Source organism: Lactuca serriola, chromosome 2 (genome assembly GCF_051521515.1).
Source record: "Lactuca serriola cultivar US96UC23 chromosome 2, Lser_US96UC23_V15, whole genome shotgun sequence".
Classification (NCBI taxonomy): Eukaryota; Viridiplantae; Streptophyta; class Magnoliopsida; order Asterales; family Asteraceae; genus Lactuca; species Lactuca serriola.
The window spans coordinates 138404560-138548738 of NC_136409.1; the positions used below are offsets into that span (position 1 = coordinate 138404560).

Below are 144179 nucleotides of genomic sequence, written 5' to 3' on the forward strand. Positions count from 1 at the left end.
TAACACTACTGTATTGGCTAAAGGATAAGGACATGAAGGACCGACTCACACCCGAGCCAAATAACACCAAAGCAAGCACAGAAATCACAAGAAAGGTACCTCTATACAACATAGTATAAGCATAAACAAATCTCAAAATAACAGAAATAAGGAAATACGTATCAACCATGACATCAAGTGCTGCGCAGACCTCCTCCGCTGTCAGCTGGAATGGTATCCCACTAGCTCTCAGGGTTTCATCCTTGGCCAACCGGCTATCAGTAGTATGCAAGGCAGCGGAAGCAAAAGCCTGAACTAATCTCTAAGTAAGTTGAGGACACTCGGCCTTTTGGTGGCCCGTCTGGCTACAGTGAAAACAGACCGACAAATCCCTTGGGGCAGTCCTTCGCCATATGCCCCTCCTTGCCACATTTGTAGCAAATCCCTACACGACAAGACCCCTCATGGCTCTTGCCGCACTTGCTACAAGTGAGGCACTTCTGGCCTCCCGCTCTCTTATTAGCGGGATTAGCCCGCTTTTTCGCAGGCTACGATTGCACTCGTCTCTGGTCTCTCCCTTGAGACTCTCCCTCCTCCCTAGCCTGTAACTCTAGCTCAATCTCCCTCCGCCTGGAATTGGTCTGAATCTCAGCCAATGTTTGGTATGACGAGTTTGCCATGAACTCCCGTATATCCCTCCTCAGTATGCTCAGATATCGGCTCACACATGCTTGCTCAGTGGACACGTGATCAGGGCAAAACAGTGCCCTCTCATGGAACATCCACGTGATCTCGGTCACAGTTTCTGTCTTCTACTTGAGAGACAAAAACTCATGGGCAAACTGTTTCCTACCTACCTGGGGAACATACTCATCTCAGAATAATCATGTAAATGTAGGGTTTTGAGCATTCTAACACTTCTAAGGTGTACATGCAACCCTAAATACCTTGGATCTATGTTTTCTCTATTATACATCCAAGGTTGAAGTTTCCAAGATATTACCTTACAACTAGCATACAATTGTCAAGAATCTAGTTAGGATAACATACCTTATGGTGGAGCTTGATGTCTTGATGTATCTAGATTTAAGAGCTTAGCCCCAATAGTGTGGAAGCCTTAAGTGGAATCACAACACACCATGGACAAAAGATGAACTTGGGAGAGAATCTTCATGCATCCAAAACCACCATGAACTCCAAAAATCCTCAAGTGACGATTTTGGGCAATGAAGTATGCATTTATATGTGGGATTTCTAGGGTCATGGATATAACCCAAATCCATACCCATGGGTTTAATGATCCATGGTTCATGTGGCCCAACTATTTATGTATCCATACATAAACTTGGTCCAACATGGATCATAAGTCCAACACATATAAATATAACTAATTAACATAATTAGTCCACATAGATTTAATTAGTCTCTTTTGATCACCAAATTAATTCTTGATCAATACTAATTAAAACATATGATTTCATATTAATATATTATAACTTATAATATATTAATAGATCATATATAACATCTTCTCTCAAAAGTCCATCCTAACAAATTGTCCTGATGATATGCAACCCAAATGGACCATGCTACTCTCGGGTCAAGTACATACCAATAATAGTTATGGGCTTAGACATCTAATCCAACAGTCTCCCACTTGGATAAGTCTAAAACTATTATTGCAAGTACGACTTCATAACCTGACTAGCAATCGTAGCTCTTAAAGCCGCTGTCGAACTCTAAACAAATCAAATGACACGTCCATTAGATAAGTGATCATATATTCCTCCATTCTAGATATCATATGGACTGAGACATGGATTATAATTATTCTCTCTGTCCATTTGTTGTTTCCCGATTTCCGATTTATGACAACTGACTAATTGAACAAATCAAAGCAGTCCAGGCTTGGCCAAGCACTTAGGTGTGCCATCACTAAATCATCGAGGGGCCCACAGATATCGCTTTTATCCCTAAGAGGTAAAAGGAATGGATAAACTTTGACTTATATGCTTGTACTAACTACCTGTTGAATCATACACAAAGGAACGTTTTATAACATCAAGTTACTGATGCGTTTTCGTACAATCAATGTACAACCAACTCATATCTCTAGGTTTGAAGAATATAAGATATTATCATCTCATGATTCACTCGTGATAAAATCCATGAAGTGATTCAAATGAGTGTGGGTTTAATCCAATACTCATAACTTATGAGCACTCATGAATGTTGTAGCAACCATTGCTATGTCTAATGCACCTTAGACAAATCTTACAAGCCAGATTCATGACAGTCTTGATTCATATCTACTTCCAACATATGACCGACTGTGGATGGTTTGAATAACTTAGTCATCCAGGAAGAACGACCTAGTTATTCTGGAAGTCAAAACATGCAAAGTGAAACACAAGAATAATAGTAATCCTATATGGCCCCAACACTTTGAGAGTAAATAAAAACACCTTTTATCTAATCACCATATTGATTACTCATTATTCAATGTTTCGATTTTATCAACTTAATACTAGAATAAAAACAATAGTCATGCCATGCACACTATGTTTACCTATGGTCCTTCTCTTGTGAATGTCAATTATACACAACTCCAATGATGCTCATTTCACAATCTAGATCCCTTTTGTAAATGTAAGAATGCCAAAATCTTGCCATTTACTGTAATTTGTTAGATTCTAAACTTATATGCAATGATTCTCTTGTAATGACTATGCATAAAAGTCACAAAGACTTGGCAACAGACATTACAAATAATTCCAATGGAGACAAATTCCATGGAACCGAAGTCTCAAATTCAAAGTTCATTCCTTTGAACATCCTTCTTGCATTAAGCTTTTTAATCTTACACAGATTCAAAGAATAACTTCCGCCTATGGAAACAATTCCATATTACCATTTTGACTATCACGTCTAAACAAGAGTTTCCTCTTTTCAGAATATGTTAATATGGTCCTATCTCTATACTTCCAGCTCTCCATGAGCAACCAATCTTTGGTAAACTTTAGATTGTCCTCGACAATTGCTTAATCATTTTAGTCATATCCAATACTAGACCTATTCCCCTCTCAATGCCCCCAGGCATTTGGAAAATTTAGAATGGATGAATATTATAGTACATGTAATCGATCCTATACCCGAAGCATATGGGACACGATTTATGCTATGAAATTTTTTAGAGTAAATTACACGAATGGTCCCTATGGTTTACGGTAATTTACGCGTTTGGTCCCTAACTTATTTTTTTAACTCGGAAGGTCCCTACTGTTTGTTTTTGTTACATACTTGGTCCCTGTATTACCTAAAAAGACTATTTTGCCATTAGTTTTTTTAATTTATTTAAATAAAGACACCCTCATTCTCACCCCCTCATCTTACCTTACCCATCCCAATATTTTTCTTTATTTAAATAATAGTCTTTTTAGGTAAGAAAGGGACCAAATGTGTAACGAAAACAAATAGTGGGGACCAAGCGCGTAACAAAAAGAAATAGTAGGGACCTTCCGAGTTAAAAAAAATAAGTTAGGGACCAAACGCGTAAATTACCACAAACCATAGGGACCATTCGTGTAATTTACTCAATTTTTTATTTGCCATGTTCTCAAAATTTGAACTATGAAGAGGGATTTCGTAGTCATAAACGAATTTTGAGAATGCAACATATATAGAATTTCCTTATGTTGAACCATGTCAGCATAACATTCGTATATATATATATATATATATATATATATATATATATATATATATATATATATATATATATATATATATATATATATACTTGACTAAAATTGATTAAAATCTCAATCTAAGCTTGTAGAATTTAAATGAGGTATAAAATCCTCTCCCTTAATTATAGCAAAACAACTTTTCAAAGCGAATTGAAACTTTGTTTTCTATAATTAACATTGCTAACTTGCAACACTTAACATAATAATCATGCTCCCACTAACCTAATGATTATTATCTTACCAGCATAACTCTTATGCTCCTACTAGCTTTGACATGTACCCAGAAATCAACTGGACTTCTAGACTTTCTTACCAAAGTTCAGATTTCTGATACGAGATGCTTTGATGAAAACTTTATCAAAATCATACAAATTTCCTTATACATCATACATGTGTGTCTAAACAATTCCAGAACTATGAAAAGGGATTTCGTGATCATAGTCTTAATTGTTTAGACCTTTTTTATTCCTCACAAGTCTATGTTAGTGTGTCGGTTAACCACACGCGCTCCACTAATGACTTTGAGAATGCAGATATCATAATTTCTATCTACTTAAAATCTACTTAGTGAAAGCGTTTCCCCACCATCATTTTTCATGAATCAGAGTGAACCTTATGACACTTAAATTTTATGGTGTATGTGTTCCTATCCATGTGGATTTGTCAAAACCATAATCACAAGACAATGTTTAGTGACAAATCCAAACTCATATGGATTGAACTTGTGCAGTCTTAACTTCTTGCCACCTGGCAGCACAAGGGCCTACCATTGCTTCGAAGTTGTTATGCAACCAATTGAGAACTCTCAGATGTCATATGCAAAGCCAACTTTAACTGGAATGGGCACAGAAATAGGTATATGTCAACACGATAGGTTATAAACCTCAATTCGGGTGCTAATGATAAACTACAGGTTTTACTCTTGATTAGATCTTGAAATTCTTTCAGGATTTTTAAGACTCCCACTGTCCTCTTGATATATATAAGATTCTCTTTGTCAAGAACCATTCCTTGACAAAACAAGTATTCAAGAGTTGGTGAGAATTATCAAGACTAACACTTCACACAATTGGTCTTAGTTGGTCTTTGTCTTATCCAAAACATCACAACCTACCAATCCCAAATGTACGAGAGTAATTAAGAAACATGTTACTCTACATTTGATAAGTGTTATAAACCTTTCTTAAAATTATATCACTCAAGTTACAATCTTAGAGTATGACTCTAAGACTTGATTTTGGAATGAAGTATGATTTATATTTTTATTTAACCATTTCAACAATTCATGATTCCTTTCCTTAGCCAAACTAGTGCACTAAGGTGTCTTTAAGGATCAATTGTGATATGGTTTTATAATCACTAAGATAATCATAAAAAAAGATACTCAAGTACTCTGCCATCTCTTCAAATTGGATAAACTTTTATCTTTCTGCCTAATTTGATTCTTCTTATTCATTCTGTCTATCATTGAAACTTTTCCAATGATTCATAATTATACTTAAACTTGTAAGCATAACCATATTTACTAAACTTTAGTAAATCATAAAGAATAATATAAACCTTTTTGGTGGACCTGGCCAACGCGCAACCTAATGTACCCAATCTTTTAGTCCTTCACTTGACTCATATGAACATGTGAACAAGGAATTAGTCTAAATTTCCCAAAGATATAAAATTCTCATTCATCACACAATACAACTTGCATGATTCCAAATTTCTATCCAAATGAAACTTGGGTGATGAGAATCTTTCCTTATTTGGTAAATTATGACACTACCACAAATGAAATAATCAAATCCATTTTCCAATATTGCTATCAATGGAAACATATAAACAACAACTTTTTACAAATGCCATTGTAAGGATACTTAAAATCAAAACTTTTTCTTTTATTTTAAAACTTGCAGAAAAATCCTATCCTTACAATTTAAATACATATGAAAACTATGTTGTTATCTATTCTTAAGCAATATATCATAATTTTTAAGCAGCAACTCAAAATTTTGATCATCGAACCTTGCGATTGAAATTCATTTTCGTGATCAGAATCAGCATACTCTTTTCTTTAAGCTTCCTTTGATTCTACAAAACGTCAAAAATGTAATTAGATTACATTATGTCTTAAGAATCTCCAAAAAGGAACTTAATGGAGTTAGATAATGGACTTTTACCTGAAGTAGAGTCAAACTTTTGACTTTACCATCCTTATGATCTTTCAGGTAACTTGAGCAGCTTCGCAACCTATGTCCCTTCTCTTGGCAATAGAAACATATGGACTCTTTGGAAATGGTACATAAGACTATCTCAGACTTATCCTTTCTCTTTACCATTAGGTCAAATGACTTGACCATGGCCGATCCCTTTCCGTTGGGAAGAGAAAGATTTTCTGGACTTCTAATGTTACCATTGTCAATGTCCAAATGGGTTTGGGAAGTAGATCTTCCAATCTAACTTGCTTTACTAATGCCCCAAATTATTGATGATTTAGCAATATCAAGCAAATAGGTAAGATCATTAAGGGTCATGTCATGATCTGTCATTAGGGAGTGAATGAAGAACCAAGTCAACAGTCAGCTGCCTCGAGACTTTGACACCCGACTCTCCCGACTTGCCAATAGGGATTGAGTGGCTTATAATTTTCAAGTATTTGAACTTGTGGGATAGGGAGAATAATAGGAGGAGTTATAGGAAGTGAAGCCTGATTTTCTAGTCCCATTAATGCACAACAAAGGGATTGATCTTTCACCTTGATTGCCATTTATCATCTTCATTAGGAAAGCTTGTTGCTAAGGATTTGGGAAAACCATAGATATCTTAACAAGACATCTATAATGGGAGAAATTCAAGTTTAGTTGATTTAAAGTCCTTAACATAACACCCAATATGAAATATTAAGGCTAGGACCCAACAAACTATTTTATAACTTGGAAGAGGGATGTCGTAATCCAAGCTACAAAATATTTGAAGGTGGGTAAATGACGATTTACCAATTTCCACCATGAAAAACAAAATAAATTATTAAGTTTTAATTGGATTGAAACTCCTAGATCTTTTGAGATTCATTGAACTTTCAATGGCATGTTTAAATCTCGATTGTGCCCTCTCAAGTTTATGACTGGGATGCCGAGGATCATAAACAACGTGTGAATAACCATGCAAATTGACTTGGTACCCTTAATTTTATCACCCAATCGATGTGTCGGTTAACCACAAACGCTCTACCGATCTATGATAAAACTTAAGTCACCCTTTGCCATACATTTTCAGTCCCATGTTAGTGTGCCAGTTAACCACACACACTCCACTAACGACCTAACAAGGGTGCAAAGTGTAATTTCATGGGTTAGCACCAAATTCACATTTTCCTAAGTAACTAAGATTAGGAATTTATAAGTGTTTAGTTACTTAGTATTTATCATTATACTTTTAATGAAAGTAGAATTATAATCCTTTCCTACCCGTTCAGCTAACGACTCCCCACCAGTCAAGGAAGCGGTGGCTGAGAGTGGACACCCATTAAACTGCCATTTTATAGGCAGTAATCGTATACCCCCCTTATAGACCGACTTCGTGAATGAGTCCTACTAAAGGTAAGACTGACTTTGTTCTTATACATATATATAAGTATTAACTTTTAATATTATAATAGTATAAGGGTTTATTTTAAACATTAAAATACTTGGTGATTTAAACTATTATTTAAACTATACTATTAATTTAACTAAACTTAAACCATGGTCTCTATGAAATTATTAACTCTTTTAATTAAACACTTTGATTAATTTAATGAAGTCCATAAAGTTTGAATTTTAACTTTAAAAATTCTAGGGTTTGGAATTAAAGTGTACATGGGGAGGTAACTGTGCAAATTCCAAAACTTGAGGGCATGTTTTGAAACTATTCAAAACATTTCATATTCATAACATATGAGTTTAATCAAGGCTTTAAAAATCTTTAATGAAGAGACTCTTGAACAACCATAACTTGAGGACAAGTTATGGAGTTCATAAAACTATTTATGACAAAAAAAAAAAAAAAAAAAAAAAAAAAAAAAAAAAAAACTCTTCATGTTTCTTAACCTATGGTTTTAATAACTTTTAAATGAGACTTTTCATATAACTTGAGGACAAGTTACAAAAACATATATTATGAATAACTTTTAGATTAATTTGGATTGAAAACAACTATCACAAACATATCTAGCAATATTCATAATCTTGATTAAACTCATATGAACAAGACAATTCAAATCAAACATTTTTCATGTAATTAGCCTAACCATTAAACTAATATAAAACATGAAACTTTTGACAATTATCTTTTGAATTGGATTAAAATGAACATTACCACATCAAAAATAGGTTTATATGTTCAAAAACAGCTTAGGGTAATGATTCTAGTCCAATTCCAGCCTTAAAAGTCGAAAATATGCTGTCAGGGGCTTCTACTTGTCGAGTGTATGAACTTACTCAATGAGTAGGATGAGTTTCTTCATGGACTCGGTGAGTCCATCAGTGGACTCGGCGAGTCCAGTGCCCAGACAGCCAGAAAATCAAATTTTTTCAGCTTTTTCAGCAATTTGCGTCGAGTATAATTGAAAACAAGCCTAGGTTCTGATACCACTGTAGGGTTTTGAGCATTCTAACACTTCTAAGGTGTACATGCAACCCTAAATACCTTGGATCTATGTTTTCTCTATTATACATGCAAGGTTGAAGTTTCCAAGGTATTACCTTACAACTAGCATACAATTGTCAAGAATCTAGTTAGGATAACATACCTTATGGTGGAGCTTGATGTCTTGATGTATCTAGCCTTAAGAACTTAGCCTCGATAGTGTGGAAGCCTCAAGTAGAATCACAACACACCATGGAAAAAAGATGAACTTGAGAGAGAATCTTCATGCATCCAAAACCACCATGAACTCCAAGAATCCTCAAGTGATGATTTTGGGAAATGAAGTATGCATTCATATGTGAGATTTCTAGGGTCATGGATATAACCCAAATCCATACCCATGGGTTTAATGATCCATGGTTCATGTGGCCCAACTCTTTATGTATCCATACATAAACTTGGTCTAACATGGATTATAAACCCAACACATATAAATATAACTAATTAACATAATTAGTCCCCATAGATTTAATTAGTCTCTTTTGAACACCAAATTAATCCCAAATTAATTCTTGATCAATACTAATTAACACATAGGATTTCATATTAATATATTATAACTTATAATATATTAATAAATCATATATAACATCTTCTCTGAAAAGTCCATCCTAATAAATTGTCCTCATGATATGCTGTAACAGCCTGAAAACCAGGTACCCTTCTATTTATCCCTTCATCCTTATTATGTTCTCTTTTAGGGTTGCATGATTAGCGAGTACGCTGGGCGTACAAGGTGTACGCTGCGCGTACTCGTGTGCTTCATTTGGACACGTTCACCCTCAGGTATGCTAGGCGTACCCAAGGTTACGCGGGGCGTAACCGATCCAGCCCTAAAAACCCTAATTCTTTTGGAGGGCTATAAAAGGAATGTGTGGCTCGACTTCTCAGCCACCATCCCTCATAGAGAAACCCTAAAGAGAGTGTGCAACCATTCTTAGGCCATTTTTGAGTATTCTAAGCTTGGTGGTGCGATTTCAAGGTAGCAAAGGAGAAGAGGAGCTCATTGGGGAAGGCTAGAAGTGGTATTCAAGTGTAGATCTGAGCTTAGCAAAGGTTGAGGCTTCATTTCAAGGTAAAAAGCTCGGATCTTGTCCTATAGTTCTTGTAATATGCTTCATGTACCATTTTCTAGGGTTTTAGTCCCAAAGGTGGAGACTTTTGAGCAAATTGTCTCCATAAGCTTAAATCCCTCGTATTTCTGGTCTATTTTGAGTTGTAGACTCATAAAAATGCAATCTTGGTCGTGAACATTGCACCATGCATGAGATCTAGGCCCTTGAGTTGGAATAGAGTGATGTTATGAAGTGTTGGAGCCTTTACAGCCATTCCAAGGCTTAAAGGTCTCGACTTTATGGGTATAGACGCATAAACAGAGCCGGATCTAGAAGTTGGAGTAATGGCTTAACCGATTAAGACCAGTAATGAGGAATGCTAAAGTCTGATGGTTATGCTGGGCGTAACTTCCAGTACCCGCAATGTACTGGGTGGAGGCCCCGATCCATGGGTTGGCGATGTATGCCCCGTGTACATCAAGCAGTACGCCTCGCGTACTCGTAGGGTTGACTTTTATTGACTTCTCAGGGTTTTGGTCAACATGAGGACTTTGGGTCAAGGAGGGGTAAAATGGTCTTTTACCCTCTGAGGATTGGTGTTAAGGGGTAAAAGTGTTGTTATGAAAGTCTTTGAGTATTAATATGATATTTTTATGATTAGGCGAGGTAGAGTCGTCGTTGGATTTTGGGAGATAGCGAGTACGCGAGATCTTAGACTTTTCACGAGGTGAGTCTTCTCACTATACGTACTTTGAGCGGTATTCTGAGTTGACCAGAGGGTCTTATGTGCTATGTATGAGATATGTGTTATAGTTGAGATTTTATATTATGTGTTATTTGTATGCTGTATGATTATATAGACCGGACCGGAGGGTCCAACGAGCTGCGGGGCTGGAGGGTCCCGTTGAGACATCTTGACCGGAGGGTCGGGTTAGCCTCGAGAGGCGTATTTGTGGTATGTGGTATATTGGGGAACTCATTAAACATTATGCTTACAGTTGTTGTGTTTGATGTCTCAGGTACCAGCGAGGACCGTGGGAAGGCGACGGCTTGACTCGTACACACTCACACCGATGGAGTTCACTTTTGAGAGATCTTGGGAATTTGTTTTGAAAACACTGTTGTTTCGGATTTGAAATTATGATGTGATATACATTTTGTGGTTTTAAAAAGTAAAAATTTAATTGGGATTTTACGTTGTTACAAATTGGTATCAGAGCCTTGGTTTGAGGGATTCGGATGCACCTTCGGGCGTATTTGAACTCAAACCGAGGATTTGAGAAATTTTACAACAAAAACTGCAAATTTTCTAAAAAGAAAAAGAAGTTTTGGAAACGAGCAAAGTGGATGGTGTGTACGGTCAGCCAGCGCCCGAACGGTGAATCCCCAAAATACCCTTACATTATATGTTATGAGTTATGAGATATTATTTTATGCATGATAGAGAGGCTAGATATTCCTATAAGGACTAGAGTGGCCTGATTTGTGATACCTTAGCCTAGGAGATTACTGCTGCTATGAGATACTTTGAGAGTGAGTAGGTAGCAGTGAGGAACTCATGATAGTCTACTGAGGGTAGCCAATGCATAGCGAGAGCAGAGTATTTACGACTTGGGATCCTAGGAGGAGGACTTGGATTGTATATTGATTCGATGTGGACAATAGTATTGGGCCCGTACTATTGAAAACACCGGATTGGTGCGCAGTCCAAGTAAGAATCCTTGGGGATACCAGGAGAGAGGATGTTTGAGTTATCGAGTGTGAGTATACTCGAGAGTATCCCTGATATTTCTTATGTTGTATTTCAGAGGTTGATCATGGTCGGGACACGCCATAACCCTGAGAGCAGTGGGGCAAGCGATGAGGAGATCCGTCGGATCATCCATGAGGAGGTGGCTGCTGCCATCAGAGCCGAGATTCCGGAGATGTTTGGGTCTATTAAGACCACACTGATCGAGACGTTTGACGAGCGTTACGCTGCTTTGACTGATGTTGTTGTTGCTGCAGCCACCGCAGCTGTTGCTGCTGCGAGACCCCAGGGTGGTGATTCGTTGCTGTACCGAGAGTTCAGCAACACGAAACCACCGGAGTTCGATGGTACGCAGGATCCGATCGCCGCTATGAGGTGGATCTCAGACATGGAGGGGTGTTTCTACACGTGCTCGTGTCCGGAGCACTTGAGGGTGCGATTCGCACTCAACCAGCTTCGCTTGGGGGCAAAGGACTGGTGGAAATTCGTGACCGCGAGCTATTCTACAGCTGAGCTGACTGCAGTGACCTGGGAGAGGTTTACTGCAATGTTTCGCGACGAGTACGTTCCCCAGGTGGAGAGGTAACGTTTAGCTCAGGAGTTTCTGACCCTCAAGCAGGGGACAGAGTCGGTGACAGTGATTACGAGGATGTTTCATGAGCGGGCGCTGTTTTGCCCGGAGTTGGTATCCACTGAGCAGGCTCGCATGAGCCGTTATCTAAGTATTTTGAGGAGGGACATCCGCGAGTTCGTGGCGAACTCGACTTACCGGACATTTGCCGAGCTCCAGGAAAATGCCAGGAAGAGGGAGATCGAGCTTGAGACACAGGCGAGGGAGGAGACTGAGTTGCAGAGGGGTGATCGGCGACCGGCACAGTCGCAGCCGGCCGCCAAGAAGGCAAAGCCCGCTGATTCGAGGACAGGCAGTTTGAGGGGCCGCACTTGTGGGAAGTGTGGAAAGAGCCATGACGGGCCGTGCAAGACTGGGGTATGCTACAAATGCGGGAAGGAAGGACATTTTGCGAGGGACTGTCCGAAGGGGTTCTCGGTTTGCTTCCATTGCAAACAGACCGGCCATCGGAAGGCCGAGTGCCCCCAGCTTCAGAGATCAGTGCAGGGATCTGCACCTGCGGTTCGAGCTACTGAGACCAGGCCAGTGAAGGCCGAAGCACCGAAGGCTATAGGGGGAGGGCCTTCCAGCTGACTGCGGAGGAGGTCCGCGCAGCACCTGACGTCGTGGCGGATATGTAATCTTTATCTATTTTATGTTGATTTTATGCTATTGTAATTGCTATATGTTATGCGTAGGTACTTTTCTTGTGAGCTCTGTACCTGCATTGGTTTTATTCGACTCGGGTGCGAGTCGGTCTTTTATATCTTTGGCTTTTAGTCGGCACATTAGCATTCCGAGGGAGGCGTTGAGTCGACCTCTGCGGGTTTCCATAGCAGATGAGCGTGAGGTATGTGCTACTGAGGTGATACGTGGATGCATGCTGGAGATATTTGGGGTGGAGTTCCCGATCGATTTGATTCTGATCGCTATGGGGGATGTTTGTGTCATAGTGGGAATGGATTGGTTGAGCCGTTTTGGGGCTGTCATAGATTACGAGCGTCAGTTGGTGACGATCCGAGATCCTAGTGGGGGAGCGCTGACGGTTTACGACGAAGGGACTCGTGGTGGTTTAGTTTTCTGTTCGGCCGCTAGAGCGAGGCGGAGTTTGCAGCAAGGCTGCAAGGGGTTCGTAGCCTACGTGACAGATGTGCGAGAGGCCGCTGGGAGGCCAAGTTCAGTGGATGAGGTGCTGGTAGTGCATGAGTTCCCGGACGTGTTTCCCGAGGAGTTGTCAGGTCTGCCTCCCGAGAGGCAGGTGGAGTTTCGTATCGATTTGGTTCCCGGGGCTACGCCTATCGCTAAGGCGCCGTATCGGCTAGCACCACCAGAGATGCAGGAGTTATTCTCACAGCTGCAAGAGCTGTTGGGGAAAGGGTTCATCCGTCCCAGTAGCTCTCCCTGGGGAGCGCCGATCCTTTTTGTCAAGAAAAAGGATGGTTCACACCGGATGTGCATTGATTACCAGGAGTTGAACAAGTTGACGGTCAAGAACCGTTATCCGTTACCGAGGATCGACGATCTATTCGATCAGCTGCAGGGGGCGTCTTGGTTCTCCAAGAGTGACTTGAGATCGGGATATCACCAGATGAGAGTTCGGGATGAGGATATCCAGAAGACGACGTTTAGGACTCGTTACCGATATCCAGAAGATGAGTTTGTGGTGATGCCATTCGGGCTCACCAATGCACCAGCGGCATTCATGGATCTCATGAACAGGGTGTGTAGGCCGATGTTGGATCGATCAGTCATTGTATTCATTGATGACATTCTGGTGTATTCCAGGACCAGAGAGCAGCATGAGGAGCACTTGAGGGAGCTCCTCGGAGTTCTGAGAGCGGAGAGGCTTTTCACCAAATTCTCCAAGTGCGATTTTTGGTTGCGGGAGGTCCAGTTCTTAGGGCATCTCGTTAACCAGGATGGGATTTTGGTTGACCCAACCAAGTTCGAGGCTGTGATGAGTTGGGAGGTGTCGAGGTCACCTACGGAGATCAGGAACTTCTTAGGGTTGGCAGGCTACTATCGGAGATTTATCAGAGATTTCTCCAAGATCGTCGTGCCACTTACCAAGTTGACCCAGAAGGGTGTTACTTTCTCATGGGGTCCAGAGCAGTAGACCTCGTTTGAGACCCTTCGCCAGAGGTTGTGCGAAGCCCCTGTGCTCGCACTACCGGAAGGGATGGAGGATTTTGTGGTGTACTGTGACGCATCGATATCGGGGTTGGGAGCGGTGTTGATGCAGAGAGGGCATGTGATCGCGTATGCATCGAGGCAGTTGAAGCCTCATGAGACGAGATATCCCACCCACGATTTGGAGTTGGGGGTTGTAGTGTTTGCCCTCAAGATCTGGCGTCACTATTTGTAAGGGGTTCGGTGTACGATATACACTGACCACAAGAGCTTAAAGTACTTGATGGATCAGCCAAACCTGAATATGCGCCAGAGGAGATGGTTGGATGTGGTGAAGGATTATGATTGTGAGATCCTGTACCACCCGGGCAAGGCTAATGTCGTAGCCGACGCTTTGAGCCGCAGGACGGAGAGCGCCCCGATCCGAGGCATTTGTATGAGGTTGACGGTGATGACTCCGGTATTGGACTCCATCCGAGGGGCCCAGGCTGAGGCTGCGAGACCAGAGAACCGAAAGCGGGAGCGGGTTGTTGGGCAGGTGTCGGAGTTCGTTACCGATAGTCGGGGGCTTATGACGTTTCAGGGTCGGATTTGGGTACCGTTTGTGGGCGGGACGCGTACCATTTTGATGGAGGAGGCTCATCGATCGAAATTCTCGATCCATCCCGGGGCTACCAAGATGTATTTGGACCTAAAGAAGGAGTATTGGTGGCCCTGTATGAAGAGGGATGTTGCTTGGTTCGTTGAGAGGTGTCTAACTTGTCGCCAAGTTAAGGCCGAGCACCAGCGTCCGCATGGTAAGCTGCAACCGTTGGAGATTCCCGAACGGAAGTGGGAACAGGTTACCATGGATTTTATCACCAAATTGCCAAGGACTGCGAGAGGAGTCGATGCAATTTGGGTGATTGTGGACAAGTTGACGAAGAGCGCTCATTTTCTTGCTATCAGTGAGAGCTCTTCTGCTGAGAGGTTGGTAGAGTTGTATGTGAGGGAGGTGGTATCGCGGCATGGGGTTCCGTTGTCGATTGTTTCAGATCGAGATGTGCGATTTACTTCCAGATTTTGGAAGAAGTTCCACGAGGAGTTAGGTACGACGCTACATTTCAGTACCGCATACCACCCACAGACGGACGGACAGAGCGAACGGACGATCCAAATGTTTGAGGACATGCTCCGAGCATATGTTTTGGATTTTGGAGGGAGTTGGGACACCTATCTACCCTTGGCAGAGTTTTCGTACAGCAACAACCATCATTCGAGCATCGGTATGCCACCTTTTGAGCTGTTGTATGGGAGGAGATGTCGTACCCCTATTTTCTAGGGTGAGGTAGGGAAACGCGTGATGGGTAGTACGGAGATAGTGCTTCAGACGACTGAGCAGATCCAGCAGGTCAGGCAGAGGTTGTTGACTGCTCAGAGTCACCAGAAAAGTTATGCGGACAGGCGTCGGTCCGAATTCGAGTTTCAGGTTGGTGACCTTGTACTCCTAAAGGTCTCTCCTTGGAAAGGAGTGATACGATTCAGGAAGAGGGGCAAGTTGGGACCCCGATACATTGGACCCTTCAAGGTAATTGCTAGGGTAGGCAGGGTAGCCTACCGGTTGGATCTACCTGCTGAATTGGGACAGATCCACGACACCTTTCATGTTTCTCAGTTGAGGAAATGCATCGCCGACGAGTCGGCCGTGGTGCCTTTGGATGATATTCAGGTGGATGTAGGCCTGAATTATTTGGAGAGGCCAGTGGCAATCAGGGATCGAAGGGTTAAGGTTCTGAGGAACAAGGAAGTACCCTTGGTACAAGTGTAGTGGCAACATCGGAAGGGGTCCGAGCTGACATGGTAGCCCGAGGCTGAGATGCAGGATCAGTATCCAGAGTTGTTTTCGGTATGAGACTTCGGGGACGAAGTCTGGTTCTAGTGGGGGAGAATTGTAACAGCCCGAAAACCAAGTACCCTTCTATTTATCCCTTCATCCTTATTATGTTCTCTTTTAGGGTTGCATGATTAGCGAGTACGTTGCGTACAAGGTGTACGCTGCGCGTACTCGTGCGCTTCATTTGGACGCGTTCACCCTCAGGTACGCTGGGCGTACCCAAGGTTACGCAGGGCGTAACTGGTCCAGACCTAAAAACCCTAATTCTTTTGGAGGGCTATAAAAGGAATGTGTGGCTCGACTTCTCAGCCACCATCCCTCAGAGAGAAACCCTAAAGGGAGTGTGCAACCGTTCTTAGGCCATTTGTGAGTATTCTAAGCTTGGTGGTGCCATTTCAAGGTAGCAAAGGAGAAGAGGAGCTCATTGGGGAAGGCTAGAAGTGGTATTCAAGTGTAGATCTGAGCTTAGCAAAGGTTGAGGCTTCATTTCAAGGCAAAAAGCTCGGATCTTGTCCTATAGTTCTTGTAATATGCTTCATGTACCATTTTCTAGGGTTTTAGTCCCAAAGGTGGAGACTTTTGAGCAAATTGTCTCCATAAGCTTAAATCCCTCGTATTTCTGGTCTATTTTGAGTTGTAGACTCATAAAAATGCAATCTTGGTCGTGAACATTGCACCATGCATGAGATCTAGGCCCTTGAGTTGGAATAGAGTGATGTTATGAAGTGTTGGAGCCTTTACAGCCATGCCAAGGCTTAAAGGTCTCGACTTTATGGGTATAGACGCATAAACAGAGCCGAATCTAGAAGTTGGAGTAATGGCTTAACCAATTAAGACCAGAAATGAGGAATGCTAAAGTCTGATGGTTACGCTGGGCGTAACTTCCAGTACGCGCAGCGTACTGGGTGGAGGCCCCGATCCATGGGTTGGCGATGTACGCCCCGTGTACATCAAGCAGTACGCCCCGCGTACTCATAGGGTTGACTTTTATTGACTTCTTAGGGTTTTGGTCAACATGAGGACTTTGGGTTAAGGAGGGGTAAAATGGTCTTTTACCCTCTGAGGATTGGTGTTAAGGGGTAAAAGTGTTGTTATGAAAGTCTTTTGAGTATTAATATGATATTTTTATGATTAGGCGAGGTAGAGTCGTCGTTGGATTTTGGGAGATAGCGAGTACGCGAGATCTTAGACTTTTCACGAGGTGAGTCTTCTCACTATACGTACTTTGAGTGGTATTCTGAGTTGACCAGAGGGTCTTATGTGCTATGTTTGAGATATGTGTTATAGTTGAGATTTTATATTATGTGTTATTTGTATGCTGTATGATTATATAGACCGGACCGGAGGGTCCAACGATTCAGACCGGGCCAGAGGGCCCAATGAGTTATGACCGGACCGGAGGGTCCAACGAGCTGCGGGGCTGGAGGGTCTCGTTGAGACATCTTGACCGGAGGGTCAGGTTAGCCTCGAGAGGCGTATTTGTGGTATGTGGTATATTGGGGAACTCATTAAGCATTATGCTTACAGTTGTTGTGTTTGATGTCTCAGGTACCAGCGAGGACCGTGGGAAGGCGACGACTTGACTCGTACACACTCACACCGATGGAGTTCACTTTTGAGAGATTTTGGGAATTTGTTTTGAAAACACTGTTGTTTCGGATTTGAAATTATGATGTGATATACATTTTGTGGTTTTAAAAAGTAAAAATCTAATTGGGATTTTACGTTGTTACGTATGCAACCCAAATGGACCATGCTACTCTCGGGTCAAGTACATACCAATAATAGTTATGGGCTTAGACATCTAATCCAACAGTAAATCTCTCCCATGTCACTGCAGCATGATCTGCTAGAGTAAAGTTGGCAGTCACAAACTTCCACCAGTCCTTCGCTTCCAAGCGAAGTTGGTTCAGTGCGAATCGAACTCACAGGTGCTCTGGGCATGAACACGTGTAAAAACACCCCTCAATGTCGGAGATCCATCTCATAGCAGCAATTGGATCCTAAGTCCCATTAAACTCTGGTGGATTTGTGTTGTTGAACTCCCGGAGCAACAACAAGTCACCTCCCTGTGGCCTAACAACAGCTATGGTTACGGTGGCTGCAACAACAACAGCCTTAGTAACAGCAACATAGCGCCCATCGAATGTCTCAATCAATGTGGTATTAATAGACCCAAACATCTCCGGTATAGCCTCTCTGATAGCTGCGGCCACCTCATCATGAATGATCATGTGGATCTCCTTATCACTTGCACCGTTGCTCCCGAGGTTGTGGCGTGTACCCACTATAATGTCTCTAAAACACAACACGAAAATTCATCAGAGACTCGTTCAAGCATACTCACACTCGATTTCCCATCCCTAAATGCTCCTTATTATCCTAAGAATTCTTACTTGGGTCGCATACAGATCTAGTGCTTTCAGTAGTACGGGCCCAATACTACCTTCCACACCAACCTATAGTCACCCCAAGTCCTCCTCCTCCTAGGATTCTAATTCACAAGTACTCTATCTCTCACGAATATCAAACTAATCTCTCAATAGGCTACTCGTATGTTCATCTAGGTATCTCTCTTAGATTATCCCTCGTCTCAAACTCTTTCTAAGAGATTCCTGCTAGATACTCCTACTCAACATATACTCAGGGAAAATAACAAAGAGCAACATCTCCTAAGCTAAGGCATAACAAATCATGCAACTCTAACCCTAAATTATGAAATACTTATCCTATCCTCTAGCATGCATCCCTAGCATCTCATAAATATCTCATAATATAAACAAATAAGTGTATTTTGGGAAATCGTCGTTCGGGACTGATTGTACACACTGCTCCACCCTCTTTTTCTCTTAAAAACTCTTACTCGTTTTAGAAAAATGATTTCTCCTTGAAATTTTTTCTCAATTCCTCGGTTTAAGTTCATACATTCCCGAAGGTGCATCCGAATCCCTCAAACCAAGGCTCTAATACCAACTTGTAACACCGTAAATTTTCAAACAAAATCTTTGTTTTAAAATCACATAATTCTCATTAATACATTTCACAAAACCCTAAAGTGTCAAAATCAAAAACACAAATCTATAATTGTTTGAGTAAAAATCCAGGATCCTCAAAAACATAACTCCATCTCATGCGTACAATCAAGTCGGCGCCTTCCCGCGATTCTGAAAAGTACCTGAAACACATATCACACAACACGGTAAGCACGAAGCTTAGTGAGCTCTCCAAAATACCACACACATCTCATTAGCCTCTCATGGCTACATCTCGATAATGACCCTCCGGTCAATGTGTCTCAGTGGAGACCCTCCGGTCTCACAACTCGGGTTGGACCCTCCGGTCCTAACTCAATAAAGTTCAGAATAATACACAACATAAATCACAAAGACATAATGCAGGATATCAAAATACTCAATAATATCATACAAGAACCTTCGGTCACACAAAGTTACCACTCATGGTAAGCATAGTGAGAAGACTCACCTCGTAAGTAAGCAAGTAAAACCTCGTACCCATCGAACGGTCTAATCCTCACTTACACATCTTGACCATCTCTAATTAACACTTATAACCTCAACTCAAATAATTTAGGCTAACCTCTTGCTCTAACTCTTGGGAAAGGGTAAAAGACCATTTTACCCCTCCATGGTCTCCATAATCCATGTCTTGACCAACCCTAAAAGTCAATAGAAGTCAATACTCGAGTCAACAGTCCATGTTGACTCAACTCGTCGAGTGCATCTATACTACTCGTCGAGTTCCTATGTTTTCTCAGAAGTATCATGAAAGTCCAACTCAACTTGTCGAGTTGACTCATCAACTCGCCGAGTTACCACGTGTCCAGACTTATCGGGGAAAATCCTAACCGACTCGTCGAGTCCCTTCAGTCAATTTTCCCATTTAGACGATTTTAGTCAGAAGTGATGTCTCATACTCTGGATCTAACCTTCTAAGGCTCACTTATCACGTAAAGCTGCAAGCTTTACGTTCATTCATGTCATATAGGGCTCAAAATGCCAAAATAAACTCCATAAAGGGTTTCATGCATGGGGACTTGCCCAAAGCTTGATAAAGCTTGGATCTTTGGGCTCATGGGACCTTAATATGTCCAGATCTGGAGTCTGAACTCCATGACAAGCTCCAGCAACCCAAAAACCACAAGATAAGGGGAAAAGGTCCCTTAAAACCCCCTAGAAGGAGATCTATCAAAAGAAATGCTCAAGGTGGTAGCTTTTTACTTCCAAACTGAAGCTAGCACAGAAAAACACTTGATCCAAAAGCCTCTTCTCGTTCCAATGCTTGATGCTCTTCAATCTCCTTCCAAAATGCACTAGAAAATACAAATCTTAGACTATTCTTCTCTCACAAGTGACTACAACTCGATTAAGGTTTCTCTCAGATGGTTATGGTGACAAGGGTAGCAGAAATGAGGGCTTAAGGTCCTTTAAATAGTACACAAACCTTAAAATTAGGGTTTTCTCACTCAGCTCCTACTCGTCGATTCGGGGTCCTCCGACTCGTCGAGTAGACTCTAAAAATCATGCGGCCATAATATTCTATACAAGGCGAGTTGGGGGCATCCAACTCGTCGAGTTGCTCCGAAAAAATGAATAAAATAAATTAAATATTATAGTTGGGAGTCGGGATGTTACAAGTTAGAATATGTTTTCTAAAGAAGACAAAATTACATGTTTAGTTTTTAGGCTTTTCCATAATTAATTTATTAATGACAACTATCAAAATCTCTATGTGTTTGGTTCTTATTGTTTGAAAACATTGTTTGGTCCTTTATGCATATAAAATTCCATTTACATCTTTTTTTTAGTATCATTTTTTTTGTTGTAGTTAAAAATAATATTTAATTAAAAGGACCACCTCAGCCCCTTTTGATCTTCCTTTCACCAACTTCCTACACCACCAATGTCTACTATAATCTTATGACTTCTTATCTTCATCTCCCCGTCCCCATGGGTGGATCTTATATAGGATTCGGGGGGGGGGGGGGGGCGGTGACCCCCCTGATTTTTTTGTAGAAGTAGTCCCTATACTTTAATTTTATACATATTAGGCCCAAAAATATAAAATTTTGACAACGGCCCCCATTTTTGACCAATTTTTATACAAATTATATTCTCAGCCACCCCGAAAGAAATATTGAAGCTCCGCCACTGCCCGTCCCTATTTACAACCAAAACAGGTTGCTTACATCCACACTCATTTACGGTCATTATAACATGAAATAAAAAATCAAGAACATTATTAAATTTAACTCAAACTAAATATATCCTCACTAAACATAAGCACCATTAGAGTTAAACTGAAATGAGTGGGGGGATATGAATTCAAAACTAAGCACGAAATTTAAACTTGAAAAAAGTAGCAAGTCTGAACTTAAAATTGGTACCCTACCCTAAACATATGAAAATTGGTACCCTACCTTAAAAATATGAGATAAGGGAAAGGGTATGCTACCACATGGAAATTATCTCTATTGGAGATGATCTATGTAATCATGGTCGAAGCTTTGCCAAAAGATAAACCTTCACTAGGATCCAAACCAAAAAAGGTAGTAGGAATCAGTTTACAAGGAGTTGAGTTTTGATAGAAGATTAGGATCAAAAAGACCATCAACGCCCCCATAAAATCCATTAGTCTCACCATAAACTTCTTCCACCTCTTCTTAATAAATTCACACTAAACCCTCTTTGGCGTCGGCAATGGAGATGATATAGATGGGAATGGATGCAATCAACAACTAGTAGTGGAAAACCCTTTGGTGGAATATCATGGGGTGGTGATTATTGGTTGGCGACGATGGATATCGGTAGTTCTTACCGTAGTAACAGGAGTAAGGGTGGAGGAAGTCTGATGTGCAAAATCCAGTCTTAAATTTATAAAATAATTTCATTAATGTTAGATACTATTACACAACTAGGTAAATGTAACTAATTATATAGCAATATAGATTTGGTAAGATCGAGATATTAAACTCAAGGGAAATAAGTATGATTCAGTTCAGAGGTCTAATTGTTAATTAAACTAAAATAACAATTAAATTAAGGAAATTTGTTTAACTAAGTAACTAAGAACAAGAAACAAAGAAAAACTAGAAATTGGATTTAGAAACTATGAATGATAAATATACTTTCACTTAGATTCGATTACCCCCGTTAGTTATGGTTGATTTCTCTGAGGTGCAATGGATATTAATTATCATTCACCGATTCCTAATGTGGTCAAGCATCTTGGTCTGAAGCTAACCCGAATGATAGGTCATTAACTCAAAGGTCAAGATATTAATGTTCTTTACTATCGGTATTTAGTTCATATCATGCAGTGTTTGATCTTTATTAATCTCAATAGTCATGAAAATCAATTAGGTGCAATGAATTGTCATCATATCCAGTTCATACACATTAAATTTAATTACTTTATAACCTAACCTTACGATTTTTTCGATCACCAATCATAATAGTCTAAATGGTCATAAAATAGATACAATTCGAGCCAACTCAATCAGAATGGTCGTCTAAACTAACTTAACTCAACAATAGGTCATAAAGAGAGAAACTTTAATGGTGGTTGTCGATGACAACAAATAAATACCCTAAATCTAGTACAAAAAATAGTATATAACGGTAAAGGAATCAAATCCACAAGGATTGATTCAATTCGTGATTCTATAAAAAAAAAACTCTTTGCATGAATACTTGTAAAGTCTTTACATGAATACTTGTAAACTGATCATAACACTAAAAAAATGAAGGTTTCAATCTTTTGGTTATTTTAAAGAAACTAATTAATTATATTAAAACTTTGAAAATTATAATTAAAAAAGAAAAGGGTTTGGTTCGGATGAATGAGAAAGATGGTTGAAATTGGCCTTTAGAACATAGATATCTAGTTAACTTATCATTATATGTTATGCCGCAATACATGTGATTTAATTTAACTTGGCTATAGTGACTTATAAACTTAAGTAACCTAGGCTCGTCTTAATAGGTACAATAGCTAGAGAAGTTCATCACATATATTCTTAGATAAAGTCATAAATAAATGAAGTGAAAATCAACTAGCATTAAATTTTAAAAACTGGAAAATCCAAAAGGAAATCAATATGATTTCATTACCATTATGGAGGAAATACTTTCATGATTTAAGTGAAATAAAAACAAACACATAAACCATTTGTTGCTTGCTAATTTGAAGATCTTTTACTTAACCAAGAAATTATCCAACTAATTAAACATTCGTTCACATAAACTCATGACTAAAGATATATAAACATAAAAAGATGTTTAACTATAAAAATACTTCCATTAACTTCAACCGCAAGCTCATAAATAATCTTCAAAATAACTAGTCATCTATGAGTTAAACCAAAATAAACCAAATATTAACTTAGCCCAACACGGTGAAGTTTAAGCAAAAGAAAAAGAGTTTAGAAATACCCAATATTAATTCCAAAATGAAAATAGATGAAGAATGATGTTCTTTAGATTTTTCAAGCTCCAAAATCTCCAGGAGAAAGCTCACAAATTTGATCAAAATGATATGCAAAAGAATATCACCAAACTTCCTCATAAAGTTGTCAAATGTAAAAAGACAAATTTACCCCTGATGACATATGCAGACCGCGTAAGTTATAATGTAAACTCTACGCGGACTGCACAAAAATATTCTGATAGTTTTGACTTGCATTGAAAGGTTATTTTCACAAATATCTTTCTTGTCTCTTCCTCTTTCTTGTCCAACTTTGCTTAGACCAGAATTTTGGTGCAAATACCCACCAAAACTAGCCCAAATCACTTCTTCACCAGAATTTTGGTGCAAATACCCACCAAAACTAGCCCAAATCACTTCTTCTTTAATAATCGCCAAGCACAATTTGCTCTAATATTCAACTCCAATTAATTTTGTAATCCTCGATCATCTCTACACCAGCTCCGTTTCTCTTTTGAATCTCCCCCGTTTTGCTCCACTTTTCTAAATATGCAATTAAGAACAAAAACTAGAAAGTTGCCTGAAATAGGTAAAAATAAATAAAACAAAAATATGCATGATGATGAACTAAAAATAAAATAAAATATGCTAAATAAAACTAGAAAATGAAGTGTAACGCCTGTGTTTCCGGGCTTGCCATTTGTAGCAATACAATAGTCTAGGTTAACCTTTGTAACCCGTTTTGAAATAATAAGATTGTATTATTTGAGTATTATGTGTTTTGTGCTTAATTGCTTAATTATATGGTTTGATTAATTAAGAATAAAAATAAGCGTCAAAATTTAAGTGTAAAATAAACTTAATATCTTTGGTTAATGTTGTAGTAGTTGAAACGAGGTTTCCGAATATATATACAACGCCCAAATCTGACTTCGTATGAGGAAGTTATGATTTATCGAAGTTCCGGCTTAGCGGTATACAGCCTGAAATACTCGATTTGAGATCGAGCGGTTGTTAGCCGAAGCAATCTAAATGAGAATCGAAGATCTCATTGTTGGTATCGAAGCGATAAAAAGTTAGGCGAGAACGGACGTCAAACGAAGAAGTTATGAATTTATAACGAAAGTTTCTGTCGCGGCCTATTAAAAATAATTAATAAAAATAAAGTCAAAATTAGCCGACGGAGTCTAAACGAAAGTCGTAGAGCGTGGTCTCACCTTTCCGTGGATATAAAGAACGTCGAAAACGGAGTTCGTATGAAGAAGTTATGAATTTCCGAAGTTTATTAATCATTTAGTAATAAAATTTAAATCAAAATCGGAGGTATTATCCGAAGGCGAGTCACCGGTGTGATCCGGAGTACGCCCCGCGTACGAGGTTACGCTACCGCGTACTCAGCATAGTGTCGACACTTCGGATGACGCATGCAGTGACGATTTCGAAAGCAGTACGCGCTGCGTACTGCAGTACGCCCCGCGTACTCCGAGGCTCCAGCCTCTATATAAAGGATCCGAAGGCAGCCGAGAGTTTTATTCATTTCTTCTCATCTTTGTGCCAAAGCTCTGCGTTTTTACCCCCGAAGATACCCCGAAGCCCCGGTATCATACTCTAGCCCCGAGGCAAGTCCCGAGACCCCGAAGATCCCGAGAAGTGCGGTTCCCGAGTCGAAGCTCTGCCCACGAGAAGTTCGATTTTCGAGGAGATCTTCCAGATCTGCTGAGGAATACTACTTCTATAAGCCATAGTGCTATCCGATCATATTCTGATCAAGTGAGTGTATACTAACTTTCTTAAACATAATAATAATACGAGTTTGGTTCGAGTGTATTAAGTATATTGTTGTTTATAAGTGTGAGCGTGTGGTTATTTTCTTTCTAATACAATAATACGAAGTATTTTATATAAAAATACGTGCTATGTGTATATATTTGGTTGTGTTATGTGTGAATGTGTATTCACCCTCTTCTATCTTATAGATCTGCTTATTTCTTTATGAGATATGTGTTATGTGTGTGTGTGCCTCATCTGTTATGTGATATATGTGTTGATTAAAGCATGTTATACAGGTTTTTAAACTATGTATGCAAATGTATAATTTTATCTACTAATATGTTGGGTAGAACATGGGTAGACAGTTGCTGTGTAATAAACAGATGAGAGGCCTCGTTGTTGTTTGATTGAGTCATCTAGCGGAGTTTAGATGACGACCACTGGCTATTCTAGACAGTCTTGTGGAAACATTAGCAGGTTCGCCACTTGTAGGTGTTAATGAACTTGGGTGTTCATTCGCTGTACTCCATCCCCCTCATGGTTGCCTTATTTGACTTATATTGCTGAGGTACCCCCGAAGCATGTGTTGTCGCCCCGATGAAATATTCTTAGACTAGGTCCCTTATGTTAGTTGAATTAGGGATATTAAAGTGAGAATAACGGGAATGGGTAATTGGGTTATGGTTGGTTGGTGAAAATTAAATATGATATTTATTGTGGGTTGAAACCCCTATATGCTCACTAGGCTCCCAAGCCTGACCCACTCAGTTTTAAATTGTATTACAGGTAGTGGCGGAAGGGCATGAGATGGATGAACCATCAAGTTGTTTTGTTTACAAGTCTGCATATGTTTATATTTGTTATATGACTTGTAATGTATTCGTTTATGCTTATTGGTCTGTATCGAAACATGACACCCCGAGTTTTGATTATAATGAAAATACATTTCTTTTATGAAATGCTTCGGTAAACATTGTTTTATCATGTTTTGTTTTTGGGAACAAATTCCGCAACTCTTTCAAATCAAAAGGATTTACTCTGAAAATATTTAAAAGCATAAATGAAAATCGGTCTTTTCTGGCCAAGATTTTGGGGATGTCACAGTTGGTATCAGAGCATTAGTTTAAGCGAACTAGGAATTTGTAGGATTTCTAGACTTAAACTTAGAATGCTAAGTGAAGTTTTGAGATGTGTATCTGTTGTGATTTAGACACGAGCACTAGTTTATTTTAGGAAAGTTGCCTAAAATGCTTTTATGTGCTAAATGTTATATGTTGCCATATATGTGATATTATTTGTTCGGATCTATGGTCTGTTGCCGACCGGATCTAGAAACCTTATGTGTGTAGGATTCTAAGCGTACGTCTACGATATTAGAACTAGCATGTAAACGTTTCAGAGTGATAAGGATGATTTGAATATCTATCATGATTGAGGATCTAATTTCACCTTATTCGGTGTGTAGATCAAAATGGTGAGAACAAGAAGTGGAGTTGGAAATGCTGACGAAAACAGGAATCAACCACCAGTGATTGAGCCAATACCTGTCGTAGTAGCAGCACCTGAGCCAATAACCATGGCTGGTGTGCAATTGATGATTCAGACGATGTTGGATCGTCAGATGGATGAAACAAGACGGTTGCTTCAACAAAATTGTGAAGAACTGTCGATTCGTGTGGAAGAGCCTGAATTAAATGAAGGGCACTCAGAAGGTGGAAACTTCAGTGGGTCTATTGGTCCAGCCAACCCACCGATAGTCAGGCAAGATAACCATGAAGGAAGGAATGATGGAATGGGATGCAAGTACAAGGACTTTTTGACTTGCAAACCATCGACCTTCAATGGAAATGAGGATCCGATTGGGGTTATGGATTGGATCTCCGAAATGGAGCTAGCCTTCATGACTTGTGGCTGCAGAGGTAAATTGCAGACTATCTATGTCGTGCGTCAATTCCGAGGTGGAGCCGTTCGTTGGTGGAACACTCTAGGGAAGACCTTAAGCCCTAATGAGCCACTGCAATTGACATGGGCAAAATTCTTGGTGTAGTTCAAGCGCAAGTTTTGTTCGGCTCAAAATTTGTTGGAGTTGGAGAACAAGTTTTTAACATTGACGAAGGGCAGCATGTCAGTTGATGAATACACCAATAACTTCACCGATAAGATGGAGTTTGCCTTGCGTATCGTTCCAGACGAGCTGACAAAGGTGGATCGGTATGCGAAGGGACTTCCATGGGAGTACGAGGTGCCAGTACGTCAGGCACTTACTCTAGAGGCAGCTATCTGGGCTGCCAAGTTTGTTGAAAACATGATCAAGGGGAGAACCACCAACAAGGCTGATGTTGGTGAGAAAAGAAAGTTTGAGGGAACATCTGGTTCCGGTAAGAAAGGAAAATTTTCGAAATCTGATTCGAAAAAGTTTGGAGGAAAAGGAGGCGAAGCAAAGTGGTGTGATAAGTGTAAGAAAAAGCACTTTGGGAAATGTAGCGAGGATGTGACCTGCTACAAGTGTGGAAAGGTTGGACATTTTGCCAATGAATGTCCGAACAACAAAAGGATGTGTTTTGGGTGTAATGAAGAGGGGCATATTTTGAAAGACTGTCCGAAGAAGAAGGAGGAAGCTAGGCCCAACATTCCACCAAAGCCAAAGGCGAGAGCATTCCAGATGACACTGGAAGCTGCGAAGGATGAAGCTGATGTCGCTTCAGGTACCTTTCTCGTAAACGAATTACCTGCTCATATATTGTTTGATTCTGGAGCCAACTACTCCTTTATTTCGCATGAGTTTGGTAGAAAGCTAGCTTTGCCTATTGATAGACTAAATGATGCTTTATTAGTCGAAGTAGCTAGTGGCAAGTTTGTACCTGTTAGTCATCGTATGAAAAACATCTTAATTGATCTGAATGGGAATAAGTTTCACGAGGAATTATTGCCTATCGAACTTAATGGTTTTGACATCGTCTTGGGAATGGATTGGCTTAGCGCCAATGATGCCGAAATTTTGTGCAAGAAGAAGATAGTTAAAGTAAACCCGCCTGGAAAAGATTCGTTTATGGTGTATGGGGACAAATGTATGGGGACAAACGGCGAGTGAATTCTGGGATCATTTCTCTAATGAAAGCCAGAAAGTGTTTGACCAAGGGATGTACATCATATTTAGCATTTGTGATTGATGCTAAGAAGGAAAAGAAGGTGATGCAGAGCATTCCAGTGGTGTGTGATTTTCCGGAAGTGTTCCCCGAGGATCTTCCTGGATTACCACCTGATAGACAAGTGGAGTTCAGAATAGACTTGTTACCAGGAACCACGCCAATAGCAAAAGCACCTTATCGATTAGCACCGACGGAGATGAAGGAGCTGATGATGCAACTTCAGGAATTATTGGACAAAGGTTTCATTAGACCTAGTTCATCGCCCTGGGGAGCTCCGGTGTTATTTGTAAAGAAGAAACATGGAAGTATGAGAATGTGCATCGATTATAGAGAGCTGAACAAGGCAACAATAAAGAATAGATATCCATTGCCGAGGATTGATGACCTATTTGATCAATTGCAAGGTTCGAGCTATTTCTCGAAGATCGATCTTAGGTCAGGATATCACCAACTGAAAGTAAGAGAGCAAGATATCGAGAAGACTGCATTCAGAACTAGATATGGACACTACGAGTTCTTGGTTATGTCGTTTGGACTAACCAATGCTCCGGCAGCGTTCATGGATTTGATGAATTGGGTTTGTAATCCTTTCCTTGATAAATCCGTGATAGTGTTCATAGACGACATTCTGATTTACTCGAAAAGCCAGGAGGAGCATGGCAGGCACTTGCGAGAAGTGTTAGAAGTTTTGAAGAAGGAGAAGCTTTATGCGAAGTTCTCCAAATGTGATTTTTGGATTCGTGAGGTCCAATTTTTGGGTCACGTGGTCAACCAAGAAGGGATAATGGTTGATCCAGCGAAGATCGAAGCTGTGATGAAGTGGGAACAACCGAAAAGTCCCACGGAGATTCGAAGCTTTTTGGGATTAGCCGGATATTACCGCAGGTTTATCCAAGGCTTTTCTTCGATTGCTACTCCGTCGACAGCTTTGACCCACAAAGGAGCTACTTATGTTTGGGGTGAGAAGCATAAGGAAGCATTTGAGAAGCTAAAGGAGAAGCTATGCGAGGCACCGATACTTTCTCTACCCGATGGAGTTGAAGACTTTGCTGTTTATAGCGATGCGTCTGGTGTTGGATTGGGTTGTGTTTTGACCCAAAGAGAAAAGGTGATAGCATATGCGTCTCGACAGCTGAAAGAGCATGAAAAGAATTACCCGACTCATGATTTGGAGTTGGCAGCGGTAGTTTTCGCTCTAAAAATATGGAGGCATTACCTCTATGGCACGAAGTGCAAACTTTTCACTGATCATAAGAGTCTCCAATACCTCTTTAATCAGAAAGAATTGAATATGAGGCAACGACGCTGGCTAGAATTACTTAAAGACTACGACTGCGAGATACTTTACCACCCCGGTAAAGCTAATGTTGTTGCTGATGCTCTCAGTCGGAAAGTCAATCTTGAAAGGAAGAGGCCAAGAGCGTTGAGAATTGAAGTTGTCTCGACCATTGTGGAAAGTATAAAGAAAGCTCAAGAGGAAGCTTCTGAGAAAAATGACCGAAAAGAGGAACGTTTGGGTAAAACGTTGGTGTTTGGTACTAACGGTCATGGACTGAAGGTATTCCAAGATCGTATTTGGGTACCTAAGTCAGGAGAAATTAGGGATCTTTTGATGGAAGAAGCTCACAAAACCATGTACTCAATTCATCCGGGTAGCACTAAAATGTATAGGGACCTGAAACCCTACTACTGGTGGCCGACGATGAAGCTTGATGTTGCAAAGTATGTGGCCGAGTGTGTGACTTGTGTGAGAGTCAAGACACAACATCAGAAACCTTACGGGAGTTTAGAACCATTGCCTGTGCCTATGGGTAAGTGGGAAGACATTGCTATGGATTTTGTCACTAAACTACCCAGAACAAAGAATGGTCACGACATGATTTGGGTGGTCGTTGATCGATTCACTAAGAGTGCGCATTTCATAGCGGCCAGGGAGAAATGGTCTATGGAAAAGCTTGCGAATTCTTACGTGAAGGAAATTGTGAGGCTTCACGGTGTTCCGTTAACGATTGTATCGGATCGTGATAGCCGTTTCACCTCAAGGTTTTGGAAAAGTCTACAAGAGGAAATGGGTACCAAGTTATGTTTAAGCACAGCTTACCATCCGCAGACTGATGGTCAGAGTGAAAGAACAATACAAACACTTGAAGATATGCTGAGAGCATGTACCTTGGAATTCCTAGGTAATTGGGATGAACATTTACCGTTGGTAGAATTTTCCTATAATAATAGTTTTCACTCGAGCATTAAGATGGCACCTTTTCAAGCTTTGTATGGACAGAAGTGTCGTACGCCGTCTTGTTGGCTTGAGGCTGGGGAAAAGCAGTTTATGGGACTGGAGATGGTTCATCAAACTGCTGAAAAGTTGAAAATAATTAGGGAAAGAATGTTAGCAGCTCAAGATCGTCAAAAGAGCTATGCTGACAAGAAGCGAAGACCGATGACTTTTGAGGTTGGAGATTCGGTTTTGCTTAAAGTCTCGCCGTGGAAGGGACTTATAAGATTTGGTAAAAGGGGAAAGTTGAGTCCAAGGTTTATTGGACCGTTTAAAGTTCTTCAGAGGGTTGGGAACCAAGCTTACAAGCTCGAATTACCCGAAGAGCTGAATGGAATTCACAACACTTTTCATGTGTGTTATTTGAGGAAGTTCACGGGAGAAGTTCCCGATATAATTCCAATTTCTGAATTGAGAATTGATGAGAACAAAAGGTTGATTGAAGAACCAGAGGCAATTGTTGACCGAAAGACTAAGAAGTTGCGACACAAAATGGTTGGGTTAGTGCTTGTCCGATGGACACACACGAATGGGCCGAATCTCACCTGGGAGACGGAGAGTGACATGTTGAGTCGCTATTCGCATTTGTTTGTTGATGTGTGATTCCGAGGACGGAATCATTCTAAGGTGGAGAGAATTGTAACGCCTGTGTTTCCGGGCTTGCCATTTGTAGCAATATAATAGTCTAGGTTAACCTTTGTAACCCGTTTTGAAATAATAAGATTGTATTATTTGAGTATTATGTGTTTTGTGCTTAATTGCTTAATTATGTGGTTTGATTAATTAAGAATAAAAATAAGCATCAAAATTTAAGTGTAAAATAAACTTAATATCTTTGGTTAATGTTGTAGTAGTTGAAACGAGGTTTCCGAATATATATACAACGCCCAAATCTGACTTCGTATGAGGAAGTTATGATTTATCGAAGTTCCGGCTTAGCGGTATACAGCCTGAAATACTCGATTTGAGATCGAGCGGTTGTTAGCCGAAGCAATCTAAATGAGAATCGAAGATCTCATTGTTGGTATCGAAGCGATAAAAAGTTAGGCGAGAACGGACGTCAAACGAAGAAGTTATGAATTTATAACGAAAGTTTCTGTCGCAGCCTATTAAAAATAATTAATAAAAATAAAGTCAAAATTAGCCGACGGAGTCTAAACGAAAGTCGTAGAGCGTGGTCTCACCTTTCCGTGGATATAAAGAACGTCGAAAATGGAGTTCGTATGAAGAAGTTATGAATTTCCGAAGTTTATTAATCATTTAGTAATAAAATTTAAATCAAAATCGGAGGTATTATCCGAAGGCGAGTCACCGGTGTGATCCGGAGTACGCCCCGCGTACGAGGTTACGCTACCGCGTACTCAGCATAGTGTCGACACTTCGGATGACGCATGCAGTGACGATTTCGGAAGCAGTACGCGCTGCGTACTGCAGTACGCCCCGCGTACTCCGAGGCTCCAACCTCTATATAAAGGATCCGAAGGCAGCCGAGAGTTTTATTCATTTCTTCTCATCTTTGTGCCAAAGCTCTGCGTTTTTACCCCCGAAGATACCCCGAAGCCCCGGTATCATACTCTAGCCTCGAGGCAAGTCCCGAGACCCCGAAGATCCCGAGAAGTGCGGTTCCCGAGTCGAAGCTCTGCCCGCGAGAAGTTCGATTTTCGAGGAGATCTTCCAGATCTGCTGAGGAATACTACTTCTATAAGCCGTAGTGCTGTCCGATCATCTTCTGATCAAGTGAGTTTATACTAACTTTCTTAAACACAATAATAATACGAGTTTGGTTCGAGTGTATTAAGTATATTGTTGTTTATAAGTGTGAGCGTGTAGTTATTTTCTTTCTAATACAATAATACGAAGTATTTTATATAAAAATGCGTGCTATGTGTATATATTTGGTTGTGTTATGTGTGAATGTGTATTCACTCTCTTCTATCTTATAGATCTGCTTATTTCTTTATGAGATATGTGTTATGTGTGTGTGTGCCTCATCTGTTATGTGATATATGTGTTGATTAAAGCATGTTATACAGGTTTTTAAACTATGTATGCAAATGTATAATTTTATCTACTAATATGTTGGGTAGAACATGTGTAGACAGTTGGTGTGTAATAAACAGATGAGAGGCCTCGTTGTTGTTTGATTGAGTCATCTAGCGGAGTTTAGATGACGACCACTGGCTATTCTAGACAGTCTTGTGGAAACATTAGCAGGTTCGCCACCTGTAGGTGTTAATGAACTTGGGTGTTCATTCGCTGTACTCCATCCCCCTCATGGTTGCCTTATTTGACTTATATTGCTGAGGTACCCCCGAAGCATGTGTTGTCGCCCCGATGAAATATTCTTAGACTAGGTCCCTTATGTTAGTTGAATTAGGGACATTAAAGTGAGAATAACGGGAATGGGTAATTGGGTTATTATTGGTTGGTGAAAATTAAATATGATATTTATTGTGGGTTGAAAACCCTATATGCTCACCAGGCTCCCAAGCCTGACCCACTCAGTTTTAAATTGTATTACATGTAGTGGCGGAAGGGCATGAGATGGATGAACCATCAAGTTGTTTTGTTTACAAGTCTGCATATGTTTATATTTGTTATATGACTTGTAATGTATTCGTTTATGCTTATTGGTCTGTATCGGAACATGACACCCCGAGTTTTGATTATAATGAAAATACATTTCTTTTATGAAATGCTTCGGTAAACATTGTTTTATCATGTTTTGTTTTTGGGAACAAATTCCGCAACTCTTTCAAATCAAAAGGATTTACTCTGAAAATATTTAAAAGCATAAATGAGAATCGGTCTTTTCTGGCCGAGATTTTGGGGATGTCACATGAAGTAAATAAAATGAAACTATCAAATCACCCCAAGCTTGAACTCTTCATCGTCCTCAAGGAAAACAAGAAATATGACAATCTGAGATGATTAAAACAAATAAAAGAAAAAGAATGAACATCTTAGGTAGCAATTCACAACAACACCTTTAAGATAAAAACATAAAATCCATATTTTAGAAACAAAAATCACTTTAAGGGATGAGCCTTTGTTACGCTTCTAGCAAATGGATACATGTTGAACAAGAAACAAAGAAACCATGCATACTTTACTAATATGGGTCACATGACATAATTCCGCAAACCGTTGTATCCCCATTTCGTAAGAAAGTGTCCTTCCATTGAAATATTACTCATTCCCCCTAATTCTCTTTTTACGCCAAGGAACAAAACCTAGATAAATAACTCGAGCCAAAATGGAAAGGAAACAAGCTATATATAAGGGTTGGGAAAACTACAATCATCTAAAAGTGATAGTGGTCATACCAAAATGAGATCCATATATAGTGAATACTCGAGCACGATATGATCAATGTATGTTATTGTAGTTCTCAACTAATGATGAAATTTAAATTAAAAATACCTCAAAATGAAAACTAAATACACGAAATGGAATCTAAAATAATCTAAACATCTAATTAACGAAAAAATAGATACAACTCCCTGGCTCGGCCTTTTCCTTTTTCTCTTTTTCTTTTTTTATACTTTTTTTATATATTTTTATTATTTTTAGACAACAAAACCCCAAGATACAATTACAAATACAAATACAAAGATTTAAACTACTAACATAAAATCTATAAAAGCATAATGAACGAAATACTAAAAACATTTAACTATATTTGCATTATATGTTGCGATAATTATATCCTGCTTTTCTAAACAAATCTTTTATTTTTTTAGGTTTTTAAAAGACTTTTAAAGACTAAGATCACAAAAATGAACTTCAAACTTTACATTGTTGGGCTTTATGCAAAAAAAAGTCTAACATAAATAGTCAAAACTATGAGTTTAGAAATAGAAGAAATTTTAGATTTGAATATACTAAAACCATATAACCCACCAATGATCATTTTGCAAAGCTAGGAAAGATTAAATCAACCATAAAAGGAAAAAGTTTACAACCTTTAAATACTTTGATTCTCATGGGAGATTGGAAGTTTACAACCTTTAAATACTTTGATTCTCATGGTGTGTAAGAAGTGAACCAACAAGCAACTCTTTGCTTCTTCCAAGCAACCTAGTTATGACCTTAAGACCATAAAGTCAAGACAAGGAGTGTTGTTTACACAATCAAGTAACTAGTAGTTGGAATGAAACTAAATGGGTTACTCTAAGTGCCCAAAAATTTGTACACATCATTTATATTCATACCTAATGAATATAACTAGTTTTTGTTCTATTTTATTATTATTTCCTAGTAACAATAATTCTCAATATGTCTGTAAAATATTATTTTCACTAAATAACGTTTTTCCAATTAATATAAGTTTCGAGTATATTTATTAGTAATCAAATTATACTAATAATTAATCAATTGATAGTAACTTGCTATATGGTGTGACCCTATAGGATTATATGTCATTAGCAGTATCATTATATAATATGACTCTTGGGCATAAAGATCTTCCAATCTCCCACCTGCACAAGACTCGACATATAATGATATAGACCGTGATTAATGTCTAGCAACATTTCATTGCCCCTAATAACGCACGAAGAAGAATCACATTAATCAACATCCAATTCCCAAAAGCTCAAAGCTATAGTTGATGTATAAGGTAAGTTTATCAGTTACCCACTTGTTACAAACATCCTGTTGAACATGAGATTTAGATCGCAATCAATCTCATTTGGTGTTCCATTTTGGGTCGGTAAATGTCTAACTCTCAATGCATAAAAGGAAAAAAAAATTCATCTCGGCTACATAAGCCTCTTGTATAGTTTACAATACACCTGAGAATATCCTTCATAACTACCTAGTGAAGGATCGACATTTGGCCATATCAAAGTACAACATTCCCTACACTTAAGTCACATTATGTATCTCAAGTATTAAAGATACAAATATAGTACTTTTTATCAAGTATCGCTCAAGAAATCAATCTATGAGACGATCTTGATGCGGGTTTGTTCAGTACCAGTTCTCTGACAAGTATCTATAAATCTTTGTTACAATCACTTGCCTGATTTGATCAGATGATAGTCAATCAATCCAATTAATATTAGTCTTACTTCAACTTCAGAAGTAACTGTGTATTCTTAGTTTGTAGTAGACTGTGAAATAATGTTTCGCTTGGACCTCATTCAACCTAAACTTATTCTCCATTCGTTATAATCCAATTATAATTCATAATTATATCTATTTGTTTTGAAGTCGGCATCCTGTGTATCTCCTTACATACAGATCTTCTTCTAGACTGGTTATCTCATGTGCATTTTCTTAGTTCTTCTTAAGTACTCTTGAAGAGTTTGCGATGCTCAGTTTGTGTCGACTTTGAAATATCGAGCTATGATCTTTCACTTGCATGGTTATTCAAAATTTTGTTGTAAATGTAGTTGAAATTGTTAAATTTCACCATCAAGTCCTTACATTTGGAGTTTACCCGATGCCTAGAACGATCTGAAGCCCCCGTTTTTGTTTGAAGGTTTTGGTTTTATAGAAATCACTCCGAAAAAGAATTCATTTTTTTTTAATTTTCCCATTTTGGTCTTCCAAAACATTGATATAAACCTTCGTTGAGACCACTTATTCCTTGTTGCGCAGTTTTCTGCATTTTTGACATTGGGTATAATTTCTTAAGGGTGGGGAATGGTTTGTGGTTTGTTGCATGATTTGTCGTTTTGAGTTTGAGGGATGGGTATGGTTCGTTGCTTGGTTTTTCATATCCGTCTTCGCATAATTGCAATGTTTTAGGAGTGGAATAAGGGAATTGGGTTTTGGGAATGAAATGTGGAAATTATCAGAACATGTTTAAAAAAAAATGATCATGCGATAGTCAAAATTGGCTACACGAAACAATGGGAGTGGACTATATTTGTGTTGATATGGTGTGAATCAGGGATAAATTGGGATTTGGTATCAGGAATGGAAAATGGAAAATCTTGTGAACCGCTTACGCTTTAGTTTAGACGGTTTAGTCTTTGCCTTGAACCCGTTTTTTATTTGTCATGACTAGAATCCATTTGAAATTGAATATAAAATGTTGGAAAGGAATATACATGATGGAATTAAATTGGAAAGAGTTGTAATGAAATTGAAGAGAATGTGCGGCGTTTGAAGCTGTTGAGTGTGGTATATATAAATCGTAAAAGGGAGAAAAAGTGTGACCAATGGTGGACCGTTAAGAGAATAGAGAGACAATAGAAATGGTAGGCTCATTGCCTTCCCCGACGTGTTTTTCTCACATAATTGTAGTACCGCCTGGTGGCGGAGGTGATAATTCCCCTAACACATCCTTGATCTGCATGGACTTTGTATTCTCTGTGAAAAGGAGGGGGTTAGATAGTAACCACAATGAGAGTGCTGGTGGGATTAAGAAAGGGAAGGAAGGGCGTGTAGGGTTAGGGTTAGAGTATTTTATTTCCTATTATTTAAAGGGAAAAAAACAAATCAGACTAATCTCAATTACTAGTTTCAAGATTTAATAATAAAAAAAAAGTAGCATATTGACCAAAATAGTCAAATGATTTTCATAGATGACATATGAGAAAATCTCTACCATATGCAAAAAAACGTATGTGCCCCGGCAGAAATTATTTTAGTATTTAAGGGGGGAAATTGGAAATATTTTCATATAAGTGTGAGAATTTTACATAGTAAGCGAAATTCTCATCTACCCATTTATGAAAAATGGATTTCCTCATATGGCATCTATAAAAAAAAATGAATTTTATCGAATTGACATATACGAGAAAAAATGAATTTCTTGCATTGACATTTGTGTTGAATTTTATCGAATTGACATATGCGAGAAAAAGTGGATTTCTTGCATTGACATTTGTGAAAAGTTGATTTCCTCACATTCACATTGGTGAAAAAATATATTTCCTCGTATTTTTTTTTTAACCGGCAAATCTAATCTACTCCTAAGCTAACAATACCTATTTCACTTATGTCTACGACGGGACTTGAATCCTCGACCTCAAATAGGGAGGACACCACCTGATACCGCTGGGCTACAAGTCCGTTGGTATATTTCCTCATATTAACATCGGTCAAAGGAATCTAACGGGAGTGGAAAAAATAGGAACATGTATGAAACAGTTAGTTCAACTTAAGGATGAGGACGATAATAATGAAGGTTAAAGTGGACCCTGCCCTTGTTGGTTGGGGGGGCGGGGGGTGTTGTTAGTGTAATAAGTAGTACTTAAGTTAAGTATTATTTGTATTATTTATGTAATCTTAATTTGTTGGTAAATTAGTAAAATTATATGCGGTGAGGTTTCGTAGGAATGCTGAAATCCATTAAATAAATATTTTAAAAATTCTAAAGGAACCCTTGTTATTATCTTTTTATGCAACATAAAAATCCATATGAATTGAATTGTAATTTTAACTAAATCTCATGAAATGTTATGAACTAGATGTTTACAATATCTAATTAATGTGATTTTATAAAATCGGTATAATACAATTATCGGTTGAATGTTGGGTGTGATCGATCGATCCAATTCAATTGATTGTGCTTAATCAGACCAAATTGAATATACGATTAGATCATATTTATATGTTGGAAATTACTATAGGTTATCCAATTTTCATCTAATTCGTATCCTCTTTTTGATACTTTTGAGTTTTGATACTCAATCAGACCATGACTATGAGATTAGATAATATTATAAGCTTGATCAATTGGATGGATCCAACCGGAAGACAATTGGATATTAATCGAATATCCAATTGGATGTTGGTCGTTTGCTTTTGGCGTTTTAAACTGGAAATGATAATATTATCCTAATCAAACTTTATCACTCTCTTTTTCTTTCCTACTTTCTTTCCATGCCCTTTTTAGTCTTCATTCAAATCATCCAAATATTTCTTTTGTTTTCATCTTAAGTCAATAAATATTTTTGTCCAGCATTTTTTAAGTTCAAACAAATAATCCCATTGCATTTCTATCCCACCAAATCATTAAACCTCATCGGCTCCCTCTTTGATCGCTGAACAAAAATCCCGGTTTGCTCTACGATTTGAACTACAGACTTAGACCCGGCCCAAAATAGACTTAGACCCGGCCCAACATGATGCATTAATACGTTGAATAGACCTACTATTATTATTATTTTATAATATATTATAGATAAGCGAACCCTAGCCCTTCTAAAAAAAAGATATATAAGCGAACCCTAGAATAGCAAAAGATAATTACGTCTCTCCTCGTATATATTTCTTTTTGCCGGCGAAGGCTTGTATGTTGGATGTTCAGGTTTCATAATTCAATTACTTCTCATATTCAGTAAATAATTCATCAATGGGAGCCAGTAGAAACCTTCAAGGTGAGATGGAACGAGTTTTAAAGATAGTTCAAGAAGGTGTTGATGTTTTCGACAGCATAGGGAACTTGGTACGCGTAAATTTTAATTTGTATTTTCTTTAAATTATTGACGTTATCAGTGTTTTGCAATCTGAACGCTGATCAAGGGTTCATGCATGTTGAAATCTCGTCATTAAATTAGATTAACGATACCGACATTGCCAATGAGAAGGAGAAGTTTGAGGCCGACTTGAAGAACGAGATTAAGAAACTTCGGGAGTGCAGAAACCGGCTTAAGACAAGCATGGATACAGTCCTGCGAAATCAAGGATATCGATTAGAAGGTCATTAATGTTTCCGTTCGTACTTCTTTGTTATTGTTCTTGACTTATAATCACTGGTCACCAAGTCTAGTCGCCGAAACAAATTCTACCTTTGACGAAAGAGTTTGTCATATGATAATTTGAAGCTCATGGGTGTGTTGCTTATGTATTTAATAGCATCACGAAACCCTTTGATGGATAAGATTGCGGACTTTGGAAATTGTCTATAGAAATTTGTTGATCACACATAGATGTTATTTAACCTATATACTGCCTGTTGTTAAAAAAATCTAACGTGCATAATGTGATACAGGTGGGAAGTTATTGCGTATTACTGGCAAAGGGGGTGTTAGTTGTGAGAAGACTAGCGGAGATGCTCAACATAGAAATATATAGCAATATACATTTGGTGATGAAAATTTTATCTTTCTGGTACTTTAAAAATGCTATTGTATGGGTATTTCGGTGTGTATTAGATGTGTGCTATGAATGTATACAATTATATTTATTATTTAGACATTGATTATAGGGTAAATTACAAGAATGGTCCCTTTGTATGGGGGAACCTACACGCTTAGTCTCTGAGCTAGGGGTGCAAACGAGTCGAGCCCGAGCCAGGCTCGGCTCAAGCTCGTTTAATTTATATGAAGTTCGAGCTCGAGCTCGGCTCGATTCGAGCTTTCTTGTATTGAGCTCGGTTCGAGCTCGTAAAGAATTATACAAGTTCGGCTCGGGCTCAACTTGTTTTTTATTTGACGTGCCTAAATAAGCTTAAGCTTGGCTCGAGCTCGTTAAGAAGCTCATTTACCAATACCCTAAATCCATGATTCCCCTAATATGTTTTTATTTTAATATATATATATATATATATATATATATATATATATATATATATATATATATATATATATATATATATATATTAAGCGCGGGCCTAATCGAGCTTAATAACATAGGCTTGAGTTCGAGCTCGTTTAACAAACGAGCTTAATATTAAGCTCGAGCTCAGCCCGGGCTCGTTTAAAATCGGTTTTGAGTCGAGCTTTTAACGATCTGATCCCGAATAACTCGCGAGTAGCTTGACTCATTTACACCCCTACTCTGAGCATGATTTTTTAACTCGGACGGTCCTTAGTATTTATTTTTGTTGTGTATTTGATCCCTACTAAACATAAAATGACAAAATTGCCCTTTTCTGTTTTCTTTTTAATAAAAATGTGATCAAGTTATTAAAAATGGCCCACCCATATCCCTTCTTCATTAAGAAATGACTACTTCATTCATTCCCTCTATCTGATATGAATCCATCATCGAATTGTTTTTTGAAACTATCAGAATCCATCATCGAATTGTTTTTTGAAACCCCAATTCGCTGCCTCTTGTTCCTTTTTTCTTGCCAGAAACTACAAATTTGATTTTAATGGGTTGGGTGGTAGTATAGCAAGAAAAGAAAAGGAGATATAGAGAATCAAAAATCGGTTAGAGGAAAGGTAGGTTAACTTTTGATGCACGACTTGAAAAATTAAACCCGCTCTAAATTGATTTCTAAAATGGGTTATTGTCACTATAGCCCAACAAACTTTAGTATATTGGTTTAAATGGTCCCTCATGACTTTTTTTTTTGCATTTGAAGGTCACGAACTTGTATTTTTAGGTTTTAAAAGATCATTTTGGAAAATTTTGAAGGGGTCATCCGGTGACACCCATCCTAATCAGCAGGTTTAGATGTCAACTCAATTGCCACGTGTAATACCTAATGTAATGCTTTCTTTAGAACTTAAATCTGATCAAATCCCTTATCGTCTTTCATCTTCACCTGCTCCGATGTTATCTTATCCGACTCCGTCGCTTTCTTCTCCAGCTCCGACGGTGGCCCATATGTGTGACTCCGGTAGAGATAAACCTAAGCTGCTCGATGTTGTTTCTATATGTACTCTAATCATTTCTGTCTATATTTTTCAATCTCTTATGTCAAAATTTTAGGGGGTTTCGTGTTCTTAAAATCCCCTTCACTGATTGCTAGCTGATATATTTCATAGAATAAGACCATATTATCTTCTTTAAAAAAAACTCTGGAAAAGTTGGAGTTATGGCTTCCGAAGAAGATGATGCTCCTATTTGGATAACCAATAACGCCCCATTTGTGGTGGTGACAGATCCCCTCGATGGTTCTCATAACATCGACACTTCAATCCCCACCGGAACAATATTCAAGACCAACCAATGTTTAATAGAACTCGATAATCTTCCAATAGAGGATAAGGCATTGCTGAATTCATTAGAGCAGAAAGGGTCGAAAGGGAAGACCATCAATCTGATTGCAATGTGTCGAAGAGGATGAAGAAAAAAAGAGAAGATGAATAAGAAAGCTCCCAAGATGATGATGGTTTGCAATGAGTCATCTTCCTCATGGGAGAGTTCTTGTTCTTCAAAATCTGACTATGAAAATGTTTAATTCACCACCACCGTTTTTCTATGAATAATTACATTAACCACCACCATTTAATTCACCACCACCACCACCATTGTCGCCTCTTCTCTCTTCCATCGATCTAGAATATATCGACAATCGGCGAAAAGAATAGACAAACAAAACTAAAAATAGAGATTGGATGTCATCTGGACTTGATTTCTATATATCAAAATCGGCAAAACCTGTGCACAAAAAGATAATCCACAGGCACCGACACCTTTATTTTCCCTCAATTTCTGCTTCTCTCTCTATATTCTATAAGTTTAGTGTTTGTGTATATAAATATAGAGAGATAGATATGGAAAACTAAAAAGGGTTTAATTAGCAGCCATTAATCAGAGGTCGAGGTAGAGGAGATGCTTTTATGAAGTTAGTGATTATGGTAAAGGAGATGCTTTTATGGAGTTAGTGATTATTGTTTTCTTTGTGGTTTAATCCGAAATTTAGATCGACTGGAAATATATAGTATTTTATTGTTATAAACTAATATATTTTATAATATTTTAGTGTTAGGCCCTCGCCCTCGCCCTCCCGCTCTCGTGCTTAGGCCCCGGCGTCCTAGCATCAAGGCCCACAACATGCCAAAATAGTATCAAATTGCTCCCCAGAATGACAAGTGTACTGCTCAGAGCGCCGCTTCTCAGTAACTCTATACCACCAATATGAAGCATCCACGTCCTAACGGTCCAAACAAGACAGAAGGTGTTGTTGGGGACATGTTCCCCAGACGACAGGTATAAAGGACCCTTCTTCTCTAGAAGAAGGGATCGCTCCCTCTCTATCTAATACAAAACCCTAATTCCCTCATACAACTTCTGACTAGACCGTCAGAGTCTCGTTCCATGACCCCCTCCCGGACAACGACTAACGTTGGCTCATTTTTGTTGTGATTCTTAATCTTAACCAGACGACGCAATCCACAAACTGCGTTAAGCTTGAAGACATATCATAACATTTGGCGTCATCCGGGTGTGTACTCGAAGCTACACAACTTTCAAGTGACTCTAGAAGACAACACTGGCGGAAAAGGGACCTGCGGTGTCCAGCAGGGGAGAACCGCAACGGCAATAATTGCAAACTTATAACGACCATGATCCGTCACAACAGAGTAGAGGGTTACAACCACGACCGTAGAGTCTCAGTCGACAACGACTCAGCAGTCACAACTAGTAGTCTCTGAGCCGTAGACGCAACCGTAATAGGCGGGGACGAGCACTTGGTCCCTAGGAACCATCTCATCCCCCCATACAATACCCAACGTCAACTACCAGCTCTCCAGTAATAAGAATGTCACATATCCCGTTTTTCGCTCAACAACGTATGATGTTTAACCCCTATTTCCAGCAGTGGTACAGATCCAACCATCAAACACCGATGGCAGGAGAGACCAACCCTCACTTTCCATCGACGCAACAATTGAGCACCTTCGTCCAACAGCCCCATGGGTCAATTCCGAGCATGCCCCAACAGCCGGAGCAAAGCTCACAACTGCAGCAAAGCACGCAATCGAGCTGACAGCAGCAACCATACATCTCACAAGCAGCAATGTACAATCAAGCATATATACATCCGTATTACGCCCAACACTTTATGATGTACGACGGTTTTCCATACCCCTGCATGGAAACCTAGTGAGGAGCACCAGTTCTGCTTTTTTCCAGGAAATCTTGCAGTAAGAAATCCCATATTAGGCAATAATATCAAATATCCCCAAGTACGATGGAACAACTGAACCCGACGAGCAAATCGACACCTATGAGTAGCCGATGACTTCACTAAGGATGGATAATCATTTCATGTGTATGTATTTTCCTATTACGTTATCCGGTAACGCCGAAAAATGGTTCAAGTCGCTGAGATCGGGTAGCATTAGGAATTTCAAACAACTGAGATACCTTTTCCTTAACAATTTCATGCAACTACGGAAGGGGAAAGGAGATGCAAACTCCATATTTTATTGCAAGAAAAGAGAATAAGAGTCGATACATGCATACTATGATAGATTCACACTAGCGACACTCAACGTTTCGGGTCACGAAAAATTCTATGTAACTGTTACCTTCTCCCAAGATCTACTCCTCAGACCTTTGTCAAAAAAGATGTAGGGGACGGTACCTCATTCAAGAGACGAGCTCAAATACAGAGTCAAAAAATTCATCCGACAAAATCGAAGGCGAGGAACAAAAGGAAACCAACCTGAAGGTCGTCACAAATGCGTATATCAAGCAAGAAGAAGCAAACTCCCATGCATACTCTAATTGCTAAGACCACCATGACAAAAGCCACGACATGCACAGTCGACACTTAAGGCACCCACCTCGCAGGTTCCGTCCTTTCGGCAAGGATAAGTCCCAGATTCACCAGGCTGAGGTGCATGTAGTTAAGAAACACCTCCAAAGGTGGACAAAAGAAAAGGGAAATATTGTGAGAACTAAAAAAGTGAAACCCATGATGCCAGCAAGTGCACGGTCCTGAGGAAGGAAATGGATGAAAAACACCTAACAGGCGACCTCATAGAAATTGCCAAGGACTTGAGGTCCAAGTTTAAAGTTGAACAGAGAAATACATGAGATCGGAAAGATGAGGGAAAACGCCAAGTTAAGTAGGAAATTATTACCATCATGAGACCTCTCGAGAGGAGCGAGCGTGAAGAGGCAGATGGCCATATCGAGGTACTACCTAAAAACATCCTTAATATAAGTTTCTCATTAAAAAACCCATACATGCCCAGCTAGAATCCCATGGATCTACTTTTTATAACGACCTACATGCAACACAAGCAAATTCATCGAGTGCTAATCAATAACAGAAACAACACCGACGTTATTTACGAACACTTCTTCCACCAGCTCACAACCTCCTAGAAAGAAGGTCTACAACTCCCAACCAAGGGCCAACTCGTCGGAATCACGGGACATCAGCTATGGGCACTAGGCACCATAAACCTCCCACTTGATGGATTTTGGTCATAAGACATCCTATGTGCTCATACAAACCCTAATGCTTGGATCTAGGTTTCTCTATTGTACATGCAAGTTATCCAAGACTATAAACCCTAATTCTAGCATTCAAGTAATCATATTAACATGAGAATAGGTTTAAGATGTTACCTTGATTGTTATGTAGCAATAACAATCCCAAATCTCCTTGTATTGACTTTAGAAAGCTTAGAGTCACAAATGTCACTCCTCTAATGGTTCACAAACACCATAAGTAAGAGGATGAAGAGGAGAGAGGATGGAGGTTGCCCAAAACGTGTTCTAACCCTAGAATAAGTCTTAGCCACGTTTTTGGGTCATAAGGGGTCTTTATATAGTGAGGCCATTAGGGTTATCTAACAAGGAAACCCTAATTTGGATGCTTAAGCCCTAAGAAACCCATAGACTCCTTTAATTAAGGCCTTGGACGATTTCCTTATGGGTTTCCCCATAGAATTTGTCCACTCCTTAATTTAAGACAATCCATAGCCCAAATTATAATTATCTTATAATTACAATTCCAGTCCCTTAAGTTTAATTAATCTCTTTTAGTCACAAAACTAATTACTAATTAATTATTGACTAATATTAATTAAACAATATGATTTCTCCTTTAATATATTATTCTCATGATATATGAATAAATCATATTTAATCATTTCTCTCAATAATTCATCCTATCAAGTTGCTTTGGTGAAGGCAACCCAAAAGGACCATGCACCATCGGGTCAAGTACATACCAAAATAGTTATGGACTTGGACACTAATCCAACAGTCTCCCACTTGGATAAGTCTAATAACTATTATGCGTATGACTTTAGATTCTGATCTGCAATCGTAGCTTTCTAAAGCCGCTGTCAACTCTGATCCTATCAGATACACCTGTCCTTAGATAAGGGATCATATATTCCTCCATTTTAGATATCATATGAGATATGATTTCAAATCATTCTCTTTGTACTATATCTCAATTCCCGATTTATGACGACTGACTAATTGAACAAATCAAATTAGCCCTAGCTCGGCCGAGCATTTACGTTTGTCATCACAAAATCATCGAGAGGCCCAAAGATATCGCTTTTATCCTAATTTGGATAAAAGAAACGGATAAACTTTGATACAATGCTCGCTTGCACTCGCTCACCGAATCACACACAACAATATGTTTTATAACACCAAGTTACTAGTGCGTTTACATATTATCAATGTGCAACCGATTCGCAAGATACAACTCACACATCTCGGTTTCAAGAATATAAGATGTTATCGTCTCACCAATCACTTGTGATACAATCCATGGAGTGATCCAAGTGAGCGTGGGTTTAATCCAATGCTCAAATCATATTCATAAGCACTCATGAACGTTGCAGCAAACATTTGCTTATGTCTAATGCTCTTTAGACAATCCACACACCAATTCACGACAGTCTTCATTCATATCTACTTCCAACATATAAACGACTGTGGCCAGTTCGAATAATTCGATTATTCTTAATAAACTCAATTATTCTGGAAGTCAAAACATGCAAAGTGAAACACAAGAATAATACTAATCCCATATGGCCTCAAACCTTTGAGTATAAATAAAACTCCTTTTATTTATCACCATACCGATTACTCATTATTTGTCGTTTCGGGTAATCAACTTCTTACTTGAATTATTACACTTGTCCCATGCTCTTAGCATGCACACAATGTTTATTTATGGTTCTTACTTTGTGAAATAGATCAAATTGAACACATTTCCAATCATTCTCATTTCACAACTCCAAATCCTTTTTCATAAGTGTGAGAATATCAAATTCTTGTCACTTATAGAATATGCTAGATTCTAACATTTTATGCAACGATCCTTTCGTAATGCCACTGCACCAAAGTCACAAAGACTATTGCCAATGATATTACAAAGTCCTCTAACGGGGATTGTTACAAGACAATTCCATAGATATGATGTCTCTCATTCAAAGTACATTCCTTTGAACATCCTTTTGCATAAAAGTTTCTAATCTAGACATAGATTTTCAATATTCAATTCCCAATATGGACACGCTTCCATATTTTCCATATGACAACTCATTCTTAATAGAATCCTATCTATTCGTAATGATGTCGATATGGTCCATACAATATGGAAACATTTCCATATTTTCCATATGACAACTTATTCTTAATAGAATCTTTTCTATTCATAATAATGCCGATATGGTCCATTCAATACCATGCTTCCAACTTCTCACAAGCAACCAATCCTCGTCGAACTTTGGATTGTCCTTTGATAGTTGTTTAATTATTTTAGTCAAAACCGATTCTAGTCCCTTTTCCCTCTAAATGCGCTAGACATTTGGAAAATTTTAGAATGGTCAAACATTAAAGCATTTGCAATTGATCCTATACCCGAAGCGTATGGGACACGACGTATAATGTTTTATTTTCTATGTTCTCAAAATTCGAATTGTGAAGAGGAATGCCGTAATCATAATCAAAATTTTAAGAACACACTATGTACCTTTGACTAAATTTATTAACATTTCTCAACCTAAGCCTTTAGATTTGAAATGAAGCATAATATTCTCTCCCTTAATTATAGCAAAACAACTTTACAACCCTTACGACTTTGCAAGGTATAACTCTTGTTTTCTATAATTAATATTGCCAACTTGCAATACGTGGCTAAATAATCATACAATCATAACTTTTATGCTCCCACTATCATGATGATTACTATAAAACATAATACCTATGCTCCCACTAGCTTCGACATGTATTCATAAACATCTTAACTTTCAGAAAAGCAATACCTATTGAATTTCTTAAGTCCATGTTTCTAATACTTAATGCTTTGATAATCTTTTATCAAGGCCTCTTGAACTTATACACCTTTGCCTTAGATAGTTCATATGTGTGTCTTAACAATTAAGACTAATTACCAAACCTCACAATTCAAATTATGGAAAGGGATACCGTAACCATAATCGAATTCGAGAATGCGATTTTACAATCACTATCTTCTTAAAATCTTTCTTAGTGAAAGCATTTCCTCACAATCATTTTCATGAAGGAGGAAATCTTATGACACTTAGATTTAAACGGTGTATTTGTTACTATCCATGTGAATTTGTCAAAACCAAAGTTTCGACAAATCCAAACTCATATGGATTGAACTTTCTTAATCTCGATTTCTTGCCTTATGGTAGCACAACTGCCCACCACGTCTTCCAAGTAGTTAAGCACCTCACCCTTTCCGATCAATGTACCTTTCATTGATTAAGGTGCCTTGCCTTTTTATGTGTTCAAAATGAGAACACATAGAACTCACATGCATAATTAACTCAATTGGAACAGCACAGAAACTAAATAATGCCAACACGATAGGTTGTAAACCTCAACTCGTGTGCTAGTGATGATCGATAAGGTTTATTTGATTTATTCTTGAAACTTTTCAAGACCATTAAGACTCCCACTGACTCCTTGACATATAAGATTCTCTTGTCAATGAACACTTCTTGACAAACAAATATTCAAGAGTTAGTGTAGTTTTTATCAAAACACTTCATAAATTGGTCCTAGTTGGTCTTTGTCTTATCCAAGACATCACAACTTTCCACATTTGATGAATGTTATAAACCTTCTTAATACTTTTCACTCGTTGTCACAATCTTAACTTTAAGACTTGTTATTTGAACGAAGTAGGATAGACTTCTTGATTTAACCATTTCTTCAATCCTTTATTCCTCATGTAGAGGATCAATTGAGATATGGTTCTTAATCATTAAGACCTATCATAAAGCATAAAAACTACTCTCCCTTCTTCTTAGAATGGAGAAACTTTTATCTTTCTGCCTACTTGATTCTTCTTATTCGTTTTGCTATCGATTTAAACCTTTTTAATCAATTCCGAATTATACTTAATCTTATAAGTATAATCATATTTACTAAACCTTTAGTAAATCATGACGAATATCTTGTTACTCTTATGGTGGATTTGATCAACACACAACTTTGCATACTCGATCTCCTAGTCCTTTCACTTGACACATTGTCAACGAATTAGTCTAATTTCCAAATATGAACTTTCTCAACCAAGTTGCGTTATTCCAAATTTCTGTCCAATTGAAACTTGGGCGATGAGAAACTCTCCTTATTCGGTAAATTCTTCGACATTTCCACAAATAACATAATAAGAACCAAATCCATTATTGCTAATAATACAAACATTCAAACATCAATTTTTCATATACGCCATTGCAAGGATAAAAAAATAATATAAAATCAAAATTTTATTTTATTGTGGAAAAATTTGTCCTTACAATGCAATTCATTGAAAAACTATGCTAATACATATTTCTTAGCAATCTAATTCTAACTCTAAGTAGTAGCTCAAGAATCTAATCTTCAAGTAATGCGATCGAAATCCATTCCTTCTCGGTTAGATTCTGCTCACTTCTTCCCTTAAGCTTCCTTTTCTTTTCTTCGATCCTACAAAACATCAATTGTAATCTTATCACATTATTTATTAAGAATCTAGAATAGAAACTTAAAATAGTTAGTCAATGGATATTACCAAGAGCCATACGTTTTGACTCTCCCATCTCTTAGATCTCTTAGGTAAATAGGGCAGTTTCGTCTCCAATGACCCTTCTCTTGGCAATAAAAGCAAATTGACTCTTTTGGAACAGCACATGGAACTACTTCAGACATCGCCTTTCTCTTATGATCAAACTTTTCGATCATTGCATGTCTTTCGTTGCCATTGTCTATATCCATAGAGGTCTTGAAGGCAGATTCACCAATCAACTTTGCTTTTCTATTGCGCCAAACCATTGCTGATTCAGCAGCAATAAGCATATAGGTGAGATCTATAAGGGTCATGTCGCGGTTCATCATATAGTACTCTCTTACGAACTCACTATATGAGTTAGGAAATGACTGAAGAACCCAATCAACAGCCATCTCCCCACAGACAACGGATCCCAACATTCTTAACCTATCAATGTGTGACTTCATCCCTAGGACGTGTGCACACACCGACTTTCCTTCTTTATGTTTACTTTTCAAAAGGGATTGAGCGATCTTGAACTTTTCAAGCCTTTGAACTTGTGGGTTAGGGAGAATAATTGGAGGAGGTGGAGGAAGTGAAGCATGATTTCTTGTTCTTTGATCGAATCGTGGAATATCATCTTCAGGTGGAATGCTTGTTCCACGGGATTTGGGAAGACCATAGTTGTCGAACTTTGACATCTACAGAACGGGAGAAAACGAATTCAAGTTAGTTGATTGATTGAGTCCTTAGTAAATCACCCAAATGAGATACTAAGGCAAGGACCCAACACAATATGCTACAACTCGGGAGAGGGATGCCGTAACCCAAATTACAGAACATTTGAAGGTAAGTGAATGACGATTCACTAATTTCCACCATGAAAAACAAAAATTTAAGTTTTAAATTTATGAAAACTCCTAGATCCTATGAGATTCATTGAACATTTCAATGACATGTTTAAATCTCGATATGCCCCTCTTGTTTGTGACTGGGATGCCGAGGATCACAAAGCGGGTGTGAATAACCATGCAAACTTACATGGTGCCCTCACATGTTACAGTCACCTATTCGATGTGCCGGTAAACCACACACGCTCCACCGAACTATGCCAAACATTGAGTCACCCTTTGCTACCTTTGCTTAGAAACATTTAGTGTGCCGGTAAACCACACACGCTCCACTAACGTCTTCGCAAGGGCACAAAGTGTAATTTCATGGAATTGCATCAATTCACTTTTGCCTAAGTAACTAAGATTAGAAATTTGTAAAACATTTAGTTACTTTTGTAATTCATTATACTTATAATGGAAGGTTTCGTCCTATCCTACCCGTTCAGCTAACGACCCTCCACTAGTCAAGAGTGTGGTGGGTAAGAGTGGATACCCATTTAATCGCCATTTTATAGGAAATTTCCTTAAACACCCCTTATAGACCAGCTTCGTGGATGAGGCCTACTAACGGTAAGACTGACTTTTACTCATACATATATATAATGTTAGACTTTTAATGTTATATATAGTATAGGGTATATTTTACACTTTTAAAATACTAGGTGGTCAAATTTAATAATTATACCTTTAATTCAATTAAATTGTAAACCAAAACTTTTATGGATTTATTAAACCTCTTTTAATTATATACCTTAATTAATTAATAAAACCATAAGTGTGTGATTTGAACTTTTCAAAACAACACTAGGGTTTTAGAATTTAACATTCCTAATTAAACCTTTAATCAACTTTTAAATTCCAAAACTTGAGGGCAAGTTTTGAAACATTTCAAAACATTAGGGTTTAGAATTTAAATATACATCAAAATTAAACTATTAATCAAAATTTAAATTCCAAAACTTGAGGGCAAGTTTTGAACCATCTCAAAACATTAGGGTTTCAACTATTTAAATTTCAAAACTAAGCTTTTGAGTTCAAATTTAAACTATAAAACCTAAAGGGGAAAATATGAAACATTTCATTACACAAGGTTCAAATAACAAATAACCTAAATTAACATTTAATCACATAATTATCCATATTTGATTTATTTAATGATTTCTTGCAAAACAATTTACCAATTTAATCAAAATACTTAGTCAATTATCACATAAGGAAACAAATATTTTATTAATTGATAAATATCTTCAATTAGATCAAGAATATAGTCATATATATCATAAAATCGGATTTATATTGATCTAATATGATAAAGGCAAGTATCTCAAAGATAAACAGCAAGAAATCCCGAAAATAGCTCCATCTGACGCTCGAACTCGCCGAGTACCACACTGTACTCGCCGAGTTGAGGCCTACTCGCCGAGTACACTGTGGTACTCGCTGAGTTCATCAGGCAGATGGCTCAAAACTCGATTTTGCAACTTGAACAAACATACAAGGCATCAATACAATAGAAACCAATCAAGGCTCTGATACCACTGATGGGTTTTGGTCATAAGACATCCTATGTGCTTATACAAACCCTAATGCTTGGATCTAGGTTTCTCTATTGTGCATGCAAGTTATCCAAGACTATAAACCCTAATTCTAGCATTCAAGTAATCATATTAACATGAGAATAGGTTTAAGATGTTACCTTGATTGTTATGTAGCAATAACAATCCCAAATCTCCTTGTATTGACTTTAGAAAGGTTAGAGTCACAAATGTGACTCCTCTAACGGTTCACAAACACCATAAGCAAGAGGATGAAGAGGAGAGAGGATGGAGGCTGCCCAAAACGTTTTCTAACCCTAGAATAAGTCTTAGCCACGTTTTTGGGTCATAAGGGGTCTTTATATAGTGAGGCCATTAGGGTTATCTAACAAGGAAACCCTAATTTGGATGCTTAAGCCCTAAGCAACCCATGGACTCCTTTAATTAAGGCCTTGGACGATTTCCTTATGGGTTTCCCCATAGAATTCGTCCACTCCTTAATTTAAGACAATCCATAGCCCAAATTGTAATTATCTTATAATTACAATTCCAGTCCCTTAAGTTTAATTAATCTCTTTTAGTCACAAAACTAATTACTAATTAATTATTGACTAATATTAATTAAACAATATGATTTCTCCTTTAATATATTATTCTCATAATATATTAATAAATCATATTTAATCCTTTCTCTCCATAATTCATCCTATCAAGTTGCTTTGGTGAAGGCAACCCAAAAGGACCATGCACCTTCGGGTCAAGTACATACCAAAATAGTTATGGACTTAGACACTAATCCAACACCACTGACCGTAGTCATCCATGATGGGAAACAAACAACCACAAGGGTGATAGAGTTATCAGTGGTACGTCGCCCGGCCGATGATGACATGCTCCTCGGACAGCCAACGCTCTTCCATCTCCGGTTGATACCATCAACAATCCATGGAATGGGGAATTTTAGTACAAGAACAGGCTCATCCATAATTATTGCATATAACCTACACACAGTACAGCAGATCCATCACTAAATTAGAAATAGTATACGTGCCAAGGAAACGAAGAACACATCGTCATATGAAGAAGCACCCGATACCGACAATTACCCACAACATCAAGATGGCAAGCAAGAGAACGCCTCGATTAAAGAAATTTGGGGGGAGTACATAGTAGCAGCAATGCAACTGTATCAAAAGATGCACCGCCACGCAACACCAAGCAGACCCCCCGGACTTTAGCAAAAACACAGAGCAAGGACCAAGAACTGTACCTAAAGAGTAACACAATAGACGAAGAAAAGCTCGAGACGGATCCATGCAGAAAACGGGAAAATGGGATAGGATGCCTACCAAATCCCGTTAAGCCTCTTATCGCCCACAAGACTAAAAGCCAAACAGCTGGAGACACTAGGACACAGAGCAGAGAGTGGCAAGCATGCGCAGGGATCCCAAGGTCGAATGAGCAGCTCAAATTGAAACCTCTAACTTCGACATAGCATCGTCTGACAAAGAGGCCAATCCAAAAAGAAATATCACGACGTTGATGCTGCATACTCACGTAGCAGACTCACTCTATATTTTATCATCGGGAAGACTTGTTAATATCAAGCCCATTAGCATGGCTTGGACAACCTTGGCACACTAGCCAGATAATGGAGACGCACCAGAATTGATCATGCATCCTGGAAACACAAGACGGAAGGCCCATACCCCGGACTTGGAACATGTATAATTCACGTCACTCTTACTCCTAGAGCAAGGAGAAAAAATAGAATAAGACACAACAAGGGCAAGGGTAATGTCATCTAATTCCATGTGGATAACCACACCCTAACAGTTAGCTCTTGTTTTGGGCCCATTTAGCGTCAAATATTATTCAAGAGGTTGTGCACATTTACCGAGTAGTAACAAGGACTGATAATCCACATCACTCAATCAAAATTGATGCAAGGATGCAACCATAGTATTTAAATGCTCATAACATTTCCTTAAACATGACAGTCTAATCCAAAGGCCCACTACCTTTTCCCATGACATGAACAAAGGCTTTAGAGGTTCATAACCTTTCCCTTGATATAAAAATACCTAAGTCCTAAATGCCTCGAGGTGACGATCTCGACTTAACTTAGATGACTAGGCCTGAAGTGCAACACTCCTTGGCCCAAGACTTAGAGAAAAGTCTTAAAGGGTAATTAGAAAACTTCGCCTAAAGGCGAATTGAAACATCCTAAAAACACGGTCCAAAAATTTCGTTTTTAACCATTAATAAAACCATAGTTATCAAAACATCACATGAAAATCATAAGTAATTGTTTCTCAAAACATCATAAACATTTGTCAAACATATCAGAGTAAAAACATCCCAGTCTAAAATTATAGTGTGTGTACTGCAATCATCCCGAGCTCTTCCCTTTGCTACCGGAAGGACCTGAAACCAAAACTGAAAACTATATACACGAAGCTTAGTGAGTCTCCCAAACTACCATATACCATACACATAATAACATAACACCAAACTACCATATACCATACACATAATAACATAATTTTATCTCAGATCCTTGAGTTGAAGCTACTCAATTCTTATTGTTCAACTTCTTCTTTCTCCTTTCAAGCTTCTAAAAACCATAATGAGCTTCACAAGGCCAAAAACTCACAAGGATGAGGAATGAAAGGCAATCTAGGGTTTCTGAGGTTGAGAGGCCGCTAACGAGGCTAGGGTTTGAGTCATAATGTTGTATGTATATGGATTAAACCCTACAAATTTAGGGTTTTGAGTCTGCTTGCGTACGATACGCGTACGCACCTCCCCCCCCCACATCCACTGTTGCACTACGCCCAGCGTACATCTTTGGGCAGCCCAAATCTTATCGGCCCACTTGTTAAAGCCCGCTCAATAATCCATTATTTATCTCATAGCCCAAAAATTAATGACAAAGATATTAAATAATTATTACCTCAAGTGACGGATGTTACAATTCTCCCCCACTTGAATCAGACTTCATCCTCGAAGTCAGATGCATCTGGAAATAACTCCGGTTAGTGCTCCTTTATCTCTTCCTCGGGCACCCAAGTCCACTCCGAGCCCTTGCAGTGCTGCCACTGCACCTTCACCAGCTCTAACCTCTTGTGAGCCTCATCCATCAGAACCTGTCGTATACCGTCCAAATACGGAACCCAGAACCTCCTATGCCGGGTCAACAACTTGCGACTGTCATAATCAAATGAGGCCACCTAGCCTAAAATCCACGCACACTTTCGGCGTTCTTCCTGCATACCCTCAACCTGCACCTCCTAAATTCGTTCTACCAACAGAGTAATCACTATCATTCTCAGACATATATCTCGAATCGGAGCCGCCATTGCCTTGCAGTTAAGAGCACCGGTCACTACATTGGCCTTCCCTGGTTGATAAAGGATCTCACAATTGTAGTACTTCACCATATCTAACCATTGGCACTGCCTCATGTTTAGATTCAGCTGATCCATCAGGTACCTCAAGCTATTGTGGTCCGTGTAAATGGTACAATGAACCCCATAGAGGTAGGGTCGCCAAAATCTTGAGGGTGAAAGTAATAGCCCCCAGCTCCAAATCATATGTCGGGTAGTTCGCCTTGTGAGGCTTCAACTGCCTCGAAGCATATGTTATCACGTGACCTCGCTATATCAACATTGCACCCATGCTCGTGATCGAAGCGTCCCAGTAAACCACGAAGTCATCGACGCCCTCCAAAAAAGTCAGAATCGGTGCCTCGTATAACCGTTGTCTGAGAGTCTCGAAGGCTGCCTGATGCTTAGGCCCCCAGTAGAATGTCACCGACTTCTTGGTCAGACGGGTCAAAGGAACAACGATCTTGGAGAAATCCTGTATGAATCTCCGATAGTAACCCGCTTGCCCAAGAAAACTCTAAATCTCAGATGCAGACCTCGGAATCTCCCACTGCATCACCGCCTTTATTTTGGTCGGATCGACCAGAATACCCTTCTGATTGACAAGGTGCCCTAGAAATTACACCTCGCGTAACCATAAATCACACTTGGAGAACTTTGCGAAAAGTCTCTCCCTCCTCAGCGTCTCCATCACCTCCCTCAGGTGCTCCTCATGCTGCTCCTAAGTCTTGGAATAAACCAAGATATCATCAATGAAGACTATCACAGACCGGTCCAACATCGGTCTGCACATGCGGGTCATGAGGTCCATGAATGTGAGAGGAGCATTGGTGAGCCCAAATGGCATCACCACGAACTCATAGTGACCATAGCGAGTCCGAAAGGCTGTCTTTGGCACGTCGTCGTCCCTAACTCGCATCTGGTGATAACCTGGTCGCAGATCAATCTTGGAGAACCAAGATGCACCTTGACGCTAGTCAAATAAGTCATCAATCCTCCGGAGGGGATAAAGGTTCTTCACCGTTACCTTATTCAGCTCCTGGTAATCTATACACATCTGATGTGACATGTCCTTCTTCTTCACAAACAGGATCGGGGCTCCCCATGGAGTAAATCCCTTATCTAACAGCTCCTGCAGCTATGTAGACAACTCCTGCAACTCAAGATAAGACAACCGATATGGTGCCCAGGCTATCGAAGCCGTACCAGGGACTATGTCAATCCTGAAATCTACCTGCCTCTCCAGAGGTAACCCAAGAAAATCCTCTAGAAACACGTATGGGTATTCGCATAAGATCGGTACATCATGCAATGTCGCCTTACCCTTATCCTGGGTATCCATAACATAGGCGACATAAACTACACAACCTTGTTGAAGGTAGCGCCTTGCTCTCGCTGCTGAACACAAAGTCGGGCCATGTTGCGGCCTCTCGCCCTGGATCACTAACCCTCCCCTACTTGAGGTTCGAACTCGTACTAGTTGTTTCTCGCAGTCGATCACTACCCCATTGGGGCTCAACCAGTCGATACCCACTATAACCTTATTTCCTCACAGGGGAATAGGGACTAAATCCACAGAAAATAGCTCATCAAACTAAAGGGTTTCGAGCATTCTAACACTCATATGGTGTATAATGGAGGACTTGAGAAGAGATTGTCTTGCACACACAAAAATCGGCTAGCCCTCTTGAATCTCACTTAAGTGCCAATTTTGGTTGCCATGAGGTTTCTTATATAGTGTGACACAACTAGGGTTACACCATGCAAACCCTATTGTGCATGAATTTCCACATTCCTTAGGCTCCATGGGTTTTAACCTCCATGATCCATGGGTCACCACATGGGTTTAGCCCAACATAAAGAACTATGAGTCATAAGCCCACTTTATAAGTATGAATGATTTACACAATCAAACCCCATCTATTTAATTAGTCTCTTTTGATCACAAAATTAATTCCAAATTAATTCTTGATCAATAATAATTAAATAATATGATTTCATATTAATATATTAGAACTTATAATATATTAATAAATCATAAATATCCTCTTCTCAAAAGTCCATCCTTACAAATTGTTTCGGTGCCATGCAACCCAAATGGACCATGCTACTCTCAAGTCAAGTACATACCAATTATAGTTATGGACTTAGACACTAAATCCAACATTCTCCCACTTGGATAAGCCTAATAACTATAACTACATGTACGACTTAAAACACTGACTAGCAATCGTAGCTCTTAAAAGCCTTTGTCGAACTGAGACGCTCCATTTTAGATAAGTGATCATATAATCCTCTGTTCTCAAGATATCAAATGGATAAATACATGGAACGACGTCATACTTATTGTCCAGCAGTTTGTTTCTCGATCTCTGGTTTGTTTGACATAGAACTAAATCGAACACATCAATTTAGTTCTGACCCGGCCCGACACATAAGTAAAAAAAATCATCGAGGGGTCTAAGATATCTCTTTTAATCCACCAAGGACTAAAAGTAACAGATAAACTTCGACTCATATGCTTGTACTAACTACTCATCGAATTGTACACAACCGCACGTTTTATAGCATCAACTTACTGAAGCGGTTTCATATTATCAATGCACAACAAACTCATAATCAACAACTCATATCACTAGTTTGAAATACTTGTATGATATTATCGTCTCACGATCACTCGAGATAAATTCCATGAAGTGATACAAGTGAGCACGGGTTGAATCCAATTCTCAGACCTCATGAGCACTAACGAATGTTGCAACAAACTTTGCTATGTTTAATACAATTTAGACAAATCTACAAGCCAAATTCATGACAATCTTGATTCAATACCTACTTCCAACGTATGATCGACTATGGATAGTTTGAATAATATAATTATTCTGGAAGCCAAAACATGCAAAGTGAAACAATAGAAAATGATTGACACAAGACAATACCATACTAGTATATAAAAAGCACCTTTTATTTAAGCATCAAATGTCAATTACATTTCAACTATTACAAGTTTAAAAAGCTATATAATCATTAAAACTAATATCATCCTTCAGCCCGATGTGTCTCGCATGTTGTAACTGCTTAACCCTACTCAATCCCTTCGTGAGGGGATTTGTTGGGTTCTCATCAAACGATACCCTCTTTGCCACGAGGAGTCCTTCTATTCGATGTCTTAAGAAGTGGTATTTTATGTCGAAGTGCCTAGATCTGCTGTGATCCCTTGGTTCCTTGGCTAAGGCAACTGCACTCTCGCTGTCATAGAAAATATCCATAGGCTCCTTTATAGCTGGTACAACTCCAAGGACTCCAATGAAGTTCTTCATCCATATTGCTTCCTTCGCTGCCTCGCTTGCTGCTATGTACTCTAATTCGCAAGTTGAATCAGCCACAGTCTCCTGCTTGGAACTTTTCCAAGTTATTGCTCCTCCATTTAGAGTAAAGAACCGGCCCAAATGAGAGGGGAAATTATCCATGTCGGTCTGAAAGCTGGTGTCACTATACCCGACCCCTCTCAAGTCATCACTCCCACAGAGGGTAAGGACCCAGTCCTTAGTCCTCCACATGTACTTGAGAATGTTCTTTACCGCAGTCCAGTGAGCCTTTCCTGGATTCCCTTGATATCTGCTGACCATGATCAAATAAAAGGCCACATCATGGTGAGTATAAGTCATAACATACATGATCGAGCCAACAGCGGAATCATACGATATTCGACTCATCTCAATTATCTCAGCCTCTGTACTCAGACTCTGAGCATTACTTATTTTGGTATTGCTCTGCATCAGTAAGTCACCTTTCTTGGAATCCAGCATGCTGAATCTTTTCAACACCTTATCCAAGTAGGTACTTTGACTAAGTCTAGTTAGTCTCTAACTCCTGTCTCTCAATATCTTTATCCAAGAATATAGGCAGCTTCTCCGAGGTCTTTCAAAGTGAAACACTTCCTAAGCCTGGACTTAACCACCTGCAAGGTTGGGATGTCATTTCCTTTGATTAGTATATCATCCGCATACAATACCAGAAAGCTAACTATGCTCCCACTAGCTTTGACATATATATAAGACTCATCCTATCTCCTCGAAAACCAAACTCTTTAACTTTCTCATCGAAATAAAGATTCCATCTACGAGATGCTTGTATCAATCCATAAAAGGATTTCTCAAGCTTACACACTATATTAGGGTACTTTGCATCGACAAAACCCTATGGTTGGCTCATGTAAACATCCTCAGCCAACTTTCCATTAAGGAAAGCGGTTTTGACATCCATTTGTCATATTTCATAATCATGAAATGCAGCAATGGCTAGCATAACCCTAATAGACTTAATCTTCACTACTGGTGAGAAGGTCTCATCATAATCAACTCCCGGTGTTTGAATAAATCCATTCGTAACTAGTCGCACTGATGTGTGTAAAATGCACTGGTTTTATTCCTACTTTTAGTTGATAAATTAAGCACACAAAGGCAGTGAACCTGTCTTTTAGTGGTATAGTTGGATAAGTAGGGTATCGAACTCAGGGAACGGAAATTAAACTAATAACTAATTTTAACTAAGCAAGTAATAAAAGTAAAAGGGTTTTTCTCTAGTTTTACAAGACTAGAAGCTTAAACACACCACTTAAGCACTTAATTAACTAAACAACTAAGACAAGTAACAAATTCACTAAATTTGATAAAGAGTTTCTGTTTAGGTCCAACCAATTTACTCCTATGGTTATTTATATGATAGACCAATTGTTATTGCTTACCAACTATAGTGGTTAGGTTCATTTTCATTACTACTAACCCTTGGACAATTAATCAACTCAAGCAGTGGCCAATTGTTTAAACTAATTAATTCCCTAGTTCAATTATTTGGATTAAATAAGATTTGTAATTGGTTAATCAAGTTGGTGTTTCAATTAACCTCTTGTTTGTTGGTTTCTTAAACAAGCTCACACATTAATTTACCCATTCTCTAATTAATCCTAGTTTCATGTTCATTATTCCTAGGCATATGATAAAGTGTTCACATAAACATATGAGGTTAACAACTAAGAGATGTTCATGCAGCTTAATTGTCTTCCAATTAACAGAAAATAGTTATGGTTAATGCATAAGGTTCTTTAACAAACTTAATTTAATAAGATCACCAATAAACAATCAATCAAAAAGTAATAATTAAACCATAGGAGTAACTTGGTCTTCCCAAACAGAAACAAAACGAATTTAGTTCATAGTTACAGTAAAAACAAACTCAAAAACAAGTTCAACTAGGCTAGACATGCTTAAATTCTAAGATTAAGTGGAATGTATAACATAAATTGCCTTGATTCATCAAAAGATCGAAGGGTAGGGTTTCTCAGCTCTCCACAGGGTTCTTTAATCGCAGGTGCAGCTCCCAAAAGCCAGAAAGTATCCCCAATTCGGATAAAGGTTCGATATTTATAATTATCACAAAATAGGGGCGACTCGGCGAGTAGGTCACTCAACTTGCCGAGTAGATGCGTAAAATCCGTCTATTGCCATGAGTCTTGACTTATCTTCGGGAATATTCTTGGGTACTCGCCGAGTATTCTCGTGGATTCGCCGAGTTAGTGTGTTTTTCCTCATTCTTCATTCTTTGGTCTCTAATTGCTTCTCCTTGTTCCTTTTTACTTCCAAGCATGTCTTTTGGAATAAAAGCAAAATTTAAGCATTACTAAGTACCTTTTGTCAACATTATGCACATAATTAGCTAAAAATGAATAAAAATGTATGCTAAACATATGACTAATTATGCAAATATCAAAATACCCGACACTTTACTTTTGCTTGCCCCCAAGCAAAACTGAATTTTAACACATTAGAACCACATATAACAACTCCAATCTAACTCATCCATTATGCCAAGACCGCAACGCATGCATTTGTGTCTAAAATTTTCCTAAATACCCCCATACTCTAAATACTCACAATCCTCATAAACATTCGCCCACTTATCCGAACAATGCTCATTTTATGCATCCCTCCGAATCCATCCGTAGAAAACCTCCTATCCTCAAGGTAATAATTCTTTTTCAGTGGTGGTGTAATTCTCTTGGGCTGGATTTAAAGTTTTACTAGCATAATAAATGGGTCGAAAGTGCTTATCAACCCTTTGACCAAGGACAGCTCCTAATGCAAAGTCACTAGCATCACACATTATTTCAAATGGTAAATCCCAATTTGGAGCAATAATGATCGGGGCATTAGTCAATTTTTCCTTTAAGAATTCAAATGCCTCTAAACACTCTTTAGTAAAATTAAATGGTGCATCCTTTAAAAGCAATTATGTTAGAGGTCTAGTTATTTTAGAAAAATCTTTGATAAAACGCCAGTAAAAACCCGTGTGTCCTAGAAAACTTCTAATGCCCTTCACATTAGTTGGTGGGGGTAATTTGGCAATGGTGTCAATCTTTGCCCTATCCACTTCAATTCCCAATTTAGAAACTTTGTGGCCTAAAACTATACCCTCCTTGACCATAAAGTGACATTTCTCCCAATTAAGGACTAAGTCAGTTTTTTCACACCTAGCAAGCATTAAGTCAAGATTTGTGAGACAATCATGGAAGGAAGATCCAAAAACAGCAAAAATCGTCCATAAAGACTTCCATGAATTTTTCCACCATATCGTGGAATATGGCTGTCATGCACCTTTGAAATGTCGTGGGTGCATTGCATAACCCAAAGGGCATGCGGCGATAAGCAAAAGTTCCACTTGGGCAAGTAAATGTGGTCTTTTGTTGGTCCATTGGGTCTATGGGTATTTGGAAATAACCCGAAAATCCATCTAGAAAGCAATAATAACTATGGCCCGATAATCTTTCTAACATTTGATCAATAAAAGGTAAGGGGAAATGGTCTTTACGAGTGGCATCGTTTAGCTTTCGATAATTGATGCACACTCTCGAACCGGTTACCGTTCGTGTCGGAATAAGCTCATTCTTTTCGTTGGTTATGTGCGTCATCCCTCCTTTCTTGGGCACCACCTAGACTAGACTCACCCACGGACTGTCGAAAATGGAATATATAATCCCCGCATCTAAAAGCTGGACCACTTGCTTCTTGACCACTTCTTGCATATTTAGGTTCAATCTTCTTTGGTGTCGCACAACCGGCTTTGCTCCTTCTTCCAGATTAATCTTGTGAGAACAATAAGAAGGGTTGATTCCCTTGATGTCAGTAATGCTCCATGCTATGGCCCGCTTTCGCTTCTTCAAAACTTGAACTAGTTCTTCCTTTTCAGATTCGGAAAGGTCAGAGGCTACGATAACTGGCTTTTGATGGCCATCTTCAAAGAAAGCATACTCCAAATGTTCTGGTAACGTTTTGAGCTCGGTTTTTGGGTTTTGCAGGTTGTACTCGCCGAGTGCAGGCAAGGGACTCGGCGAGTTGGTAGCTGAATTCACGAATTCCATTTTCTCTTCGCATGGACTCGGCGCGTAGATCGGCCCTACTCGGCGAGTTGATCTATCAGATTGTTTCATCAATTCTTCAAACTCAGCTTCTTCCAGCAGCCTCTCGATCTCCATTAAGTCTTTTTCAGCATCAAATTCTTCATCAAAAATTGTGGACTTGTTGGGATCTTCATTATCGCATTCCTCCATTAATTCATCAAGCATGTCAATTGAGAACGCCATGTCATCAATATTCCTTGCATACTTCATAGCTTGATCAACCCCAAAAGTGACTGAATCATCTCCTACTCGTAAAGTAAGCTTCGAGTCTCTCATGTCTACTATAGCACTTGCAGTGTTGAGGAAAGGTCTTCCAAGGATGATCGGAGCTTGAGGATCCGCCTCCATGTCTAGAATTATAAAATCTGCAGGAAATACAAACTTGTCCACCTTGACCAATAAGTCTTCACATATGCCTCTTGGAAAGGTGACTGTCTTGTTTGCTAAGTGAATCGTCATACGAATTGGCCTTGGTTCCGGGAGATCCAAGTTCTTGATGAATGAATAAGGCATGAGGTTCACACTTGCTCCCGAATCGGCCAAAGCATGAATGGTAGCCAAGTTACCAAATTGTCAAGGCAAAGTCAAACTCCCAGGGTCACCCTTCTTCTTTGGTTGCTTATTTAGCATGGCAGTTGAGCAGTTCTCATTAAGAACTACCTTTTTCACTTCCTCCATCTTCCTTCTATTCGTGAGAAGTTCCTTAAGGAATTTTGCATATTTTGGCATTTGTGCGACAGCTTCGATGAAGGGTATGTTGATTTGAAGAGCTTTGATATGATCATGAAACTTCTGTTACTCCTCCTCCTGCTTTTCTCTCTTAGCTCGGGCTGGATATGGCAATGGAGGCTGAAAGGGCTTTTCAGGGATCTGATTTTTCGAGTTTGGTAGTGGACTCGTCGAGTCCATATTCTGGACTCGCCGAGTAGGCTCTGTTCCATGAGTATTTTGATTTTGGTCTTGAGTTTCTGCATCCTCCTTCTGCAATTGTTTGGACGCTTCATTCTGAATAGGGGCCAGATGAGTGATTGTCTTCCCACTTCTTGTTGTGACTATGTTTATGTGCGCGCCTCGTGGGTTATTTTCGGTTTTACTCGGAAGTTCGCCCGGTGATCTTTGGTTGATTTTTTTAGCAAGTTGCCCTAGCTGCGTTTCTATGTTGTGGATAGATGCTTGCTGGTTTCTAAGCATGGTTCTTTTTTCTTGAATTGCAGCATCATGATCGCTATGTCTCTTTTCTGAAGCAGCTACAAATTTGGTAAGCATCTCTTCCAAACTTGGTTTTCTTTCTTGTGCTGGCTCCTCCTTTTGGTAAAAACCTCTTCCTTTCTGCCTGTACTTCTCCTCCTTAGCCTTCTTGTACTCTTCATAAGGGAGCCACTCTTTCTTTGGTTTTCGCCAATCTTCATCATATCAGTCCCCACTTGAGTAACATACTTGCACCTTCTTGTTGCCATTTTCATCCAAGTCGCAGTCTCTAGTAAGATGAGGCCCATTGCAGTTTTCACACCCCACCCGTATAGCATGTATCGTTTGGTCCATTTTGTCCATCCTCCTATCCATGTTTTTCAACATGGCCATCACTGCTGATAAGTCTTCTGAAGCTGCATAGGCGGATCCCTGTGTGACATCATTTGTTGGATTATGGTATTCTGTAGAATGCTTAGAGAATTCTTCAATTAGCTGCTTTATCACTGGAGGTGCCTTCTTCGTAAGTGGACCTTGCGAGTCAAGTAACTGCCTTGTTGTAACATTTACTCCATCATAAAAGATGGAGACTTCTTGCTGACTATTGAGGTCGTGATGTGGGAAATTCCTTAGCAAGCTCTTGTACCTCTCCCAAGCTTCATATAGTGACTCTCCAGCTTGTTGTTCAAAGTTGGCTATGGCTTTCTTGAGCTTGGATATCTTGGATGGTGGGCAGAATTGATCAATGAACTCTTCTTTCAGCTGGGCCCATGTAGTGATGGATCCGGGGGGTAGTGACTTGAGCCAATCCTTTGCAGCACCCTTCAAAGTAACCGGAAGCATGTGAAGTAGTTGAGTTTCCCGAGGCACGTTAGGAACATTGAAATAATCAGCTACATCATTAACTTCATCCAAGTGCTTGTAGGCGTCTTCGTGATCTTTTCCAGTGAAAGGAATCTCTTTGAGCAAAGCTAGGATATGACCCTTAAGCTCAAAAGTACCAGTTGCGGGAAAAACTCACACAAAGGATCGATAAAATTAGGAATTAGACTTAATTTTGGAACCGTTCCCCGGCAACGGCGCCAAAAACTTGATGTGTGTAAAATGCACTGGTTTTATTCCTACTTTTAGTTGATAAATTAAGCACACAAAGGCAGTGAACCTGTCTTTTAGTGGTATAGTTGGATAAGTAGGGTATCGAACTCAGGGAACGGAAATTAAACTAATAACTAATTTTAACTAAGCAAGTAATAAAAGTAAAAGGGTTTTTCTCTAGTTTTACAAGACTAGAAGCTTAAACACACCACTTAAGCACTTAATTAACTAAACAACTAAGACAAGTAACAAATTCACTAAATTTGATAAAGAGTTTCTGTTTAGGTCCAACCAATTTACTCCTATGGTTATTTATATGATAGACCAATTGTTATTGGTTACCAACTATAGTGGTTAGGTTCATGTTCATTACTACTAACCCTTGGACAATTAATCAACTCAAGCAGTGGCCAATTGTTTAAACTAATTAATTCCATAGTTCAATTATTTGGATTAAATAAGATTTGTAATTGGTTAATCAAGTTGGTGTTTCAATTAACCTCTTGTTTGTTGGTTTCTTAAACAAGCTCACACATTAATTTACCCATTCTCTAATTAATCCTAGTTTCATGTTCATTATTCCTAGGCATATGATAAAGTGTTCACATAAACATATGAGGTTAACAACTAAGAGATGTTCATGCAGCTTAATTGTCTTCCAATTAACAGAAAATAGTTGTGGTTAATGCATAAGGTTCTTTAACAAACTTAATTTAATAAGATCACCAATAAACAATCAATCAAAAAGTAATAATTAAACCATAGGAGTAACTTGGTCTTCCCAAACAGAAACAAAACGAATTTAGTTCATAGTTACAGTAAAAACAAACTCAAAAACAAGTTCAACTAGGCTAGACATGCTTAAATTCTAAGATTAAGTGGAATGTATAACCTAAATTGCCTTGATTCATCAAAAGATCGAAGGGTAGGGTTTCTCATCTCTCCACAGGGTTCTTTAATCGCAGGTGCAGCTCCCAAAAGCCAGAAAGTATCCCCAATTCGGATAAAGGTTCGATATTTATAATTATCACAAAACAGGGGCGACTCGGCGAGTAGGTCACTCAACTCGCTGAGTAGATGCGTAAAATCCGTCTATTGCCATGAGTCTTGACTTATCTTCGGGAATATTCTTGGGTACTCGCCGAGTATTCTCGCGGATTCGCCGAGTTAGTGTGTTTTTCCTCATTCTTCATTCTTTGGTCTCTAATTGCTTCTCCTTGTTCCTTTTTACTTCCAAGCATGTCTTTTGGAATAAAAGCAAAATTTAAGCATTACTAAGTACCTTTTGTCCACATTATGCACATAATTAGCTAAAAATGAATAAAAATGTATGCTAAACATATGACTAATCATGCAAATGTTGAGTCTAGTGGATTGCGTCATGGGCTCGGTCCATAGCCTAGTTTAGTTGCCGATATTGGGCCTGTCCAGCCGTGCATTAGTTTATATTAGGGTTTAGTATATAAGCTACATGGATGCAGACTTAGAAAGAAGCGCTCTCATTGTTTTCGTATTTTCACTGTTTTGAAAACCCTAGCTCGCCTCTACAACGGAAGTTCTTCATCAAGCTCTACTGAGGCGTGACTCAGTTTTGAATCATAAGCTCATATTTGATTATGTTCTGTGTTCATTCTTAATTGTTCTTAACCTGTTAGAATTCTTTTATCATACTTGTGAAAGATCCAAACGATCTAAAAGTTTTGAACTCATCAACAAATATCACGCGCCTTATAAGTGTGTACTTTCCCATCCATGTCGGTCTTCTTCTTGAAGATCTATTTTCACTCGGCTGTCTTACGACCCGGTACATTGCCAACCAAGTTCCAAACTTGATTGTCATACATGGACTGAATCTCTCTGTCCATTGCCTCTTTCTATTTTGTAGACTCGGGTTTGCCATGGCTTCGTTGTAGTTGTTAGGTTCATCTTAATTTACCAGTTTGCTATCACTGATAAATGTATCAACTTCTGTAGTAATATGGAAACCATAGAACTCAGGTGGAACCCTAACTCTACTAGAACGTCTCAAAGGTACAGACTCGTCAATCGTCTTAACAGGAGTTTCCTCTTCAGGTTGATCGCTAGTGTTTGAGGTTCCTTCACTGCTTGACTCTTGAAGTTCTTCAAGGTCAATTTGCCTCCCACTATCTCCTTGGCCTATGACCTCTCTGTCGCGAAAGACTCCTCTCCTCGCAACGAATGCAGCATTGTCACTCGGTCTATAGAAGAGATAACCAAATGATTTTTTTGGGCAGCCGATGAAAATACACCGCTCACTTCGAGGTTCGAGCTTATCATGAGTCTCGCGTCTCATGAAAGCCATGCAACCCCAAACCTTGATGTGGTCTAATATGGGAGCCTTCCCACTCCACATCTCGTGAGGTGTTTTGGCAACCTTCTTGGTTGGGACTAGATTAAGAATATGGGTGGCAGTCTCTAAGGCATACCCCCAAAATGAGATAGGTAACGAAGCTCGACTCATCATGGAACGAACCATGTACAACAAGGTTTGATTGCGCCTCTTAGCCACACCATTAAGTTGTGGTGTCCTAGGTGGCCTCAACTGTGAAACAATTCCACATTCCTTATGATAGTCAAGGAACTTGATACTAAGATACTCACCACCCCGATCGGATCGGAGCATCTTTATCTTCCTGCCCAACTGATTCCCCACTTCCTGTTTAAACTCTTTGAATTTCTCAAAGGTTTCTGACTTATGCTTGATTAAGTAGATATATCCATATCTACTGTAATCACCAGTAAAAGTCACATAGAAGCGGTTAGCATCCCTTGTGGCGGTTCTAAAGGGCCCACACACATCGGGGGGTATGAGATCCAACAAACCCTCACCCTTTTCACAAGTACCAGTGAAGGGTGACTTGGTCATCTTTCCAAGTAAGCAAGATTCGCAAGTGTCAACTGACCTTAAGTCGAATGACTCCAAAACTCCAGCCTTTTGGAGTTGGCCTATGCGATTCTTGCTGACGTGTCCAAGACGAAAATGCCACAAGCATGCCTTATCCAATTCATTGGAAGAATCAATATGCAACACATTATTTCCTACAACATTCACAGTTTTATATACATCATTACAAGGTAATGCTTTAAAATAAAATACATCATTGTAAAAAGTATTAATAGCACCAATTTCATTATCAAATGAAAAACTATAGCCTTGTTTGTACAAACCATGAAAGGAAATAATATTTCTCGCCATATCAGACGAGTAGCAATAATTATTCAAATCTATTTCTAACCCACTACTAAGCAACAAAGAGTAAACTCCAATCTTGGTGACAGGTGAAACCTTCCTATTCCCCATGATCAAGTTTATCTTCCCGTGCTCCACATCCTTACTTCTTTTTAGGTCGTGTACATCAGAAAAAATGTGAAATCTACAACCTGTGTCAAGAACCCAAGAGTTAGAATGTGATGAGTTTTTAGATAGAATAGTATAAATACCTTCATGGGTGGCCTTAACCTTCCCATCTTTAACATCCTGCAAGTATTTGGGGAAGCTTTGCTTCTAGTGCCCTTTCTCGTGACAATAGAAACACTCTACTTCCTTAGGAATGGAAGAGGGAGCAGCAGAACCAGCCTTGGTCCAACTTGTAGAGGATCCACCAATAGACTTTCCCTTCCGGCTCTTTGAGGGAGCCTTCCTCTTCTTCCCTTTCCTTTGCCCAATTGCTAGAACAGGGGCGATAGTAGGAGTAGTAGCAACCGATTTACCTTTGAGACCACTTTCGGAAGTCCTCAAAAGCCCTTGAATTTTGCTAAGTGTGACCTCCTCCTTGTTCATATGATAGGTCATGCAGAACTTATCATAACATGGATGTAAGGAGTGTAGAACGATATCTATAGCTAGCTCCTCAGGGAAGTTCATATTCAGTTTTAGCAACCGGTCCACTAACCTTTTCATTTTCTACAAGCGGCTCGTGATGGGTTCACCATCCTTCATCCTGGTTGTTATCATGGAAGAGATGATATCATACCTCTCTTGACAAGCACTCTGTATCAAAATATTGTCCGCTTTGGGCCACTCGGCACGAGGACTTCCCAGGGGGTCACCCATCCTAGTACTACTCCTGCCCGGGCACGCTTAACTACAGAGTTCTTATGGGATCTGCTTGATGGGTTTTAGGCATAAGAACAATCCTATGTGCTCATACAAACCCTAATGCTTGGATCTAGGTTTCTCTATTGTACATGCTTTGAATCCAAGACTAATAACCTTAGATCTAACATATTATAAACTGAATTAGGGTTTATAGAATTACCTTTAATTGTTATATAGTAATAACAATTAATTCCTTGCTTGAATAGGCCTTAGAAAGCTTAGTGCCTCAAGTGCTGCACCTCTAATGGAGTCACAAACACCATATACAACTTGGATGAAGAGGAGAAGAAGAGAGGCTGCCCAAAAACGGCTGGAAACCCTAATGGAAGGCTTGTCCCCGTTTTTGGGGCATAGGGGCCCTTTATATACATGTAGACTATTAGGGTTTACAACTAGGAAACCCTAATTTGACTGCTTAGGCCCTAAGCAGCCCATGGACTCCTTAATCATATCCCTTGGACGATTTCTAATGGGCTTCCCATAGAATTCGTCCAACCTATATATTATTAGGTGATCCATAGCCCAATTATAATTATCTTATAATTACAACTTCAGTCCCCTAAGTTTAATTAATCTCTTTTAGCCACAAAATTAATTAACAATTAATTCTTGACTAATATTAATTAAACAATATGATTTCTCCTTTAATATATTATTCTCATAATATATTAATAAATCATATTTAAACCTTTCTCTCCTTAAATCATCCTACATATTGCTATGGTGAAGGCAACCCAAAAGGACCATGCTCATAATCGGGTCAAGTACATACCAAAACAGTTATGGACTTAGACACTAATCCAACAGTCTCCCACTTGGATAAGTCTAATAACTATTTTCCGTATGACTTCAAAACCTGATCAGCAATCGTAGCTTTCAAAAGCCGCTGTCAACTCTGATCTTATCAGATAGCGTGTCCTTTAGATAAGGGATTATATATTCCTCGATTCTCAATATATCGTATAGACAAAAGACATGAGTTTCAATTATTCTCTCTATACTGTTTCCCGACTTCCGATTTATGACGACTGACAACAGACTACAATTGAACACATCAACTTAGTCCCGGCTTGGCCAAGCACTTAGGTGTCATCATTAAATCATCGAGAGGCCCACAGATATCGCTTTTATCCCACTTTGGGTAAAAGGAATGGATAAACTTCGACTCAAATGCTCGCTTGCATTTGATGATCGAGTCACACACAACAATAACTTTTATAACACCAAGTTACTGGTGCGTTTACTTATTATCAATGTGTAACCGACCAGCAAATAACAACTCACACGTCTCGGTTTCAAGAATATACAATATTATCGTCTCACTAATCACTCGTGATAAAACCGTGAAGTGATCCAAGTGAGCGTGGGTTTAATCCAATACTTTAATCTTATCAAAGCACTCACGAACTCTGCAGCAAACTTGTGCCATGTCTAAACACTTCAGACAATCTACAGACAGATTCATGATAGTCTTTATTCATACCTACTCCCAACGTATGACCAACTGTGGATGTTTGAATAACCTAGTTATTCTGGAAGTCAAAACATGCAAATTTAAACATGACAACAATACTTAATCCTATATGGCCCCAAACTTGTGAGAGTAAATAAAACCCTTCTATTTATCCACCATATTGATTACTCATTATTATCGTTTACTGTTTCATAAAATCAACTTATTACTCGAATTATACCAACAATTGTCCCATGCTCTAAACATGCACACTTTGTTTCCTATGGTCCATGCTTTGTGAAATAGATCACCTGAAAACTTTTCCAATGATGCTCATTTCACAATTCCTTAATCCTAATTATTAGTGTATGAACACAAGGTTCTTGCCACTACTAGAATATGCTAGATTCTAACATTTTACGCAACGATCCTTTCGTAAAGTCATAGCACAAAAGTCACCAAGACTTGGCTAATGAAATTACAAAGTGCTTTCTTAGAAATTGTTACAAGACAATTCCATAGATGTGAAGTCTCACATTCAAAGTACATTCCTTTGAACATCCTTCTTGCATAAAAGTTTCTAATCTAGGCATAGACTCTCAATATCCAACTCCCAATATGGAAACATTTCCACATTTGCCATATGACAACTCAATCTTAATAGAATCTTATCTATTCATAATAATGTCGATATGGTCCATCCAATACCATACTTTCAACTACTTACAAGCGATCAATCCTCAGCGAACTTTGGATCATCCTTTGATAGTTGTTAAATTCTTTCAGTCAAAACCAATTCTATTCCTTTTTCCCTCTTAATGCGCTAGACATTTGGAAAATTTTAGAATGGTAAAATACTATAGCATTTACAATCGATCCTATACCCGAAGCGTATGGGACACGATGCATAATGTCTTACATAAAGATATGATACTTTACCAATCTTTTGCCATAATATTTTATGTGTCATGTTCTCACAATTCGAACTATGAAGAGGGATGCCGTAATCATAATCGAAATTTGAGAACACACAATGTATCCTTTGACTGAAGATATTAAAATTTCTTAATCTAAGCTTTAGATTTTGAAACGAAGTATAATATTCTCTCCCTTAATTATAGCAAAACAACTTTTCAACCCATGCAGCTTTGCAAATGGAATCTTTGTTTTTCTATAATTAATATTGCTAACTTGCAATACTCGCCATAACAATCATACAAGCATAACACTTATGCTCCCACTATCATGATGATTATCATATAAGCATAACATTTATGCTCCCACTAGCTTTGACATGTATTCAGAAAACAAATGAACTTTCAGAAAACAATGCCTATTGAATATCTGAAATTCATATTTCTAATACCAGATGCTTCGATAAGCCTTTATCTAAGCTTCTTAACCTTATACACCTTTGCCTTAGATAGCTCATATGTGTGTTTAAACAATTCATAACTTATGTTACTAAGTTCCAAATGTTGAAACTAATTGCCAAATCTCACAATTCGAACTATGGAAAGGGATGCCGTAACCATAATCGAATTTGAGAATACAATTTTCACAATTGCTATCTTCTTAAAATCTCTCTTAGTGAAAGCATTTCCTCACAGTCATTTTCATGAAGGAGGGAATCTTATGACACTTAGATTTTATGGTGTATGAGTTCCTATCCATGTGAATTTGCCAAAAACAAGGTTTGCGACAAATCCAAACTCATATGGACTGAACTTTCTTAATCTTGATTTCTTGCCTTATGGTAACACGAGTGCCCACCATGTCTTCCAAGTAGTTTAGTTACTTGTCCTTTCATATCAATGTACTTTCCATCGACTAAGGCGTTAGTATGCATTCAAATGAGAACTTATAGAACTCATATACACAATTAACTCAATTGGAATGGCACAGAAACAAAATAATGTCAGCACGATAGGTTGTAAACCTCAAGTCGTGTGCTAGTGATGATCGATAAGGTTTATTCTTGATTTGTTCTTGAAACCTTTCAAGACCATTAAGACTCCCACTGACTCTTTGATATATAAGATTCTCTTGTCAAGAAACATTTCTTGACAAAGCAAATATTCAAGAGTTAGTGTAGTTCTTATCAAGACAAAACACTTCACATAATTGGTCCTAGTTGGTCTTTGTCTTATCCAAGACAGCACAACTTACCAATTTCAAATGTGCAAGAATAAGAAAACTTTTTCCAAATTCTACATTTGATGAGTGTTATAAACCTACTTAAGACTTTTCACTCAATGTCACAATCTTGACTCTAAGACTTGATATTGGAACGAAGTATGATTGACTTATTGATTTAACCATTTCTACAATACTTGATTCCTCTTTTTAGACATGCAAATGCACTAAGACTCACTTAGAGGATCAATTGAGACATGTTTCTTAATCATAAAGACTTATCATAAAACACAATAAAAGGTACTCTCCCTTCTTCTTAGAATAGAGAAACTTTTATCTTTCTGCCTACTTGATTCTTCTTTATTCGTTCTACTATTCATTGAAACTCTTTCAATCAACTTAGAATTATACTTAATCTTATAAGTATAACCATATTTACTAAACTTTAGTAAATCATGACGAATATCTTTGTCACTCTTGTGGTAGACTTGATCAACGTACGACCTAGTGTACTCAATCTCCTAGTCCTTCAATTGACACTTTGCCAAAGAATTAGTCTAAGTTTCCCAAATGTGAAAGTTTTTCATTCATCATACAATGCACATTGCATGATTCCAAGTTTCTATCCAATTGAAACTTGGGTGATGAGAAACTCTCCCTATTTGGTAAAATTTTGACATTTCCACAAATAACACAATTAAGAATCAAACCCATTATTGCTAATAATAGAAACATTCAAACATTAATTCTTTCATACATGCCATTGCAAGGATAAATAAATAAGATAAAGTCAAAATTCATTTTATTGCGGAAAAATTTTGTCCTTACAATTCAACTCAATTGAAAAACTATGTTATTACATATTTCTTAACAATCTATTCTAACTCCAAGTAGTAGCTCAAGAATCCATTCTTCAAGTAATGCGATCGAAATCCATTTCTTCACGATCAGATTCAGCTCACTTCTTCCCTTAAGCTTCCTCTCTTTTCTTCGATCCTACAAAACATCAAAATGCAATCTTATCACATCATGTATTAAGAATCTAGAATAGGAACTTAAAAGAGTTAGATAATGGATTTTACCTGAAGTGGAGCCAAACGACTTGACTATCCCATCTCTTAGATCTCTCAGGTAATTTGGGCAGCTTCGTCTCCAATGCCCTTTCTCTTGGCAATAAAAGCAAATGGACTCCTTTGGCACAACACATCGGACAATCACAGACTTAGTTCTCTCTGGACTTCCAATGTTGCCAGTGTCCATTGAAGTTTGGGAGTTTGATTCACTAGATAAATTTGCTTGACCAGCACGCCAAATCATTGCTGATTCAGCAACTATAAGCAAATAGGTGAGATCAATTAGGGTCACGTCATGGTCCATCATATAGTACTCTCTAACGAACTCACTATATGATTCAGGAAGTGACTGAAGAACCCAGTCAACAGCTAACTCACTTGAAATCTTGACACCCAACATGATTAACCTATCAATGTGTGTTTTCATCTCTAAGACGTGCGCACACACAGGTTTCCCATCTTCGTGTTTACTTACCAAAAGGGCTTGAGTGAGCTTGAACTTTTCAAGCCTTTGAACTTGTGGGTCAGGGAGAACAATTGGAGGAGGTGGAGGAAGTGAAGCATGACTCTCATTTCCTTGATCGTATCTCGGAACGTCATCTTCATTTGGAAAGCTTGTTCCATGGGATTTGGGAAGACCATTGTAAGATTCAGACATCTACAAAACGGGAGAAAATTCAAGTTATGTTGATTAGAATTCTTGATGTAACACCCAAATGAAACATCAAGCTAGGATCCAACACAATACTCTACAACCTAGAAGAGGGATGCCGTAATCTAGTTGTAAAATATTTGAAGGTAGGTAAATGACGATTTACCAATTTCCACCATGAAAAACGAAAAGGAAGATTAAGTTTTAAATGAATTGAAACTCCTAGATCTTTTGAGATTCATTGAACTTTTCAATGGCATGTTTAATCTCGATTATGCCCTACTATTTGTGACTGGGATGCCGAGGATCACAAATAAGGTGTGAATAACCATACGAATCACGTGGTGCACCCAATGCTACAATCACCTAATCAATGTGCCGGTTAGCCACACACGCTCCATTGATCTATGATAAGCATCGAGCCACCCTCCGCCACCAATGTCATCCCCAAATTAGTGTGCCGGTTAACCACACACGCTCCACTAACGTTTGACAAGGGTACGAAGTGTAATTCCATGGGTTAGCATGCAATTTCACATTTTGCCTAAAGTAACTATGATTTGGGAATTTGAAAAAGCATTTAGTTACTTTGTACTTCATTATACTTATAATGGAAGGTTTCTGTCCTATCCTACCCGTTCGGCTAACGACCCTCCACTAGTCAAGAGTGCGGTGGGTAAGAGTGGATACCCATTCAATCGCCATTTTATAGGCAATTTCCTTAAACACCCCTTATAGACCAGCTTCGTGAATGAGGCCTACTAACGGTAAGACTGAATTGTTAGTTATACATATATAATATTAAACTTTTAATGTTATATATAGTATAAGGGTGTATTTTACACTTTTAAAATACTAGGTGGTTTAAATTATACTTTTAATTAACCAAAATCATTATGGATTTATTAAATTTCTTTTAATTATACACTTAATTAATTTAATAAAACCATAAGGGTTTAATTTGAACTTTTCAAAATCAGGGTTTTGGAATTTAGACTTTCAAAATTAACTTTTAATCAACAATTTAAATTCCAAAACTTGAGGGCAAGTTTTGAAACTCTTCAAAACAATTAGGTTTTAATCTCACTTAAAATTTTCGAATTTAAGACATTTAAATTAAAATTTTAAATATTAAAACTCTTGATTTAATAATTACCATAAATTAACCAATTAATTTAAATTATTAAATCACAAGGGATTATCTAGATCATGAGGATAATTACCAATTATACATCTAAGATATCCTAATCCCTTGAATCCCTCTCTAAATCTCGAAAATAAGGGATGGGATAATTCAAGATCTTTAATTACCATATTTAACAATTAAAAGATTATTACAAGATATGGGATTATCCAAATCCTTAAAATTTAGGATCTAACCTTGGGGAAGGAGGTAATTTCGAAATCCAAGGGTTGGATAACCCTAGATTTCAAAATCTTGGAGGCTAAGGAAAGGATTTGGGAAACCCTAGCAAAAATCGCCATCAAGGGTTTTGCAACCCTAATTGCGAAAATTACCTAGCCTTTAGGGTTTATTAGCCATAAACCCTAATATGTCAAATTCATAAAACATATAAGCATCAAATACAACTGAAACCAATCAAGGCTCTGATACCACTGATGGGTTTTAGGCATAAGAACAATCCTATGTGCTCATACAAACCCTAATGCTTGGATCTAGGTTTCTCTATTGTACATGCTTTGAATCCAAGACTAATAACCTTAGATCTAACATATTATAAACTGAATTAGGGTTTATAGAATTACCTTTAATTGTTATATAGTAATAACAATTAATTCCTTGCTTGAATAGGCCTTAGAAAGCTTAGTGCCTCAAGTGCTGCACCTCTAATGGAGTCACAAACACCATATACAACTTGGATGAAGAGGAGAAGAAGAGAGGCTGCCCAAAAACGACTGGAAACCCTAATGGAAGGCTTGTCCCCGTTTTTGGGGCATAGGGGCCCTTTATATACATGTAGGCTATTAGGGTTTACAACTAGGAAACCCTAATTTGACTGCTTAGGCCCTAAGCAGCCCATGGACTCCTTAATCATATCCCTTGGACGATTTCTAATGGGCTTCCCATAGAATTCGTCCAACCTATATATTATTAGGTGATCCATAGCCCAATTATAATTATCTTATAATTACAACTTCTGTCCCCTAAGTTTAATTAATCTCTTTTAGCCACAAAATTAATTAACAATTAATTCTTGACTAATATTAATTAAACAATATGATTTCTCCTTTAATATATTATTCTCATAATATATTAATAAATCATATTTAAACCTTTCTCTCCTTAAATCATCCTACATATTGCTATGGTGAAGGCAACCCAAAAGGACCATGCTCATAATCGGGTCAAGTACATACCAAAACAGTTATGGACTTAGACACTAATCCAACACTGCTGCCCTCACGGCTTTAAAACGCGTTGTGATAGGGAAGGTATCTACACCCCTTATAAGGAATGCTTAGTTCTCCTTCCAAGCCGATGTGGGATCAGATCTAACCCACTTTCACCCCCTATTATAGGGTTCGACGTCCCCGTCAAACACATCGACTCGTGCCCTGGCTCTGATACCATTTGTAACATCCCCCTCTGGCACGTATCAAAATATTGTCCGCTTTGGGCCACTCGGCACGAGGACTTCCCAGGGCGTCACCCATCCTGGTACTACTCCCGCCCGAGCACGCTTAACTGCAGAGTTCTTATGGGATTTGCTGCCCTCACGGCTTTAAAATGCGTTGTGATAGGGAAGGTATCCACACCCCTTATAAGGAATGCTTAGTTCTCCTTCCAAGCCGATGTGGGATCAGATCTAACCCACTTTAGAGACAATAAGCGTCAAAAATGACTTTTTGATGGAAGATTATTTAGAAGGATTAATCTTAACCAAGTTGTAGTATATGTCACGAGGTTTCCGTGCATATAAAGAACACCAAAATCCGAGTTATAACGAAGAAGTTATGACCTGTCGAAGTTTCGCGACAGAACCGACACGATACAGCGCGACGTAAAAAGTGAATTTAGGTTGGAGCGATATTTAGCCTTAGTGATCTAAACGAAAATCGAAGATCCTATTGTTAGTAGCGAAACGACGAAAAGTTAGGCGAGAACAGACGTCAAACGAAGAAGTTATGAATTTATAACGAAGTTTTTCTGTCGCGGCTTATAAAAAATAAATAATAAAAATAAAGTCGAAATTAGCCGACGGAGTCTAAACGAAAGTTGTAGAGCGTAGTCTCACCTTCGCGTAGATATAAAGAACGTCGAAAACGGAGTTCGTATGAAGAAGATATGAATTTCCGAAGTTTATTAAATAAATTTTATTTATTTTTAATCTTTTAATCGGAAGCATTATCCGAAGGAGTCACCGGTCTAATCCGAGGTACGCGCCGCGTACTCGAGTACGCCCCGCATACTCCGAAGGTGTCGACATCGCAGCAAGTGGCTTCGGATACGTAAGCAGTGACGTTTCTCGGACCAGTACGCCCCGCATACGTGCGAGACTCAGCCCCTATAAAAGGCTTGCGAGGGCAGCCGAGAGTTTTGTTTATTTTCTCTCTTCTTTCTCCCGTTTTGCATCGGTTTGCGTGCCAGAAATACCCTGAAGCCCCGGTATTGTTCTCGAGCCCCGAGGCAAGTCCCGAGATCCCGAAGATCCCAAGAAGTGCGGTTCCCGAGTCGAAGCTCTGCCCGCGAGAAGTTCGATTTTTGAAGAGATCTTCCAGATCTGCTGAGGATTACTACTTCTGCAAGTCGTAGTGCTATCTGATCATCTTCTGATCAAGTGAGTGTATACTACCTTTCACAAACACGATAATAATACAAGTATGGTTTGAGTGTATTAAGTATATTGTTGTTTATACGAGTGAGTGTGTAGTTACTTTCTTCTAACACTTAGATATTAAGTATTTTCTATAAAATACGTGCTATGTGTATGATATAAAGTTGTTCATATGTGTGGATGTATATTCCCTTTCATAAACACGGGTATAATACAAGTACTGTTTGAATGTATCACGTATATGTTTGGGAGAGTGTGTGATTACTTTCTTCCAACACATAAATATGAAGTATTTGTTATAAAATACGTGCTATGTGTTTATATATTTTGTTTATTTGAGATGAGTATGGAATGAATGTCTTATATAGTTTTTAAATGAGTTAAACTGTATATGTATTCCATATCTACAAATATGTTGGGTAGAACATGGGTAGATGAGATAGTTGGTATGTGATAAAATGATGATGTATGAAAGATGATTAAGAATGATATTGGCAGATGCACCAATTAGAGAATGTCATAATGCTAGCAGATGCGCTTAAGCATAGTATTGGTAGATGCACCAAAGAGAAAGTGACATAATACTAGTAGATGCACTTAAGTATAGTATTGGTAGATGAAACTAAAAGAGGATGCCTTAATACTAGCAGATGCGCTTGAGAATAATATTGGTAGATGCACCAAGTAGTGAATGTCGTGACCTTGGCAGATGCGCCAAATAGAGATTGTCATAACAATAGCAGATGCGCTTATAGGATAATATTGGCAGATGCGCTTATAGAATAATCTTGGCAGATGCGCTTATAAGATAATGTCGGCAGATGTGCCTAAAAGAGAATGTCATAAACCTGGCAGTCGCGCCTCATAGTGTATGACGTAATCCTGGCAGAGGCGCTTCAAGGATAATGTTGGCAGATGCGCCTTATGTAGCAATGGAAGTTTGTGTAAATTCCTTAGGTCTATCCTTAGGAATGAAGGAATGACGAGTAGTTGAATTCCTAGGGTAAAATCCTAAGAAACATAATAGGGATGAGTAATTGAGTTGATTGTTTGATGGTTGAATATAATAATTGTATTATTGTGGGTTGAAAACCCTATATGCTCACCAGGCTCCCAAGCCTGACCCACTCAGTTTTCTTTGCATTATAGGTAATGGCACAAGAGTATAAGTTGGTGGACTTGACGAGAGATTTTGGATTATAGGACAGTAGTTATGAATAACTGTTGTAAGGTCTATTTATTATTGTTTATGCTTTTGGTCTGTATCAGAACATGACATCCCGAGGTTTTATTATTTAATGAAAATACATTCTCTTTGAGAAACGTTTTGATAAATGGTTATCATATTTTATTTTGGGAACAAATTCCGCAACCGTTTTCTTTAAACGATCACTCTGATTTATAAAACAAAGCATAAACAAATCGTTCTTTTCTGGCCGTGAAAATGGGGATGTCACAGTTGGTATCAGAGCATTAGTTTAAGCGAACTAGGAATTTGTAGGATTTCTAGACTTAAACTTAAAATGCTAAGTAATGGTTGTGAGGAGTGTGTCTAAAATATGTTAGGTAGTACACCTAAATTGACACAAGCACTAGTTTATTTTAGGAATGATGCCTAAAATGCTGTTATGTGCAAAATGTTTTGTGTGATAGCTATATTGATGCTATTATTTGTTTGGATCTATGGTCTGTTGCCGACCGGATCTGGAAACCTTATGTGTGTAGGATTCTAAGCGTACGTCTACGATATTAGAACTAGCATGTAAACGTTTCGGAGTGATAAGGAAGATTTGAATATCTATCGTGATTGAGGATCTAATTTCACCTTATTCGGTGTATAGATCAAAAATGGTGAGAACAAGAAGTGGAGTTGGAAATGCTGATGGAAATAGGAATCAACCACCAGTGATTGAACAAATACCTATCGTAGCAGCAGCACCTGAGCCAATAACCATGGCTGGTGTGCAAATGATGATTCAAACAATGTTGGATCGTCAGATGGATGAAACTAGGCGGTTGCTTCAACAGAATCGTGAAGAACTGTCAATTCGTGTGGAAGAGCCTGAATTAAATGAAGGGCACTCGGAAGGTGGAAAATTTAGTGGGTCTGTTGGTCAAGCCAACCCACTGATAGTTAGGCAAGATAACCATGATGGAAGGAATGATGGAATGGGATGCAAGTACAAGGACTTTCTAACTTGAAACCATCGACCTTCAATGGAAAGGAGGATCCGATTGAAGTTATGGATTGGATTTCCGAAATGGAGTTAGCCTTCATGACTTGTGGCTGCAGAGGCAAGTTGCAAACTATCTATGCAGTACGTCAGTTCAGGGGTAGGGCTGTTCGTTGGTGGAACACTTTGGGGGAGATCCTAAGTCCTAATGAGCCACTGCAACTGACATGGGCAGAGTTCTTGGTGTAATTCAAGCGCAAGTTCTCCTCGACTCAAAATCTATTGGAGTTGGAGAATAAGTTTCTGATATTGAAGAAAGGCAGCATGTCAGTGGATGAATACACTAGTGCCTTCACAGACAAGATGGAGTTTGCTTTACGCATCGTCCCAAACGAACTGACAAAAGTCGACCGGTACGCAAAGGGACTCCCTTGGGAGTATGCGGTGCCAGTGCGTTAGGCACCTACTCTAGAGGCAGCTATTTGGGCTGCCAAGTCTGTTGAGAATATGATCAAGGGGAGAACTGACATTAAGGTTGAAGTTGGCGAGAAGAGAAAGTTAGAAGTAACTTTAGGTTCTAATGAGAAAAGAAAATCCTCGAAGTCTAGAGGAGGAGGGAGAGATGAGGCACGGTGGTGCGATAAGTGCAAGAAGAAGCACTCAGGAAAATGTGGCATGGAAGTGACATGTTTCAAGTGTGGAAAGCATGGGCATTACGCCAATGAATGTATTTTCAACAAAAAGGTGTGTTACGAATGTAACGAAGAGGGGCACTTCAAGCAAGACTGCCCAAGGAAAAATCAAGCAGCAAGGCTAGAGGCGCCGCCAAAGCTAAAGGCAAGAGCATTTCAAATGATCATTGATGAAGCAGATGGCAATGCAAGGAATCAGGAATAAGGATCTTATATCTAAAGATCAAGTTATAAAGTAGCGATATGAAAAGTAACATGTGGTGTAGCCTATTAGAGGCATAGTATAGGGTGAACTTGAACTTTTGTGTAATCGTTTCAAGGAATTAATATAAACCCTATTTTTGCTAACTGATGTGTTGAATGATTGTCTGATTTTCTTGTATCGTGACTTGGTCGACTGCGGGACAATACTTGGGACGAGTACGAGTAGGTGTGAAAGGTAGTAGATGCATATACTACCGGAAGCACAGGACTCACACTTGGATCAGGGAAAGTCACAAGGTTACCAATAAGCTAGTGATCGATTCCATTTTATTCTGGTATGTCATTACCATTGTTTCAGTAATGACTAGTAAGATGGTTCTTGTTCCAACCCTAGTGGTCATGTTTAAATTGAGTCCGACTACGAGGAGTTTGTTACGTGGTTCATGGAACCAAGTTAGATGTAACATCTGAATTAAGTCAGAAGGTTGAAGTTAATGTGATTGATAGTGTCGTGCTCGTTGTTAAAAGAAGTTTGCAGGTAGAAATGCTACATGTTGAAATGTGATTAAATCACATTAGAATATGAAGGAAGGTATATTCCATTCTGGAATTTAACTTTATTAAAGACCGAGTCTAAGCGTCGCATCGTGCGATGAGAGCTCTATAGAGCACGACCCATCGGTTTGTTACAATAGATAAAGGAAAGTATTTATCCTGAGAAGAAGAAGGAGTCCACAATGAGGACTTATTTGGTAACTTGAAGGTTACGATTGAAAGTACAACATAGTACGATAAGCAGATGCAAGATTGGGCATCGTCTGCGGTCAAGAAAGCCATAGAGTTAAATACTCTTTCGAGGAAACATAGAATTTATGGTTATTACCTAGGATGAAGAGATAACGCGTGGAATCATCAAGCAAGTTCTATTTCGTTGATGATTCCAGGACGTAATCACCCTAAGGGGGAGATAATTGTAACGCCCGTAGGTCAGGGCTAGTCAATTTAGAGACAATAAGCGTCAAAAATGACTTTTTGATGGAAGATTATTTAGAAGGATTAATCTTAACCAAGTTGTAGTATATGTCACGAGGTTTTCGTGCATATAAAGAACGCCAAAATCCGAGTTATAACGAAGAAGTTATGACCTGTCGAAGTTTCGCGACAGAACCGGCACGACACAGCGCGACGTAAAAAGTGAATTTACGTTGGAGCGATATTTAGCCTTAGCGATCTAAACGAGAATGGAAGATCCTGTTGTTAGTAGCGAAACGACGAAATGTTAGGCGAGAACAGACGTCAAACGAAGAACTTATGAATTTATAACGAAGTTTTTCTGTCGCGGCCTATAAAACATAAATAATAAAAATAAAGTCGAAATTAGCCGACGGAGTCTAAACGAAAGTTGTAGAGCGTAGTCTCACCTTCGCGTGGATATAAAGAACGTCGAAAACGGAGTTCGTATGAAGAAGATATGAATTTACGAAGTTTATTAAATAAATTTTATTTATTTTTAATCTTTTAATCGGAAGCATTATCCGAAGGAGTCACCGGTCTAATCCGAGGTACGCGCCGCGTACTCGAGTACGCCCCGCGTACTCCGAAGGTGTCGAAATCGCAGCAAGTGGCTTCGGATACGTAAGCAGTGACGTTTCTCGGACCAGTACGCCCCGCGTACGTGCGAGACTCAGCCCCTATAAAAGGCTTGCGAGGGCAGCCGAGAGTTTTGTTCATTTTCTCTCTTCTTTCTCCCGTTTTGCATTGGTTTGCGTGCCAGAAATACCCCGAAGCCCCGGTATTGTTCTCGAGCCCCGAGGCAAGTCCCGAGTTCCCGAAGATCCCGAGAAGTGCAGTTCCCGAGTCGAAGCTCTGCCCGCGAGAAGTTCGATTTTTGAAGAGATCTTCCAGATCTGCTGAGGATTACTACTTCTGCAAGTCGTAGTGCTATCTGATCATCTTCTGATCAAGTGAGTGTATACTACCTTTCACAAACACGATAATAATACAAGTATGGTTTGAGTGTATTAAGTATATTGCTGTTTATACGAGTGAGTGTGTAGTTACTTTCTTCTAACACTTAGATATTAAGTATTTTCTATAAAATACGTGCTATGTGTATGATATAAAGTTGTTTATATGTGTGGATGTATAGTCCCTTTCATAAACACGGGTATAATACAAGTACTGTTTGAATGTATCACGTATATGTTTGGGAGAGTGTGTGGTTACTTTCTTCCAACACATAAATATGAAGTATTTGTTATAAAATACGTGCTATGTGTTTATATATTTTGTTTATTTGAGATGAGTATGGAATGAATGTCTTATATAGTTTTTAAATGAGTTAAACTGTATATGTATTCCATATCTACAAATATGTTGGGTAGAACATGGGTAGATGAGATAGTTGGTATGTGATAAAATGATGATGTATGAAAGATGATTAAGAATGATATTGGCAGATGCACCAATTAGAGAATGTCATAATGCTAGCAGATGCGCTCAAGCATAGTATTGGTAGATGCACCAAAGAGAAAGTGACATAATACTAGTAGATGCACTTAAGTATAGTATTGGTAGATGAAACTAAAAGAGCATGCCTTAATACTAGCAGATGCGCTTGAGAATAATATTGGTAGATGCACCAAGTAGTGAATGTCGTGACCTTGGCAGATGCGCCAAATAGAGATTGTCATAACAATAGCAGATGCGCTTATAGGATAATATTGGCAGATGCGCTTATAGAATAATCTTGGCAGATGCGCTTATAAGATAATGTCGGTAGATGTGCCTAAAAGAGAATGTCATAAACCTGGCAGTCGCGCCTCATAGTGTATGACGTAATCCTGGCAGAGGCGCTTAAAGGATAATGTTGGCAGATGCGCCTTATGTAGCAATGGAAGTTTGTGTAAATTCCTTAGGTCAATCCTTAGGAATGAAGGAATGACGAGTATTTGAATTCCTAGGGTAAAATCCTAAGAAATATAATAGGGATGAGTAATTGAGTTGATTGTTTGATGGTTGAATATAATAATTGTATTATTGTGGGTTGAAAACCCTATATGCTCACCAGGCTCCCAAGCCTGACCCACTCAGTTTTCTTTGCATTATAGGTAATGGCACAAGAGTATAAGTTGGTGGACTTGACGAGAGATTTTGGATTATAGGCCAGTAGTTATGAATAACTGTTGTAAGGTCTATTTATTATTGTTTATGCTTTTGGTCTGTATCGGAACATGACATCCCGAGGTTTTATTATTTAATGAAAATACATTCTCTTTGAGAAACGTTTTGATAAATGGTTATCATATTTTATTTTGGGAACAAATTCCGCAACCGTTTTCTTTAAACGATCACTCTGATTTATAAAACAAAGCATAAACAAATCGGTCTTTTCTGGCCGTGAAAATGGGGATGTCACACACTCTGATGGTATTTTTCCATCAGGTCCTGGTGCATATCAAAAGGGTAGAAGTCCCCATAGGACTTTTGCTGTTCAGCTATCATGGTGCCCAACATGATACAAGACACCTTGGTGGCATCCTTCTCATGTGCTCTAAACTCACCGAGCTCCTCAGGAGTAGCAGAAGACTCATCGATTTCAATAAGCTCCTTGTATAGGACATATTCCTTGTCCTCATAGTGAGTGACCATCCTGATGTTCCTAATCCAATCATTGAATTTGGAACCATCAAATATGACTCTCCCACACAAGTTCATGAGAGAGAAGGATCCAGTAGGGTTTGAGCCAGAAGTAGTGTTGGAAGACATCTAAAAAGAAAGAAAGACAAGTTTAGATTAAATAAAGAGTCATTAATAACACACCCAAATGAAATATTAAGGCTAGGAACCAACACAATATTTTACAAATTGGAAGAGGGATTTCGTAATCCAACTTGCAAATTATTTGAAGGTAGGTAAATGAAGATTTACCAATTTCCACCATGAAAAATGAAATTGTTATTAAGTTTTAATTGGATTGAAACTTCTAGATCCTTTGAGATTCATTGAACAATTCAATGGCATGTTTAAATCTCGATTATGCCCTTCAGGTTTGTGACTGGGATACCGAGGATCACAAACAAGGTGTAAATAACTATGCAAAATGTGTTTAGTACTCCCGATGTCATTTATCACGCAATCAATGTGCCGGTTAACCACACACACTCCACTGATCTTATGATAAACATCGAGCCACCCTTTTCCACCCTTACTAGTCCAAGTTAATGTGCTGGTTAACCACACATGCTCCCTAAACATCTTGGCAAGGTGCAAAGTGCAATTTTCATGGATTAACATCGATTTTACATTTTCCTAAAGTAACTAAGATTGGGAATTTAATAAAACATTTAGTTACTTTATTATTATCATTATACTTTTAATGAGAATTATAGTCATATCCTACCTATTCGGCTAATGACCCTCTACCAGTCAAGGAAGCGGTGGGTGAGAGCGGTCACCCATTAAACTGCCATTTTATAGGCATCAACCTCGTACCCCCTTATAGACCGGCTTCATGAATGAGGCCTACTAACGGTAAGACTGACTTGATCTTATATATATATATATATAATTAAACTTATAATACTATAAAGTATAAGGGTTGAATTTTAACTTTTAAAATTCTAAGGTTTGGAATTAAAATTTCTTAATTTCATAAGTGAGACTTTACAAATTCCAAAACTTGAGGGAAAGTTTTGAAACTTGTCAAAACTCTTCACATTTATAGCTTATGAGTTTAATGGCTTTTAAAAAGAAAAACGTTTCATTTTCTATAACCTATGGTTTTTAATGACTCTTTTAAGAAATGAGACCTTTCACTTTCCACAACTTGAGGACAAGTTATGGAGTCCATTAAAACCATTTAGATCATAATTTAATTAATACAATAATCAAATAATTCATACATGATCTTAGACTCATAAGAACAAGATAAGTCAAATTACCAATTTTCAAGAAATTAGCATAATCATATAAACTAATACAAATTTTGAAACTATGACATCTATCTTTTTATTGGACAAGCATGATCATTACCATATCAAAAAAACAGGTTTCATAGTTCAAAAAATAGTTTAGGGTAATGATCCTAATCCAATTGCTAGCCAAAACTGGAAATTCTGCACACAGGTGCATCACCACGTCGTGGTGGGTAAGCAGAAACGAAATTGGCAGATTTTCTAACTTTGAAAATCAATAACACATCAAGTATAATAGAAAACAAGCCTAGCCTCTAATACTACTGACGGGTTTTGAGCATTCTAACACACCTATGGTGTACATGCAACCCTAGATTCCTTGGATCTATGTTTTCTCTATTATACATGCAAACTTTCAAATTTCCATGGCATCATCCTAACTAGCACACTATGGAGTATATACACTAAAAAAATCTAGTTAGATGACTTCCCTTTGTTGTAGCTTTGAACCTTAAGCCTTTAAGAGCCTAGCACCCAATGTGTGATGCCTCAAATGCTTCACACAACACCACCAACATCGAGGACTTGAGAAGAGATTGTCTTGTACACAAAAAAATCGGCTAGCCCTCTTGTATCTCACTTAATTGCCGATTTTGGTTGCCATGAGGTTTCTTATATAGTGTGACACGACTAGGGTTACACCACGCAAACCTTAATGTGCATGAATTTCCACATTACTTAGGCTACATGGGTTTTAACCTCCATGGAGTATCCATGGGTCACCACATGGGTTTAGCCCAACATAAAGAACTGTGGATCATAAGCCCACAATATAAGTATGAATGATTTACGCAATCAAACCCCATATATTTAATTAGTATCTCTTGATCACAAAATTAATTCCAAATTAATTATTGATCAATACTACTTAAATAATATGATTTCATATTAATATGTTAAAAACTTATAATATATTAATATCTCATAAATATCCTCTTCTCAAAAGTCCATCCTTACAAACTGTTCCGGTGCCATGCAACCCAGATAGACCATGTGTAACGCCTGTGTTTCTGGGCTTGTCATTAATGTTGATGTAATAGTCTAGGTTAACCTTTGTAACCCAAATTGAAATAATAAAAATGTATTATTTTTTAGTTATGTGAATTATGTGTGTGTTTTCTTAATTATTATAATTTAATGAATTAAGAATAAAATGAGCGTCAAAATTTAAGTGTAAAATAAACTCGATATCTTTGCATAAAGTTGTAGTGGCCGAAACGAGGTTTCCGAATATATATAGAACGCCCAAATCTGACTTCGTATGAGGAAGTTATGATTTTCTGAAGTTTCGACTTGGCAGTATGCAACCCGAATACTCGATTTGAGATCGAGCGGTTTTTAGCCGAAACAATCTAAACGAGAATCGAAGATCTCGTTGTTAGTAGTGAAACGATGAAAAGTTACGCGAGAACGGACGTCGGACGAAGAAGTTATGAATTTATAACGAAGTTTTTCTGCCCCGGCCTCCTAAAAATAAATTCAAAATTAGCCGACGGAGTCTAAACGAAAGTTGTAGAGCGTAGTCTCACCTACGTGTGGATATAAAGAACGTCGAAAACGGAGTTCGTATGAGGGAGATATGAATTTTTGAAGTTTATTAAGTAATTAAATTATAAATTTAAATTTAAACTTCCGATATTATCCGAAGGGGAGTCACCGGACTTATCCGGGTTACGCCCAAAGTAATGATGTACGCCCAGCGTACAGCGAAGCGTGAAGAAGCCTCGCACTCGAGTACTCCGATGATGCATACAGTGACGCTTTTGGCATTACGCCCAGCGTACCGAAGCAGTACGCCCAGCGTAATGCGAGGGTTCAGCCCTATAAAAGGGGCATGCGAGGGCAGCTAATCTCTTTTGAAAACTTCTTATTCTCTCTCTAGCTTTTGCCTCGATTTACATGCCATTTATACCCCGAAGCCTCGGTATTATTCCCGAGCCCTGAAGCAAGATCCGAAGCCCTGAGGATCCCGAGAAGTGAGATTTCCAAGCCGAAGCCCTGCCCGCAAGGAGCCCGGTTTTTGTGAAGATCTTCCAGATCTACGGAGAAACACTACTTCTGCAAGCCGTAGTGCTGCCCGATCATCTTTTGATCAAGTGAGTGTATAGTCCCTTTCAATTCACGATATTATACAAGTAATCGTTGAATGTATTTAAGAATACGGGTTGTGTGAGGGTATTATTATTATTACCTTCTAACACATAGACTTATATGACTCTCTTTGAAATTTCTTGTTATGTGTTTACGTATTACTTGCTATTTGGATGGAGTATTGAAAGAGCATGCTATACAGTTTTCTTTTAAATTATGTATAAAACATGTATATTTTTATCTACTAATATGTTGGGTAGAACATGGGTAGATAGTTGGTGTGCAATGAAATAATTGATGAGAGGCCTCGTTGTTGGTGTTATTCTAGTCATTCAGCAGAGTATGGATGACGACCACAGACTATTCTAGACAGTCCTGTGGAACGCTAGCAGGCACATAACATGTAGGTGTTGTGAACGATGTGTTCACCGGTGTACTCTATCCCCCTCATGGTTGCCTTTAGGATATTTATTGCTAAGGAAGCCCCTTTGCAGTAATGTCCGTCCCGATGAAAATCCTAGATTAGGTCCCTTATAATAGATGTTGTTTTAGGGACGTAAAGTGAGGATAACGGGAATGGGTAATCGGGTTATTGTTGATTGTTGAAACTAAATATAATTATTTATTGTGGGTTGAAAACCCTATATGCTCACCAGGCTCCCAAGCCTGACCCACTCAGTTTATTTGTATCACAGGTAGTGGCGCGAGGGCATAAGATGGATGAATCATCAAGTTGTTTTGTTTACAAGTCTGTATCTGTATATATTTGTTGAATGACTTGTAATGTTATCGTTTATGCTTTATGGTCTGTATCGGAACATGACATCCCGAGTTTTGTTTTTATAATGAAAATGCATCTCTTGATGAAATGCTTTGATAAATATTATTTTATCATATTTTGTTTTTGGGAACAAATTCCGCAACTCTTTTAAATCAAAAGAATTTACTCTGAAAATGTTTAGAAATCATAAACGAAACCGGTCTTTTCTGGCCGAGATTTTGGGGATGTCACAGTTGGTATCAGAGCATTAGTTTAAGCGAACTAGGAATTTGTAGGATTTCTAGAGTTAAACTTAGAATGTTAAGTGAAGGTTTTTAGATGTATATCTGTTATATTTCAGACAAGAGCACTAGTTTATTCTAGGAAAGTTGCCTAGAATGCTTTTATGTGCTAAATGTTATATGTTGCCATATATGATATTATTTGTTTGGATCTATGGTCTGTTGCTGACCGGATATGGAAACCTTATGTGTGTAGGATTCTAAGCGTATGTCTACGTTATTAGATCTAGCATGTAAACATTTCGGAGTGATAAGGCTGATTTGAAATTTTATCATGAAAGAGGATCTAATTTCACCTTATTTGGTGTATAGATCAAAAATGGTGAGAACAAGAAGTGGAGTTGGAAATGTGGATGAAAACAGGAATCAACCACCAGTGATTGAGCAAATACCTGTCGTAGCAACACCACCTGAGCCGATAACAATGGCTAGTGTACAAATGATGATTCAAACGATGTTGGATCGTCAGATGGAAGAAACAAGACGTTTGCTTAGGCAGAATCGTGAAGAACCGTCAATTCAAGTGGAAGAGCCCGAGGAGAATGGAGGGCAGTCTGAAGGAGGAAACTTTAGTGGGATCATTGGTCAAGACGACCCTCCAGTGGTTAGACGCAATAACCAGGATACCGGAAATGATGGGCGTGGGTGCAAGTATAAGGATTTCATGGCGTCCAAACCACCATGTCTATCCGGAAGCCCGACGTTGGTGCAAATTATGGACTGGATCTCCGAAATAGAGACAATGTTTGAAAGTTGCGAATGCAGCAACAGGCAGAAGACCGCTCTTGCGATCCCTCTGCTAAAATTTGGCATGTTGAGTTGGTGGAAGCTGTTAGTTGACTTTATGCCCAAGGGAGAGGCAAGCAAAATCTCTTGGGAAGACTTTGTGGAACAACTAAAACTGCAATACTGCTCCGTGCAGGACCTTCTGGAAATCAGTAATGAGTTTCAGAATTTGAAGAAGGGGAAATTGAGCGTTACTGAATACGCTACTAGTTTCACAGAAAATATGAAGTTTATCCCATATTTGGTACCAACAGAACTCTCTAAGGTCAACAAGTTTGCCCGCGGACTACCAACGGACTATGGTCCAATGGTTAAGCAAGCAACCACATTGAAAGCCGCCATCTGGGCTGCTAGAAATGTTGAGACCCAGATCAGGGAAAAAGGTCTGGAAAGGTCAGAGGTTGGTGAAAAGAGGAAGTTCGAGGGATCTTCAGGGTCCAGCAAAAAGGGTAAATTCTCGAAGTCTAGTTTGAGAGGGGGTGGAGGAGGCAAAGCGAAATGGTGCGACGAATGCAAGAAGAAGCATCATGGGAAGTGCGGCGGGGAAGCCACATGCTTCAAATGTGGAAAGCCAGGGCATTATGCCAACGACTGCACCCTCACCAAGAATGTTTGTTATGGTTGTGGTGAGGAAGGGCACATCTCAAGAGATTGTCCGAAGAAGAAGGAGGCAGCAAAACCCAACATTCTGCCAAAGCCGAAGGCGAGAGCATTCCAAATGATACTGGAAGCTGCCAAAGATGAAGCTGATGCCGCTTCAGGTACCTTTCTCATAAACAAATTGTCTGCCCAAATTTTATTTGATTCTGGAGCCAACTACTCCTTTATTTCGCATGAATTTGGTAGAAAACTAGCTTTGCCTGTGGATAGACTAGATAATGCTTTATTAGTCGAAGTTCCTAGTGACAAGTTTGTACCTGTTAGCCATCGTATGAAAAACATCTTAGTTGACTTAAATGGGAATAAGTTCCACGAGGAATTATTGCCTATAGAACTTAATGGTTTCGACATCGTGTTCGGAATGGATTGGCTTAGCGCCAATGATGCCGAAATTTTATGCAAGAAGAAAATAGTGAAAGTGAACACACCTGGGAAGGAATCGTTTATGGTGTATGGAGACAAACGCAGAGTAAATTCTGGAATCATTTCTCTAAAGAAAGCCAGAAAATGTTTGACCAAGGGGTGTACATCATATTTAACATTCGTGATCGATGCTAAGAAGGAAAAGAAGGTGATGCATAATATTCCTGTCGTATGTGATTATCTGAAAGTATTTCCCGAAGATCTTCCTGGATTACCGCCTGATCAACAAGTGGAATTCTGTATTGACTTGTTGCCCGGAACAACGTCGATTGCAAAAGCACCTTACCGACTAGCATCGACGGAGATGAAGGAACTGATGATGCAACTTCAGGAGTTATTGGACAAAGGTTTCATAAGACCTAGTTCATCGCCCTGGGGAGCTCCGGTGTTATTCGTTAAGAATAAAGATGGAAGTATGAGGATGTGCATCGATTACAGAGAGCTGAACAAGGCAACGATAAAGAATAGATATCCATTGCCTAGGATTGATGACCTGTTCGATCAACTACAAGGTTCAAGTTATTGTTCAAAGATCGACCTGAGGTCAGGATATCATCAGCTAAAAGTAAGAGAGCAGGATATAGAGAAGACTGCATTCAGAACACGATATGGATACTATGAGTTTTTGGTTATGTCGTTTGGACTAACCAATTCTCCAGCAGCATTCATGGATTTAATGAACAGGGTTTGTAATCCGTTCCTAGATAAATATGTGATAGTGTTCATAGATGACATTCTGATTTACTCGAAAAGCCAAGAGGAGCATGGAAGACACTTGCGAGAAGTGTTGGAAGTCTTGAAGAAAGAGAATTTGTATGCCAAGTTCTCCAAATGTGATTTTTGGATTCGAGAAGTCCAATTCTTGGGTCACGTGGTCAACCAAGAAGGTATAACGGTTGATCCAACAAATATTGAAGCTGTAATGAAGTGGGAACAACCAAAAAGTCCCACGGAGATCCGAAGCTTTTTAGGATTAGCCGGATATTACCGAAGGTTTATCCAAGGCTTTTCTTCGATCGCTAGTCAATTCACAGCTTTGACCCGCAAATGAGCTACTTATGCTTGGAGTGATAAGCATAAAGAAGCATTCGAGAAACTAAAGAAGAAGCTATGCAAGGAACCGATTCTTTCTCTACCTGATGGGGTTAAAGACTTCGCTGTTTATAGCGATGCGTCTGGTGTTGTATTGGGTTGTGTTTTGACCCAAAGAGATAGGGTGATCGCATATGCATCTCGACAGCTAAAAGAGCATGAAAAGAACTACCCGACTCATGATTTGGAGTTGGCAGTGGTAGTTTTCGCTCTGAAAATATGGAGGCATTACCTCTATGGCACGAAGTGCAAACTTTTTACTGATCATAAGAGTCTCTAATATCTCTTTAATCAGAAAGAATTGAATATGAGGCAACGACGCTGGCTAGAGTTACTTAAGGACTATGATTGTGAGATACTTTACCACCCCGGTAAAGAAAATGTTGTTGCTGATGCTCTCAGTCGGAACGTCAATCTTGAAAGGAAAAGGCCAAGAGCATTGAGAATAGAAGTTGTCTCGACAATTGTGGAGAGTATAAAGAAAGCTCAAGACGAAGCTTCTGAGAAGAATGACCGAAAGGAGGAACGTTTGGGCAAAACGTTGGTGTTCGGTGTAAACAGTCATGGACTGAAGTTGTTCCAAGATCGGATTTGGATACGTAAGACAGGAGGAGTCAGAGATCTTCTGATGGAAGAAGCTCACAAAACCATGTACTCGATTCATCCCGGTAGCACAAAAATGTATAGGGACCTGAAACCCTATTACTGGTGGCCGACGATGAAGCTTGATGTTGCGAAGTATGTGGCGAAGTGTGTGACATGTGCAAGATTCAAGGCACAACATCAGAAACCATATGGTAGTTTAGAACCTTTGCCCGTGCCTATGGGCAATTGGGAGGACATCACGATGGATTTTGTCACTAAACTACCCAGAACAAAAAGTGATCACGACATGATTTGGGTGGTCGTTGATCGATTCACTAAGAGTGCGCATTTCATAGCAGCCAATGTGAAATTGTCTATGGAAAAGCTTGTGAATTCTTACGTGAAGGAAATTGTGAGGCTTCACGGTGTTCCGTTAACGATTGTGTCGGATCATGATAGTCGTTTCACCTCGCGATTTTGGAAAAGTCTACAAGAGGAATTGGGTACCAAGTTGTGTTTAACTACAGCTTACCATCTGCAGACTGATGGTCAGAGCGAACGGATGATACAAACACTTGAAGATATGCTAAGAGCATGTACCTTAGAATTCCAAGGTAACTGGGATGAACATTTACCATTGGTAGAATTTTCCTATAATAATAGTTTCCACTCGAGCATTAAGATGGCACCTTATCAAGCTTTGTACGGGCAGAAGTGTCGTACGCCGTCGTGTTGGCTTGAGGCTGGGGAAAAAGCAGTTTATGGAACCAGAGATAGTCCATCAAACTGCTAAAAAGTTGAAAATAATTAGAGAGAGAATGTTAGCAGCTCAGGACCGTCAAAAGAGCTATGCTGACAAAAAGCGAAGACCAATGACTTTTGAAGTTGGAGATTCGGTTTTGCTTAAAGTCTTGTCGTGGAAGGGACTTATAAGATTTGGTAAAAGAGGAAAATTTAGTCCAAGGTTTATTGGACCGTTTAAAGTTCTTCAGAGAATTGGGAACCAAGCTTACAAGCTCGAACTACCCGAAGAACTGAATGGAATTCATAACACTTTTCATGTGTGTTACGTGAGGAAGTTCACGGGAGAAGTTCCCGACATGATTTCACTTTCGGAGTTAAGAATTGATGAAAACAAAAGGTTGATTGAAGAACCAGAGGCAATCGTTGACCGAAAGACTAAAAAGTGGCAACGTAAGATGGTTGATTTAGTGCTTGTCCGTTGGAAACACGCGAATGGGCCAAATCTCACCTGGGAGACGGAGAGTGACATGATGGGTCGCTATCCGCATTTGTTTGTTGATGTGTGATTTCGGGGACGCAATCATTCTAAGGTGGAGGGAATTGTAACGCCTGTGTTTCTGGGCTTGTCATTAATGTTGATGTAATAGTCTAGGACTCTAGGTTAACCTTTGTAACCCAATTTGAAATAATAAAAATGTATTATTTGTGAGTTATGTGAATTATGTGAATTATGTGTGTGTTTTCTTAATTATTATAATTTAATGAATTAAGAATAAAATGAGCGTCAAAATTTAAGTGTAAAATAAACTCTATATCTTTGCATAAAGTTGTGGTGGCCGAAACGAGGTTTTCGATAGAACGCCCAAATCTGACTTCGTATGAGGAAGTTATGATTTTCTGAAGTTTCGAATTGGCAGTATGCAACCCGAATACTCGATTTGAGATCGAGCGGTTTTTAGCCAAAACAATCTAAACGAGAATCAAAGATCTCGTTGTTAATAGCGAAACGATGAAAAGTTACGTGAGAACGGACGTCAGAAGAAGAAGTTATGAATTTATAACGAAGTTTTTCTGTCCCAGCATCCTAAAAATAAATTCAAAATTACTCGACGAAGCAGTACGCCCAACGTAATGCGAGGGTTCAGCCCTATAAAAGTGGCATGCGAGGGCAGTCAATCTCTTTTTCAAACTTCTTATTCTCTCTCTAGCTTTTGCCTCGATTTGCATGCCATTTATACCCCGAAGCCCCGGTATTATTCCCGAGCCCTGAAGCAAGATCTGAAGCCCCGAGGATCCCGAGAAGTGAGATTTTCGAGCCGAAGCGCTGCCCGCAAGGAGCCCGGTTTTTGTGAAGATCTTCCAGATCTATGGAGAAACACTACTTCTGCAAGCCGTAGTGCTGCCCGATCATCTTCTGATCAGGTGAGTGTATAGTCCCTTTCAATACACGATATTATACAAGTAATCGTTGAATGTATTTAAGAATACGGTTTGTGTGAGGGTATTATTATTATTACCTTCTAACACATAGACTTATATGACTCTCTTTGAAATTTCTTGTTATGTGTTTACGTATTACTTGCTATTTGGATGGAGTATTGAAAGAGCATGCTATACAGTTTTCTTTTAAATTATGTATAAAACATGTATATTTTTATCTACTAATATGTTGGGTAGAACATGGGTAGATAGTTGGTGTGCAATGAAATAAATTGATGAGAGGCCTCGTTGTTGGTGTTATTCTAGTCATCCAGCAGAGTATGGATGACGACCACAGACTATTCTAGACAGTCCCGTGGAACGCTAGCAGGCACATAACCTGTAGGTGTTGTGAACGATGTGTTCACCGGTGTACTCTATCCCCCTCATGGTTGCCTTTAGGATATTTATTGCTAAGGAAGCCCCTTTGCAGTAATGTCCGTCCCGATGAAAATCCTAGATTAGGTCCCTTATAATAGATGTTGTTTTAGGGACGTAAAGTGAGGATAACGGGAATGGGTAATCGGGTTATTGTTGATTGTTGAAATTAAATATAATTATTTATTGTGGGTTGAAAACCCTATATGCTCACCAGGCTCCCAAGCCTGACCCACTCAGTTTATTTGTATCACAGGTAGTGGCGCGAGGGCATAAGATGGATGAATCATCAAGTTGTTTTGTTTACAAGTCTGTATATGTATATATTTGTTGAATGACTTGTAATGTTATCGTTTATGCTTTATGGTCTGTATCGGAACATGACATCCCGAGTTTTTTTTTATAATGAAAATGCATCTCTTGATGAAATGCTTTGATAAATATTATTTTATCATATTTTGTTTTTGGGAACAAATTCCGCAACTCTTTTAAATCAAAAGAATTTACTTTGAAAATGTTTAAAAAGCATAAACGAAACCAGTCTTTTCTGGCCGAGATTTTGGGGATGTCACACCATGCTACTATCGGGTCAAGTACATACCAATTATAGTTATGGGCTTAGACACTAAATCCAACACAAACAACTACAATTTACATCTCCAATGAACCCTCACTACCCGAACGGTCCTATCATCCGCTATCTCTAAATCAAGTGGACAATCTAGCTCCCCTAGAGCTCCCACAAGTTGCCTGTTGAGCGCGAGCAACATAAAAAGATAGGGTAGCCCTAGAATCATATAATACCAGAGCATATATACCGTTCACAAGGAACGGTCCTATATTGAAACACATAAACATAAGCAACAATATATATATATATATATATATATATATATATATATATATATATATATATAAAGAGATAAGGAGAAGATACATGCTTGTCACCACATTGGAAGCAACACGTGACTCCTCTGCTGTCAGCTGAGAGGCTCTGCTCTTCGCCATAGGCGCCTCTAACCGACCCTGACAGCCATCGGTAATCCTCAATGTAGCAGGAGCGGGAGCCGCCACCTGTCCTGCTGCTAAAAAACTCGGGCACTGGGACCACTTGTGTCCCCTCTGATTGCACTGGAAGCAAATTAGGTTTGATACTGTGGTAGTGGTGGTGGTGGTGATAGTAGTACAATCCCTGCTAACATGACCAGTTCGGCCGCACTTAAAGCAACCCGAACTACCCGCCCTGCACGTGCCCTCGTGCAACTTACCGCACTTGCCACAGCGTGGCTGGCTCCTCGATCGGTGATCTAATGCCTTGGGCTTCTTTCCCCCTCCATGACTGAACCCCCTATGGTTTCCTCTTCTTCTCCCTCTCCAAATTCAACTCTCTCTCTTTCTTTCTTTCTTTCTTTCTTTTTCTCTCTCTTTCTCTCTCTCTCTCTCTCGCTCTCACAATCATATCTTCCAGCGTCTTGCAGCTGGATCAACTCATAAATTGGCGGATATTACTCCGCAGCATCTCCTGGTATTGGGCCATTTTCATCTCCTCGTCCGCCACGTAATGCGGAACGAGAAGGGCCCTCTCCCTGAACAAGGCAGTGATCTCAGCCACCATCTCAGTCGTCTACTGGAGATCCTGGAACTCCATAGCAAGCTGTTATACCTAAATCACAGGTGCAAACTCGGCCGTGAACCTGGCCAATAAGTCACTTCAGTTCATCGCATCTAAAGCTGCATCATCTCCAATGACATGTCCAACCTCCTCCCACTAGTCATGTGTTCTGTCCTTCAGAAGATAGGGAGAAAGTCGGACCTTGTCCCCCTCGGGACATTGGCTCGTAGAGAAGGCGTTGGGAACATCAGTCAACCACCTGCTGCTAGCAATGGGGTCCCGAGCCCCATGATAGTCTGTAGCTCCGCAAGCTCGAAACTTCTTGAATGTCATCGTGTGTGCTCCTAGCATGGCCGCCATATCGGTGCGGAATGCACCGAACCTCTCATCAAGTATCTCCAAGATGCCCTCCTTAACTGTACCGAAGATCATAAGAGTATGGTCTAAAATACTACATGTGACCTCAAATGAATGAACTCTCTCATCTGCTCGTCGAGCTGCCCGACTCCAGATCCCGAGCCTGATCCCTCACCAACACCTGAACTGCCAACTGGTCTAGTGCATAGCGTCACCATACTATAAATACACCATATAAACATTAGTATGCTCGTCATAACTCAAGGGATCACACATACTACAAGTTTATTAGGTTCATCTCAACCTTCCTTGATCCGATTACGGATTCTCTGCTTTCAGTAGTACGGGCCTATACTACCTTCCACATCTATCCGTAATTTCCTCAAGAACTGCCTTGACTCCACCAATTCCCTTCTACAACTACTACTTTTTGTGCTAATCTCATGCTAGGCTTGCCCTAGGTTAATCTCCGACCCACTCTCCGCCATTAGCTGCATAAGAAGTCTTTGCTATCTCCCCCTAACTAGCTCGTGAATACCATTACATATTACTAAGATTAGATAACTCATCAAATAATAGGTCCTACCCTACAACGGTTAGACTCAAACGAGAGCTGCGAAATAGAGCTAAACCTAACCTTCTGATATTATTTAGTCCTCATAATATGTAACTTAACATATTCATTTACTAGTTAGTTAAATATAACTAGGACCCCTAAAAGCACAAAGCAAGAAACATTCAAGCATTGAGTAAAAAAAAACCAAGCATACCTTAATCAGGCCATCATATCACTGACCAATTTGTACTAGTATATAGTTCAATAAGCTCATACAACATGCATATAAGGCATCCTTCCTAGATCCTTAGCTCTAAACTAGCATGCAGTTCTCATACACATATAACAACCATACAAGGCATCATTCCTAGATCCTTAGCCCAAATCAATCATGCAGTTCTCATAGTCATAACATAACAACTTGTATGGGTAATTTGGGAGATTACTCGACATCGGCTGATTGCATGCACCATACCCTTTTTTCCTTTAAAATCCTTTTTGTAAAAATGGTTTTTCTTTTAAAAATTTTATACCAAGTCCTCAGTTTGAGTTCAGATATCCCCGAGAGTGTGCCTGAATCCCTCAAACCAAGACTCTGATACCAACTTGAAACATCCTAAAAATATGGTCCAAAAGTTTCGTTTTTAATTATTAATAAAACCATAGTTATCAAAACATCACATGAAAATCATAAGTCATTGTTTCTCTGAAAATCATAAACATCTGTCAAACATATCAGAGTAAAAAGAACTCCCAAAACGGACTTCGTATGAAGAAGATACAAATTTACTAAGTTTCGTAACAGCGGTAGACAGCTAAAAACTCGAAATAAAGATTGAGCGATTTTTAGCCGACACAACTTAAACGAGAGTTGAAGGTCTCGACAATAATAGTTCGATGGTAAAAAGACAAACGAAAATGGACGTCGGATAAAGAAGTTATGGATTTTTAACGAAGTTATCGTGTCCCGGCCTATTAATTAAAATATAATTAAAAATAAAGTCAAAATTTGCCGACGGAGTCTAAATGAAAGTTGTAGAGTATTTTCTCACCTTGGTGTGGATATAAAGAACGTCAAAAACGGAGCCTGTATGCGAAAGTTACGAATTTTACAAGTTCGTGGCACACATACCGAAACGATTTACGCCCAGCGTACTCGGATGCTAGGCTCCGGATTGTCCACGTCGACCAAACACTTCGCCCGAGGATGCGGTCAACAGTGATGCAAGAGAACGCCCAGCGTAACCTCGGAGTACGCCCAGCGTACAAGGTACGCCCCGCGTAAGCCCGAAGTACGCCCAGCGTACCGAGGACCTCCAGCTCCTATAAATAGAGTGCGAGGGTGCCGTATATATTTTTATTGTCAAATGCACGCGTATATATATATATATATATATATATATATATATATATATATATATATATATATATATATATACATATATAGACATAAAAGTTTCCATCAGTTGGTTCAGTACCTTTGGGTAGCAAAGGCATACTTCGGTTATACACGCACAATACTAGTAACTATAATAGGTATAGTTAGGATATACTACATACCATTCCATGTACAAGGAATCACACAAGAGCCAGTTTATTAATGAGTCTATACTAATACATTACATACTATATGAAGAGATACGATTACATACAATTACAAGGCATACAAATTTCAAGACATAGAATTACAAGAGATACGATTACATAAGATAGTGTACTATATATTCATGAAATTTTACATACTACAAGTACCATATCAAAGATATATTTTCATATACAAGAACAAATGGACATTTTCACACATAAATCTGTTTTATACTAGGTTTGTGAGACATTTCACGTACTTTCGAGTATGTGGTGTGTGTAAAACCAACTAGTTTTAATCCTACTAACTTAGACACAAAATAAACACACGAAAGGTAGTGTACCTATCGATTAGTAATATAGTTCAAGCAAGTAGGGTATCGAACACAGGGAATGGTAAACAATTAAAATAAATGCTAATATTATCTAAATAAAACAAATAACAAAAAGGGGGTTTTCTCTAGTTTTACAAGACTAGAAACTTAATTAGAATAATTAGCAACTAAAACAATTAATTACCAACTAAATTCAATAGTAAAGAGGACTTCTGTTTAGGTACGACTCATTTGTTCCCATGGATGATTTTAATGTATCGGATTAATTCTTCATTGGCTACCAATTAAGATAATTAGGTTCACGTTCGCTATTCCTAATTCTTAGAAAACAAATTAACTCAAGCAATGGCCAGTTGTCTAAATTAACGGGTTTCCTAGATTATTGATTCGGGTTAAGTAAGACTTGTAGTGGTTAACTAAATTGGCCCTTCAATTAACCTCTTTTCGATGTTCATCCAACAAGCTTACACATTAACTTACCTATCTTCTAGTTAATTCTAGTTTCACGTTCGTTATTACTAGACATACAATTATGTGGTCACAATAAATCACATGAAATTAATAACTAAGAGATGTTCATATAACTTAATTACTTATTTATTAACAGAAGAATAGTTATTGTCAACACATAAGGTTCTTTAACAAGCTTAACAAAACATAATTACCAATTAAAATTAATCCTACTCAAATAATCAATCCATGTTCACAAATTCATCTACCTAAACAGAAGTTATGAGTTTTTAGCTCATGATTATAGCAGAAACAAGCTCAAAAACGAAATCAATTGGTAAAAACATAGTTCAAACAAGAGATTAGGTAAAGAGTAAAATTGATTTTGCCTTGATTCTCCTTAAAATTGAATGTAGGGTTGATTCCCTTGCTTCCCACGCTCCAGCAGCACCTTTAGTCGACAATTGGCCTCCAAGGGTTTCTCTCTATATTAGGGTATCGATCTGAAAGTCCCTTTATATATATTTTCACAAAACAGAGGCTACTTGGCGAGTCCAGTGACCTACTCGCCGAGTACATCACTTAAAACCCGTGTACGGCAAGTCAACGCGCCCAGAATCACGAAAGTTCGATACAACTCGCCGAGTAATCGACCCTACTCGCCGAGTACGTTTCGAATCAGCATTTTCTCAAAACACGAAAGTCTTCCGAAATTGTGTCTACTTTTCAGAACATTCTGAATCTCGTCAATCGGAGTTACGGTTCATGAGATATTGCCAAAACACTGACGAGGGGTCAAGCTGTCCAACAACATCCTTCTTTCTTCAAAATCCAAGATCCAAGCTTCCAATCGCTAGTTCCGCTTCATTCTCCACCCGATCATGTCATTGTTGCGGAAAAATGAAATTCTAAACTAATTAAGCACCTTTGGTTCATTATATGAGACAAAAACAACATAAAGTATTAAGATAATGCATGAATTTTATAACTAAATATGCCCATATCAGTATGCATTATTAAGTCCTGTATTATATACCATAATCTCTTGTAGGGGGAGTGTGATACTTGTGTATAGATCTATACGAGATTGACAATCCCGCACCTAAACTATTAGCTACAATTAGACCGGCAGGTCTGGGGTGACAAATGTCATAACATTCCAACACCTGAAGAACGTTGTTACAGGCAGTCTGGGTCATTAGCATGGTTATAAAACTCACATGGAGTATTAAAAACACGTTGATTTACGGAGTTATCAAATACCTTAGCGATTATATACGTATACAAATCTATTATTTTAGGCATGAAAACACCATTGTAGTTCATTTTTGGGACTTTTAAACTACCACTCACTTATGGGCAAATATTAGATTTCTAAAAGCAAACATTCAAAACGGTCGGGTCTTGGTAGAAGGCTACTTTTTATACTAGTAGAAAATATGGGATTTTCTAGGGTTTTCAAATGTTACAATTACTTACAAACATGTTCATTAGTACAAAATTTCTTCAAACATTTACAGGTCTTTCTTTATAGCTTTACAAATCAAAGTCACATAAATACTTATGAATTCACCAGCATTATTGCTGATACTCTCTTTCAAAATAACTTGTATTCCCAGGACACGGATAGATAGGTACGACTACCAGGTTCTGTGAAGACGGAGCGGTCAAGACTCGTCCTTTATTTTGAATATTCATATTGTAGATTTATACTATGAAAGAACTCAAATGTAATTAAAATTATACTATTAATGCAATGGATGATGTTGTTGCTTGTTTACTACTTTGCATTGTTGTGATACATTACATGACGTCCTCCGCCCCAGAACGTTTCCTCCGTTCTCAGTTTTGGGGTGTGACATAAAATGACCATTTTACCCCTGGTCTAATTTGGGCCAAATCCTAGGCCCAGTTCCATCTAATCTTTCCAAGCCCACTATAGGCCCACTAATGGCCTAGTTTTCTAAATTGTGCCCAATTTTTCAAATGGGCCTTCCTCTAAGCCCAAACATGTCCTTAGCCCAATAACTGACTCTTGATGGCCCACTAAGGCCTAGAAGCTAAGAAGTCCAAAGATTGGCCCAAACCGAGGCCCAAATGACGTGAAGCCCAAATCAGTGAGTACTTAGGGCGTACTCCTCTACACGCTAAGCGTACAAGCCGCATGGCTTGTATGCTAAGCGTACAGGTCACATGGGTTGTACGCTAAGTGTACAGGTTGCATGGCTTGTACGTTGCGCGTACAGGCTTATACGCTCAGCGTACCACCCTGTTAAGCCCTATTCCTCAAAAGTGCTTAATCCCTTAAGACCTTAAGCCTAAAACATAGAACTGAGTCCCTTAACATGTCTTAATCAATAAAGTTGATTACTTGGGGGCTTGCAACCCACCAAATGGATCCAAACTTGGAACATAACAACTAAATTCTATAGAAATGACTAGAACTCATGTATGGTCGCAAAAGGACCTTCAAGATTGAAACTTTACTACTCTAGGGACACATTTAGCACTAAGGTGGGAACTCTTAGTCTAGAAACAGATTGACTCATAAAAATCCTTTCTTGGGTCCTATAGAGGTCCAAAACACTATTAACATAGTTCTAAGCATTCATGAGGTAAATTGAAAGTTTTTACCCCACATTATGTTGTTATCTCAGATCCTTGAGCTCAAGCTACTCAGGTTCTTCTTCTTCAACATCTTCTTTCTCCTTTCAAGCTTCTAAACACCACAATGAGCTTCACAATGCCAAAAACACACAAGGATGAGGAATGAAAGGCTATTTAGGGTTTCTGAGGTTGATGGGCTGGTAAGGAGACTAGGGCTTGAGCATTAATGTTGTATTTATATGGCTTAATCCCTAAAAATTAAGGTTTTGTGTCTACTTGTGTACGTTGCGTGTACACCTTGGAACGCTGCGCGTATGCACCTCGTCCCCCCACATCCAATGTTGCACTACGCCCAACGTACGTCTTCGGGCAGCCCAAATCCTATCGGCCCACTTGCTAAAGCCCACTAAATAATCCATTATTTATCTCATAGCATAACAATTAATTACAAAGATATTAAATAATTATTACATGAGGTGATGGATGTTACACGAATACCCTAACAAAAGTAAACCAGCCACGATGATAAAAAGGATAGCTATGGCCTTAGCCTAAAAACACAGGCTAGCGACTTGAAGAAAGGACGAACCCCAAGCTCGCGAGCACGAACTCTCTGTCCAAAACCAAAAAGCTTTGGCTAAGTATGAATACTAAGTCTTCGAACCAAACAACTTTCCCTATCAAAGGGAAGCGTCCTCCGAGTCTTAACACCCTATAGAGAAAGTAAGAGTCGCTATCGGTCAATACCTAAGGCAAACACAAACCTTTGAAAAAAAATCCATATAATGGGAAAAACATGAACAAATAAATCTCATGGACCAACATTATGCTTGGAGGAGAAACCAAACCAGTGGCCAATATGGACTATCCAGGACCAAATCAAGCAAGCTTAAAACTGTAAATATCCCACCAACTCTACAAGAAAAGAATCAACCTCGCTCAAGCGTTCACGCACTACGACCCCGCTTAACAAAATATGCTTACAGAATAAGTGTTGCAGTTCGGTTCACTAGGTTTTTGAAGGAAAAAGGGGGGAGAAGAGCAATACACTACTATTGTTACTCCGTAAATCGCCTCTAAACGACTGTGATAGGAAATTCAAATTGGCTTATGATTTAATTCTGTTGTATTTTCAGATAACCACTCCAAATTTTGCGACACTCGGAGCATGCCAGGACCAGGCTTATAGAGAAAAGCTCAACTTGTAAAATATTTAACGGGGACTCACAAAATGTGCATTGCTGACCAATCACCCAAAGTTTCCCCCCCCCCCCCGAGAATCAGAATATAACCTGCTACCCGGCGTTGGCCATGGATCTCATCCCCCTCGTTGGAGCAAGTGTGTTAGGTCATAATTTTGTGGTTTGAGCTAGGCATTCATCTTGTATAGGTCTTGGTAGGGTCTTGGGGTTTGTTATGTTGGTTGTAGTATGTTAGCGAGTGTGTGAGGCCATACACGCGTGTGCGGCTGCACACTCTATGTGCGGCTATACACGTGTGTGCGGCTGCACACTCTGTGTGCGGCCATACACGCGTTTGCGGTTGTACACACGTGTGCGGCTAGTGGTCCTATAAATAGAATGTGTTTGTGTCAGTTGTACAGAGATGTCAGAGACGTCAGTGACGTATGTGTGTGTTTTCCCAAGGTGTACCTGACATTTATATGATATAGATGTGTGCATGCTTGGATTAATTCTTCTTCTACTCCTTCTACACTTTGTTTGATTGTTTGACTTAATTGATCACTGATTTGGATCCATAGTTTTTGGGACTTACAATTGGTATAAGAGCCAATTCAGTGTCAATTTTGAAGGAAATTTGAAGGTGTGTGGTTACAGTTTGAAGGTGTGCGGTTAGAGTGTGCGGTTAGAGTGTGCGGCTGAGTGTGCGGTTGAAGTGTGCGGTTGAGTGTGCGATTGAAGTGTGCGGTTGAGTGTGCAGCTGAGTGTGCCGCTAAGTGTGCGGTTGGTGTGTGCGGTTGGGACCCAGGCTTGTAATGACCTGGGTCCCCAAATCTAAATAATCCCGCTCATTATGCAGGAACAACTGTGGAGGAATGTTGTCAAACCTTGGTACGTCGACAGCGGTTGTTCCAGACACATTGACAGGAGACATCTCCCAACTGCACGTCATTCAGAATTTTAATGGGGGCTATGTTTCCTTCACGGGAGGAGATGGAGGGAAGATCACTCAAAAAGGAATAGTTGTAAATGGAGTGCTGAGTTTTGAGAACGTCATCTACGCTCCTGAGTTAAAGTATAGCTTGTTGAGTGTCTCACATATCAGCTTATAGACTACGGATAATGATATAAGGTTAAGCTGTGAAGACCTCGATGCAATAGCGATTACAGAGTGTTCTATCGAGTTGTACCTGACGTTTTTCTGATATAAACGTGTGCAAGCTCGATTTCTTTTCATCTTCTTATTCTATTGTTGCTTGATCATTGACAAAAGGAGTTAGTGGTGTTCTCAAATTGACGTCTCCAACTTTTGATCAGATGGCCAACACCTTTCAACCGATATGGATACAATTTCAAGGATTCATCCCCTTCTATTTGCTATTCCAACTTTATTGCCATTTGATGAGTGATCAGATACTGACACAAACCTCCCAGTCTCTTGTGAAAATAAGATGACTTGATCAGAGGCAGGGAGATCTTATCCAATAACAAGTACCACCAATCCAACAACCCTCCAAAGCTGCTACACCAACTCAACCGACCCTAAAAGGACCAAGTAATGTTAGATCTTCGTTTGAAGTCGGGAGTTCTTCTGCTCCTGGGGGTTCTTCTCCTCCACAACCTACGCATGATGTTGCCTCTTTGAGGCTTTCCAGGTTTCTTGCTCAACAAGATTCAGATCCTTTACCTCGTGGCAAATGAATATCAATAGGTGAAGGAAGTTTAGGGGGAGCAGGCCCATCTATCTCAGAGCTCAAGGAGGAGATCACTGATGAAGAAGACCTGAGTCCATGCTAGCTCAAACCAAGGGGGAGATTGTTAGGTCATAATTTTGTGGTTTGAGTTAGGCATTCATCTTGTATAGGTCTTGGTAGGGTCTTGGGGTTTGTTATGTTGGTTGTAGTATGCTAGCGAGTGTGTGCGGCCATACAGAGTGTGCGGCTGCACACTTTGTGTGCGGCTATACACGTGTGTACGGCTGCACACTCTGTGTGCAGCCATACACGCGTGTGCGGTTGTACACACGTGTGCGGCTGGTGGTCCTATAAATAGAGTGTGTTTGTGTCAGTTATACAGAGATGTCAGAGACGTCAGTGGCGTATGTGTGTGTTTTCCCAAGGTGTACCTGACATTTATATGATATAGATGTGTGCATGCTTGGATTAATTCTTCTTCTACTCCTTCTACACTCTGTTTGATTGTTTGACTTAATTGATCATTGATTTGGATCCATAGTTTTTGGGACTTACAATGTGCGTTTTCCTCAACGCTGTTTCTATGGACAACTTTTGGGCAAGACTAGGAGGAAGGAATCATGGATCGAGTACGTTGCAGTAGCTTTACGAACTTCGAAGCTTGGTACAATAGCTACGCCAAATGACAATCTCAGAAACTATATGGTGAGGTCGCGCTTCCTAGCCACCTTGGCCCAACTTCTTATCGACACCATTATGATATACCAGCCTTTCCTTGCATTATATTATCAGCAATAACTACGTTGCATCACATCAGTCAAATCATACTCTTGAGGAGAAAGGGGTATCAATCCAGACAGTGCTGCATAATCCCATTGCACAACACCACATCTCTCGTTGTCGAGGTTCGATCATTCCTTTTATCTCTTGAATCCATTATTTCTTTGAGTCTATCCAGCCCAATGTCATTGGCCTCTCAACAATCTAATTAGACTGGGGGGACTTGGTAACATATGGTCCATTAGCATGATCCAGACGTCAAGACTTGGCCTACCAGCCTTGTCTAGCGCCCGCGTCTGGCACTCGGCGAGCGTCCTCTCCTTGCTAGCTGGGCTTGATCTGGGCCGGCCCAAGGCCTGACCTAACTCTCCCCAGACCTAACTATCCCCCATAAATAGAACATAATCTCCCCCCATAGAAAGACAGCTTCCATTGGACCTTTCCAAGAGATCTAAACTCTAACTCGCCGCTATGGATAAATACACAACCCACACACCAAAGTAGTTCTCTCCGGCTGGGAGAAACCCATTCATCCTCAACACCGATCTAACTTGATCATCAAAGCCTACTCCCAAGGCTCAGGCCCTGGGGCAGGTCTAACGATTTGTTGTGGTTCTTGCTAGGAATCAAGTCGAGAATACGCAGACGACATCACGCTCGGATCTCCAATCTAGATCCAAGTCTGCAAGACCTGAAGACTAGGCGAGATGTCACAACAGCTATCAATAGAGAAAGCATATATCCTTTTCTAATTTTCATGTTAACTTAAGGTTTTAAGTGTTTTTCCGCCACATGAACTTTTTATAACCTAGAAAACCCATCAGTTTGTGCCTTGACGAAATGGGTGGTGGAGAATTGTCCTCACCATGTTTTGAATTATCACCACATCCATATCAATTGATATAGAAAACAATTTTTTTGTAATTTATAAGTTTTTATTACATAATATATAATTTTAAAAATTATATTTGGTATGTGGATATCCAGATAGTTAAAACATAATTGTAGGCTCATCATTTCCTAGTACGTGGATTTACGTAATGGTCATTAATGCAAATGTATGAATTCGATGAACCTTGTGGACTGTTGTGATATGTCTTCGAGCTTAATGTCATTTTTGGATTGCGTCTTCTGGTTAAGCCTAAGAATCACAGCAAAAAAAAAAGAGCCGACATTAGTCGTCGTCCGAGAAGGGGTCCTGGAACGAGACTTCGACGGTCTATTTAGAAGTTATATGAGGGACTTAGGGTTTTGTATTAGATAGAGAGTGACCGATCCCTTCTTCTAGAGAAGAAGGGTCCTTTTATACATGTCGTCCGGGGAGCATGTCCCCAATAACACCTTCTGTCTTGTTTGGACTGTTAGGACATGGAGGCGTCCTATTGGTGGGTCGTGCACCACTAGTGGTTATCTGTTATTGGTGCAGAGTTACTGAGAAGCAGCGATCTGAGCGCTACACTTGTTGTTCTAGGGAGAAATTTGGTACTATTTTGGCCTTTTATGAGCCTTGGTGTTAGGACGTTGGGGCCTAAGCGTAAGGCCACGAGGTCGATGGCTCGAGCCTAGAACTTATGTTGGGCAACCACCATTAACTAGGTCGTTCTTTAGATAACCACTATGTTATCTTTGACACGTTAACAAATCCCCTAGGCTAGTAAATGCTTGTGTTAGCCTTGGGTAGTTGGGTTATTCTAGCTTAGATCAATACACGTGTTCTGCGAAGATGGATTTGACGTCCACCGATGTGACGAAGTCGACTAATGTTCAGTTGTTGGGTTGTTCTAGCTTAGATCATGACACGTGTTCAGTCTCCTCCTCTTGGGTTGGTACTATATTGGCCTGTTATGCTTGGTCACTTTTTTAAGGACTTTTATCTAAGTCATGAGCCTTGAGAAGTTGGGCTCCGGCCTTAATCATTTAAGTCAAATCGATATCGTCACCTCAATATTTTTAGGACTTAGGTATTGTTTGTTTTAAGGGAAAGGTTATGAGCCTTTCAAGCCTTATTATATATCATAAATGGGGCTGCTAGCTTTTTTGGTGTAGTTGACATGTTTAAGGAAAGGTTATGAGCCTTTGAAGCCTATGGTTGCATTCTCACAACGGTTTCGCTCAAATGACGTGCATGATCAATCTTTGGTATCATTTGGTAAACATGTACGACCTCTTATGTGAATGGTATCAAGCTTGAGTGGTAAAAGCATTCTGGTAGTTTTTTAGTTTTTTTTCTTAGTCAACTTTCTTCACTTCATTGATAGTGTTTTGGAAACAGATACATTGCTTGGCAAGTAAATAAAGAGAGATGGTTACATCATAACCTAACTCAGGCCTAGCTTTTAGACTAGCCCACTGGGGTGTGATTATCTGTTCAGAGTTTGATTACATTGCCCTTCGTCCGGACCTTCCTAGTCTGAGCTTCTCCCCTCATTGTTGGGGTGGTGGTGCAGGTTGTGTGTGTGCCAACTAGCGGGGGTGTGTCCTTGGGCACCTAGGGTGTGAACTCCGCCTTGGTGCGCGTCCCACTTGTGCGCTCCTTGGTAGAATTTTCCTTGTTGAGCCTACTCGTCTCTGAGTGTTGCTTCATCTTTTGGGTGATATCATTGGAGTTAGGTGTTCACATCGACTTGCTTGCTATCCCAAGTCGTGACACTGTTGTTGTGTCTCTCTTCAGGTTGCAAAGGCACTTCTCCAATGGAGAGTGGTCCTACTGCGTCTGTACATCGGAACCTTGGATGTGCCCCAGGTATTCTTCTTCAATGTTCGACCATATTTATGTGCATGCTGGAGCTTGGCGTTCCTGGGTGAATCGCTCTTCTGAAGGCAATTCTCATATTCCTTCGCGCTTCAGTTTTGTATGCCCGACTTCTCTTTGGGGGTGAGTGTTTTTCTTTTCCCGCCTCTATTCTCCTTATCACAACTCTCAGGCCTCCCCGTGTTCCCTGTGCACCATCACTTGGGGAATTGACTAGGAGCGACCTGTATGGGTGGTGATTTGAGCACGATCTGAACCCGTCGAAGGTTTTCGTGGCTTCGGCAATTCTTTTTGGATTGGCCTCTTTGTCGGACGATGATGTGTCTGCGTTCGTGGTTTCCTCTTGAGGTGATCGTTTGACTTTGGGATCCATGTGTGTGTGTCACTCTCTACTTTGTGAACCAGTGTCTCCAGGCTTTCTAGCTTCGATGATTCCGCAGTGGTTCCATTGGAGGACATTCAGGTGGATTATCGCCTGAACTATATTGATAGACAAGTGGCGATTCTCGACAGGAAGACAACGACTCTTCGAAAAAAGGTGATAAAACTGGTAAAGGTGCAGTGGCAGCACAAAAGGGATCAGAATGGACGTGAGCCTGAGGATGAGAGGAGAGAGCATTACCCATAATTGTTTGCAAAGGCAGACTTCGAGGTCAAAGTCTGATTCAAGTGGGGAGAAAGTTGTAACGTCCGGTTTTCAAGTAAATTTCTTATTCTTTAACTAACTAATATTATTGCATAAGTGTCACACCCCCAAACCTGAACGGTAGAAACGTTTGGGGGCGAATGACGTCATGTACGGTATCATAACAATTGTATAGTAAAGAAAGTACACACCACCATATTACATTAGAAGAAAAGTTTACATGATTGTATCAATACAAGTTCAAAAGTTGATTACACAAATCCCGATTCAAAAATATGCAAGCAACGTCATCGCGTTAAGCTTCAAAAGAATGCTGACAACCTGCCTTAGTGATTCCCTGAGAACACAAGTCATTTCAAAGAAAAAGTGTCAACAATAAAGTTTGTGAGTTCATAAGTAGTGGTTTGAATAAATGTATGCCATTCGAAAGTGCGTGTATGTATTTTCAGAAAATCCCATATTTTCTTAAGTGTATAAATGCAGTCTTTAAATGTTCAAGACCGTAAACCGTAAGCACTAGACCATGCTCAAAATGTTATTGTATAGTCTTAAAGAGTAAAACTATGTGAAGATCGTTGAGATGCGTAAAAGTAATCCATAATAATACTTTTATTGAAAAGATATGATACTGCATTAATCATATATTCGGTGAGTTCTCATAACCATACTATAATATTCGCCTGCATGCGACGGTCTTCAAGCGTCGAAACGTTATGACACTTGTCACCCCACGAACTGTAGCTAACAGTCAGTGTGTGGGATTATTAGTCTCGTATACATCTATACACACTTGCCATGCACTCCGGACGAGAGACTCTGGTTATAAGACATGAGTTACTGTAATACCCCCATGGGGTACAGTGAAGTTGTTGTCTCATGAATTCTCAATTATGTATCATATGTGTCAGTTTGTTTTCGCAAAGTATCATTTTTCAAAGTGTTGACAAAAACCGTAGTAGTAATGTATATATTCCCGTGAATATAAAATGTTATAGTTGAAATGCTTACTGTTGGTATGAAATCGTATGTGTATTTATAAGTAAAACACATTTGGTATCCCAAAGTGGGTAAAGAAATGTTAGATGTTTATAAGCTAACTAAACCATTCGATAGTTGTAAGAACATCATGCAATGTATACTCAAAAGTTCAATGTTTTCATGCGAGTAAGGTTGCGTTTGTATTTTTACATGTATTCTCCCCCGTATAGTGATAAAAGCATTTTAAAAGCATTTAAAAATGGTAGAAAAGGGGGTATGAACTCACTTGTTCGGGTTGAAGAAAGTGAGACGAGAATCGAGCAGAACTTCGACTGCGGAAAGTTGCGTCTTCCGACTTCTCCGGGATCTCAGTAGCGTAAAACCTTCGTCGGGGCTCGGATATGGAACCAAGGGTGTCGGGATGGCCACTGGAGCTCTCAAGTGAGTAAAAGTGAGAGAGTGTTTGAGAATTGTGTGCCAAAACCTGGGGCTTATGCCCTCTATTTATATTGCTGAAACACCCCGTATGCTAGGCGTACTTTAGGGGTACGTTGGGCGTACTCCGGAGTCGTCATCGCTTACGACTCGAGCCTAGCTAGCCTGTTAGCCGATGGGACTCCACACTACGTCTGAGTACGTTGGGCGTAACCCAATTTACATTGGGCGTAAATTGGATTTCAAACTTCTAATTCCGTAACATTAACGTACGAGCTCCGTTTTTTTGCGTTCTTTATATCCACGCATAGGTGAGACTGCGCTCTACAACTTTCATTTAGACTCCGTTGGCTAGTTTTGAATTTATTTTTAATAGGCCAGGACTGATAAAGTCCGTTAAAAATCCATAACTCATTTATCTGATGTCCGTTTCCGTCCGTCTTTTTGTCGTTGCGATGCTCTTATCGAGATCCTCAACTTTCGTTTAGATTGCGTCAACTAAAAATGGCTCGATCTCTATTTTGAGTTTTTAGCTATCTACTACTATTCTAAAACTTCTATAAATTATAACTTCCTCATATGAAGTCAGATTTGGGCGTTCATTTTATGCATTGTTACAGCTTAACGATATCTACGACTTTTATTTAGAAGCCTACGGTTGTAAAGTATTTCATTGTAACTTTGCGTTTTACGCTTAACAGTATTTTACCGGTATTATTACGAATCTTAAAATGGTCATAACTTCTTCGTTATAACTCGGATTTTTGTGTTCTTTATATCGTTGGGAACCACAACACGTTATCTATCCCTTGGTATTCTCAAACTGAGCTTTTTGAATACTTTATTTTTTACGCTATTTTTATTAATTTACACAAAATTACAAAAGAAGTCAACTTTAGTCAAATATATTGATTCGAAATATTGGGTTGTTACATCATCCCCCCGTTAGAGGGAATTTCGTCCCGAAATTAATTTACAAGATAAGCGTTTATGGACTAGGGAAGAGATGCGGGTACTTCTGTTGCATCTGATTTTCTCGTTCCCAAGTAAATTCAGGTCCTCGCTTAGCATTCCAACGGACCTTCACTATCGGTATGCGACTTTGTTTAGTTCGTTTGATTTCACTATCCACTACCTCGACGGGTTCTTCTACAAAGTTAAGGTTTTCATTAAGCTCGATTTCATCGAGTGGAATTACAAGTGTTTCGTCGGACAAGCACTTCTTGAGGTTCGACACATGAAATATTGGATGTACTTTGTTCAGCTCAGTTAGAAGTTGGAGCTTGTAAGCTACTGGACCAATTCTTGCAGTAATTTCGAAAGGACCAATGTACCTCGGGTTTAGTTTTCCGCGCTTCCCAAAACGTATCATGCCTTTCGAGAGTGAGACCTTTAACAGGACGCGGTCACCAACCTGGAATTCCAAGGCTTTTCGTCTCCTGTCGGCATAGCTCTTTTGTCTATCTCTCAAGGCTTTCAATCGTTCTCGAATTTGAACGATCTTTTCCATTGTTTCCCGAATGATTTCCGGACCGGTGAGAGTGCTATAAGGGCCTTGGCCTCTTGCTAACTGTGTGTCGCCCATTTCTGCCCAGCACAGTGGTGATCTGCATTTGCGGCCGTAAAGGGCTTCGAACGGAGCAGTCTTGTTGCTAGTATGATAATTGTTGTTATTGGAGAACTCTACTAACGGTAGGTGGATGTCCCACGCTTTACCAAAGTCTACTACACATGCTCGCAACTTGTCTTCTAGAGTTTGGATCGTTCTCTCACTCTGTCCGTCCGTCTGGGGGTGATAGGTCGTACTCATGTCTAATCTTGTACCCAAAGCCTTTTGTAGTGTCTGCCAGAATCTTGAGGTAAATCTATTGTCTCTGTCTGAGATGATGGATTTCAGAACTCCATGAAGTCGTAAAATTTCTCGGATGTAGGTTTGTGCTAGTTTCTCCATCTTATCAGTCTCTTTGGTTGATAAGAAGTGGGCGGATTTGGTTAACCTGTCGACAATCACCCAGATGGTATCATGACCACCCTGCGTCTTGGGTAGTTTAGTTATGAAATCCATGGAAATCTGCTCCCTCCCACTTCTATTCAGGTATCTCGGGCTGATGGCGTAAACCTGAAGGCTTTTGATGCTCTACCTTGATCTTGGCGCAAGTTAGGCACTTGCCTACAAAGGTAGCAATTTCTGCTTTCATATTCGGCCACCAGTAAAGTTGCTTGAGATCCAGATACATTTTATCTGAGCCTGGGTGCACTGAGTATGGAGTTTTGTGTGCTTCCGACATGACTATATCTCTGAACCCGCTGAACTTCAGCGTCCAGATCCAGTTCATAAAGTAACAAACTTCGTCGCTCTTGATTTCCAGATTCTTGTCCATTCCTCTAAGTGATTCCCCTTCCATGTTGTCGGGTTTCAAGGCTTCTAATTGAGCTTCCTTGATTTGTGTTGGTAGGTGGGAATGGATCGTCATGGTTAATGATTTCACTTTTCGTCCAGAATACTCCTTACGACTTAGGGCATCTGCCACAATGTTGGCTTTGCCTGGATGGTAACGAATTTCACATTCGTAGTCGTTTAGTAGTTCAACCTAACGACGTTGCCTCATATTTAACTCCTTCTGGTCGAATATGTGTTGAAGGATCTTATGGTCGGTGAATATGGTGCACTTAGTACCGTATAGGTAGTGTCTCCATATTTTTAAAGTGAACACCACCGCTCCCAGTTCTAAGTCGTGAGTGGTATAGTTGACTTCATGAGTTTTCAGTTGTCAAGAGGCGTATGCAATAACTTTTCCTCTCTGCATTAACACACATCCCAACCCTTGATTGGAAGCATCGCAGTATACCACGAATTCTTCTGTCCCCTCCGGAAGAGACAAAATGGGTGCACTGCACAGGGCTTGTTTCAAGGTCTGAAATGTCACATCTTGTTTTTCTCCCCATTTGTAGGCTACACCTTTCTAAGTCAGGGAGGTAAGAGGTTTGGAAATGCTGGAGAAGTTCTGTATGAATCTGCAGTAATAGCCAGCTAGACCTAGGAATTGGCGAATCTCAGTTGGTGTTGTAGGCGCAGCCCAATTCTTGATAGCCTTTATCTTATAAGGGTCCACGTGGATTCCCTCTTTGCTGACCACGTGACCTAGGAAGTCCACCTTCCTAATCCAGAATTCGCATTTTGAGAACTTTGCATAAAGCTTCTCGGCTCGTAATTTTTCCAAGACTTGCCTCAGATGTTGGCCATGCTCTTCTTTGCTCCTTGAATAAATGAGTATGTAATCTATGAATACAATCACAAATTTGTCCAATAATGACCGACATACTCGACTCATTAAATCCATGAATACAGTGGGGGCATTGGTTAATCCAAATGGCATCACTACAAATTCATAGTGACCGTATCTTGTTCGGAAGGTTGTCTTGGGGATGTCGTCTTCCAGGACTCTTAGCTGGTGGTATCCCGATTTTAGATCGATTTTGGAAAAATAGTTCGCTCCTTGGAGTTGATTGAACAAATCATCAATTCGAGGTAGGGGATATCGGTTTTTTAAGGTAAGCTTGTTAAGTTCCCAGTAATCAATACACATCCTGAATGATCCTTCCTTCTTTTTCACGAACAACACTGGTGCTCACCAAGGCGAGATGCTTAGCCTGATCAACCCTTTGCTAAGTAGTTCATTCAGCTGGCTTGGAAAGTTCTTGCATCTCTGCTGGGGCTAATCGATATGGTGCTTTGGCTACAGGGGTGGCGCCAGGGATCAGATCAATCCTGAATTCCACTTGTCTGGTAGGTGGCACTCCGGGGAGATCTTCAGGAAACACATCGGGAAAATCACATACGTATGGCACATCCTTGATGTCTTTAACTTCTCGATTCACATCTATCACATGTGCCAAAAATGTGTGGTACTCTTTGTGCAAATACTTCTAGGCCTTGATGCACGAGATAATAGGAAGAGTGGTACCAGGTTTGTCACCATATATTATGTGGGTTTCGCCATTTGGCAGATTAAGGTGGATGGCCTTTTCGAAACACAAGATATCCGCACGATGAGAACATAGCCAGTCCACGCCTATGATGACGTCGAAGCTTTTTATTGACACTGGCATGAGGTTGACTGGGAAAGACTTGTGGTTTAGCAAAAGGGTACAGTTTGAGTATATTTCTGTTGTGCCTTCGGTTTTACAGTTTCCCATTTCCACTATGAATTTTTCATTTAAGGATTGAGTTGTTGTTTTGCGTAGATTTTTAAAGTTATGACTCATAAAGCTCCTCTCCGCTACACTATCAAATAAAATGTATTCATGAGAGTTGTCGAGGAGGAACGTACCTGTAACAATAGTGGGGTCTGCAACGGCTTCCTCCAGGCCCATTGCAAACACTCGGCCCCTTCCTCTAGTGCTTTTGTTGTTTGCCTTAGGGCAGTCCCTACAGAAATGCCCTGTTTCTCCGCACTCAAAGAAGGTGCGGCCCACTCCTACGTTTTCAGTGGGAGTGGCTGGTTCTTTGCAGAAGCGGACGTATGTCCCCTCTTGTGGCATCGGGAGCACTGTAATTCACGGCAAGGCTCGTGATGGTGGAAGTTGCACTTGCTGCATTTTGGTAGTTGACCCTTGAAAGAACTTGTTGGCGTAGGGTTAGGAGGGATAGTAGCAGCGTGAGCTTCCACTACTGGTTGTTTTCTGGGGTTCTCTTGTAGGTCTTGCCCCTTTCTCTTGTTCCAGGGCTTCTTCGGGTTCGGTATCTCTTTTGGTGGGCTGTTGGCAACAGTGATGTTACCCTGCTTGACTCCATGGTCAATTAGTCTTTGCGCCACGCGCTTTGCACTGTTGAATGTGATTGGGTTGGATGCCAAGACATGTCCTTGAATTTCGGGTGATAGCCCCCAAATGTATCTATCCACTTTCTTCGACTCAAGGTTGACCATTCCTGGGCATAGGGCTGACAGATCGCTAGACCGGGTCATGTAGGCGGCCAAGTCGGAACTAGCCATCTTCAAGTTCCATAATTCCTGTTCCAGCTTTTGAATCTCGCCCCTTGGGCAGTACTCTTCTAGTAGTAGGACTTTCAAGTCCTCCCAAGTCATAGCATTTGCAACTGTAACAGTTACAGACTTCACATGGCCCTTCCACCATGTGAGGGCTCGGTCGAGGAATGTACAAGCAGAAAATTTGACTTTGCTTTTTTCTCTGCAGGAACAGATTTCAATGACCGTCTCGTTCTTCTCAAACCATTGCATCAGTGCAATGACTCATCCCGTACCATTAAACATCTTTGGTTTGGCGTTTGAGAACTCTTTGTAGGAACATTCCCTGACAGGACCAGTTCCGTGGTTTTGACGATTGGTGCTACTCCCAGCCCCTCCATTGCCGTTGGAGTTAATTTGAGATAGGTCTACTGCTACTGCTGCGGTGATAGCAGCTTGCACCATGGCGGGATCATAAGTTGGAGGTGGTGGTGGCGGTGTTGGAGTTGCGTTTCTGCGTGCTGATCTACGTGGAGGCATTGTTCTGGTAAAGAAATAACAATGAAGACTATAAGTTTTTAATGATTGAGTGTCGTGTATCATAGGGTTAGTTATATCAGCACTTTGGTTTGACCTTAGTCAATGATTTTGGAAGTTGAAATAATTTAGATAATCTTGTGAATTACGAGAGGTATGCCAATGAGTTTAGAAATACTTCATATATATATTAAACATGTGGAATGTTACATCTTTGTGGTCAGGAAAAATTTTGACCTATCTAAAGGTCTTTCGATTACATGTTTAGGGAAAATAAGGCTTTATCCGAGGTCCGATGCTATAACAAAATTTTGGGAGCCAGACAGGTATTATTTATGATGCGAGCTGATTACATGGGCCTTAGATTCTGCCAACTGACGCTCCATCTCGATCATATGTAGTCCATGTCTTGCCTGGCGTGCCCGAAGCTCTATCACTTTGGTTTGAATTGTCGTTAGCTCTCTTTGCAACGCTTCATTTTGATTTATGATTCTTCCGTGAGCTAATCCTAATTGTCGGATGCGAACTGTATTGACTCCAGTGTCCGCATCATTGTCTTCAGTCTAATAGATGGTTGTCCTTCCTTGTTCATCAATGCGAGAAATTCGGCGAACCAATATAGGAATGACTCTGTCTGTTGATCCTCCCTCGCTTAGATTGTAGAATCTTCGGTCTCCGTTGAATGGAAAGGGTTGACCCTGTTCGCGACTCCACCTATTCAGGTTAGTTGCCTCTATCGTCGAGCCATGAAATTCCGGTTGAGGATTTGGGTTTTGAATTGCAGCCGCTAAGGGTAGGTTATTGTCCTCGGGGTCTGAATCTGATTCTTCTTGCATTTCTTCTTCAGGATCATTCTCTATCCCTTCTCCACTATCTTGGTTTGGGTAGTAGAGATCTCTCGGGATGTGGAATCAGGAAATTATGTTTGTACAAGAATAGAGGTGTGAAAATTGTCCAAAATCTAATGCATACAAGATGGGGCTTTTATATTATTGCATAGAATATTCCTATAGTATTCTAAATATATTTGTTTTGTTCTAAAAGTTGTGTTTTTGGTAAGTTTTAGACTTGTTGTCCGCTGCAGGTACTCCTTGGCACACATTAGTCGGCTCTCGGGCAAATATAGTTGATCAGGCTATATCCATCCGAGTTCCGAATACATGTTCCAAGGCATATCTGCATTGTGCAACTTGTCTATAATACTTCTCTAACATCGTTATTTTATATACCGACTCTAGTGTGAAATGAATGCATGTATACTTTAATAAAACAAAATATTTTAAAAAGTATGACTCTTAGTCAGAGTGTTTTTGCCCAGTTGTGTTTATAGTTGTATATCAAAAATTGGTTTTGATATACTTAGTTCACTATAAACAATGCTCTGATACCAATCTGTCACACCCCCAAACTTGAACGGCGGAAACGTTCGGGGGCGGATGACGTCATGTACGGTATCATAACAATTGTATAGTAAAGAAAGTACACACCACCATATTACATTAGTAGAAAAGTTTACATGATTGTATCAATACAAGTTCAAAAGTTGATTACACAAATCATGATTCAAAAATATGCAAGCAACATCATCGCGTTAAGCTTCAAAAGTTGATTACACAAATCATGATTCAAAAATAAAGTTGGTGAGTTCATAAGTAGTGGTTTGAATAAATGTATGCCATTCGAAAGTGCGTGTATGTATTTTTAGAGAATCCCATATTTTCTTAAGTGTATAAATGCGGTCTGTAAATGTTCAAGACCGTAAACTGTAAGCACTAGATCATGCTCAAAATGTTATTGTATAATATTAAAGAGTAAAACTATGTGAAGATCGTTGAGATGCGTAAAAGTAATCCATAATACTACTTTTATCGAAAAGATATGATACTACATTAATCGTATATTCGGTGAGTTCTCATAACCATACTATAATATTCGCCAACATGCGACGGTCTTCAGGCATCGAAACGTTATGACACTTGTCACCCCGCGAACTGTAGCTAACAGTCACGGTGCAGGATTATTAGTCCCGTATAGATCTATACACACTTGCCACGCGCTCCAGACGAGAGACTCTGGTTATAAGACAGGACTTACGGTAATACCCCTATTGGGTATAGTGAAGTTGTTGTCTCACAAATTCTCAATTATGTATCATATGCGTAAGTTTGTTTTCGCAAAGTATCATTTTTCAAAGTATTGACAAAACTGTAGTAGTAATGTATATATTCCCGTGAATATAAAATGTTATAGTTGAAATGCTTACTGTTGGTATGAAATCGTATGTGTGTTTATAAGTAAAACACATTTTGTATCCCAAAGTGGGTAAACAAATGTAAGATGTTTATAAGTTAACTAAACCATTCGATAGTTGTAAGAACATCATGCAATGTATACTCAAAAGTTCGATGTTTTCATGCGAATAAGGTTGCGTTTGTATTTTTACTTGTATTCTCCCCCGTATAGTGATAAAAGCCTTTTAAAAGCATTTAAAAATGGTAGAAAAGGGGGTATGAACTCACTTGTTCGGGTTGAAGCGAGTGAGACGAGAATCTAGTAGAACTTCGACTGCGGAAAGCTACGTCTTCGGACTTCTCCGTGATCTCGGTAGCGTAAATCCTTCGTCGGGGCTCGGGTATGGAACCGAGGGTGTCGGGATGGCCTCTGGAGCTCTCAAGTGAGTAAAATTGAGAGAGTGTTTGAGAATTGTGTGCCAAAACCCGGGGCTTATGCCCTCTATTTATAGGGCTGAAACACCCCGTACGTTGGGCGTACTCTAGGGGTACGTTGGGCGTACTCTGGAGTCATCATCGCTTACGACTCGAGCCTAGCTAGCCTGTTAGCCGATGGGACTCGACACTGTATTTGAGTACGTTGGGCGTAACCCAATTTACGCTAGGCATAAATTGGATTTCAAACTTCTAAATTCCGTAACTTTCGCGTACGAGCTCCGTTTTTCGCGTTCTTTATATCCACGCATAGGTGAGACTACAACTTTCATTTAGACACCGTTGGCTAGTTTTGAATTTATTTTTAATAATATATTTTTAATAGGTCGGGACTGATAAAGTCCGTTAAAAATCCATAACTCCTTTATCTGATGTCCGTTTCCGTCCGTCTTTTTTTCGTTGCGATGCTCTTATCGAGATCCTCAACTTTCGTTTAGATTGCGTTAACTAAAAATGGCTCGATCTCTATTTCGAGCTTTTAGCTGTCTACTGCTATTCTAAAACTTCTAAAAATCATAACTTCCTCATATGAAGTCAGATTTGGGCGTTCATTTTATGCATTTTTACAACTTAACAATATCTACGACTTTTATTTAGAAGCCTACGGCTGTAAAGTATTTCATTGAAACTTTGCATTTTACGCTTAACAGTGTTTTACCGGTATTATTACGAATCTTAAAATGGTCATAACTTCTTCGTTATAACTCGGATTTTTGTGTTCTTTATATCGTTGGGAACCACAACACGTTATCTATCCCTTGGTATTCTCAAACTAAGCTGTTTGAATACTTTATTTTTGACGCTATTTTTATTAGTTTACGCAAAATTACAAAAGAAGTCGACTTTAGTCAAATATATTGATTCGAAATATCGGGTTGTTATAATAAGGACCTAGTACGTTGGGCGTAAATGAGGTACATTGGACGTACCTTGAAGAGTCTTGCACATGGGGTAGCGTCCTGGTATGTTGCGCGTACGGTAGCCAGGGGAAAACCCTAATTTTTAGGTTTTGCACCATATTTAAACACATTAAGACCCCAAAGCTTCCATCGTATCAACCTCCATTGCCTTTATGAGCTACACCTCGAAACCCTAACCCATTTCTTAAGAGATTGATCATTATGTATGTGTTTTGGTGTGTGTGTGTGTATGTGTATTCATATTAAAGAAGAAGAAGAGTTGTAGAGAAGCATTGGTCAAGTGAGAGCTTGTAGATCCAAAGATTATTCACTCTTTCTAGCTTATAAATTTTGAACCTTTCTCATCCTATGTCTAGATTTAGATTTGGTGAAGATTCTATCAAATTTTGGTCCCATGGATGAACTCTTGTTAGTATGTGCTACTATAAAGGTTCTGAGATGTTCTTTTGATGTTTCTAAGTTCCTTGGTCCATAAAGTTTGTATCTTAATGGTTGTAGATCAACCATGCATGAGTTAGTAATTATTTAATGATAGTAGAAATCTAAATCTAGAGCTTGAGTCCTATTAAGACATGCAAAAGGATAAAGTTGCCAACTTTATTGTTTAGGACGTCCCTAGAGAGGTAGATCTGAAGATTGGACGTTAGGTCTTAACGGATTAAGACTTTAAAGGAAAGTTTGGCCATCTAGGGTGTACGCTAGACGTATAAAGGCATATGTTGAGCCTACATGCCAGGGATACCCATCCATGCGCAGTCGTTGAGTACGTTGGGCGTACTGGTGATACGCTTAGCATACTAACCTGGGAATCTTTTGGGCCTTTGATTTCGGGCCACCTTGGACTTTAGGATTTTGGTCCCTTGATGGGCCACAACTCTTTCTGATTTGAGCCTTTATGGATTTGGGCCCATATTGGGCTTTAAGTGTATTTTGGAGTTTGGACTACTTGGAATTCGACCATTTTATGTAGGCCCATTAAGGAATGGGTAAAGTGGACTTTTTACCCAAGGAGTTGGGATTTAAAATCTGGACCCTTATTTTAGGTTAGTGGCCTAATTGCTAATTAGGGTTGTATTATTTGTTATTTAGTGTAGGGATTTTCTATTCAGCAAGTCGAGTGTGATTTGTTGATCTCTAGACTGAGGTGAGTTTTTCCTTCATTGTACTCGTGGGTCGAAGGCACCAATGTCGGCCCAATGGATTATGTTTGTAGAATGATATTTGTCTTTGTGACACTCATTTTTATGATTATATGCTTAGTTTTAGGGTGTGAAATAGACCCGATATTGGTTGAAAGAGACCGAAAAGGATGAAATAGACCCAACACCAGTTAAAAGATATCGAATGGGGTGAAATAGATCCAATACCAGTTGAAAGATACCGAAGGGGGTGAAATAGACCCAATACCGGTTAAAAGATACCAAAGGGGGTGAAATACACCCAGTTATGTATGGTATGAGGTATTTATTGGGTTTTCTACACATCAAATACACTCTAAACTAGGTAACGGGAAAATCGAAATTACGATATACCTAAGTGTACATGGAACCTATGGATCTATGGTTTCATGATAATTACATCTACCCTAGAAAACAAAAATACAAAGAAGAAAAACATACCTCTTATGTAACCCTTGATCTCCATGTGTGAGATCTTGATCTTGTCCTCCACGAAGTTGATTGGATGAGAGGACCCAAACTAGAATCTCTCTAATGGTATCATACCCAATGACACCAAAGAGTGGAATAAAAATAACTAGGAGAAGGGCCAATTTTAGAAACCCTAAAAGGGTCAGAAATCGTCCCTATGGGGGGAGGAAGAAGGGTTGGTGAAACTTCAAGCCAAGGTGCAAGGAAGAATGAAATACCTAAGGCCCTATTTATAGCCTTGGATCCAATTGTAAGTTTTGTACTCCTTACCATGTTGGATATGAGGCCAACAACGAAATTCACTCCTTTATGTGGGATGGAGTGATTTTCATACAACCCTTATTCCATAAGGCTTCTCGAATATTCCTGATTAACCAATTATTGATTAATTGAATATTCAACCCTTTGAATAATTAAACTATTAAATAATTCCCAAAATATATTTTCAATTAGTTTCTAATTAATTATTAACCATAATAATTAATAAACCAATTTATCCTTTATTTATTCTACTCAATTTGGATCTCGAGTGCATCCGAAAAGGACCCTATCATTATTAGAAATATTACCAATAGTTAATGACCTTGGACACTCTCTCCAATAGTCTCCCACTTGGACAAGTCATTAACTATACATGTACCAATATTTATCGAATAATCAACAGAGAGTTTATCCATTCAATGCAACTACCGAACTCTTGGTCTAATCAAGATCCAACCCTTAGATAAGTGATGAACTTTGGTCAATCTCAAAATTCAAGATTACGTTTCCCAATATAGATTTGTGACCACTGCATCTGACTACTAAATTGAACACATCAACTCCAATCAGGGCTCGGCCAAGCACTTTAGATGTTAGCACCAGATCATTGAGGGGCCCCTAGATATCGCTTCTCCTTTTAAGGCAGAATGAACAAATTAACTTCAACTATATAGTTTTTGTCTACTTCATCATGTCAAATATGGACATTAACTACCAGTTACGGATAACATTCGAGTATACCAATGCATACAAAAATCATAGAGAAAAACCCCACATGTATCTAGGTTTGAAGAATAGAAGATATTACCGTCTTAGATTTACTCGTGAGTGTATCCATGAAGTAATCTCTAAGCGTGGGTTGATCCAATATATAAATATCTATTAAGTACTCATGAGTGTTAGCGCAATCTCTATGCTATGTCAAATCACTATTGAAAGTCCACTAATGCTCATGCATGTCTTGAATCACTACTTACTTCCAAGAGTATGACCAACTGTGGACATTTGAGTAAATTAATACTCAGGAAGTGGGTTCCCAACAAGCTAAAGGAGAACGCAGTAATAACCTAATTTCAAATGACCTAATTTCATCATATATTAAGATCTCCAATTAATAATCGCCAAATTGAATTAATACATATATTGCTTTAAGTTCTCAGTTTTAAAACAAAACAAACTTAGAGTGCTAAAGGCAATTCATTTGCAAATCTAATGCCTCTCGAATTTGCCTGACTGTCAGACTTGGTCAGTGACATTGGCTTAGGGAATGGTTTGACAAGATTATCTCCCGATGTGACTCACTGACTATGATGTCTTTACATTTGACTCATTATCAAATGTATTGGTACTTACTGGTTATGTGTAGGGGTGCAAACGAGCCAAGCTACTCGCGAGCTACTCGAGATCGGATCGTTAAAATCTCGACTTGAAATCGATTTTAAACGAGCCCGAGCCGAGCTCGGTCTTAATATTAAGCTCGTTTATTAAACTAGCTCGAGCTCAAGCCTATGTCATTAAGCTTGATTAGGCTCGCAAGCCTAAACGATCCTTTATACAATATAATTTAATATTATTTATATATATTAAAATAAAAACATATTAGGGGAATTATGGATTTAAGGTATTAGTAAACGAGCTTCTTAACGAGCTTGAACCGAGCTTAAGCTTATTTAGACACGTCAGATAAAAAACGAGTCGAGCCCGAGCCCGAGCCAAGCTTGTATAATTCTTTACGAGCTCGAGCCAAGCTCAGTACAAGGAAGCTCGAATAGAGCCGAGCTCAAGCTCGAGCCTTATATAACTTAAACGAGCCCGAGCCGAGCCTGGCCAGGCTCGGGCTCGGCTCGGCTCGTTTGCACCCCTAGTTATGTGTCATGTGGGCTTATGTGACTTGGGATCCATACTCGAGGTAAGTTCACCCTTATAGTCACAAGAAACTTCAAAAGAACCATCAATGATTGAATTTCAAGAAAGATGTCACTAATGAATCTCTTTTAGTCACATTGTTTTCTTCACAAATTAACCAACTGCAATATACTATAAGTTTGTTAAATCCATTATGGTGTATTACTTGGTACTCTTCCAATTTAATGCATCACTATTCAGTAAAAGCACGAATTCTAACTGCAAATGAATTTGTTTTTGTCAGTGTGGAACTTAGCATCAATGCATCTCTTAAAATTATCTCTTCCATACTATAAATATTATTTCCTTTGTCCTCTTATGACACTTAAGAATGTTCTTGATCTTGATTCGTTGATTCTTGTCAAATTGATATAATCCAAGTTATCATGTTCAAGGCATACGCGTCATCAGATCCGGTACATCTCATGTCATAGATGATCGATCTGATAGTAGAAGCATGTGGGATATGACTCATAACCTCTAGCTTAATAGTAAACTATAACATTAGCATTGCTTAATGTTATGCCATGTTTTAATAAGCATGAACTCCTTTTTGAGTTCTACATGTCGAGTTTCTTTAAGATTCCATGTACTTTTTCTTAATCAAACGAAACACTTTGATCTATCTCCATAGATCCTTAATGTTTACATGTGTTGTATCTCCTATGTATATCATAGCGAAATGATTCCCATACTAAGCCAATCTTTTACACTTTCTAGGTTAGAACATAGTTTCCTATGAATCGTACATTATCTATGTACTAAACAAGGGTGACTACAATGCTCACACTAACACTAACATATATATGGCTCATCTATGTTTCTCGAAATTCAAACTCCTTGAACACTCTCATTGAAACAAAGATTCTAATTACTCCCACTAGATTTGACATATATGTAACTCATCTTTATTTCTCGAATTTCAAACTCCTTGAACTTTCTTATTGAAACAAAGATCTCACTTCTGAGATGCTTATTTCGGTCCATATATGAACTTATTAAGCATACACATCCTTCACAGCCTATCTTGGTTTGATTATTTGTTTTCTCTTATCTATGCTTATCTCTTCTTTAAGATCCACTTATACCTAATGGCTAAGGCTAAGTGCTTGATCTACCAAGTTTTTCACATACATGGACTGAATCTCGCTCTCCATGTCCTCCTTCCATGTTGTAGCCTTTAGGGCCTACCATGGCTTCCAATAGCCGATATACTTTGATTGCTCCATACAAGCGAATCATTTACCTTAATAATATAAACTCTTATATAACCGGGCATATGACGTCCTCTATCATATCTATAAGGAAGAGGTGGAAATATGTCAATTTTCTCAATAACTCTTTCAACCTCGAATTGAATGCTAGGTCCAACTTTAGGCTCTTCATTGGTTTACTCTTGAATCTTATCAAGATCAATGTGCTCCCACTATCCCTTTTGGAAATCAGTTCCTGCTCTTGGAAGACTGCTCTCCGAGCAGCATACACTTTGTTCTTAAAATGATTGTTATCCAAAAATCTTGATAGATTGTCCAACAAGATAACACATCTCTATTCTAAGTTCTAGATTATCGAGCGCTTCACGAAGAGCATAAGCCTTATAATCATAGACTTCCATATGTGCCAGTAAGGATTGAATCCCACTTCACATATCATAAAGTGTTTCATGAACCTACTTAGTTTGTACAAGACCAAATGACTTCTCGTAACATTATTTATGGTACAATCCACGACTTGTTAGCAAGCATAGTGTGACTCATCTAGTATGAAATAAATCAATGATTTGTATTTTTATCCAACTAGCACTTCCTAGTGGTAGTGTTCTCAGTGGTAGTGATAGATCATGAAACTCTTTCACAATTACTTTAGATGATCGATAAAATTTGGACTGAGATGCTCACTATGAGTGTCTCTTCCTATTGCCCAGTTAATTCTTAACTTCGCTTTATGAGAGCTCTAAACACCTGAAAGATTCCACACTCATGTTCATACGAAGTTGGTCTTACCATGTATCGTGCTTAATCTGAACCGCCCATTAGTACAAAATAATTCCAACAAATATTCTTAGCATCCAGTGATGTTATTCATCATCTATCTTGGTAAACAAGATTTGCATTTATCATGAGATTCATGATCAGATGATATCCAAAATCTGTTCCAACTAATTACTTGGTAATGCATTTCTAATTTATATTTCCAAGACTATGATTCCATAAATACATTTCACCCAAACCTTCCGGATGTAATTGAATCAATATATATTGTGGTCAATCCGAACAATCCATTAGGTAAATGAATTTCAACAGATATTTGCACCACAATAATACAACTTAAATATTCGAATCAATTTTGAACTATTGCTACTATACTAGCTTCATAGATTTCATTACTTTCTTTTAACATGTTAGAATGTTCCACATTAAAATAAGTCAGCACTATCTCATGAATCATAGTATAAATAATTTCAATTATAATACCATAGACTAAAAATTTGGGAGAGTTGTCTTTTGATCCCATGAATAGTAGCAAGGGCTTGACATTCATGATCAAATAATCTTCTCCATGTTTCAGTCTTCTTACTTCATTTTAGTCACTGCACATTCTTGTAAATGTCATTACTTAATCCTTACTAAAATACTCAAGGTTTAAAAGTAATGTTCTGATGACATTATGAATCCATATATTTGATTGAACACTAAACATTGGATAAACAGTTATCTTTTGATCCTATGAAAGGTGGCAAGGGCTCGTAATCCATGATCAAATCACTTTCTCCATGTTTTAGTCCTTTCACTTCAAATATATATATATATATATATATATATATATATATATATATATATATATATATATATATATATATTGGTCATGCATGCTTTCTTAGTCTTTTCTTGTTATGGAAACAAATAGCTATCAGAACATGTCTCAGAATAAGCGTGAAACATACTAAAAACCGACCTCATTATAAATCATAGAGACCTCCTTAAACCCCTACATCAGAATGAGTGAGCCTAGTCATGGTAAGACTGATAATGTCAATATTTAAAACATGTGAGGAAACATGTTGTAACTTTCTCACACATATAATAAATACAATTCTAATATGTATAAATACAAATGGGTAAATTTATAACTCTTTAAATTTAGTTGGTTATTATTAATTCTAGTTAATTGCGAGGACGTAGTATAACAATTAATAAATTATGAGGGATTAATATTCAAATTTATAAATCTCTATTATAAATAATATTAAATATTTAAATTCACTATTTAAATAATAATAATAGTTCTAATTCAAATCACTACAAAATAATATTTATTGTTTTCTAGATTTAAAACATTTTAAATTTGGTAATTATCCATATCATAAATCTTCAAGTTTGAAAAAAAATGGGAAAACCCTAATTTGGGCTCCTCACATCGTGAGTAGCGACAAAGGGTTTTTTCAAACACAAATTTTTTAATCTTGCTTCTACCATTCAATTTCAAACAAGCATTTATAAAAGATATGGATCTAAGGTGAATGTAATCTTGAACCAATGGCTATGATACCACTGTTAGATTTTCTAAGCATCAAATACACATTAAACTAGGTAACAGAAAAATCAAAACTACGATATACTTAAGTGTACATGCAACCTATGGATCTATGGTTTTATGCTAATTACATCTACCCAAGAAAACAAAAATACAAAGATTAAAAGCATATCTTTTATGTAACTCTTGATCTCCATGCTTGAGATCTTGATCTTGTCCTCCATGAAGTTGCTTGGATGAGAGGACCCAAACCAGAATCCCTCCAATGGTATCACACTCAATGATACCAAATAGTGGAATAAAAATAACTAGGAGAATGGTCAATTTCACAAACCCTATGGGATGAGGATTAAGGGTTGGCAGAACTTCAAACCAAGGTGCAAAGAAGATTAAAATCCCTAAGGAGCTATTTATAGCCTTGGATATCTTCCTAGGTTTTGTATTCCTTCCCATGTGGAATATGTGGCCAAAAAAGAAGTTCACTCCATTTCCCATGTGGGATGGAGTGCTTTTCATCCAACCCTAATTCCATAAGGGTTTTGGAAAACTCATGATCAACCAACTATTGATTAATTGAATATTCAACCCTTTGAGTAATTAAACTATTAATTAATTCCCAAAATATATTTTCAATTAGTTTCTAATTAATTGTTAACCATAATAATTAATAAATCAATTTCTCCTTTATTTATTCCACTCAATTTGGGTCTAAAGGGAAACCCAAAAGGACCATGTTATTACTAGACATGTTACTAATAGTTAATGACCTTAGATACTCTTTCCAATAGTATTTTGGGGAAACTCACAAAGTGTTGTGCTTACAGTGTTCAGTGTATGTTTCAGGTACTTCCAGCTCGAAAGGGAAGGGTCTAACCTGATCGCACTACATCCGCCCATGTTTTCCGCATTATGTGATTTTTTGATTATGTACTCTGATGATATTTTTTACTATGATACACTTGGTTTATTTGATATGAATGTAGATTGTTTGGGAATGATTTAAAAACAAAATTTTTATCTGAATTTTTGGGATGTTACAAGAGAATTGTTAAAAAATCACTTGCCTTTAAAAAGGTGGGTGTTCGATATTTTCCCCATATGTTGCAATGTAATAATTCAAAACAGGATTTTGTTTTTCTGGTGCTAATAGGAAAAGGTTTTCTTGTCATTTTAGATTTAGCACATGAATAATACAACATCATCATTATTTTTTAAAGAAAATGGCTAAGAAAGGTTATTTTTGATAACTTTTTATCACCGCATGCCCAAGTCTCTTGTACCATAGATCTCCCACTGCCATCATTGCTTTTTTTTTTCTCTTTAAGCATCCCCATCTAATATAGAACATCTTTGCAGTTACCCTCTCTAATCAACCTCCTCGAATGAAGTCCTTGTGTAACGCCCCGTTCCTGAGACTTATTCCCGAAACCCTAGCCTCCTTGAAGTGTGTGTAAGTGATCTTTGCCCTTGTGAATGAATTTTTGGTGCATTGTTGAGCAAGAAGAAGAAGGAGAAGGTATAAGAACTCAAGGAAGAAGAAGTAGATCTAGATTATACTCCTCTATGGCCATCCTTTCTGGTAATAAAGCTTTCACCTTGATTATTGTACTACGAGGTCTAGTTTGTCCCCAAACCCCTAATGATGAAGCTTTGTGATCGAGCCATATCTCGGATCTAGCCTCTCTTGAGCTCCAGGAGCTCAAGAAGGCCACCTTTTCGCATCCATGGCTTGGATCTAGTCAAGTAACCTCCCAAAATAGCCAAGTTTGAGTGTTATTGCTGATGGGATTTGTACAAACAATCCTATGTGTGCATGCAACCCTAGAATTGGATCTGTGTTTTCACTATTAGATACACAACATTATGAACACATAAAGAAACCCTAATTCTAGCATATAAGTAATCATATTAACATAAGAATAGGTTTATAATATTACCTTGATTGTTATGTAGCAATAACAATCCCAAATCTCCTTGTATTGACTTTGGAAGGATTAGAGTCACAAGTGTCACTCCTCTAATGGTTCACAAACACCAAGAGCAAATGGAGAAGGAAGAGAGAGAGGGAAGAGGTATAAAATTCGTTTCTAGGAACCCTAGACAAGGCATGGACGAATTCTTATGGCCTTAGGGTTATTTATATAGGTGTAAAGATTAGGTTTCAGTCCTTATCCTTATCTAGTTGCTTGCCCACCAAGCAACCATAAGATAAGCCTTGAAAACCCTTATCTTTTATCCTTTGGACCAATTCAAGGATCCTTATCTCCTTAAATTCGTTCAACCCATATTTATTATAACCATTACCATATTTTGTAACTATCACATAATTACAATTCAGCCCCTCTAGTTTAATTAATTACATTTGATCACAAAATTAATTCTTAATTAATTATTGACCAATATTAATTAAACAAATATGATTTCTCCTTTAATATATTATTCTTATAACATATTAATAAATCATAATAACCTCTCTCTTTATTTATTTCTCCAATCAAGTTGCTTTGGTGAAGGCAACCCAAAAGGACCATGCACCATCAGGTCAAGTACATACCAAAATAGTTATGGACTTAGACACTAATCCAACAGTCTCCCACTTGGATAAGTCTAATAACTATTATGCGTATGACTTCAGATCCTGATCTGTAATCGTAGCTTTCCAAAGCCGCTGTTAACTCTGATCCTATCAGATACGCGTGTCCTTAGATAAGGGATCATATATTCCTCCATTCTATATATCATATGAGATATGATTTCAAATCATTCTCTTTGTACTATATCTCGATTTCCGATTTATGACGACTGACTAATTGAACAAATCAAATTAGCCCTAGCCCGACCGAGCATTTACGTTTGTCATCACAAAATCATCGAGGGGCCCAAAGATATCGCTTTTATCCTTCTTTGGATAAAAGGAACGGATAATGCTCGCTTGCACTCACTCACCAAATCACACACAACAATATGTTTTATAACACCAAGTTACTAGTGCGTTTACATATTATCAATGTGCAACCGATTCGCAAGATACAACTCACACATCTCGGTTTCAAGAATATAAGATGTTATCGTCTCACCAATCACTCGTGATACAATTCATGGAGTGATCCAAGTGAGCGTGGGTTTAATCCAATGCTCAAATTCATATTCATAAGCACTCATGAACGTTGCAGCAAACATTTGCTTATGTCTAATGCTCTTTAGACAATCCACACACCAATTCACGACAGTCTTCATTCATATCTACTTCCAACATATGAATGACTGTGGCTCGTTCGAATAATTCGATTATTCTTAATAAACTCAATTATTCTGGAAGTCAAAACATGCAAATGTGAAACACAAGAATAATACTAATCCTATATGGCCTCAAACCTTTGAGTATAAATAAAACACCTTTTATTTATCACCATATTGATTACTCATTATTTGTCGTTTCGGGTAATCAACTTCTTACTTGAATTACAACACTTGTCACATGCTCCTAGCATGCACACAATGTTTACCTATGGTTCTTACTTTGTGAAATAGATCACATTGAACACATTTCCAATCATTCTCATTTCACAACTCCAAATCCTTTTCATAAGTGAAAGAATATCAAATTCTTGCTACTTATAGAATATGCTAGATTCTAACATTCTATGCAACTTATACTTTCGTAATGTCACTGCACAAAAGTCACAAAGACTATTGCCAATGATATTACAAAGTCTTTTATCGGAAATTGTTACAAGACAATTCCTTAGATATGATGTCTCTCACTCAAAGTACATTCCTTTGAACATCCTTTTGCATAAAAGTTTCTAATCTAGTCATAGATTATCAATATTCAATTCCCAATGTGGATACATTTCCATATTTTCCATATGACAACTTATTCTTAATAGAATCTTATCTATTCCTAATAATGTCGATATGGTCCATCCAATATGAAAACATTTCCATATCTTCCAATACTATACTTCCAACTACTCACAAGCAACCAATCCTCGTCGAACTTGGATTGTCCTTTGATAGTTGTTTAATTATTTTAGTCTAAACCGATTCTAGTCCTTTTTCCCTCTAAATGCGCTAGATATTTGGAAAATTTTAGAATGGTCAAACATTAAAGCATTTGCAATCGATCCTATACTCGAAGCGTATGGGACACGACGCATAATGTTTAATTTGCTATGTTCTCAAAATTCGAATTGTGAAGAGGAATGCCGTAATCATAATCGAAAATTTAATAACACACTATTTACCTTTGACTAAATTTATTAACATTTCTCAACCTAATCCTTTAGATTTGAAATGAAGCATAATATTCTCTCCCTTAATTATAACAAAACAACATTACAACCCTTACGACTTTGCAAGGTATAACTCTTGTTTTCTATAATTAATATTGCCAACTTGCAATAGGTGCCTTAATAATCATATAATCATAACTTTTATGCTCCCACTATCATGATGATTATTATAAACATAACACTTATGCTCTCACTAGCTTCGACATGTATTCAGAAGCAGCTTAACTTTCAGAAAAACAATGCTTATTGAATTTCTTAAGTTCATGTTTCTCATACTTAGTGCTTTGATAATCTTTTATCAAGGCTTCTTGAACTTATACACCTTTGCCTTCGATAGTTCATATGTGTGTCTAAACACTTAAGACTAATTGCCAAACCTCACAATTCAAATTATGGAAAGGGATACCGTAACCATCATCGAATTCGAGAATGCAATTTTACAATCACTATCTTCTTAAATCTTTCTTAGTGAAAGCATTTCATCACAATCATTTTCATGAAGGAGTAAATCTTATGACACTTAGATTTAAACTGTGTATTTGTTCCTATCCATGTGAATTTGTTAAAAACAAAGTTTACGACAAATTCAAACTCATATGGATCGAAATTTCTTAATCTCGATTTCTTGCCTTATGGTAGCACAGCTGCCCACCATGTCTTCCAAGTCGTTAAGCAGCTCACCTTTTCTTATTAATGTACTTTCCATTGATCAAGGTCCTTGCCTTTTATGCATTCAAATGAGAACTCATAGGATTCACATGCATAATTAACTCGATTGGATTGGCACAGAAACAAAATAATGTCAACACGATAGGTTGTAAACCTCAACTCGTGTGCTAGTGAAGATCGATAAGGTTTATTTGATTTGTTCTTGAAACCTTTTAAGACCATTAAGACTCCCACTGACTCCTTGACATATAAGATTCTCTTGTCAACAACCATTTCTTGACAAACAAATATTCAAGAGTTAGTGTAGCTTTTATCAAACACTTCATAAATTGGTCCTAGTTGGTCTTTGTCTTATCCAAGACATCACAACTTTCCACATTTGATGAATGTTATAAACCTTCTTAATACTTATCACTCAATTTCACAATCTTAACTCTAAGACTTGTTTTTGGAACGAAGTATGATTGACTTCTTGATTTAACCATTTCTTCAATTCTTGATTCCTCTTCTTAGACATACAATTGTACTAAGACTCACTTAGAGGATCAATTGAGATATGGTTCTTAATCATTAAGACCCATCATAAAGCATAAAAGGTACTCTCCGTTCTTCTTAGAATGGAGAAACTTTTATCTTTCTGCCTACTTGATTCTTCTTATTCTTTCTACTATTGATTTAAACCTTTTTTCAATCAATCTAGAATTACACTTAATCTTGTAAGTATAATCACATTTTATGGTGGACTTGATCAACACGCAACTTTGTGTGCTCGATCTCCTAGTCCTTCACTTGACACTTTGTCAATGAATTAGTCTAATTTCCAAATGTGAAATTTCTCATTCATCGTGCAACCAAGTTGCATGATTCCAAGTTTCTGTCCAATTGAAACTTGGGCGATGAGAAACTCTCTCTATTTGGTAAATTCTCGACTTTCCATAAATAACATAATAAGAACCAAATCCATTATTGCTAATAATAGAAACATCCAAACATCAATTTTTCATATACGCCATTGCAAGGATAAATAAATAATATAAAATCAAAATTTATTTTATTGCGGAAAAAATTTTGTCCTTACAATGCAATTCATTGAAAAACTATGCTAATACATCTTTCTTAGCAATCTAATTCTAACTCTAAGTAGTAGCTAAAGAATCTAATCTTCGAGAAATGCGATCGAAATCCATTCCTTCACGGTTAGATTTTGCTCACTTCTTCCCTTAAGCTTCCTTTCTTTTCTTCGATCCTACAAAACATCAATTGTAATCTTATCACATTATATATTAAGAATCTAGAATAGAAGCTTAAAAGAGTTAGTCAATGGATTTTACCTAAAGCAAAGCCATACGTTTTGACTCTCCCATATCTTAGATCTCTTAGGTAAATAGGGCAGCTTCGTCTCCAATGCCCTTTCTCTTGGCAATAACAGCAAATTGACTCTTTTGGAACATGACATGGAACTACTTCAGACATTGCCTTTCTGTTATGATCAAACTTTTCGATCATAGCATGTCTTTCGTTGCCATTATCTATATCCATAGAGGTCTTGAAGGCAGATTCACCAATCAACTTTGCTTTTCTATTGCGCCAAACCATTGTTGATTCAGCAGCAATAAGCATATATGTGAGATCTATAAGGGTCACATCGTGGTTCATCATATAGTACTCTCTTACGAACTCACTATACGAGTTAGGAAGTGACTGAAGAACCCAATCAACAGCCATTTCCTCACAGACAACGGATCCCAACATTCTTAACCTATCAATGTGTGACTTCATCCCTATGACGTGTGCACACACCGACTTTCCTTCTTTATGTTTACTTGCCAAAAGGGCTTGAGTGATCTTGAACTTTTCAAGCCTTCGAACTTGTGGGTTAGGGAGAATAATCGGAGGAGGAGGAAGTGAAGTATGATCTCTTGTTCCTTGATCGAATCGTGGAATATCATCTTCATGTGGAAAGCTTGTTCCACGGGATTTGGGAAGACCATAGTTGTCGAACTTTGACATCTACAAAACGGGAGAAAACGAATTCAAGTTAGTTGATTGATTGAGTCCTTAGTAAATCACCCAAATGAGTTACTAAGGCTAGGACCCAACACAATATTCTACAACTCGGGAGAGGGATGCTGTAACCCTAATTGCAGAATATTTGAAGGTAAGTGAATGATGATTCACTAATTTCCACCACGAAAAACAAAAAAGAATTTAAGTTTTAAATCTATGAAAACTCCTAGATCCTTTGATTCATTGAACTTTCAATGGCATGTTTAAATCTCGATATGCCCCTCTTGTTTGTGACTGGGATGCCGAGGATCACAAAGCGGGTGTGAATAACCATGCAAACTTACATGGTGCCCTCACATGTTACAGTCATCTATTCGATGTGCCGGTAAACCACACACGCTCCACCGAACTATGACAAACATTGAGTCACCCTTTGCTACCTTCACTTAGAACCATTTAGTGTGTCGGTAAACCACACACGCTCCACTAACGTCTTCGCAAGGGTACAAAGTGTAATTTCATGGAATTGCATCAATTCACTTTTGCCTAAGTAACTAAGATTGGGAATTTTATGAAAAAATTTAGTTACTTTAATAATTCATTATACTTGTAATGGAAGGTTTCATCCTATCCTACCCGTTCGGCTAACGACCCTCCACTAGTCAAGAGTGCGGTGGGTAAGAGTGGATACTCATTCAATCGCCATTTTATAGGAAATTTCCTTAAACATCCCTTATAGACCAGCTTCGTGAATGAGGCCTACTAACGGTAAGACTGACTTTTACTCATTCATATATATAATGTTAGACTTTTAATGTTATATATAGTATAGGGTGTGTTTTACACTTTAAAATACTAGGTGGTCAAATATAACAATTATATTTTTAATTGTAAACCAAAACTTTTATGGATTTATTAAACTTCTTTTAATTATACACCTTAATTAATTAATAAAACCATAAGGGTGTAATTCGAACCTTTTCAAAACAATACTAGGGTTTTAGAATTTAACATCCTAATTAAACTTTTAATCAACTTTTAAATTCCAAAACTTGAGGGCAAGTTTTGAAACTTTTCAAAACAATTTAGTTTTAATCTCTCTTAAAATTTTCGAATTTATGCCATATAAATTAATATTTTAAATATTAAAACTCTTGATTTAATAATTATCTTGAATTAGACTATTAATTTAATTGTTAAATCATAAGGGATTATCTAAATCATGAGGATAATTACCATTTATACATTTAAGATATCCTAATCCCTTAATTATCTCTCTAGATTTCGAAATTATGGTTAGGATAATGCAAAATCTATAATTACCATATATAACAACTAGAGGATAATTACAAGATATGGGATAATCCAAATCCCTAAAATTTAGGATCTTATCTTGGGGAGGAGGCTAATTTCGAAAATCATGGGGTTTTTCAAACCCTAGATTTTGAAATCTTGAGGCTTAAGTAAAGGATTTGAAACCCTTTCAAAATTTCGCAAATTAGGGTATAGAAACCCTAATCTCGAAATTTCTAGCCTCCTAGGGTTTATTGGCTATAAACCCTAATATGTCAAGTTCATACAATTGTATAATACTAATTGAAAACAAGTTTGCCAAAGGCTCTGATACCACTGATGGGATTTGTACAAACAATCCTATGTGTGCATGCAACCCTAGAATTGGATCTATGTTTTCACTATTAGATACACAACATTATGAACGCATAAATAAACCCTAATTCTAGCATATAAGTAATCATATTAACATAAGAATAGGTTTATAATATTACCTTGATTGTTATGTAGCAATAACAATTCCAAATCTCCTTGTATTGACTTTGGAAGGATTAGAGTCACAAGTGTCACTCATCTAATGGTTCACAAACACCAAGAGCAAATGGAGAAGGAAGAGAGAGAGGGAAGAGGTATAAAATTCGTTTCTAGGAACCCTAGACAAGGCATGGATGAATTCTTATGGCCTTAGGGTTATTTATATAGGTGTAGAGATTAGGTTTCAGTCCTTATCCTTATCTAGTTGCTTGCCCACCAAGCAACCATAAGATAAGCCTTGAAAACCCTTATCTTTTATCCTTTGGACCAATTCAAGGATCCTTATCTCCTTAAATTCGTTCAACCCATATTTATTATAACCATTACCATATTTTGTAACTATCACATAATTACAATTCAGCCCCTCTAGTTTAATTAATTACATTTGATCACAAAATTAATTCTTAATTAATTATTGACCAATATTAATTAAACAAATATGATTTCTCCTTTAATATATTATTCTTATAACATATTAATAAATCATAATAACCTCTCTCTTTATTTATTTCTCCAATCAAGTTGCTTTGGTGAAGGCAACCCAAAAGGACCATGCACCATCGGGTCAAGTACATACCAAAATAGTTATGGACTTAGACACTAATCCAACAATTGCTTCATTACCTCTTAGATACACGTAAAGTTAGCAACTTTACGTGTTCAGATAGTCCCAGAAACCCAGATCTACGAATTGGAGCACTGAAGATGAGTAGAATCGACTGAATAGAAACTGCATGCAAAGGACTCGGCGAGTCGTTCTTCTGACTCGGAGAGTGAGTTCGTGAGTCCTAGATTTGCGGTTCAGAAGTAGCGAGTCTATTTAGTGAGTGGAGTAAGGACTCGGTGAGTTAATGTTGGATTAGTTTCTAAGCCCATAACCATATTTGGTAAGTACTTGACCCGGTTGTGCATGGTCCTTTTGGGTTGCCTTCACCAAAGCAACTTGACTGGAGAAATTAAATAGAGAGAGAGGTTATTATCATTTATTAATATGTTATAAGAATAATATATTAAAGGAGAAATCATATTTGTTTAATTAATATTGGTCAATAATTAATTAGGAATTAATTTTGTGATCAAGTGTAATTAATTAAACTAGAGGGGCTGAATTGTAATTATGAGATAGTTGCAAGATAAGGCAATAGTTATCCTTATTAAAGGATGGACGAATTCAAGGATAAGAATATCCTTAAATCGTCCAAGGTCCAAGAGATAAGGGTTTTTCAAGGCTTATCTTGTGGTTGCTTGATGGGCAAGCAACTGGATAAGGATAAGGACTGAAACCCTAATCTAAACCCTATATAAAGACCCCTAGGCCTTGATAATTCGATTACATGCTCCTAAGAGGTCCCAAGGACGAATTCCCACCTCTTCCCTTCTCTCTCTAAAGCCTCTCCAATTGCTTGTGGTGTTTGTGAGCAATTAGAGGCACTACACTTGTGGTGCTTGCTTTCAAGACTAAGGGTTTGAAGATTTAAGTTGTTATTGCAATATAACAACAAGAGGTACGTAATCTAACGTTGTATATTAATTCTGAAAATAGCATTGTACTTTAGGGTTTTATTCTTGTGTTCTTGTGTTCATAATGTACTTTAGGGTTTTAGGTATGTAATCTAACGTTGTATATTAATTTTGAAAATAGCATTGTACTTTAGGGTTTTATTCTTGTGTTCATAATGTTGTGTATCTAATAGCAAAACATAGATCCAAATCTAGGGTAGCATGCACACATAGGATTGTTTGTATAAAACCCATCAGTGGTATCAGAGCCAATGGTTGAATTGTTTTCAATTAGCATTATACAATTGTATGAACTTGACAAATTAGGGTTTATAGCCAATAAACCCTAGGAGGCATGAAAATTTCGAGATTAGGGTTTCCTAACCCTAATTTGCGAAAATTGTAGAAAGGTTTTTTGAATCCTTTCCTTTAATCCAAGATTTCGAAATCTAGGGTTTGCAAACCCTTAGATTTCGAGATTACCCTCCTTCCCCAAGATAAGAACCTAAATTTTAGGGATTTGGATAATCCCATATCTTGTAATTATCCTTTAATAGTTAAATTGTAACGCCTATGTTTCCGGGCTTGCCATTTTTAGCAATGTAATAGTCTAGGTTAACCTTTGTAACCCGTTTTGAAATAATAAGAATGTATTATTTGAGTATTATGTGTTTTGTGCTTAATTACTTAATTATGTGGTCTGATTAATTAAGAATAAAAATAAGCGTCAAAATTTAAGTGAAAAATAAACTTAATATCTTTGGTTAATGTTGTAGTAGTTGAAACGAGGTTTCCGGATATATATAGAACGCCCAAATCTGACTTCGTATGAGGAAGTTATGATTTATCGAAGTTTCGACTTAGCAGTCTGCAGCCTGAAATACTCGATTTGAGATCGAGCGGTTTTTAGCCGAAGCATTCTAAACGAGGATCGAAGGTCTCGTTGTTAGTATCGAAGCGATAAAAAGTTAGGCAAGAACGGACGTCAAACGAAGAAGTTATGAATTTATAACGAAAGTTTCTGTCGCAGCCTATTAAAAATAAATAATAAAAATAAAGTCGAAATTAGCCGACGGAGTCTAAACGAAAGTTGTAGAGCGTAGTCTCACCTTCGCGTGGATATAAAGAACGTCGAAAACGGAGTTCGTATGAAGAATATATGAATTTCCGAAGTTTATTAATTATTTTGTATTTATTTTTAATCTTAAATTTCGGCCTTATCCGAAGACGAGTCAGCGGTCCGATCCGACGTACACCCCGCGTACGCGAGTACGCCCTGCGTACTCCGAAGAGTGTCGACACTTCGGATGACGCATGCAGTGACGATTTCGGAGGCCAGTACGCCCCACGTACTCCGAGGCTCCAGCCTCTATAAAAGGAATCCGAAGGCAGCCGAGTCTTTTGCCAATTTCTTCTCCTCTCTCTCCCATTTTGCATCGTTTTGCATGCCAGAAATACCCCGAAGCCCCGGTATTATTCTCGAGCCCCGAGGCAAGTCCCGAGATCCCGAAGATCCCGAGAAGTGCGGTTCCCGAGTCGAAGCTCTGCCCGCGAGAAGTTTGATTTTTGTAGAGATCTTTCAGATCTGCTGAGGATTACTACTTCTGCAAGTCGTAGTGTTGTTCGATCGTCTTCTGATCAAGTGAGTGTATACTACCTTTCATAAACACGATAATAATACAAGTGTGGTTTGAGTGTATTAAGTAAATTGTGGTTTATATGTGTGAGGGTGTAGTTACTTTCTTCTAACAAGTAACTATGAAGTATTTTATGCAATATACTTGTTATGTGTATATTTTGTGATTGTATGCGTGAATGGATATTCACTTTATTCCATCTCATAGATCTGAATTGCTTTCTATGAAATACGTGTTACGTGGGTATGCCTCATTTGTTATGTGGAATATATATTGAATGAGAATTATATACAGGTTTTAAACTATGTATGAAAGTATATATTTTATCTACTAATATGTTGGGTAGAACATGGGTAGATAGTTGGTGTGTAATAAACGGATGAGAGGCCTCGATGTTGTTGTTGTTGTTGATCTAGTTATTCAGCGGAGTATGGATAACGACCACGGACTCTTTCTAGACAGTCCAGTGGAACGCTAGCAGGTTCATAACCTGTAGGTGTTGTGAACGATGTTTTCACCAGTGTACTCTATCCCCCTCATGGTTGCCTTTAGGATATCTATTGTTGAGGAAACCCCTTCGCAGTGATGTCCGTCCCGATGAAAATCCTAGATTAGGTCCCTTGAGATAGATGTTATTTTAGGGACGTAAAGTGAGGATAACGGGAATGGGTAATCGGGATAATGATTGGTTGGTGAAATTAAATATAACTTATTTATTGTGGGTTGAAAACCCTATATGCTTACCAGGCTCCCAAGCCTGGCCCACTCAGTTTTATTTGTATTACAGGTAGTGGCGCGAGGGCATAAGATGGTTGAATCATCAAGTTGTTTTGTTTACAAGTCTGTATATGTATATATTTGTTGAATGACTTGTAATGTTGTCGTTTATGCTTTATGGTCTGTATCGGAACATGACATCCCGAGTTTTGATTATATAATGAAAATGCATCTCTTGATGAAATGCTTTGATAAATATTATTTTATCATGTTTTGTTTTGGGAACAAATTCCGCAACTCTTTCAAATCAAAAGGATTTACTCTGAAATTATTTAAAAGCATAAATGAAAATCAGTCTTTTCTGGCCGATATTTTGGGGATGTCACAGTTGGTATCAGAGCATTAGTTTAAGCGAACTAGGAATTTGTTGGTATTTCTAGACTTAAACTTAGAATGCTAAGTGGAATTGTGAGTTGTGTGTCTGTTAGATTTTAGACACGAGCACTAGTTATTTTAGGAAAGTTGCCTAAAATGCTTTTATGTGCTAAATGTTATATGTTGCCATATATGATATTAATTGTTTGGATCTACGGTCTGTTGCCGACCGGATCTGGAAACCTTATGTGTGTAGGATTCTAAGCGTGTGTATACAGTATTAGAACTAGCATGTAAACGTTTCGGAGTAATAAGGATGATTTGAATATCTATCGTGAATGAAGATCTAAATTTCACCTTATTCGGTGTGTAGATCAAATATGGTGAGAACGAGAAGTGGCGTTGGAAACGCGGATGAAAACAGGAATCAACCGTCAGTGATTGAGCAAATCCCGGTTGTAGCAGCAGCACCAGAACCAATAACAATGGTTGCGGTGCAAGCCATGATTCGGGCTATGCTAGCCGAACAAAGGGAGGAGATGCGACAGATGTTGCATAATAATAGGGATGAACCTATCATACCTATTGAGGAACCCGAATTGATCCCCGAGCAATCGGAGGAAGGGAACAATAGTCGCATTATGAGTCAAGTTGGGACTCAAGGAGAACGAAGGAACAATCCGGAAAGGAGAAACAACAAGGATGGGCGAATGTACAAGAACTTCTTGGGCGCCAAGCCGCCAAGTCTTTCTGGAAGCCCAAAGCCTGTTGAGATAATGGATTGGATCTCCGAAATAGAGATGGTATTTGAAAGTTGCGACTGTAGCAACAAACAGAAGACCGTCTTTGCGGTTAGACAACTGAAGACTGGAGTCTTGAGTTGGTGGAAGTTGTTGGCAGATACTATGCCACGAGGAGAAGCCCTGAAAATGTCATGGGAGGAGTTCTTGGAACAACTAAGAGTGCAGTATTGTTCAGAGATAGATCTGATTGATCTGAACAATGAGTTCCAAAACTTGAAGAAGGGGAAGATGAGCATAGACGACTATGCTACTGCATTTACTGAGAAAATGAAGTTGTTTCCGTACCTAGTGCCAACGGAACTCTCCAAGATAGAGAGGTTTGCTAATGGACTGCCTGCTGACTTTGGTCCGACAGTCAAGATGGCAACTACTCTGAAAACGGTTGTTCGTGCAGCTAAGAATGTGGAGGCCCAGCAGAAGGAAAAGGGTCTGGAAAGGATAGATGTTGGAGAAAAGAGGAAGTTCGATGGAACTTCAGGGTCCAACAAGAAAAACAAGTTCTCAAAGTCTGGTTCGAGGGGAAGTGGAGGTGAAGCGAAGTGGTGCGACAAATGTAAGAAGAAGCATCATGGAAGATGTGAGGTGGCGAATACATGCTACAAGTGTGGAAAGCCGGGGCACTATGCCAATGAATGTACCCTCACTAAGAAAGTTTGCTATGGTTGTGGTGAGGAGGGACACATGTCGAGGGACTGCCTGAAGAAGAAGGGGGCAGCTAGACCCAACATTCCACCAAAGCCAAAGGCGAGAGCATTCCAAATGACACTGGAAGCTGCTAAAGATGAAGCTGATGTCGCTTCAGGTACCTTTCTCGTTAACGAATTGCCTGCCCAAATTTTATTTGATTCTGGAGCCAACTACTCCTTTATATCGCATGAATTTGGTAGAAAGCTAGCTTTGCCTGTTGTTAGACTAGATGATGCCTTATTAGTCGAAGTTGCTAGTGGCAAGTTTGTACATGTTAGCCATCGTATGAAAAACATCTTAATTGATCTGAATGGGAATAAGTTCCACGAGGAATTATTGCCTATAGAACTTAATGGTTTCGACATCGTGCTTGGAATGGATTGGCTTAGCGCCAACGACGCCGAAATTTTATGCAAGAAGAAAATAGTCAAAGTAAACCCGCCTGGGAAAGATTCGTTTATGGTGTACGGGGACAAACGCAGAGTGAATTCTGGAATCATTTCATTGATGAAAGCCAGAAAATGTTTGACCAAGGGGTGTACATCATATCTAGCATTCGTGATTGATTCTAAGAAGGAAAAGAAGGTGATGCAGAATATTCTAGTCGTGTGTAATTATCCGGAAGTATTTCCCGAAGATCTTCCTGGATTACCGCCTGATCGACAAGTGGAATTCCGTATTGACTTGTTGCCAGGAACAACGCCAATTGCGAAAGCACCTTATCGATTAGCACCGACGGAGATGAAGGAGCTAATGATGCAACTTCAGGAGTTATTGGACAATGGTTTCATTAGACCTAGTTCATCACCCTGGGGAGCTCCGGTGTTATTTGTAAAGAAGAAAGATGGAAGTATGAGAATGTGCATTGATTACCGAGAGCTGAACAAGGCAACAATAAAGAATAGATATCCGTTGCCAAGGATTGATGACCTGTTTGATCAATTGCAAGGTTCGAGCTATTTCTCGAAGATCGATCTAAGGTCAGGATATCATCAGCTGAAAGTAAGAGAGCAGGATATAGAGAAGACTGCATTCAGAACTAGATATGGACACTACGAGTTCTTGGTTATGTTGTTTGGACTAACCAATGCTCCTGCAGCATTCATGGATTTAATGAATAGGGTTTGTAATCCGTTCCTTGATAAATCCGTGATAGTGTTCATAGACGACATTCTGATTTACTCGAAAAGTCAGGAGGAGCATGGCAGACACTTGCGAGAAGTGTTGGAAGTCTTGAAGAAGGAGAAGCTGTATGCTAAGTTCTCCAAATGTGATTTTTGGATTCGTGAAGTCCAATTCTTGGGTCACGTGGTCAACCAAGAAGGGATAATGGTTGATCCAGCAAAGATTGAAGCTGTGACAAAGTGGGAGCAACCGAAAAGCCCCACGGAGATTCGAAGCTTTTTGGGATTAGCTGGATATTACCGAAGGTTTATCCAAGGCTTTTCTTCGATTGCTAGTCCATTGTCAGCTTTGACCCACAAAGGAGCTACTTATGCTTGGAGTGATAAGCATAAAGAAGCATTCGAGAAGCTAAAGAAGAAGCTATGCGAGGCACCGATACTTTCTCTACCCGATGGGGTTGAAGACTTCGCTGTTTATAGCGATGCGTCTGGGGTTGGATTGGGTTGTGTTTTGACCCAAAGAGAAAAGGTGATAGCATATGCGTCTCGACAACTGAAAGAGCATGAAAAGAATTACCCGACTCATGATTTGGAGTTGGCAGCGGTAGTTTTCGCTCTGAAAATATGGAGGCATTACCTCTATGGCACGAAGTGAAAACTTTTCACTGATCATAAGAGTCTCCAATATCTCTTTAATCAAAAGGAATTGAATATGAGGCAACGACGCTGGCTGGAATTACTTAAAGACTATGACTGTGAGATAATTTACCACCCCGGTAAAGCTAATGTTGTTGCTGATGCTCTCAGTCAGAAAGTCAATCTTGAAAGGAAAAGGCCAAGAGCGTTGAGAA

The 144179-nt window shown here is 38.7% G+C and overlaps 1 non-coding gene across 1 annotated transcript; it reads left to right on the forward strand.

Moving 5' to 3' along the window:
* The first annotated feature begins 64156 nt into the window (after nucleotides 1-64156).
* On the forward strand, nucleotides 64157-64263 carry LOC145091152 (small nucleolar RNA R71). The gene has a single exon (XR_013702040.1). It is a non-coding gene; the product is annotated as a small nucleolar RNA R71 (small nucleolar RNA).
* Nucleotides 64264-144179: the final 79916 nt, after the last annotated feature.